A 144,179-nucleotide genomic window follows, 5' to 3' on the forward strand; every position below is an offset into this window, starting at 1 on the left:
AAACACTGTCTATAAACTATTTACAATTCAATTAACAAATATTAAATTCGCCATACAATATACTCCAATGTCTCGCCCCCTCCCCCAGTTTTTGTCCCATACATAGTGAGCCCTAACAAACACTCTCGTCTAGGCTAGGTACATCAAAGCAATGTGACATTAAGGTGTTGAAAATATTAGATTCTTTTCGTATAACACAGTGTTTGGAACAGTGATTGAGAATATATGCCTCTAATAGAGTCTTACTGGTGATGGTCACTGCGGGTTGTATTAGAGGTGCAGGGGAAAGGTAGTCTTTAGCCTTCTTCGAAGTATGTGCTTGTTTGTTCAGTAGAATGGTGTGGGGCCCAAACTTGGCGCTTTACCATGGATAGGGAGTCTCTTGTGGAAAATGCGCTTGACCGGTGATTCAGACGTGGGAGCGCAGATGTTAAGTGACCGCCACTGTTCAAAGGTAGACCGCTGTAGGCCTCGAGTTGTGAGGTTCCTGTCATGTAATGTTTAATTGGAACCTTAAGGACCAATAGTGTATTTTCAAAGGGGATCTCTCTTGCTGTGATCATTGGGTCCTGTAGTATCAGAAGCGCTGAATCGGTGGATGCCGTTCTATTCTTGTCTACATGCTTTTGAGCATCTGATGTCTGCATGAGCAGGAGTGTGTCAGCAGAGCCCAGTCGTGCTTGGGTGGATTCAGATGGTGCTCTGTCCACTATTCTTGTAGGAGGGTTATGCGAAGAGAAGTGTTTCTGCACTATTACCTGTGTCTTCCGACTGTCATGGTAAGGTGCTGCTTGCGGAACATTTTGATCAAGCGCTTCTGCCCCTATGCGATCGAAAAGGCCTTTAGGGAGGGAGCTATGATAAAGCTTCTCTAGCATTTGATCTAGTTTTGCAAAACGCTGGTCTAAGTGTTGCCTTAGTTCGGTTTCCCATACATCCGCCATTTTGCGATATTATCCAAGCGAGGGCACTGTAGAGTGAGGCCCCACCAGACTGTTAGCCCAGAGGGGGTAAGTCTTGCTTTTTGGTGATTTGGATAGATGCAGTAAGGCAGATGTGGTCTGGCAGCACTTTTAACCCGGTGGGTCCGGGGGGGAAACGCTACCCAAGTATAGGCCGCTGCCCAGGGTTTGATACTGCCGATCTGTAGTCCTGTAGTCATGAATACAGCAATCAAGAACATCAGTTTGGCCCCAAGCTGGGGTCCAGTTATTTTTGAATAGTAATGTAATCGATTTTTGCTGTTGCCGCTCCGTAATCAGCGGATTATAGAGGATCTTAAGCAGAGCTCACAGAAAATGTTGGTACGCTGTTCGGACACGCCCCCAATCCCACCACTTTTAACCATGTGAGTTATTCAAATTTTACATTTCAAAGATAGATAAGATAGATTAGATAGATTAGATTAGATAGATTAGATAGATTAGATAGATATAGGAATATCCATTAAAAGCTACAAAGAACATTTTCCTATATGTGAAGAACACTGCAATGTAAAATAATTAAAATAAATAAACAGTTAAACACACTATTAATTATTAATATTGAGTAAAACATATTTTTCATGTTGTCACGTATATATGCAGACATGTGTATATATGTTTTTATATGTATATTAATGTATGTATATAATACATATATATACATCTATACTTACACGCAATTTGTAATCTAATGCATGTATATTACAAATGGTGTGCATGTATAGAAGTGTATTTATATATGTATATACATACACATGAATACATATATAATATATATATAAGAATATTCATTTAAAGCTACAAAGAACATTTTTACCTATGTGAAGAACATTGAACTGGAAACTAATTAAAGTAAATACACTGTTAAATACACTATTAAATATTATTATTGAATAAAAAAGATTTTTAATGTTTTCAGATATAAATGTGTATACATATGTATATATGTTATTTATGTATATACATATATAAATACATACATACACATCTATAGATACATGACATTTGTAATCTAGCCCTATACACACACACACATATATACAGTATATATATATATATATATATATATATATATATATATAATAAAGTGTTTTAGAGACAAATGGTCAATTTAAATGAGAAAATACTGAGCAAACTATTATTTTTTTAGATCCAATAGCCCTGAGGAAGCCCCATCTTGCACATGACGTTAGGGGTGAAACGATCATAGGCATTGGACAGTAGAAGCACGTGACATACCCATATGAGGAAGCTCGCTGTTTGTTGTTCATATACGCCACACAAGTTTGGCGTTCCTGTTGGTGGCCCAAAGGCTGTTGCTACCATATTGCACGGATCATTTCATCTGAACTGCACAAATGGATTACAGTTTCAATAATCACATACTCAGATAAGTGATTGGTTACACACTAACAACTGCATAAGAATTGGCATTGACGCTTTAATGCTTTATCTGATTGGTCTCTGTCAATACCGCATAGTGGAGGGTCAGATTTGCTAGACCTATTTGTCCAGAGACTGAACTATTCATAGTATTGGAACTGTGATTTACTGGAATTCATCTATGCAATGTTGTGGTTACTAGTTACACATGCTGTTAGAAACTTGTTGAGCACTGTACTTGTCTAACATCTTAAGGTGTATCACCATACTTAGATCCCTATATCTAACCTGACCAGAAATAGCCTCTGTTATTTTCAGAGGTTCTGTGTGCAGCTGGTGTGTAGTGTGAGTGTCGCACTGTGTAAGGTGTACATTTTATGAATTATGTATACTTTGTTTCCATTTTTGTACATATGGTGGCGTTCTTATACAGGGTAACATTTACAGTCACATGACTTCATGTATATTGCAATGTGGTTCTGTCTTGAGCAATTTCAGGGACATTTGTTCTGCTTTTATAACACAGAGTATCCTATTATAGATCTGAGCTCTAGCCTATGTATTTAAGGTAAATAAATACTGATGTTAATTATTTAAAAGAGTGCTTGATTTCCTATCTTTTTATATGGTTTATTTACCAAGATAATATATATATAAGAGTATATAAACAGTGCTGTATACAGCAAATATAAACTAGAAATACACAATGAGTAGAAAAAAACACTTTAGTTTACTGACAGACCATGTCTTAGAACATTTAAAAAGATATAACATATACCTATTCACAAAGCAATAGTATTAAATGTTGCTATTGTATATAGTCCTAACACATAGGTTAAAAAACTATTTGCACAATAGAGTGCAAATTAAAGTTTTTGAGATAAAATGGAGCACTATTGTCCCCACTTTCATACATTATACAAATTTACAACATACAAATATGCAGTATTAAATCACAAGTATAAAAACCTTTCGAAAAACTAAAAATCATATAGTACTCTGATAAATGAAGAGCGAGAGAAACTGCAAACACTTGCCTGGCCAGACTCTGTGTATATGTTACCACTACTAGTTTCAGGGACACGCCCCTTCCTCAGGTGTAACTGACAGTCAATAGCTCCTATTTAACAGACAGCACTTGCCTAAATAACCAATAGGCTTCCACTGAGTGAGAGCATCACCTTTTCAAGTCTTCAAATACTTATGTGTTCTTAAATGTTAATAAAGGCATAGCTCTACTATATACATATATTCTCTTAATAGAGTTACAAATATTAAAAATATAGCTCTATTATATACAGATATTCTCATAATAAATTAACAAAACAAAAAAAAAATTGAAAAATATAAAATGTAAAATAATAATAACATACACCGCAAATAGGCATATAAATGATATATATATATATATATATATATATATGCATTTAAAAATAACCTTATGCTTTTTGGTTGCAGCTTTTTTGAAACATTTTTATATACATATTTTTAATTTAGCAGTTACTTTTCTACTTAGTTCCTTGTTAAATTTTGACTTATTTTTGTGTTGTTATATTTGCATGTCCAGCCGGCTTGGGCAACCAAATATACAAGACTAGTAACTGATAAGTGATATTGTATCCAAATTACTACAGTGCATATCAAACTGCATGTTATTTTAACAAACTTCATGGATTTAAAGGTACAGTACATTCTTTTTTCTTTTTACTTATTTCTTAAAAAAAAAAAAATTCTCAAAAATTCATCTTATTTTGAGTTTAAAAACAAATACCACTGAATATATATGTGCTAAGATTAAACAGTCCTTTTGTGGTGTGCTTAACCAAAAAACCCCTTTGATGTATCTTTGAATAGGGAGCTGACCAAATCCCTCCCCTTTGGTTAATGCACGCCACCCAGCCCAGGTGTGTTCCAGATAAATTGTGATATACTTAATAAGCTAGAAAGCTTCACACTGTGTAGACATGACTTGCTGCAGTGTGGAAACTGGTTAGTTAGGACCAGTCTAATATGGGACACCTTGTAAGTGGTGACTGGCTTAGCAGAATATGATCATATTGTGTGACTAAGATCCCTATTTTATTTAAATTTAAACAGGCATTTTTTTGCAGCATAAATATAAGTCAATATTATTGTGAGATGTTAATCCCAATTTTATTTGAACTATGTAAGTATATTTAGCAGATAGAAGTATATTTGTTTTTGCAGCTCAAATATAAGCCAATATTATTGCGAGATGTTGATCCCAATCTTATTAGAAGCTATGTAAGTATATTTGACAGACTGAAGCATATACAAATATGCCATGAAAGAGTGGACTTAAGTGGTTGGGTGTGCACTGATACTTTTTGTTGTTTTGTAATTGTTTTGGTCACTTCGGTAGCACTCCCACAATATGTGTGCTAAGATTAAACAGTCCTTTTGTGGTGTGCTTAACCAAAAAAAACCCTTTGTTGTACCACTAAATATTGTCTGTCATTTTCCATTATTCCATTTTTACATAATTAATTTAATAGCCATTTTAACATTACTTCTAAATGGCCCTAACAGCTAATAAGAACAATTTTCAAACATATATTTGTTTATAAAAATCACACCAAATCAAAATTCTCATTTAGTCCCTTCGGTTGTAAGGTGTCCAAATTCAGAATCCAGAATGTTTCTCTCTGGTTTAGTCTCCTTTCTCTGTCACCCCTTCTCCTATCCACCGGTATGTGCTCTATTCCTAGGAACTCCAGACTCTGTAGAGAAACAGAATGTTTAGCAAAGCCTGTTTTTATATTATATATATGCTCATACATTCATTTCCGGAAGGGGCATGTAGTACGCCCTATATAATACAAATTGCAGCTACATTTTAACATATAAATCACATATGTTGAATCACCATTAATAAAATTCTTTATTTTGAATTATTTCCCTTCAAAGTTAAATAATAATTTTCTATTTGGACAATGTATGCTATAGTCACATCTTCCACACCTATGCCAGCCCAACAATAGGTTGTTTATTTGTCAATAATATTTTCTGTTTTAAACTAGAATCTGTTTCCTGTTGTTTCTTATCCCATTCTACAAACTTCAGTGTAAGGTCAGAGCGGGATAATATAGTTTTAATTTTTTTTCCTTTTTTGTAGATTTTACAATTTTTCTTAACTCTAATAAATTGTCCCTTAGGAATATTTTCTAGCCATTTTCTATCATGACAGCTATTAATGTTTAAATATGTATTTTTATCTACCGACTTAAAGAAAGTTTTTGTTTTTATTCTATTATTTTGTATTTCTATACATAGATCTAAAAATTCACATTTTAATTTATCTATTTTATATTAAAAAATTAGTCCCAAGTTATTTTTATTTAGTTGTTCTAGAAAAAACATTAATGATCTATAATCCTTCTTCTTAATTAAAACAACATCATCAATATATCTTTTATATGTCTTTATACCTTCCATATATTTATTTTGACTCCATATATATTCATTTTCCCAATTTGATAATACCAAATTAACATAACTTGGGGCAAAGCGTGTCCCCATTGCTGTTCCCTGTATTTGCCTGTAATATGTTCCATTGAAACAAAAATAGTTATTTTCTAGTATAAAATATGTACTCTTTAGCAGAAACTCCCGTTGTATTTGGTTTGGAAAATCATATTCATTGAATGTATTCTGGATTCTTTTAATACCTTCTATATTATCAATTACTGTGTAGAGTGACTTGATGTCTGCTGTCACTAAATACCAATTGGGGTCCCAATCTATTCTTTCAAGTATATTAATTAATGCAGTACTATCTTTTAAGTATGATTGTGTTGTTGGAACCAAAATCTGTAAAACATAAATCTACATATAAAGATAAATTAGATGTTAAACTATCTATTCCGGAAATTATAGTTCTTCCGGGTGGATTGGTGATACTTTTATGTATTTTTGGTATATGATAGAGTATAGGAATTCTAGGTTCCTTTACCAATACAAATTTGGATTCTTGTTTGTTTAACACCTGAGTTTTAACTCCAATGTCTAGTAATTTAGAAAGCTCTTCAATTAACAGATGAGATATTGTCTAATTTTTAAATAACGTATTATCTGACAAGAGTCTAAGGGCCTCTTTTTTGTACTCATCTGTATCTTGAATAACCACTCCTCCTCCCTTATCAGCTTGGCAAATTACAATATCTATATTGTCCCTTAGTTCTTTCATGGCCTGTAGTTCATATATACTTACATTTTTCCTATTGTCATTTCTATTTTTTTCAGTCTGCCTTAGTTCTTGTATTGTCAATATATTGAATGATTCTAAATAGCCACCCCTGTTTTGCACAGGGTTAAATTTAGAAGTTTTTTTTTAAATTTGTATTCAATGTAACCATACTTGACATATATATGTATACACTGTATATACATACATACAGTATAAAGCACTGTTCAAAAGTCTAAGACAACCATTGGATTTGTTGTTTTAACAGTGGTATAATGACCATATATCATTATTTATCAGTCTCTTTATTAGAATACAACCAGAAAGTACAGGATATTTTTATGCAGTTTTAAAAAACAGAAAACTGCTTCTACATGCTAAAGTGGCAAGTATTTATTGTGGCCTCCCCTTACACTTGAGCAATCTCAGGAACCTGGCACTTGTAAATCTAAATGGAATAGAACCCTAATTAATGTCATTGCTAACACCTGTATTTGTCCTACTATTTCATGTCAAAATGACTGCTGTGACAAAAAGTTTATTACACCAGTTTTCCCAATCAAAATGTGATAAAAACAAACATAATACTCAAGATGTGGTAATCAAGCTGTTATAAAGAAATGTAAAGAATCAGGAGAGGTCAAGGACAAAAAAAGGATTGGAAGACCAAGAAAACTTTAAAAATCTGATCTAGACGTTTCTCTTAGTTTCTTCTTCTACAGTCTGAAGAAGCTTGATCATGCATAGTCTTTGTGAAAGGGTTTCAGCCAAGAAACCACTTTTCGGAAGGAGAATAGGGTGAAAAGGTTAAGATATGCTGAAGCTCACAAAGATTGGAATGAAGATCAGTAGAAAAGAGTATTATGGAGTGACGAATCCAAGTTTGAAATTTTTGGGCCCAATAGTTGACAATATGTGAGAAGAAGAGTGGGAGAAAGATGGAAGAATGAGTGCTTGCGGCCTTCAGTAAAACATGATGAAGGGTCTGTCCTGGTTTGGGGCTGTATTTCTGCCAGTGGCATTGGCGATATTGTCCTAATTAATGGGATCATGAATGCTAAAAAGTAAATGCAGGTTTTATTTCATCACGCCATTCCTTCTGGAAAGTGCCTGATTGAGAATGGTTTGATTTTTCAGTATGATAATAATCCCAAGCTCACTGCAATTGCAAAATCATATTTGGAGAGAAAAACAGCTGATAAAACACTGAACGTCATGAATAGTGATGTCCCGAACTGTTCGCCCGTGAACGGTTCACGGCGAACTCAGCTTGTTCACGTTCGCCGCGGCGGGCGAACACATGCGATGTTCGATCCACCCCCTATGTGTCATCATTGAGGAAACTTTGACCCTGTATGTCACAGCCTTCTGACACATTAGAGACAAACAGCATCAGACACTCCCTCACAGACCCTCCCATCTTCTTGGCAGCAGCCATTTTAGACTCATAATGACCTTGCTTTGTTAGTGAGAGGACGTTTTGTTTTGCTGATGCTGACATTATAGGGAAATAGATAGCTAGGCTTGTGTATTTAGTGTCCACTAAAGTCCTGAATGACTCATCTCTGCTGCAAGGACAGCACCCCAAAAAGCCCTTTTTAGGGCAATAACTTCAGCCGTTTTTTTTTTTTTTTCTTAGTATTTTTATTAGCATTTGCCTGGCTTTCAGCCTGTGTGTGAGGCTCACAGTATATGCTGTGATTAGTGCCACCACTGATATCTGCCTAACAACATTAGTTTAAATTTAACCAACAAAAATTTGAAATTATTTTGCTAGTGTAATTTATTTTCATTTTCTATCAGGCCTGTGTCACACAGCATATACTCTGGTTCATTGCTCTGTGCCAGCCACCAGTGGTCATATCCGCTTATAACATTATTTTAAATTTTAAAAAAAAACTTTTAAATCATTTTGCTAGTGTAATCTAATTTCATTTTCTATCAGGCCTGTGTCTGTCAGGCTCACACATTTTATACTTCAGTTTTTTTCAGTCTTTTGGTTAATTGCTCTGTGCCAGCCACCACTCATATCTGCTTCACCTTATTTTAAATTTTCAAAAAAAACTTTTTTAAATTGTTTTGTTAGTATAATCTAATATAATTTTCTATCAGGCCTGTGTGTTTTCCTGACTTACAGAGCATACTGTGTTTAATTGCTGCTCTCCCTAGTCTATGAGCCACAACTCATATGTGTTTAACCTTTTTTTAAATTCCCCCCCAAAAAAACTTTAAATAATTTTGCTAGTGTAATCTAATTGTATTTTCTATCAGGTCTGTGTGTATCTGACTTACAGAGCCTACTGTTTTTTAATTGCTGCCCTTCCAAGGCTATCAGCCACGACTCATATGTGCTTAACCTTTTTTTAAATTAAAAAAAAAAATCTTTAAATTATTATGCTAGTGTAATCTAATTTTATTTTTTTAGGGGCTGTGTCTAACTGTCTATCTGACTTACAGAGCATACTGTTGTTAATTGCTGCCCTACCTAGCAGCCAGCCAGTACCACCACTCATATCTGCTTAACATTATTTTAATATTAAAATATAAACTTTTAAATTATTTTGCTAGTGTAATTTAACTTCATTTTCTATCAGGCCTGTGTTTTTCTCACTTACACAGCATACTGTGTTAAATTGCTGCCCTACCTACCAGCCACGACTCATATCTGCTTTACATTATTTAAAAGTTTAAAAAAAAATGTAAATCATTTTGCTAGTGTAATTTAATTTATTTTTCCATCAGGCCTGTGTGTTTCTGGCCCACATCATATAGTTAGTGTTACACAGTTTATTTTTTTTATTTTTTTCCACCACTTATATCTGGTGTAACAACATTAGTGTCAATTTTATTTAATTTTTTTTAACATCAGTGCTCTTCTAGTGTTATTAAATTTTAGTAGCCAGGCTGCCATTAGTGCCAGCCTGTGTGTCATGCTGCCAGCATATACTGTGCCTACTTCCATCCTCAGTGCCAGTACACACTCCTATCTGTTGTAACATAACATTAAATGTTTTAAAAAAAAAAGTTTTACATCACTCTTCGAGTGTTATTTAATATTAGTTCACAGGCCAGCCTGCAACCACTAGTGCCAGCCTGTGTGCCAGGCCCACTTGCCAACTAGTTACACCAATCACAGTTGCTGTAACAGTATTGTTAATATTTAAAATTAAAAATTGTTCGATTGTGAATCATCAGTTTGCTCGTGCCATTGAATTGCACTTTCTTCCTGCCTGCCAGCCTGTGTGCCAGGCCCACTTGCCAACTAGTTACACCAATCATAGTTGTTGTAACAGTATTGTTAATCTTTAAAATTAAAAATTGTTAGATTGTGAATCATCAGTTTGCTTGTGCCATTGAATTGCACTTTCCTCCTGCCTGCCAGCCTGTGTGCCAGGCCCAACTAGCCAATTAGTGCAACCAATCATATTTCTTGTAACAGTATAGAAATTTTTTTAAATCACAAGTTTTTTTACTGCAAATCTTCCGTCTCCTAGTGCCATTGAATTGCAGTTTCCTCCTGCCTGCCAGCCTGTGTGCCAGGCCAACTTGCCAACTAGTTACACCAATCATAGTTGTTGTAACAGTATTGTTAATATTTAAAATTAAACATTGTTCGATTGTTAATCATCAGTTTGCTTGTGCCATTGAATTGCACTTTCCTCCTGCTTGCCAGCCTGTGTGCCAGGCCCAACTAGCCAATTAGTGCCACCAATCATATTTCTTGTAACAGTATTGAAAAAATTGTAAATCATCACTTTTTTGACAGTGAATCTGCAGTCTAGTAGTGCCATTGAATTGTAGTTTCCTCCTGCCTGCCAGCCTGTGTGCCAGGCTGACTTGCCAACTAGTTACACCAATCATATTTGTTGTCACAGTATTGTTAATATTTAAAATTAAAATTTGTTAGATTGTGATTCTGAATCATCAGTTTGCTCGTGCCATTGAATTGCACTTTTCTCCTTCCTGCCAGCCTGTGTGCCAGGCCCAACTAGCCAATAAGTGCCACCAATCATATTTCTTGTAACAGTATTGAAAAAATTGTAAATCATCACTTTTTGACTGTGAATTTGCAGTCTACTAGTGCCCTTGAATTGCATTTTCCTCCTGCCTGCCAGACTGTGTGCCAGGCCGACTTGCCAACTAGTTACACCAATCATATTTGTTGTAACAGTATTGTTAATATTTAAAATTAAAAATTGTTAGATTGTGATTGTAATCATCAGTTTGCTCGTGCCATTGAATTGCACTTTCCTCCTGCCTGCCAGCCTGTGTGCCAGGCCCAACTAGCCAATTGGTGCCACCATTCATATTTCTTGTAACAGTATTGAAAAAAATTTAAATCATCACTTTTTTTACTGTGAATCTGCAGTCTAGTAGTGCCATTGAATTGCACTTTCCTCCTGCCTGCCAGCCTGTGTGCCAGGCCGACTTGCCAACTAGTTACACCAATCATATTTGTTGTCACACTATTGTTAATATTTAAAATTAAAAATTGTTAGATTTTGATTGTGAATCATCATTTTGCTTGTGCCATTGAATTGCACTTTCCTCCTGCCTGCCAGCCTGTGTGCCAGGCCAACTTGCCAACTAGTTACACCAATCATATTTGTTGTCACAGTATTTTTAATATTTAAAATTAAAAATTGTTAGATTGTGATTTTGAATCATCAGTTTGCTCGTGCCATTGAATTGCACTTTCCTCCTGCCTGCCAGCTTGTGTGCCAGGCCCAACTAGCCAATTAGTGCCACCAATCATATTTCTAGTAACAGTATTGAAAAAATTGTAAGTCATCACTTTTTTGACTGTGAATCTGCAGTCTACTAGTGCCATTGAATTGCACTTTCCTTCTGCCTGCCAGCCTGTGTGCCAGGCCCAACTAGCCAATAGGTGCCACCAATCATATTTCTTGTAACACTATTGAAAAAAGCTAAATCATAACTGTTTTGACTGTGAATCTTCAGTCTCCTAGTGCCATTGAATTGCAGTTTCGTGCCTGCCAGCGTGTGTGCCAGGCCCACTTGCCGTTTTCCAACTAGTGCCACCAATCATATTTGTTCTAACAGTATTGTCAAATTTCTTTAAAAATACATTTTTGGAGTAAGAAGCATGACTCTAGTTTAATCTAATTGCAGTTGCCTTTCTCCCAGCGTGTGTGCCAGACAGGCCCATTTGCCAACTAGTGCCAACAATCATATTTGTTGTCACAGTACTTCTAATATTTAAAAAATTAACATTTTTGACTTTTAAACATCTGTCTTTTGTTGTTGTCAGTCTCACAGCATATACTGTGCCCACTTGCCCAGTGCCACCACTCATAATTTGTGTAATAGTATTGTGTGTCCATTTAAAAAAAATGACAGGCAGAGGTAGGCCACCCCGCAGGTTCCGTGGTCGTGGTCCTGGTGCTGTGATTCCTTTAGACCCTACAAATATGCACATTGTTCAGACGCCGGGTGCCAGGGGGGACGTGAAAAGTTCTGAGGAGGACCTAGTTGAATGGCTAACACAGGACACCCAATCTTCTACAGCTTCCGCTCCTAGTCCTCCTAACCTTGACGCACCATCTACGTCCAGCTGTGCTTTGGGCACGTCTCAAGTGACCAGTGCCACTCGCCCGCCTGTCGCCACCACCAACACTAGCACCACAGCCGCTTCACTTGATCTGTCACAGGAGTTATTGACACATCAGTTGGAAGAAATGAGTGATGCGCAGCCATCATTGACAGAGGATGTAGATAACAGTGATATGTCTCAGTCAGGCAGCATTACCGACATGGAGGTACGGTGTGATGATGATGATGTTGTACCCGCTGCTGCTTCCTTTCTTGATGTGTCAGATACAAGTGAAGCGGTTGATGATGATGTGTCGGTGGATGTCACGTGGGTGCCTGGTAGAAGAGAAGAAGAAGAGGAGGAAAGTTCAGATGGGGAGACAGAGAGGAGGAGACGAGTTGGAAGCAGGGGGAGGTCGTTGCAAGGAGCTAGAAGCACAGTCAGACAGCATGCATCGGCACCCTGGATCAGCTAGACAGCACGCCGATGCCCATCAACGCATGCTGTTGCCACCACCAGAATACCGTCATCGCAGAGCTCAGCAGTGTGGCATTTTTGTCTGCCTCTGACAACAGCTATGCCATTTGCAACCTGTGCCAAAAGAAACTGAGTCGTGGGAAGTCCAACACTCACCTAGGTACAACTGCTTTGCGAAGGCACATGGTCTCCCATCACAAACGCAGATGGGAAGAACACATGAGTAGAAGCAGCACACAAACTGAAAGCCGCCCTCCTCCTCCTGCTCCAGCATCTTCAGCCACGTCAACCACTGCTGTCCTCCATGACCCCTCTCAACCATCCTCCACTCAGTCTCTCTTACGTAGCAGTTCCTGGTCATCTGCCCACAGTCAGGTGTCTGTCAAGGACATGTTTGAGCATAAGAAGCCAATTTCTAAAAGTCCACCCCCTTGCCTGGCGTCTGACAGCTGGCCTTGTCTGAACTCTTAGCCCGCCAGCTTTTACCATACAAGCTGGTGGAGTCTGATGCTTTCAAAAAATTTGTATCTATTGGGACACCGCAGTGGAAGGTACCTGGCAGAAATTTCTTTTCACAAAAGGCAATCCCAACCTGTACTCTGTGGTGCAAAAGGAAGTAATCGGCTTGTCTGGCACACAGCGTTGGGGCAAGGGTCCATATGACCACGGATAGCTGGTCTGCAAAGCATGGTCAGGGCAGGTATATCACCTACACTGCACATTGGGTAAACCTGCTGATGTCTGACAAGCATGGAATGCGTGGCTCTGCAGAAGAGTTGGTGACACCACCACAACTTGCAGGCAGGCTGCCTGCTACCCTCCTCTACTCCTCCTACTCCATCCTCTTCCATAACCCTCTTCCTTGGCTGAGTCATCTTCTGCTTCTGCGTCTTGCTCCACATCAATGGCACCCCCCAGCTCCCCAGGTACTATTCCACATCCAGGGTATGGCAGTGTCATGCCGTCTTGGGATTGACTTGCCTGAAAGCGGAGAGTCACACCGCCCCAGCACTCCTGACCCCCCTGAACGCACAGGTGTATCAGTGGCTGACTCCGCACCCAACTGGAGATTGGCAAGGTTGTTTCTGACAATGGAAGTAATTTGGTGGCGGCATTGAAATTGGGCAACTTTACACATGTGCCGTGCATGGCACATGTGTGTAATCTAATTGTACAATGATTTGTCCATAAGTACCCAGGCTTACAGGACATCCTGAAGCAGGCCAGGAAGGTGTGTGGCCATTTCAGGCGTTCCTACAAGGCCATGGCGCACTTGTCCACTATCCAGCGTCGAAACAACCTGCCAGTGAGGCGCTTGATTTGCGACAGCCTGACACAGTGGAATTCAACACTCCTAATGTTTGACCGCCTGCTCCAACAAGAAAAAGCTGTTAATGAGTATTTGTATGACCGGGGTGCTAGGACAGCCTCTTGGGAGCTGGGGATTTTTTTGCCAAATTACTGGACGCTCATGAGCAATGCCTGTAGGCTCATGCGTCCTTTTGAGGAGGTGACAAACCTTGTCAGTCGCACCGAAGGCACCATCAGCGACATCATACCATTTGTTTTCCTTCCTGGAGCGTGCCCTGCAGTGAGTGCTTGATAAGGCCGTAGATGAGCGCGAAGAGGAAGAGTTGTGGTGTCCATCACCCCACAAATAGCCTTATCAGCATCGCTTGCTGGACCTGCGGCAATGCAGGAAGAGGATTGTGAGGAAGAGGAGTCATAGGAGGAATGCTGCTTTGAGGAGGAGGAGGAAGACAGAGCACAACAGGCATCCCAGGGTGCTCGTTGTTGTCACCTCTCTGGTACCCGTGGTGTTGTATGTGGCTGGGGGGATGAAGATACCCTCAGTGAGATCAGTGAGGAGGAGGAATGGGACATGATTAGCTCGGCATCCAACCTTGTTCAAATGGGTTCTTTCATGCTGTCGTGCCTGTTGAGGGACCCTCGTATAAAAAAGCTGAAGGAGAACGACCTGTACTGGGTGTTCACACTCCTCGACCCCCGGTATAAGCATAAAGTGCTTGAAATGTTACCAAATTCCCGCAAGTCGGAAAGGATGGAGCATTTTAAAAATGAATTAAAAAATATGCTTTACACAGCGTATAAGGGTGATGTCACAGCACAACGGGAATGTAACAGGGGAAGAGATTGAAAGTAATCCTCCTCCTCCTCCCACGACCATGTCGGCAAGGACAGGATGCTTTCCTGACGTCTTGTTGATGGAGGACATGCGTACCTTTTTAACTCCCATGCATCCCCAGAGCCTTTCGGGAACCAGCCTCAGAGAAAGACTCAACCGACAGGTAGCAGACTACCTAGCATTAACTGCAGATCTCGACACTCTGAGGAGCGATGGACCCCTTGACTACTGGGTGTGCAGGCTTGACCTGTGGCCTGAGCTATCCCAATTTGCAATGGAACTTCTGGCCTGCCCCGCTTCAAGTGTCCTGTCCGAAAGGACCTTCAGTGCAGCAGGAGGTTTTGTCACTGAGAGAGTAGAAGTCGCCTAGGTCAAAAAAGCCTTGACTATCTCACCTTTATTAAAATGAATGAGGGAATGGATCCCAAAGGGACTGACATTGGGCGATACATTTGGAGTAAAAAAGGCCTGATGATGAGATGAGCTGGCTTGGGCTACAACTGGTACACACACTGGTTTTTTTTTTTCTTATAATGCAGGATGACTTGCTTGACTTATCCGCCAACAACTAGTGTTCAAGCCGCAATCTTTTAGGGCACTTGCTAAATGTTTTACAAACATCAATTTTTCTGGCCGCTGCTACAGCAGTCGTTACAACAATACCCAATTTTTTAGTCATTTGTACATGCCTAATTTTTCTGGCCTCTGCTGCTGCTCTGTGGGTACAAAACTCAAATAAAAAAATAAGGCACTTAACATTGATTAAACTGTTAAGAATAGTACAACTTAACACACCAATCATATATGGTGGACCATTAAATTGCACGCGCAGTGCCCCAAATGTGAAGGAGGAGGACCGACCAAGCATCTTTATCCGTCTCTTGGTTGCTCTTAATTATCTCCAGTTCCATCTATGCCATACCTGTACTCTATTGTGCAAAAGGGTGGCATAAGTGGTGTTTCATGCTGTTGTGCCTGTTGAGGTCATCGGCCCATGGTATAAAAGGCTGAGGAGAACGACCTGTAATGGGTGTCCAAGCACATTTTTTGTAAAATGTTCCCGGTTCCTCTCAATTATCTCCGGGTTCCTAAAATCAATGCCATACCTTTACTCGATTTTGCAAAAGGATGGCATATGTGGTGTTTCCTGCAGTTGTTTCTGTTGAGGGTGCTGGACCCTCTTATAAAAAGGCTGAAGGAGAATGACCTGTACTGGGTGTCCAAGGATGGTTTTTTGGCCAATTTCACGTTTCCAAAAAAATTATCTCTGGGTTTTCTAAAATCAATGCCGTACCTGTACTCTATTGTTCAAAAGGATGCCATAAGTCCTATTTCCTGCTGTTGTTTTTGTTGAGGGTCCTGGACCCTCTTAAAAAAAGCTGAAGTTAGAAAGAACTGTACTGGGTGTCCTGTCCAATCAATGTTTTTTTCTATTTTCCATTTCCTAAAAATGATCTCCAGGTTTCTAAAATCAATGCTGTACCTATACTCTATTGTTCAAAAGGATGCCATATTTCCTCTTTCCTGCTGTCCTCTCCAATCATTTTTTTTGGTTCAAATTCCCGGTTCCAACAAATTATCTCCGGGTTTCTAAAATCAATGCTGTACCTGTACTCTATTGTTCAAAAAGGATGCCATATGTCCTCTTTCCTGCTGTTGTTTCTGTTGAGGGTCCCGGACCCTCTTTTAAAAAGGCTGAAGTAGAAAGAAGTGTACTGGGTGTTCTGTCCAATCAATGTTTTTTTTCTATTTTCCGTTTCCTAAAAATTATCTCTGGGTTCTAAAATCAATGCTGTACATGTACTCTATTGTTCAAAAGGATGCCATAATGTCCTCTTTCCTCGCTGTTGTTTCATATGAGGGTCCTGGACCCTCCTTATAAAAAGGCTGAAGTAGAAAGAAGTGTACTGGGTGTCCAATCATTTTTTTTGGTTCAATTTCCCGATTGCAACAAATTATCTCCGGGTTTCTAAAATCAATGCTGTACCTGTACTCTATTGTTCAAAAGGATGCCATATGTCCTCTTTCCTGCTGTTGTTTCTGTTGAGGGTCCTGGACCCTCTTATAAAAAGGCCGAAGGAGAAAGAAGTGTACTGGGTGTCAAATCATGTTTTTTTCTATTTCCTGTTTCCTTGTTGTGCCTGTTGAGGGTCATGGCCCATGGTATAAAAAGGCCCATGGTATAAAATTATCTCCGGGTTTCTAAAATCAATGCCTTACCGGTAATCTATTGTTCAAAAGGATGCCATATGTCCTTTTTCCTGCTGTTGTTTTTGTTGAGGGTCCGGGACCCTCTTATAAAATGGTCGAAGGGCGAACGACCTAGTACTGTACTGGGTGTCCCAAGCATGGTTTTTAGTTCAATTTCCCATTTTCTACAAATTATCTCCTGGTTTCTAAAATCAATGCCTTAACTGTAATCTATTGTTCAAAAGGATGCCATATGTCCTCTTTCCTGCTGTTGTTTCTGTTGAGGGGTTCCTGGACCCTCTTATAAAAAGGCTGAGTGAGAAAGAAGTTGTACTGGGTGTCCAATCAATGATTTTTTCTATTTCTTCCCGTTCCTAAAAATTATCTCCTCGTTTCTAAAATCAATGCCTTACCTGTAATCTATTGTTCAAAAGCATGCCATATGTCCTCTTTCCTGCTGTTGTTTCTGTTGGAGGGTCCTGGACCCTCTTATAAAAAGGCAGAAGGAGAAAGAAGTGTACTGGGTGTCCAATCAATGTTCTTTTCTATTTCCTGTTTCCTAAAAATTATCTCTGTGTTTCTAAAATCAATGCCTTACCTGCTAATCGATTGTTCAAAAGGATGCCATATGTCCTTTTTCCTGCTGTTGTTTTTGTTGAGGGTCCTGGACCCTCTTATAAAATATGGTCGAAGGCGAACGACCTGTACTGTACTGGGTGTCCAATTCATTTTTTGGGTTCAATTTCCCGGTTGCATTAAATTATCTCCGGGTTTCTAAAATCAATGCTGTACCTGTACTCTATTGTTCAAATGATGCCATATGTCTTCTTTCCTGCTGTTGTTTCTGTTGAGGGTCCTGGACCCTCTTATATAAAAAGGCCGAAGGAGAAAGAAGTGTACTGGGTGTCCAATCAATGTTTTTCTATTTCCTGTTTCCTAAAAATTATCTCAGGGTTTCTAAAATCAATGCTTACCTGTAATCGATTGTTCAAAAGGGTGGCATAGGTGGTGTTTCCTGCTGTTGTGGCTGTTGAGGTTCATGGTCCATCGTAGAAAACGGCTGAAGAAGAACGACCTGTACTGCCTTGCTGCTCCTTTTAGGCAGGCATCTCTTTGCATACATGCCCACAGACTCTGTAATGGATGCCTCTATTAGGGAGAGGTGCAGCCATAATGCAGGGGTCAGAACCTCTGCCTGCAACTGGTATACTCGATTTTGCGAAAGGAAGAAACCTTACCATGTTCCTGACCGCGGTACGTCTTGTTGTTATATTTAGTTGAGGGTAATCATGATGGCCATGTAGACCACCCCCGAGAGCCTGGAAGTAACAGGGATTAAAGTGCTAAGAGTAGTACTAATTTACACAACCAAGTTAGCCATGGGTCTTAGTCCAAGACCCGCATGCTTTTTTTTTTTTTTTTAGTTTGGCTAATCATGCAGGCCAATAAACCTCCCACCATTCTGTGTTGTAACATGTATTAAACAAATAAGAAACAGTACTACCAAAATAAAGCCAATTAACAGGCTTTGAAGATCCAATAGTTTTATTGTTGTACTATGTTAGGCTAAACATGATGGCCATGTAGACCACCCCCGAGAGGCCTGGAAGTAACAGGGATGAAAGTGCTAAGAATAGTACTACTTGAAACAACCGAGTTAGCCATGGGTCTTAGTCCAAGACCGCATGGCTTTTTTTTGGGTTGACAGAGGCGTGACGGCTGGGCTCCCTACTTCCGGAACCAACAGTACTAGCTGCATGGAGGAGTAGTACGGATACTACACACAGACCACGCCGAAGTGACGCTGCCAGAAACGGACCATAACCCCCCGCAGGAACGGTAAGCGCCACACTAGTGTACTTTCTATTTGTCTTTTCTGTCGTTTAGTGGTGGCCGCACAGACGCCGGAGGGGGTAAGGGTCGCATTTGAAGACTGAGCTGGATAAGCGTTTGTCGGATTGAGCGTGTAACAGGACGCCTAAGTAAGCAGCTTTCAATTTTATTACTCCGGGGGCAGTACATACATCAAAGTGACAGTACTATTACTACATAACGGATTTTTGTTATAATATTTAGTAATCAGGCTTATTCTTTTTTGTGACACTTATGCCTACAAAATCCAAAATAAATTACTGTATTACTATGACAGACACACAGGAGGGCTTTGTATTTACAAACTTGGAAGCAACTTTGCAAGCCTATGATGAGGATGTAGAAAAAATCCTATAGGAAAATGATAATACGTTAGATGGGGCTATTTTTTCAAATGGACGAATTAAGAGAAAAGACATCAAACTGGACTTGGACATCAAAACTTTTCTTTTATATAAACGCCCAAAAGAGAATATCCTAGGGGACTCAGAATAAGAAAATTCCCCTCCTTCCTAGTTCAAATGACATGACTTTATTAGAAAATGGAACCAAATCCTGGATGCATGTTCTTTTGCCCTGATGGAACTGTTAATAGAATTTAAAAAAGAACAAAGGAAGGAGTCTATAGACTTTATTTAAAACAGTACAGAAAGATCTACAACAGTTCCAAAATGACAAAGACTTTAAATCCTATGATAATAATTTTGAAGCCAATATTGGCAAAATTTACAAAGGAATTTATGGGAGTTCAAGAAACAAAAATTGTCAAGGGATAAGAGTGGATTATGAGTTTAAACAAAGTTTATAGATGGCAGAGTGGTGTGAGAGGTCAACGTCCTACGTATAGTTTTCACAAAAATAAAACTGATATTCAGCCAAAAAAAGGCACAGGTAAAAAAGTACAATTTTGTGGAAACTGAATACGATGTTGACCACCTCAGAGCACGATTCCAATGAAGAACTAAGATCACCAGAATCAGTGTCAGTATTAGAGTGTACCAACAGATACAGTGACAATGTGTCAAAAAACGACAGCGCTCAGGGACAAAATCAAAAATAAAAAAACCAGAAGGGGCAGTAGGGGGAGACGTAAACAGAAGAAAGGGAAGGGGAATCAGATACCAGACACGAAACCAACAGAGGAAATATATATAAAAAATGTAATAAACTTATCTGATTATGATTTAACAGCCACTGAGATAGAGGTTATGGGTTCTAGGATTGGGGTTTGCACCCACGACTACACTTTGACCTGATCGGCACTGTCCATGAGCTTATAAATTTGTGAGAAAACTCACTTTAAAAAAATCATTTTAGTCGGGCGACAGGGCCGAACAGGAACAAACAGCCACGGGCAGAGGCGGAACAAACTGAAAACCAAACTGACTCTTTGATTGACACCCGTAACCTCCCGTTCAGTGAACAATGTTCTTTTTCGATCTCACCACTATGCTCAATACAGATATATCAGAGCAACACACAGCGGCTGTTCCACACTTTAGGCCTAGTATGACAAAAAGCAAATTCTATCCTATAAACAGCAGAAGTCAAGGCATTGATGTGATGATTCCAACGCACAGTAGAACACAAATTAAAACAACTATGTGATTAAAATACAGAGAGAGAAAACTAGCAAAAATAAGGAAAGATATTTGCATAACCTAACCAAAGAACAAAATCTAGCCCTCAAATCTCAAAAAAACAACAGGCAGATAGTGATCAAGAGGAAGTCTGACAAAGGAGGGAATGTAGGTGATAATGAATCGTGACTACTATACCAAAGAGGCTTACAGACAATTAAATGAGGAAGATTGTCTACACAAAACTAACATTTAAACCCTACAAAGAAATTTAGGGATAAATTAGAGGATTATTTTAACCCTGGGTAAACAGAGTAGGAGCTTTTTCAGAGTCATTTTTTGAAACATTACTACCATCCACAACCTTATACTCCAATTTTTTATTTTGTGTACCAAAATTACACAAGGACAGCAAAGAGCCACCAGGCCGACCAATCATCTCAGGGTGGGTTCGTTACTTGAACCCCTGTCTGAGTTGACTCGTATCTCCAACCTTTAGTTGGAAACCTGATGAGTTTATAACAAGGACTCCACGGATGTCCTTCAACATATGAACAACTTACATTGGAAAGAAACATATTGTCTAATGACAATAGATGTCACTGACATTGTATACCTCTATCCCACACCACCAGGGGTTGGAGGCTCTGTCATATTTTTTGAATAATTTTTCTAATTATAATAAAGATATTGTTTATTTTCTTTTGACGGCAGTAGAATATCTTTTAACACACAATTATTTTCTTTTGAGGGACATTGCTATCTTCAGAGACGTGTCTACGGCCATGGGGGCAAAGTTTGCCCCCTCCTACGCCAACCTCTATATGGGGTGGTGGGAGGCCCGCCCACGTCTATGGAGATAGCAACCCTCACAAGGAACATATAATTTTTTTATGGCAGATACATTGACGACTTGCTGGTGTGTGAGGATGGAGATGTGGAACTAGCAAGAGATTTTGTTAGCAACATTAACATTAACAATATGAACCTCAAATTACTTCACATCTTAGTCTTGATCATATAAGAGTTTCTAGATGTAGACATCACAGTGGAAACAGTACAACAAACTGTTAACACTTCAGTATAAGAAAACCCACAGGAGGTAATACTATAATTAAATTACAAATCTAGTCACCCACAACATGTTAAAAAAGGAATTCCTAAGGGACAGTAGATTAGGACCAAGAGACTTTGCTCAGACAGACAAACCTTTGAAAAACAATGCCAAATATTAGAAGACAGGCTCTTGCAAAGAAACTATCCACTGCCATTGCTGAAAAAAACTAAGGAAGATGTGGAAAAAATTCCCAGGGAAAATCTTTTGATATATATAAGCGTAAAACTAATAAACAAAGTTCAACAAAACAAAATAAACAAAGGGAGAGTAAACTAGTGGTTCAGTACTCCTTATAGTTTGGGAATATCACAAAATTTGTGATATTATTAAACAATCTTTACCAATACTTGCAACAGACACAAGCTTAGAACATATAGCAGTAGAGGGGTGTAGATATGTGGCAAGAAAAGTAAGGACAATTGGCAACATAATAGCACCATCTGACTTAGCAGTGTAAACACTCGTACTTGGCTCCCACAAAGATTTGGGTTTTTTCAAGTGCAGGGCACAAAAGTGCAAAACCTGCAGTCATGTAGTGGAAGGAATGAACTTTACTTCCACAACAACAAACCGTACATATAACATTAGATATAATCTAAACTGTAAATCGAATCATGTCATCTATTTATTGACCTGCAGGGGGTGCAATATACAATATGTCGGGAAAACCAAACGCCTTGTTAGGGGACAGAGCCCAGGAACACATTAGGGACATTGAAGACCCAGACATATTTACCCAGTAGCAAGACACTTCAAGTCTGAACATTCCGGGTAATGCTGCCCTTATGTTCATACAGGCAAGTTGACCATGTACCACCACATAAAAGGGGGGTGGTGATAGGATCCAAAGGCTGGACTATAAGGAAGCCCAATGGGATCTTTCTACTGAATACAAGACATCCACATGGCATTAACAAAGAGAGTGATTGTTAGTGTTTTATTAAATTTTTCATTTAATTACCTTTAAATTTATTTGAAAACTCTCTTTGTGTGCTGACATGTATTTGTCTGCCTAATAAACAAATATCAGGATGTAAATAAAACAAAATAGTTAATTGAACACCTAACTGCATCACATTACATAGAGGTTTACACTATTAAACAACCAAAGAATAATTATATAAATATCAGTGATTGAATAGCCAATATAACTTTATTCCTTTTCCTTCTTCAAATTTTGTAATACTTTGGTAATATTAACAGTAAAAAGGGAAAACAAGGGACCATATTTATAATATATATAGGCTTTATAAATAAAACATACTTTCATTTAGGTTTATGTTTAGGTAACTTTCCTAATCATCACTGTTATCTTTATGTTAATATATCTGTAATCAGTGTTCCCTCTATTGTTCCCTCTATTGTGCCCTCTCAGCCTGACAATAATACGGTATATTTCAAAACTAATATGACCATTAAGGGTTAACTTTTTTGTTTTTAATTGAAGAGTGTTGTTTCCTTTAAATAGGTAGTAGCAGTGGCAGCAATAACATAGCAGTGAACAAGTGTGCTAAGACACACGAAACATGTCTGCTGTGCTGCAACTGTTACCCCTTTATTGTCAGTGTAAGCGTTTGTTAGAGCTATGGCTCTTTTTTGGCTTTTAAGTGTTTTTTGAATAAAGCCTTTTTACTTTTATTCACCTTTGTACTGTCCCCCATCTTTACTTGAGGACTTAGTAGGTTTGTAGCCCTGCAGCCGCAACAAACTCTTGTATACTATGATGGCCATGTAGACCACCGCCGAGAGGCCTGGAAGTAACAGGGATTAAAGTGCTAAGAGTAGTACTAATTTACACAACCAAGTTAGCCATGGGTCTTAGTCCAAGACCGCATGCTTTTTTTTTTTTTTTAGTTTGGCTAATCATGCAGGCCATATAAACCTCCCACCATTCTGTGTTTTAACATGTATTAAACAAATAAGAACAGGTACTAACCAAAATAAGCCAATTAACAGGCTATGAAGAGCCAGATTGTTTATTGTTGTACTATGTTAGGCTAAACATGATGGCCATGTAGACCACCCCCGAGAGGCCTGAAGTAACAGGGATGAAAGTGCTAAAAATAGTACTACTTGAAACAACCGAGTTAGCCATGGGGTCTTAGTCCAAGACCGCATGGCTTTTTTATTGGGTGGGTGCGGCTAATCAAGCAGGCCATATAGACCTGCCACCATTCGGTGTTGTATCAGGTATCAAACTAATAAGAACAGTACTACCAAAATAAAGCCAATTAACAGGCTTTGAAGAACCAAGGTTTTATTGTTTGTACTAATGTTAGGGCTAAACATGATGGCCATGTAGACCAACCCCAGAGAGCCCTGGAAGTAACAGGGATGAAAGTGCTAAGAATAGTACTACTTTACACAACCGAGTTAGCCATGGGTCTTAGTCCAAGACCGCATGGCTTTTTTTTTTTGGGTTGGGTGCGGCTAATCATGCAGGCCATATAGACCTGCCACCATTCGGTGTTGTATCAGGTATTAAACTAATAAGAACAGTAAGCTACCAAAATAAAGCCAATTAACAGGCTTTGAAGAGCCAATGTTTTTATTTGTTGTACTATGTTAGGCTAAACATGATGGCCATGTAGACCACTCCCCGAGAGGCCTGGAAGTAACAGGGGATGAAAGTGCTAAGAATAGTACTACTTGAAACAACCGAGTTAGCCATGGGTCTTAGTCCAAGACCCGCATGCTTTTATTGGGTTGGGTGCGGCTAATCATGCAGGCCATATAGACCTGCCACCATTCGGTGTTGTATCAGGTATTAAACTAATAAGAACAGTACTACCAAAATACAGCAAATTAACGTGCTATCAAGAGCCAAGGTTTTATTGTTGTATTTTGTTAGGATAATCATGATGGCCATGTAGACCACCCCCGAGAGGCCTGGAAGTAGCAGGGATGAAAGTGCTAAGAATAGTACTACTTGAAACAACCGAGTTAGCCATGGGTCTTAGTCCAAGACTGCTTGGGTTTTTTTTGGGTTGGGTGCGGCTAATCATGCAGGCCATATAGACCTGCCACCATTCGGTGTTGTATCAGGTATTAAACTAATAAGAACAGTACTACCAAAATAAAGCCAATTAACAGGCTTTGAAGAACCAAGGTTTTATTGTTGTACTATGTTAGGCTAAACATGATGGCCATGTAGACCACCCCCGAGAGGCCTGGAAGTAACAGGGATGAAAGTGCTAAGAATAGTACTACTTTACACAACTGAGTTAGCCATGGGTCTTAGTCCAAGACCGCTTGGCTTTTTTTTGGGTTTGGTGCAGCTAATCATGCAGGCCATATAGACCTGCCACCATTCGGTGTTGTATCAGGTATTAAACTAATAAGAACAGTACTACCAAAATAAAGCCAATTAACAGGCTTTGAAGAGCCAAGGTTTTATTGTTGTACTATGTTAGGCTAAACATGATGGCCATGTAGACCACCCCCGAGAGGCCTGGAAGTAACAGGGATGAAAGTGCTCAAAATAGTACTACTTGAAACAACTGAGTTAGCCATGGGTCTTAGTCCAAGACCGCTTGGCTTTTTTTTGGGTTGGGTGCGGCTAATCATGCAGGCCATATAGACCTGCCACCATTCGGTGTTGTAACAGGTATTAAACTAATAACAACAGTACTAATTAACACAACCTCGTTACCATGGGTCCCAGAGCATATGTTTTATTATTATATTTTGTAAGGGTAATCATGCAGGCCATATAGACCTCCCCCAATAGGGTGAGTAACAGGTTTTGAAATGCTAAGAACAGTAGTACTTAACACAAACTTACCATGGGTCCCAGAGCATATGTCTTTTTTTTTTTTTTGAAAATAATTTTTTTATTGAAGTTAAAACATATATCATTACAACAAGACCTCGCCCTAAGGCCAAAGTTACAACAATGAGATTAATACATAGTCTATCCAAAGGTGTTATTGAGAAAGCACTGTGCACATACAGCAATAGAAAATACATTTCAAGTCTGGTTATGAAGATAGACAGTATCTTAGGCGAGATAAAATAGAACTTCATTTTATATTATAATGTTAGTGTATGAACTCCACATTCTAACAATATTTTATCTAAAACCAAAATATCAGCCTGTGGAGAGTTAACATAAGTATCAGCCACTCTTGGGCTGAGATATATAGGGGGGAAGAGGATATTCAGCGGGTAAGCACCGATATACGCATAGGGAAGGGGAGTGGGGGGGGGCGGAGCCATATATAAATGTAAGTAGTATAGGATACCTGGATATATCATTCCTTAAGCTTTTATAGATTGACACATTCGGCAGTGTAACTTATGGTCTAAAACTAGTCATCTAGGCAATTACTGTCACATAGTACAATAGCAGGGTTATCTGGGCCTCAGGCCACCACATAAGCAGGAGTTGTATATATAAAGTATAATAACCAACATGTTAAAGGGCGCGAGGGCAAAGAATGCTAATCTATATGCACCCATAAATGCGTAAGAGCTTGTAAGTAAATCATGAAGCAGCCACTAAAGCTAATAGGGTTGTAAATAATTAGGAAATTAAGCTAGGTCCAGTAGTACCCCTTACATACAAAACATTAAACTTGAGTAATAGAGTTATGAGTTAGTGTATAAACTAGCTAAATTGTCCAGCACATTGACAATTGGTATCTAAAACATACAGATGAACCTATTGCATATATAATCCATATTAGTGTGATCAGAAGGGAAGCATTTTTCAGAGCCCAGATTACATGTTAACTGTATTGTTGGGTGATAAGCTAGGGCAAAAGTATCTATTGAATACTTGGGTATATAGTATAACAGGTGAGAATACGCTTTCAACTGTGAAAAATATGGCCTTATTCATTTATGTAAATAGCATATCAAAACACTATGAATCTCTAATGTGAAGATACAACTAATATAGGCTAAGGAACCTACCTGGGTATGACATATTTAGTATTCTATATAAGCTAAGCCTGTAAGTTAACTGACGCAGTCAAATAAACAAGTGTTTAATACTGAGGTAAAGTAGTAACGCTGCAGCAATAAAATTTGCACGTAGCGAGGTAATACAAGCTGCATGAGTTAGGATTAAATTAGTGGAAATCATAGGAGTCATTGCTTTTCACTAGTTACAGTGATGTGTCCTACTATTATAAAACTACTAATTGCGTCTTATCTAATAGACATTACAAACATTAAGGACATGTAACACAGAGGATAGAACAGAACCCCTGAAAGCTTTACATGAGTGCATGGTAACTGTGGAATTGGGTGGTAGACTAGGGCACAAATATTTATTGAATACCTGGGTATATAGTATGATAGGGAAGAATAAGCTTTCTACTGTGACATGGGGAGACATATTTTCCGTATATCTAAGCATAGCATACAATTATAGAACACCTAGCTTTCTCAGACAGCATTTCAGGCACATCTAAAGGGAGAAACCATTTAGCGTGGGAGCATAAAGGGGCAGCTAGTCTAATGTTTGAAATATCAACTCTGAACCCTGCCTTAATCAAGGTACTAGCTCAGTCTGTGGTGTCAGACTGTTAGATGTGTGTGTGTGACCAGGACCCTAAGGGTATGCCATAAGTCTCATCTGCTGCTGGTTTAACAACATAACAAACAATTAAAGCAGATTGTTATTCATGCCATCTTAAATCTAACATGTGGAAGAAAAATGTATGAAAGATAATGCATCTGTAGGACACACTGACCTAAATAACTCAGTAACAGTATGCAAACACTTCGTTAGAAATCACATAAATTCGATATAAGTCTCTAATAAACATATAGGAGGAGGCAACTTGCAAGTATCAACAGGGTAGTGACATATTGTAATCAATGAGGGCAAAAATAGTGCCAATTTGGAGCCACAAGTGTCCAACTAGGTCCCTGGATAAGAGGCAATCCCTGAACATAGTGGCAGTCACTGATCTCTCCATAATCACCCCACACCACTCCTGTGAAGTGAGTCTATACCCGTTGTGTCGACTGAACAAACTAGGGCAGAAATCAGTGGCACACCATTTCTCCGGTCAGTGAGGTGAAGAGCATCTGCCATTGTGGTCGGTAAAATCCGCCTCTCATAAGGTATTTGAGCAACTAACATGTCATAAGTGCTGGCAGGGAGGCTGTTATCGGGTGCGTTATGGATACAATCCCAGTGGACTGAAATACCAAGCGGTATGCGCTGCTGCTGCTGAAAAGGGTTCTTTAGCCAGAGCTCGGCACCCAGTACTCTTACCGGCAAAGTTTTCAAACGTGTGGGAGAGCTGTTAGCAAGTTACGGTCCGCGCTCGTTCTCCTAATCAGTAGGTGAGGCGTCTTAAGCTTGATTTCACTGCGAAGTTCAGCTAGGGACCATTCTGACATTGTAGGGACGTGCGCTGTACTTATAATGCTGTCGGGGAGAAACGGAGCTCCATATTCCAGCAACATGTCTCCCAAAACTGCAGCAGAAATACTCGGCTGAGGGGGAGGGTAGGGCACTACCATCACGCCATCCTGAAGTAACTCAGTCTGTGCGCCCTCAGGCCGCTCACCAGGTACATTATAGTCAGTGATACCTCCCATCGTCGATCGCAGCGTGGCAGAGATATCAAGGAAGCAGCTTTCCATCTGCTGTTCTAGGTTTTTCAGCAGAGAATGAAGAAGCGCACTATCCTCCATTTTGCTAAGAGCTTTCGATTACAGCCAGAGTTAGAAGTAGCGACTGTAGGCCCAGACACCTTCCTCTAGTATAAAGCGAAAAATATTCAGTTAGATGCAGAAATTTGCTTAGATACAATATCTGTTGCTGACAGGCTGACTAATAACAGCTCATTTGTATATTTAAGTCAATCTTTAATTAAGATATTAGCATTTTTCCTATGTTGAGGCCCAGGAGCTCTAGCAATGCACATCTGCTCACTCCGGATGTTGGCTCCGCCCCCCTCCCCAGAGCATATGTCTTATTATTATATTTTGTTAGGGTAATCATGCAGGACATATAGACCTCCCCCGATAGGATGAGTAACAGGTATTAAAATGCTAAGAAGAGTACTACTTAACACAACCTACTTACCATGAGTCCCAGACCGCATGTCTTGTTATTATATTTTGTAAGGGTAATCATGCAGGCCATATAGACCTCCCCCGATAGGGTGAGTAACAGGTATTAAAATGCTAAGGACAGTACTACTTAACACAACATAGTTACCATTGGTCCCAGAACGCATGTCTTGTTATTATATTTTGTTAGGGTAATCATGAAGGCCATATAGACCTCCCCCGATAGGGTGAGTAACAGGTATTAAAATGCTAAGAACAGTACTACTTAACAAACCTTACCATGGGTCCCAGAACCAGAGCAGATGTCTTATTATTATATTTTGTATGGGTAATCATGCAGGCTGTATAGACCTCCCCCGATAGGGGGAGTTACAGAGATTAAAGTGCTAAGAATAGTACTACTTAAAACACAACCTAGTTACCATGGGTCCCAGACCAGATGTTTTGTTGTTATACTTTGTCAGGGTAATCATGCAGGCCATATAGAACTCCACCGAAAGGGGGAGTAAGAGGGATTAAAGTGCTAAGAAAAGTTTTACTTAACACAACCTAATTACCATGGGTCCCAGACCGCGTGTCTTGTTGTTATACTTTGTCATGCTAATCATACACGCCATATAGACCTCCACCGATAGGAGGAGTTACAGGGCTGAAAGTGCTAAGAATAGTACTACTTAACACAACCTAGTTACCATGGGTCCAAGACCGCATGTTTAATTATTATACTTTGTCAGGGTAATTATATAACTTACAAATCTATCTATTTCTATTCTATCGATTCTATCTAACTATCAATCTATGTATATCTATCTATCCTATCTATCTATTTATCTATCTATCTTGTGTCCGGACTGTTTTGAAGTAGGAGGACAGACCAATCATCTTCTTCCATCTCCCGGTTCCAAAAATGAAGGCCATATAGACCTCCCCCGATAGGGGGAGTAACAAGTTGTAGTAAACTGCTAAGAATAGTACTACTTAACACACCACGGGTCACAGACCGCATGTCTTATTGTTATACTCTGTCAGGGAAATTATATATATTTCAAATCTATTTATTTATCTATCAAATCGATCGAAGTATCAAACGTATCTATCAAATGTAGATTGCATCTATTGATCGATGTAATTCGGATCAATAAAATGTATATTATATATTTTGATTGATGTAATTCATATCTATCAAATGTATATTGCATCTTTGGATCAATAACATTTGTATCTATCAAATGGATATTGCATCTATTGATCTATGTAATTCGTATCTATCAAATGTATATTGCATCTATTGATCTATGTAATTTGGATCGATCATATGTACATTGCATCTATTGAGCTATGTAATCTATGTATCTATCTATCAAATCTATCTATCTCGTGGTTGTGCAAATGGACTGTTTGCGGTTGTTTGCAGTGCGTTACACTTGGAGTTTGCTCTGTCACTGTGAAGCGGCCGTAACCCTTACACTACCTGATAGATACGACATCATAACTGATGTTTTAAAGCACGTTATTGCAAACAATTTGGGGATGTTAGGTGATTTAGGCCCTTTATGGGTTAAAAGCAGACTCTGCATCAACTATGTAATTTTCCATGGGAGTTTTGCCAGGGATCCCCCTCCAGCATGCCACAGTCCCGGTGTTAGTCCCCTTGAAACAACTTTTCCATCACTATTGTGGCCAGAAAGAGTCCTTGTAGGTTTTAAAGTTCGCCTGCCTATTGAAGTCAATGGCGGTTCGCCGGTTCACGAACAATACCGGAAGCTCGAGTCCGCCGTTCGCGAACCGAAATTTTTAAGTTTGCGACATCACTAGTCATGAAACTGGCATCCACAGATACAGACCTAAATATTATAGAGGCAGTATGGGATTACCTGTTCAGAGAAAGAAATAAAAGACAACCTAAATCTAAAGAAGAAGTCTCCCCAAAAGAGTTGCTTAGCACTAGATGTGCTTAGTGCCAAGGGAGGTCACACTAAATACTGACTTTTGCCTGAATAAGCCATTTTGTACTGAAAATAGTGTTTTTTTATATTTTGTGTACATATTTCCTGTGTTTTTTGTTTGTATATTAATAAAAATACTGAAAACTAAATATGGATGGTCATTAAAACTTTGCTAAAACAACAAAGCTGGTGGTGGCCTAAGACTTTTACACAGTACTATATATATATATATATATATATATATATATATATATATATACAGTTGCAAGAAAAAGTATGTGAACCCTTTGGAATTATATGGATTTCTGCACAAATAGGTCATAAAATGTGATCTGATCATCATCTAAGTCACAACAATAGACAATCACAGTCTGCTTAAACTAATAACACACAAAGAATGAAATGTTGCCATGTTTTTATTGAACACACTATGTAAACATTCACAGTGCAGGTGGAAAAAGTATGTGAACCCTTGGATTTAATAACTGGTTGAACCTCCTTTGGCAGCAAAAACTTCAACCAAACGTTTCCTGTAGTTGCAGATCAGACGTGCACAACGGTCAGGAGAAATTCTTGACCATTCCTCTTTACAGAACTGTTTCAGTTCAGCAATATTCTTGGTATGTCTGGTGTGAATCACTTTCTTGAGGTCATGCCACAGCATCTCAATCGGGTTGAGGTCAGGACTCTGACTGGGCTACTTCAGAAGGCGTATTTTCTTCTGTTTAAGCCATTCTGTTGTTGATTTACTTCTATGCTTTGGGTCATTGTCCTGTTGCAACACCCATCTTCTGTTGAGCTTCAGCTGGTAGACAGATGGCCTTAAGTTCTCCTGCAAAATGTATTGATAAACTTGGGAATTCATTTTTCCTTCGATGATAGCAATCCATCCAGGCCCTGACGCAGCAAAGCAGCCCCAAACCCTGATGCCCCCACCACCATACTTCACAGTTGGGATGAGGTTTTGATGTTGGTGTGCTGTGCCTCTTTTTTGCCACACCTAGGCCTAGATTTAGAGTTCGGCGGTAGCCGTCAAAACCAGCGTTAGAGGCTCCTAACGCTGGTTTTGGGCGCCCGCTGGTATTTGGAGTCAGTGATTAAAGGGTCTAACGCTCACTTTTCAGCCGCGACTTTTCCATACCGCAGATCCCCCTACGCCATTTGCGTAGCCTATCTTTTCAATGGGATCTTTCTAACGCTGGTATTTAGAGTCGTTTCTGCAGTGAGCGTTAGAGCTCTAACGACAAGATTCCAGCCGCCTGAAAATAGCAGGAGTTAAGAGCTTTCTGGCTAACGCCGGTTTATAAAGCTCTTAACTACTGTACCCTAAAGTACACTAACACCCATAAACTACCTATGTACCCCTAAACCGAGGTCCCCCCACATCGCCGCCACTCGATTAAAATTTTTAACCCCTAATCTGCCGACCGCCACCTACGTTATACTTATGTACCCCTAATCTGCTGCCCCTAACACCGCCGACCCCTGTATTATATCTATTAACCCCTAACTTGCCCCCCACAACGTCGCCGCAAGCTACTTAAAATAATTAACCCCTAATCTTCCGACCGCAAATCGCCGCCACCTACGTTATCCCTATGTACCCCTAATCTGCTACCCCTAACATCGCCGACCCCTATGTTATATTTATTAACCCCTAATCTGCCCCCCACAACGTCGCCGACACCTACCTACACTTATTAACCCCTAATCTGCCGAGCGGACCTGAGCGCTACTATAATAAAGTTATTAACCCCTAATCCGCCTCACTAACCCTATCATAAATAGTATTAACCCCTAATCTGCCCTCCCTAACATCGCCGACACCTACCTTCAATTATTAACCCCTAATCTGCCGACCGGAGCTCACCGCTATTCTAATAAATGTATTAACCCCTAAAGCTAAGTCTAACCCTAACACTAATACCCCCCTAAGTTAAATATAATTTTTATCTAACGAAATAAATTAACTCTTATTAAATAACTTATTCCTATTTAAAGCTAAATACTTACCTGTAAAATAAATCCTAATATAGCTACAATATAAATTATAATTATATTATACCTATTTTAGGATTAATATTTATTTTACAGGCAACTTTGTAATTATTTTAACCAGGTACAATAGCTATTAAATAGTTAAGAACTATTTAATAGTTACCTAGTTAAAATAATTACAAATTTACCTGTAAAATAAATCCTAACCTAAGATATAATTAAACCTAACACTACCCTATCAATAAAATAATTAAATAAACTACCTACAATTACCTACAATTAACCTAACACTACACTATCAATAAATTAATTAAACACAATTGCTACAAATAAATAAAATTAAATAAACTATCTAAAGTACAAAAAATAAAAAAGAACTAAGTTACAGAAAATAATAAAATATTTACAAACATAAGAAAAATATTACAACAATTTTAAACTAATTACACCTACTCTAAGCCCCCTAATAAAATAACAAAGCCCCCCAAAATAAAAAATTCCCTACCCTATTCTAAAATACAAATATTACAAGCTCTTTTACCTTACCAGCCCTGAACAGGGCCCTTTGCGGGGCATGCCCCAAGAATTTCAGCTCTTTTGCCTGTAAAAAAAAACATACTATACCCCCCCCCCAACATTACAACCCACCACCCACATACCCCTAATCTAACCCAAACCCCCCTTAAATAAACCTAACACTACCCCCCTGATGATCTTCCTACCTTGTCTTCACCATGCCAGGTTCACCGATCCGTCCTGGCTCCAAGATCTTCATCCAACCCAAGCGGGGGCTAGACATCCACTGAAGAAGTCCAGAAGAGGGTCCAAAGTCTTCCTCCTATCCGGCAAGAAGAGGACATCCGGACCGGCAAACATCTTCTCCAAGCGGCATCTTCTATCTTCTTCCATCCGATGACGACCGGCTCCATCTTGAAGACCTCCAGCGCGGATCCATCCTCTTCTTCCGACGACTAGACGACGAATGACGGTTCCTTTAAGGGACGTCATCCAAGATGGCGTCCCTCGAATTCCGATTGGCTGATAGGATTCTATCAGCCAATCGGAATTAAGGTAGGAATTTTCTGATTGGCTGATGGAATCAGCCAATCAGAATCAAGTTCAATCCGATTGGCTGATCCAATCAGCCAATCAGATTGAGCTCGCATTCTATTGGCTGATCGGAACAGCCAATAGAATGCGAGCTCAATCTGATTGGCTGATTGGATCAGCCAATCGGATTGAACTATATTCTGATTGGCTGATTCCATCAGCCAATCAGAAAATTCCTACCTTAATTCCGATTGGCTGATAGAATCCTATCAGCCAATCGGAATTCGAGGGACGCCATCTTGGATGACGTCCCTTAAAGGAACCGTCATTCGTCGTCTAGTCGTCGGAAGAAGAGGATGGATCCGCGCTGGAGGTCTTCAAGATGGAGCCGGTCGTCATCGGATGGAAGAAGATAGAAGATGCCGCTTGGAGAAGATGTTTGCCGGTCCGGATGTCCTCTTCTTGCCGGATAGGAGGAAGACTTTGGACCCTCTTCTGGACTTCTTCAGTGGATGTCTAGCCCCCGCTTGGGTTGGATGAAGATCTTGGAGCCAGGACGGATCGGTGAACCTGGCATGGTGAAGACAAGGTAGGAAGATCATCAGGGGGGTAGTGTTAGGTTTATTTAAGGGGGGTTTGGGTTAGATTAGGGGTATGTGGGTGGTGGGTTGTAATGTTGGGGGGGGGGTATAGTATGTTTTTTTTTACAGGCAAAAGAGCTGAAATTCTTGGGGCATGCCCCGCAAAGGGCCCTGTTCAGGGCTGGTAAGGTAAAAGAGCTTGTAATATTTGTATTTTAGAATAGGGTAGGGAATTTTTTATTTTGGGGGGCTTTGTTATTTTATTAGGGGGCTTAGAGTAGGTGTAATTAGTTTAAAATTGTTGTAATATTTTTCTTATGTTTGTAAATATTTTATTATTTTCTGTAACTTAGTTCTTTTTTATTTTTTGTACTTTAGATAGTTTATTTAATTTTATTTATTTGTAGCAATTGTGTTTAATTAATTTATTGATAGTGTAGTGTTAGGTTAATTGTAGGTAATTGTAGGTAGTTTATTTAATTATTTTATTGATAGGGTAGTGTTAGGTTTAATTATATCTTAGGTTAGGATTTATTTTACAGGTAAATTTGTAATTATTTTAACTAGGTAACTATTAAATAGTTCTTAACTATTTAATAGCTATTGTACCTGGTTAAAATAATTACAAAGTTGCCTGTAAAATAAATATTAATCCTAAAATAGGTATAATATAATTATAATTTATATTGTAGCTATATTAGGATTTATTTTACAGGTAAGTATTTAGCTTTAAATAGGAATAAGTTATTTAATAAGAGTTAATTTATTTCGTTAGATAAAAATTATATTTAATTTAGGGGGGTGTTAGTGTTAGGGTTAGACTTAGCTTTAGGGGTTAATACATTTATTAGAATAGCGGTGAGCTCCGGTCGGAAGATTAGGGGTTAATAATTGAAGGTAGGTGTCGGCGATGTTAGGGAGGGCAGATTAGGGGTTAATACTATTTATGATAGGGTTAGTGAGGCGGATTAGGGGTTAATAACTTTATTATAGTAGCGCTCAGGTCCGCTCGGCAGATTAGGGGTTAATAAGTGTAGGTAGGTGTCGGCGACGTTGTGGGGGGCAGATTAGGGGTTAATAAATATAACATAGGGGTCGGCGATGTTAGGGCAGCAGATTAGGGGTACATAGGGATAACGTAGGTGGCGGCGGTTTACGGAGCGGCAGATTAGGGGTTAAAAGTGTAATGCAGGGGTCAGCGATAGCGGGGGCGGCAGATTAGGGGTTAATAAGTGTAAGGTTAGGGGTGTTTAGACTCGGGGTACATGTTAGGGTGTTAGGTGCAGACTTAGGAGGTGTTTCCCCATAGGAAACAATGGGGCTGCGTTAGGAGCTGAACGCTGCTTTTTTGCAGGTGTTAGGTTTTTTTTCAGCTCAAACAGCCCCATTGTTTCCTATGGGAGAATCGTGCACGAGCACGTTTTTGATGCCGGCCGCGTCCGTAAGCAACTCTGGTATCGAGAGTTGCATTTGCGGTAAAAATGCTCTACGCTCCTTTTTTGGAGCCTAACGCAGCATTTGTTTGAACTCTCGATACCAGAGTTAAATTTATGGTGCGGCCAGAAAAAAACCCGCGGAGCGTTAACAGCCCTTTTACCGCCGAACTCTAAATCTAGGCCCTAGTGTTGTGTGTTTCTTCCAAACAACTCAACTTTGGTTACATCTGTCCACAGAATATTTTGCCAGTACTGCTGTGGAACATCCAGGTGCTCTTGTGCAAACTGTAAACGTGCAGCAATGTTTTGTTTGGACAGCAGTGGCTTCCTCTGTGGTATCCTCCCATGAAATCCATTCTTGTTTAGTGTTTTACGTATTGTAGATTCGCTAACAGGGATGTTAGCATTTGCCAGTAACTTTTGTAAGTCTTTAGCTAACACTCTAGGATTCTTCTTCACCTCATTGAGCAGTCTGCGCTGTGCTCTTGCAGTAATCTTTACAGGACGGCCACTTCTAGGGAGAGTAGCAGCAGTGCTGAACTTTCTCCATTTATAGACAATTTGTCTTACCATGGACTGATGAACAGCAAGGCTTTTGGAGATACTTTTATAACCCTTTCCAGCTTTATGCAAGTCAACAATTCTTAATCGTAGGTTCTGAGAGCTCTTTTGTGCAAGGCATCATTCACATCAGGCAATGCTTCTTGTGAAAAGCAAACCCAGAACTGGTGTGTGTTTTTTATAGGGCAGGGCAGCTGTAACCAACACCTCCAATCTCATCTCATTGATTGGACTCCAGTTGGCTGACATCTCACTCCAATTAGCTCTTGGAGATGTCATTAGTCTAGGGGTTCACATACTTTTTCCACCTACACTGTGAATGTTTACATGGTGTGTTCAATAAAAACATGGCAACATTTCATTCTTTGTGTGTTATTAGTTTAAGCAGACTGTGATTGTCTATTGTTGTGACTTAGATGATGATCAGATTACATTTTATGACTAATTTGTGCAGAAATCCATATCATTCCAAAGGGTTCACATACTTTTTCTTGCAACTGTATTTATGTATATATATATATATATATATATATATATATATATATATATATATATATATATACATACATACATATATATATATATATATATATATATATATATATATATATACATATATATATATATATATATATATATATATATGTATATATATATATATATATATATATATATATATATATATATATATATACAGTATCTCACAAAAGTTAGTACACCCCTCACATTTTTGTAAATATTTTATTATAGCTTTTCATGTGACAACACTGAAGAAATTACACTTTGATAGAATGTAAAGTAGTGAGCGTACAGCCTTTATAACAGTGTAAATTTGCTTTCCCCTCAAAATAACTCAACACACAGCCATTAATGTCTAAACCATGAGTTCACCCCTAAGTGGAAATCTCCAAATTGGGCCCAAAGTGTCAATATTCTGTGTGGCCACCATTATTTTCCAGCACTGCCTTAACCCTCTTGTGCATAGAGTTCACAGGAGGTACACAGGTTGCCACTGGAGTCCTCTTCCACTCCTCCATGACAACATCATGGAGCTGGTGGATGTAAGAGACCTTGCGCTCCCCCACCTTCCATTTGAGGATGCCCCACAGATGCTCAATAGGGTTTAGGTCTGGAGACATGCTTGGCCAGTCCATCACCTTTACCCTCAGCTTCTTTAGCAAGGCAGTAGTCAACTTAGAGGTGTGTTTGGGGGTCGTTATCATGTTGGAATACTCCCCTTCGGCCTAGTCTCTGAAGGGAGGGGATAATGCTCTGCTTCAGTATGTCACAGTACATGTTGGCATTCATGGTTCCCTCAATGAACTGTAGCTCCCCAGTGCCGGCAGCACTCATGCAGGCCCTGACCATGACACTCCCACCACCTTGTTTAACTGTAGGCAAGACACACTTGTCTTTGTACTCCTCACCTGGTTGCGACCACACACGCTTGACACCATCTGAACCAAATAAGTTTATCTTGGTCTCATTGGACCACAGGACATGGTTCCAGTAATCTATGTCCTTTGTCTGCTTGTCTTCAGCAAACTGTTTTTTGGCTTTCTTGTGCATCATCTTTAGAAAAGTCTTCCTTCTGGGACGACTGCCATGCAGACCAAATTGATGCAGTGTGCGATGTATGGTCTGAGCACTGACAGGTTGACCCCCCCCCACCCCTTCAACCTCTGCAGAAATGCTGGTAGCACTCATTTGGCTATTTCCCAAAGACAACCTCTTAATATGACGCTGAGCATGTGCACTCAACTATTTTGGTTGACCATGGCGAGGCCTTTTCTGAGTGGAACCTGTCCTGTGAAACTGCTGTATGGTCTTGCCCACCATGCTGAAGCTCAGTTTCAGGGTCTTGGCAATCTTCTTATAGCCTAGGCCATCTTTATGTAGAGCAACAAATCTTTTTTTCAGATTTTCAGAGAGTTCTTTGCCATGAGGTGCCATGTTGACTTTCCAGTGACCAGTATGAGAGCGTGTGAGAGCAATAACACCAAATTTAACACATCTGCTCCCCATTCACATCTGAGACCTTGTAACACTAAGGAGTCACATGACACCGGGGAGGGAAAATGGTTAATTGGGCCCAATTTGGACATTTCCACTTAGGGGTGTACTCACTTTTGTTGCCAATGGTTTAGACGTTAATGGTTGTGTGTTGAGTTATTTTGAGGGGGCAGCAAATTTACACTGTTATATAGGCTGTACACTCACTACTTTGCATTGTAGCAAATTGTCATTTCTTCAGTGTTGTCACATGAAAATATATAATAAAATATTTACAAAAATGTGAGGGGTGTACTCACTTTTGTGAGATATTGTATATATATATATATATATATATATATATATATATATATATATATATATATATATATATATATACACACACATACACACACACAGAGAAGCGCACTCACAGGAATGAACAACCAGCTCAATAACATTGTCAGCCTGTTCTTTGGTGATTTACCACTTGGATGCAGCTTCTTTTTAGTCCAGTAATGCTTTTAACAGAGTAGTATATCAGTCTGATCCCGCCTATTATGTTGAGTCCAGCGCCAAAATATCAGGCAATTCCTCTCTGTACAAGGAACACAGCAACCCCAGGCCATTTTTTCGGCCTTCATTGGGCCTTGTCAGTGAAGTGTAGCCATATTCCTGAGCAATGAGTCCATGTCTGGTTACCCCTTTTTCATTTAGGGAGACTTAATACACACAGAGAGAAGTACACTCACAGGAACAAACTACCAGCATACAGAAAGAGAAGCAATCTACCAGGAATGAATAAAAGCTCAGTAGCTTTTTCTTTGGTGAGTCACCATGAAGGAGCAGCCTCTTTTAGCCCAATTGTGCATTTCGCAAATAAAAACTTTCCTAGTATCAGTCTTATCCCACCTGGTAAGGTCAGCCTAGCGACTAGGCAATTCTCCTCTGAACAAGGCAAATGGCAACCCCAGAAGATAGTTTCATCCCAAGTTGGTCAAGGAGTCGATGTCTGGTTTCCCCCATCACCCTTAGGAAAAATATCCCAGTGTCATCATACAAATGCATACAGAAAAAAAGTGCTCTTCCAGGAATGAACAACATTATATATATAGAAATATCCAGCAAAGTGCACTCCAGATACCAGGTATATCCGCCTTGGGTGCTTAAAGCAACAATAGTAATACCATCAAAACAAGCAGCACTCCAAAGGTCCTTCATCCATATATCACCTTTATTAAGTGAACGTTTTTGGGCTAAAAACAGCCCGTCCTCAGACTTACAAGGTTATACAAACTTACCACCACGCTGTGCTTATATCCACCACCAAACAAATTAAACCACGCTCTCCATGGTAGATGCGCCTCCCCAGCGAGTGACGTCATCATCCGTGGCAACGTGTAAGAGACTACAATAGAACAAACAAATTAGATAAATAGTAAATACAAAAGAAGAATAACAAATAACAAAAGCAATATGCATCCTGGTATAGTATAGGAAAGCAAAAGATAATGGCATCAGCAAATGTTATATCGTTCCTAGTGCCGTACCTCATATGTCTTAAACGGTTACCATGGCAACCAAAATAAACAATGCAACACTAATCAATGCGGCATATGTGGAGGGCAACATAAGAACTACAAACATATTAATTATGACATTCAGCAAACAAATAGCATTAATATAATCAACTGTATATACATATAGAAAGACAATAAAGCATATCTAAATATAATCATAACAGAAAGAGTAAATTTAATAACCGGCACCACCAGACAGAGAACGGCCAAACCATATAGGAATAGAACACAGGGGCCAAAAACTGTGAAGCAGTATCAGCCCAGAATACTATAGGTTGCAATTTCTATTAAAGATAATCCATAACAGGATAATATAATACGATATTGACTATCTGCCATACCAAAATGAAAACATCATAGATCTCATAATATCATGAACCCTATACTTATAACATATTATAGAACAGAATGATTCAGGACTCCCAGCAGAGGCACCCATCTTTGGGGAAAACTCATAAAAACACATGCCAGTCCAACTGGGTGTTGAGTCCATAGGGAACAAGAGTATTCAACTCGAATGTCCATTTAGCTTCTCTTTGTAGGAGCATACGGTTCCTGTCTCCTCCTCTTGACAACAGCGGTACATGGTCAATGATCGTGTATTTGAGATCCATTACATTGTGCTTCAGTTCCAGAAAATGTCTGGCTACTGGTTGTTCCGATGACCCTTTGTTGATCGCTGCCTTAATAGCAGATCGATGATTTGCCATACGTGTACGCAGGTCATCAGTGGTTTTCCCTACATAATATAATCCACAAATACAGTGTAGGAGGTACACTATATATGTAGTAGTACACGTCAGGCGGAATCTGTGTTTGTAAATTTTTCGTTTGTGTGGATGAGTGAAGCATGAACCAGTTATCAATCCTCCACAAGTAGTACAACCGAGACATCGAAATACACCAGGTTTTTTTATGTCTAACCATGTAGATGTTTTGTAACTATGTTCAGGGTCAGTTTTAATCAGTAAGTCCCGCAAAGACTTCAACCTCCTGTAACCCACCCTGGGTGGTTGTGATTTATACAGAGGTAAGGATTTATCAGTATTAATGATCTTCCAGTGCTTGTTCAGAATATCCATTAAGGGACCCTTATCACTCGTAAAAGTAGTCACAAATGTCAATCTTTTTACCTACAGAGGAAAGGGACGGTGATGGGGTCAAATATGGCCCTGTACCTCCTACACTGTATTTGTGGATTATATTATGTAGGGAAAACCACTGATGACCTGCGTACACGTATGGCAAATCATAGATCTGCTATTAAGGCAGCGATCAACAAAGGGTCATCGGAACAACCAGTAGCCAGACATTTTCTGGAACTGAAGCACAATGTAATGGATCTCAAATACACGATCATTGACCATGTACCGCCGTTGTCAAGAGGAGGAGACAGGAACCGTAAGCTCCTACATAGAGAAGCTAAATGGACATTCTAGTTGAATACCCTTGTTCTCTATGGACTCAACACCCAGTTGGACTGGCATGTGTTTTTATGAGTTTTCCCCAAAGATGGGTGCCTCTGCTGGGAGTCCTGAATCATTCTGTTCTATAATATGATATAAGTATAGGGTTCATTATATTATGAGATCTATGATGTTTTCATTTTGGTATGGCAGATAGTCAATATCGTATTATATTATCCTGTTATGGATTATCTTTAATAGAAATTGCAACCTATAGTATTCTGGGCTGACACCGCTTCACAGTTTTTGGCCCCTGTGTTCTATTCCTATATGGTTTGGCCGTTCTCTGTCTGGTGGTGCCGGTTATTAAATTTACTCTTTCTGTTATGATTATATTTAGACATGCTTTATTGTCTTTCTATATGTATATACAGTTGATTATATTAATGCTATTTGTTTGCTGAATGTCATAATCAATATGTTTGTAGTTCTTATGTTGCCCTCCACATATGCCGCATTGATTAGTGTTGCATTGTTTATTTTGGTTGCCATGGTAACCATTTAAGACATATGAGGTACGGCACTAGGAACGATATAACATTTGCTGATGCCATTATCTTTTGCTTTCCTATACTATACCAGGATGCGTATTGCTTTTGTTATTTGTTATTCTTCTTTTGTATTTACTATTTGTCTAATTTATTTGTTCTATTGTAGTCCCTTACACGTTGCCACGGATGATGACGTCACTCGCTGGGGAGGCGCATCTACCGTGGAGAGTGTGGTTTCATTTGTTTGGTGGTGTCTGAGGACGGGCTGTTTTTAGCCCGAAAACGTTCATTTAATAAAGGTGATAAATGGATGAAGGACCTTTGGAGTGCTGCTTGTTTTGATGGTATATATATATATATATATATATATATATATATATATAGAGGGAGTGCAGAATTATTAGGCAAGTTGTATTTTTGAGGATTAATTTTATTATTTAACAACAACCATGTTCTCAATGAACCCAAAAAACTCATTAATATCAAAGCTGAATAGTTTTGGAAGTAGTTTTTAGTTTGTTTTTAGTTATAGCTATTTTAGGGGGATATCTGTGTGTGCAGGTGACTATTACTGTGCATAATTATTACGCAACTTAACAAAAAACAAATATATACCCATTTCAATTATTTATTTTTACCAGTGAAACCAATATAACATCTCAACATTCACAAATATACATTTCTGACATTCAAAAACAAATCAGTGACCAATATAGCCACCTTTCTTTGCAAGGGCACTCAAAAGCCTGCCATCCATGGATTCTGTCAGTGTTTTGATCTGTTCACCATCAACATTGTGTGCAGCAGCAACCACAGCCTCCCAGACACTGTTCAGAGAGGTGTACTGTTTTCCCTCCTTGTAAATCTCACATTTGATGATGGACCACAGGTTCTCAATGGGGTTCAGATCAGGTGAACAAGGAGGCCATGTCATTAGATTTTCTTCTTTTATACCCTTTCTTGCCAGCCATGCTGTGGAGTACTTGGACGCGTGTGATGGAGCATTGTCCTGCATGAAAATCGTGTTTTTCTTGAAGGATGCAGACTTCTTCCTGTACCACTGCTTGAAGAAGGTGTCTTCCAGAAACTGGCAGTAGGACTGGGAGTTGAGCTTGACTCCATCCTCAACCCGAAAAGGCCCCACAAGCTCATCTTTGATGATACCAGCCCAAACCAGTACTCCACCTCCACCTTGCTGGCGTCTGAGTCGGACTGGAGCTCTCTGCCCTTTACCAATCCAGCCACGGGCCCATCCATCTGGCCCATCAAGACTCACTCTCATTTCATCAGTCCATAAAACCTTAGAAAAATCAGTCTTGAGATATTTCTTGGCCCAGTCTTGACGTTTCAGCTTGTGTGTCTTGTTCAGTGGTGGTCGTCTTTCAGCCTTTTTTACCTTGGCCATGTCTCTGAGTATTGCACACCTTGTGCTTTTGGGCACTCCAGTGATGTTGCAGCTCTGAAATATGGCCAAACTGGTGGCAAGTGGCATCTTGGCAGCTGCACGCTTGACTTTTCTCAGTTCATGGGCAGTTATTTTGCGCCTTGGTTTTTCCACACGCTTCTTGCGACCCTGTTGACTATTTTGAATGAAATGCTTGATTGTTCGATGATCACGCTTCAGAAGCTTTGCAATTTTAAGTGTGTTGCATCCCTCTGCAAGATATCTCACTATTTTTGACTTTTCTGAGCCTGTCAAGTCCTTCTTTTGACCCATTTTGCCAAAGGAAAGGAAGTTGCCTAATAATTATGCACACCTGATATAGGGTGTTGATGTCATTAGACCACACCCCTTCTCATTACAGAGATGCACATCACCTAATATGCTTAATTGGTAGTAGGCTTTCGAGCCTATACAGCTTGGAGTAAGACAACATGCATAAAGAGGATGATGTGGTCAAAATACTCATTTGCCTAATAATTCTGCACTCCCTGTATATATATATATATATATATATATATATATATATATAAAACATACTAACATTTTTTTCAATACAGATACATTCATGGGGGGAGAAAAATATTTTCATTCAATATATCTCATGGGCATGTTATATACCCATGAAAAAATGTATTTTTGCTAAATATGTTAATTATTTATCATTTAAAGGGATATAGAAGTAGTAATTTGGGCAAGTCTACCCTGGTGATGTTAACTGAGAGATAGTTATATTGGCTTACATTTTCCATTGGGTTTGCACACTTTCTATTTTATAAGCGCACAAAAAAATTGTTAGGTGTTAAACGTAACCCAATCCCATTTTTGTTGAACCTTTAGCAACTTGGTAGGTTTCACAAAAAATTGCTTACGTGTCTTGAGTACTATATATAACATAATGTTCAAGCCATACAGGGGCCTATTTATCAAAGCATCAACTGAAAATACGCTGGAATTTCACCTCGTAATTGTCGTGAGATTGATCCGCCGTAGTTATCAAAGCAGCAAGATTGGCAAATGTTGAAATTTGTGACGTAACATACGATCCTGCAATCTCAATCCGATGCACATCGATGTAAGTTGAAAACCTGTGCAATTTGAGCGGAATTGTGTTCATTTGCCCTCCTATTCAACACTATTTGAAGCTCTCACAAAGTTATCAAAATTTCTACAGTTACGCTAAGGTCTTTTCCGACTCAGCGTACCTGGTTTTCAATCTTCCACCCTTCAGGTCGTGGATGCCATATAACTCAATGGGGGTCTGAAAACACAGAAAGCTTATGTTCGATGCTGCAAGAGAATGAAGTATATCACATAATAAAAGTAAATTAGAAACTTTATTAAAATTGAATGCCCTTTCTAAATCAAACAATATTATTGTTCCACATTTGAAAAATACATTACTACTGATGGATTATGCTACAACTTTGTCTCTCATTACAAATCAATGGGACAATATTATTTCTACATATTTGGTGCAAAGTTTTGCCCCAAACTTGTTGCACTTATTGATATAGAGATAAAAATGAAATAAATACACAACATAATATAGCTAACATCCTTTTTATTTGTTTGAAAAAATCTATGTGCACCATGTTTAAGCCATGTAATTCAAGTCCCACTCTCCACTTTGGGCCATATTTGAAGCAACATTTTTCGCACCAATTATGATGCCAACTCCTAAACAACCCACACACTAGTGAATTTTTCCACCACTTTTGATTGGAATATGCATAATCACATGATTTATGACATCAGCCAATCTGATTCAAATACACATTATAAACTATCACTAACGAATCAAATTGCTTGATACTTGTCTCATTGATCGCTCATCAGAACTTGTAAGTGCCATTTGTTACATTGTGTATTATACTTTGAAAGTATGTGTAGGTGAAATTAGTATTAAAGATAAACATTGATGCTGACATTAGGACAAGGATTTTAAAATTCAAATTGATGTTTGATTCAATAGAATCTTAAGCTGATAGCTCAAAGGGATAGCCCACCTAACTTTAAACTGTCATAAATCAGATACAGCAGAAATTAAAATCACCTCTTTACTGTCATGCTATTTTCAGTGTATTTCTTCCTTCTCTTGAATTTATTTTTCAGTAAAAAATGTCATCGTATATGCCAGCCTGTGAAGGAGTGTTTTTTAAAAATAGATTGCATTCAGGAGGGGTTAGACAGGTGCAGAGAGAAACCTGGCCCAGCTCTTAAAGGGACAGGAAACCCCAAAATATTATTTCATGATTTGGATAGAACATACAATTTTAAACAACTTTACAATTTACTTCTATTATCAAATTTGCTTCATTCTCTTGTTATCCTTTGCTGAAGGAACAACATTGCACTACTGGTAGCTAGCTGAACACATCTATTTAGCCAATCACAAGAGACAAATGTGTGCAGGCCCCAATTAGCAGCTAGCTCCCACTAGTGCAACTTAAATTGTTACTTTCCTATCCCTTTTAAATATCCATAGACTGCAAATAAATACATATGATACTCTGATTACATGTTATATTTGCAATTATTCCTGCTCAGATCAATAATACATTTACAATATATACATATAGTGGTATAAATAAACACAGAGATATGACAGACAACATTGTTTTGAACCAAAAAAGGGACATGTAAATATGTTTGCAGAAGATTTCTGGCATAATACACACACACAGACACACACATATTATATATATATATATATATATATATATATATATATATATATATATATGTGTGTGTGTGTGTGTGTATATACCCCAAATAAGCCTGATGAATCAAAAGCTTTAACCAAGATGCCAAGGAAATGGCAGAAGCTTTCTGACCTTTCCTAGAACCAAAAAAGACAGCAAATAGAATAGAAGTATTCCTGAAATCTTTAGTAGCTTCAACATAATATTTTAAATCTCTTACAACATCCAGAGAATGTAAGGATCTCTCCAAAAGAGGGAACAACAATTTCCCTATTAATGTTATTATAATTCACAACTTTAGGTAAAAATATAAATGAAGTCTGCAAAACTGTTTTATCCTGATGGAAAATCAGAAAAGGAGACTCACAAGAAAGAGCAGATCATTTAGTAGTTTAATATCCAAAGAATGCATAGGCTAAAAATGAGGAGCCTGTAAATCCTTCAAAGCCAAATTAAAACTCCAAGGAGAAGAGATTGATTTAATGGCATGCTTGATACGGACCAAAGCCTGTGAAAAACAGTGAATATCAGGAAGCTTAGCAATCTTTCTGTGAAATAAAACAGAAAGAGCAGAGATTTGTCCCTTCAAGGAACTTGCAGACAAACCTTAATCCAAACCATACTGAAGAAACTGTAAAATTCTAGGAATTCTAAAAAAATGCCAAGAGAATTTATGAGAAGAACACCATGAAATATAAGTCTTCCAAACTGGATAATTAATCTTCCTAGAAACAGATTTATGAGCCTGTAACATAGTATCAATCACTGAGTCAGAGAAACCTCTATGACTAAGCACTAAGCGTTCAATTTCCATAACTTCAAATTTAACGATTTGAGATCCTGATGTAAAAACGATCCTTAAGACAGAAGGTCTGGTCTTAAAGGAAGTGGTCAAGGTTGGTAATGGGATATCAGGACAAGATCCGCATACCAGAACCTGTGAGGCCATGCTGGTGCTACCAGAAACACAAAATATTGTTCCATGATAATCTTGGAGATCACTCTTGGAAGAAGAACTAGAGGTGGGAAATATAAGCAGGTTGGTAAAACCAAGGAACTGCTAACACATCCACCAACTCCGCCTGAGGATCACTGGACCTGGAGAAGTACTTGGGAAGTTTCTTGTTTAGATGGGAAGCCATTAGATCTATTTCTGGAAGACCCCACATCTAAACAATCTGAAAAAACATTTCTGGATGGAGAGACCACTCCCCCAGATGTAAAGTTTGAAGGCTGAGATAATCCGCTTCCCAATTGTCTACACCTGGGATATGTACTGCAGAAATTAAACAAGAGCTGGATTCCGGCCAAGAAAGTATCCAAGATACTTCTTTCATAGCTAGGAGACTGTGAGTCCCACCCTGATGATTGACATATGCCACAGTTGTGATCTTGTCTGTCTAAAAACAAATGAATGGTTCTCTCTTTAACATGTCAGAAACCCCCAGACAGCTCCCCAACCTGAAAGACTTGCATCTGTTGTGATTACAGTCCAGTTTTGACAAACAAAAGCCCCTTGAACTATACGATGGTGATCTAACCACCAATTCAGAGAAAGTCGAACATTGGGATTTAAGGATATTAATTGTTATATCCTTGTATAATCCCTGCACCATTGATTCAGCATACAAAGATGAAGAGGTCTCATATGAAAACAAGCAAAGGGGATCGCTTCCGATGCTGCAGTCATGAGACCTAAAACTTCCATGCACATAGCCACTGAAGGGAATGATTGAGACTGAAGGTTTTGACAAGCTGAAACCAATTTCATTTGTCTCTTGTCTGTTAGAGACAGAGTCATGGACACTGAATCTATCTGGAAATCTAAAAAGGTGACCCTTTTCTGAGAAATCAAGGAACTTTTCAGTAAATTGATCCTCCAACCATGTCTTTGAAGAAACAACACTAGTTGATTCATGTGAGATTCGGCAGAATGTAAAGACTAAGCTAGTACCAAGATATCGTCCAAATAAGGAAACACTGCAATACCATGTTCTCTGATTACAGAGAGTAGGGCACTGAGAACCTTCAAAAAATTATTGGAGCTGTCGCTAGGCCAAATGGAAGAGCGACAAATTGGTAATGCTTGTCTAGAAAAGAGAATCTCAGAAACCGATAGTGGTCTGGATGAATCGGAATATGAAGATATGCATCCTGTAAGTCTATCGTGGACATATAATGACCTTGCTGAACAAAAGGCAGAGCAGTCCTTATAGTCACCATTTTGAAAGTTGGCACTCTTACAAAATGATTCAAAATTTTCAGATCCAGAACTGGCCTGAATGAATTTTCTTTCTTTGGGATAATGAATAGATTTGAATAAAACCCCAGAAACGGAACTGGTATGATTACCCCTGAAAGCTCTAGATCTGAAACACACTTCAGAAAAGCCTAAGCCTTCACTGGATTTGCTGGAAGGTGTGAGAGAAAAAAATCTTCTCACAGGATGTCAGAATCCTATTCGATACCCTTGAGAGACAATACTCTGAATCCACTGATTTTGGACAGAATCTGCCCAAATGTTTTGGAAAAATTTTAATCTGCCCCCACCAGCTGAGCTGGAATGAGGGCTGCATCTTCATGCAGACTTGGGGGCTGGCTTTGGTTTATTAAAAGGCTTGAAATTATTTCAACTTGAAGAAGGTTTCCAACTGGAACCAGATTCTTTGGGGGAAGGATTGGCTTTCTGTTCCTTATTCTGTTGAAAAGATCGATAAATATTAGGAGCTTTAGATTTACCATTAGATCTTTTATCCTGAGGCAAAAAAACTCCCTTCCCCCCAGTGACAGTTGAAATAATTGAATCCAACTGAGAACCAATTAAATTGTTACCTTGGAAAGAAAGAGATAGTAATCTAGACTTAGATACCATGTCAGCATTCCAATATTTGAGTCACAAAGCTCTTCTAGCTAAAATAGCTAAAGACATAGATTTAATATCAATTTTGATGATAACAAAAATAGCATCACAGATAAAATGATTAACATGTTGAAGCAAGCAAACAATTCTAGACAAATCAGGATCTGTTTCCTGTTACGCTAAGCTTTCCAACCAAAAGGTTGATGCAGCTGCAACATCAGCCATAGATATAGCAGGCCTAAGAATATAGCCAGAAAATAAATAAGCTTTCCTTAGATAAGATTCAAGTTTCCTATCTAAAGGATCCTTAAAAAAGTACTATCTTCCATAGGAATAGTAGTACGTTTAGCAAGAGTAGAAATAGCCCCATCAACTTTGGGGATTTTTTCCCAAAACTACAATCTAGTTGCTGGCAAAGGATACAACTTCTTAAACCTAGAAGAAGAAATAAAAGAAGTACCAGTCCTATCCCATTCCTTTGAAATCATATTAGAAATAGCATCAGGAACTGGAAAAACCTCTGGAGTAACCACAGGAGGTCTATAAACAGAATTGAAATGTTTACTAGTTTTAGTATCAAGAGGACTATATTCCTCAATATCCAAAGTAATCAACACCTCTTTTAAAAAGGAATGTATATACTCCATCTTAAATAGATAAGTAGATTTGTTAATATCTGAGGTAGGATCTTCTGAATCAGATAGATCCTCATCAGAGGAGGATAATTCAGTATGTGGTTGGTTATTTGAAATTTCATCAACTTTATGAGAAGTTTTAAAAGACCTTTAACGTTTATTAGAATGCAGAATAGCAGACAAAGCCTTCTGAATTGCATCAGCAATAAAATCTTTTATATTCACAGGGACATCATGTACATTAGATGTTGAAGGAACAACAGACATTGTACTAGTACTGATGGATACATTCTCTGCATGTAAAAGCTTATCATGACAACTATTTCATACTTCAGCTGGATATATAATCTTCACTAACTTACAACAGATACACTTAGCTTTGGTAGAACTGTTATCAGGTGGCAGGGTTCCAACAGTTGTTTCTGAGACAGGATCAGATTGAGACATCTTGCAAATGTAAGAGAAAAAAAACAACATATAAAGCAAAATTATCAATTTCCTTATATGGCAGTTTCAGGAATGGGAAAAAAATGCAAACAGCATAGCCCTCTGAGCATAAAAAAAAGGCATGCGGCATATAGGAAGTGGGATTTAATTAATTCAATTATTTGGCGCCAAGTATGACGCACAACGCAAAATGAATTTTTTTTGCTGATAACATCTGGAAATAATTTAACTCACGTCATGGCAGATGCAATCTTGTGCAAGGAAACCTGGTGTCAGCTAAGACGCTGGAAATGACAAATTTGCATCACCGAACATACCTTTGCGCCAAAATAATTCTCGCACCAAGAATGACGCAATAAATATCAGCGTTTTGCGACCTCGCAAGCCTAATTTTGCCCACAAAATTTCATGAAAAAAGCAATCAATTTTAAAAAAATACTATACCCCAGGTAAGAAAAAATAACTTCCTAAATATATTTCCCAATTTTGAAACTGATAGCCTGCAAATGAAATATACATAAACCTGACTCATGGCAAATATAAGTGCAATACATATATTCAAAACTTTATATTAATGCATAAAGTGCAAAACCATAGCTGAGAGTGTCTTAAGTAATGGAAACCTACTTACCAGAAGACACCCATCCACATATAGCAGATAGCCAAACCAGTACTGAAAAAGTATCAGTAGAGGTAATGGAATATGAGAGTATATTGTCGATCTGAAAAGGGAGGTAGGATATGAATCTCTACGACCGATAACAGAGAACCTATGAAAAGATTTCCTGTGAGAAAAACCATAGAATCAATAGGTGATACTCCCTTCACATCCCTCTGACAAACACTGTACTCTGAGAGAAATCGGGCATCAAAATGCTGAGAAGCGCATATCGCAAAAGAAAATAAAGCACAAACTTACTTCACCACCTCCATAGGGAGGCAAAGTTTGTAAAACTAAATTGTGGGTGTGGTGAGGGGTGTATTTATAGGCATTTTGAGGTTTGGGAAACTTTGCCCCTCCAGGTAGGATTGTATATCCCATATGTCACTAGCTCATTGACTCTTGCCAATTACATGAAAGAAAAATATCCCCCACAGTATGCAAGTCCCTAGGCCTACTTCATATTTTAATGGATATGAGTTAAGATTTAAATTAAAGGTTCCAGGAGCAAAATATACAGTAAAGACATAAGTTACCACACAGTTTTCTTTTTCAAATTAAATGGTTCTTTAATTATACACTTTTACCAAATATCGGGCCAGATTACGAGTGGAGAGCAAAATTCTGCTTTCACAGACACAATATTTGCACTCCACTTGTAATACCAGCACACACACAATTGTGTGCTGGCATTTGAGATGACCCGCAAGCGAACGCAACCTCACGTCTGTTTTGCGCTCATGAGAGCATGCTTCCCTAGGCTCCAATGGGAGCCTTTTTCTGATGCCGTCATACACAGCACAGAACCTAGCGCAGCGAAGGGGATAAGTTGCAGAGCGATAAGTAGCGAATTTAAAATATATGAATATATACATATATTGTTATGTGTTTATATGTGTATATACCGTACATATATTTATGTGTTAATATGTGTATATACAGTACATATATATTTATGTGTTAATATGTGTATATACAGTACATATATATTTATGTGTTAATATGTGTATATACAGTACATATATATGTATGTGTTAATATGTGTATATACAGTACATATATATTTATGTGTTAATATGTGTATATACAGTACATATATATATTTAAAGAGAACACACAGTTCCCCACAGACCGCAATATAAATGCGCCTTTCAGTGCCTTTTTTTTTTTTTTAACTCCCCACACCCGCACACTTCAACCCCATAAAACTGCATTTTTTTTTAAATGCTACAATTTATTTAAAATAATAAATGGACCTCACAGATTATTTTGGGGGTAATTAGGGGATATTTTAAAAATTAGCTAAAGATCTGACCTCTGGTTAATTTTTGAAGTGCTAATTGCTACCGCAAGCACATAGTAGCAATAACTTGTAATGGCTGGTTATTTATGGTGCGCCCATAAACAGCCAATTTGGCCATTTACAGACGCGCAATAAATTAGCGCTCCATTTGTAATCTAGCCCATTATGTTAATATAGTATAAACTTTAGATACAGTCTCTAGATATACGTTTAGGGCACAAATATATGTAAATAGAGAGTTCTACATGTACTGTAATTTATATCTGCCCATCGATGCTTAAAGGCACATTAAAGTATGATCCTATCCATTTAAATATTTTTGAAGTTTTCTAAATTTTAAAGAATAAAAGGTAATTTATAGAATGTTCTTATTTCAATGGACAGTCTTTTAATAGCACATAAAGTAATCCTTTACAATTATAAACTATGACTAATCTGGCAGGCAGAAGCAATTCCTTTCTCTTTGAAATTAGGTATCAAAGATACAATTTCTTGTATAGAAATCAGTGGGGAATAATCATGAGTGCATCATTAGTAAAGAGGCTGTATGGCATGTAATCAACTCATACATTTCAAGATAAAAATAGATATTATTTTGTTGACATTTGGCCTATATTTATAAAGTAAAAACAGAAAGCTTTATGGATTAAACTGCATAATTATCTAGGTAAAAATTGTCTTTAAAATTGGAAAGAAACGTACTATGAAATATTTCGAGTATTTGCATTATTTTGGTTATAAGAAAAAAAAACATATTAAAATATGTTTGAAAGTATATTTAAAGGGTCAGTCTACACCAGAATTGTTATTGTTTTAAAAGATAGATAATCTCTTTTTTACCCATTCCCCAGTTTTGCATAACCAACACAGTTATATTTATATATTTTTTACCTCTGTGATTATCTTGTATCTGAGCCTCTGCAAACTGCCCCTTTTTTCAATTATTTTGACAGACTTGCAGTTTAGCCAATCAGTGATAGCTCCCAGGTAACTTCACGTGCATGAGCACAGTGTTATCTATATGAAACCCATGAACTAACACCCTCTAGTGGTGAAAAACCTGTTAAAATGCATTCTTAAGTGGCAGCCTTCAAGGTCTAAGAAATTAGCATATGAACCTTGTAGGATAAGCTTTCAACTAAGAATACCAAGAGAACAAGCAAAATTGGTGATAAAAGTAAATTGGAAAATTGTTTAAAATTACATGCCCTATCTGAATCATGAAAGTTTATTTTGGACTAGACTGTCCCTTTAAATTAGATCATAATAAATATTAGAATAACTAATAATTTATTGTGTTTTCAGTAATTAATACTGTATTTATTTGGTCAGCAAAAAAAACATTTTCCCTAAATATTGATACAATAAAATAGCATTGGATATTTGCAATTAAGAAAAATATCTTTAAACTTTGACAGCAGAACTAAGACTGTTATCTAATGGATCTTAATATAAAGGTGTCTTAATACAATCAAATAAAAATATGCATAGAAATAACTGAGTCAATCTTTTTGTTAAAAAGTAATTAAAGTACAATCAGCAAACACTCAAATGGAAATGAAAGGTTATAAAAAGATTAGTGTTTATAGAAATATTTTCATACTTTTCTTATCTAAAGTTAAGAACCATAAACAACGTTAAATGGTTCTTATTGAACTCATTGACAACTTCTTGGCAGAGGACAGCGCATTTTCCTCAAGAATTTGATAGTATTTTGCCCCATCCATTATTAATTTCTATCCTGACAAGTGCCTGCTGCAGAGAAACAGTCACATAGCAGGATATTACCACCTCCATGCTTTACTGTTGGTATGGTGTTATTTGGATAGTGAGCTGTATTAGAATGTTGAGGCCAAATAATTTAATTTTAGTCTCATCTGACCATAACACCTTTTTCCATGTGTCCTCAGAATCTCCTAGGTGTGTTATGACAAAGCTCAGTTGTGACTGCATGTGGCCTTTCTTGAGGAGTGGCTTTTTTTCTTGCAACCTTCCCATACAAGCCACATTTGTGGAGAATCCATGATATTGTTGTCACATGCACACAATGACCACTCTTAGTCATAAATTGCTGTAACTGCTTCAGAGTTGCTGTGGGACTCTTCGTAGCCTCTCTGACCAGTTTCCTCCTGGCTCTTTCATCCAGTTTGGCGTGACGTTCTGATCCAGAGAGGGTCTGTGTTGTACCAAATACCTACCACTTCTTAATAATAGACTTCACTGTGCTTCTAGGCATTGATAAAGGTCAAACGTTCCTGCAAAAAGAACAAACAAAAGGGCGCATCATGTGTGTATCAGCAATTCCAAATGGTACTCCTATTGGGGTTTGTATATTTGCAGGGTACTCACATTTGGTAGCAGCACTCAATTGTGCTTATAGACGCAGACTGAAGATTTATAGTGCTTCAACTCACTATTCTCCAGCAATCTGGAACTCCAATGATAGGTGTATCAAAGGTAGAAAAACAGAGACCAAACGGTTTGTTTAAAATTTGAATGTGAATTTAATCATAAAGATAAAATAGATAAAAAGGTCATATAGACCCACAAGGACCAGGGTATTAACAGACTGGTTAACCCTTAATGCACTGCAACACATTTCTCTGCTTCCCAACAATTTCTTCAGGATTTATTAAAAATCCACGTTACTTTAGGATGGACTGTATTGAACATCTTTTGGACTGAAGTTTTAACTTTTAATATTATATATTTTGAATATATTTTTTACATATTATTTTTTTAAATATATTTTATACTTTTTATTTTTTTATCTTTATTTTTTACTTTTTACTTTTTTCTTAAATTTTTTATTATATTGCAAATTGCAATTATTATTTTCATCAAGTACATAGTGCCACCTTGTGCTCCCAGAGAGCGTCTCTTTCTGGTAGGCATTGATAAAGCCTTTGATATTTTCTTGTATTCATCTCTTTACTTGTGCCTGTCTACAACATTATCCCGGAGATCTATTGACAGTGCTTTGCCACCCATAATTGATTGTTTAATTCAGTTGCACTACCAGGGACTGAGATTTTCCTTTTCATGACAGACTGATATTCTGCAAAAGGTACAGGGATGCATGTGTGTGTTCAAGACTGCTGAGCATGTGCACATGTGAAGTATTGCACAAGATTACATGGTCTCTCTGAATTCATGTGCACAAGTGAAGTATTACACAGTCTCTCTGTGAGAATGTGTGCGCGCAAGACTGCTGAGCATATGCACAAGTGAAGTACAGGGAGTGCAGAATTATTAGGCAAATGAGTATTTTGACCACATCATCCTCTTTATGCATGTTGTCTTACTCCAAGCTGTATAGGCTCGAAAGCCTACTACCAATTAAGCATATTAGGTGATGTGCATCTCTGTAATGAGAAGGGGTGTGGTCTAATGACATCAACACCCTATATCAGGTGTGCATAATTATTAGGCAACTTCCTTTCCTTTGGCAAAATGGGTCAAAAGAAGGACTTGACAGGCTCAGAAAAGTCAAAAATAGTGAGATATCTTGCAGAGGGATGCAGCACTCTTAAAATTGCAAAGCTTCTGAAGCGTGATCATCGAACAATCAAGCGTTTCATTCAAAATAGTCAACAGGGTCGCAAGAAGCATGTGGAAAAACCAAGGCGCAAAATAACTGCCCATGAACTGAGAAAAGTCAAGCGTGCAGCTGCCAAGATGCCACTTGCCACCAGTTTGGCCATATTTCAGAGCTGCAACATCACTGGAGTGCCCAAAAGCACAAGGTGTGCAATACTCAGAGACATGGCCAAGGTAAGAAAGGCTGAAAGACGACCACCACTGAACAAGACACACAAGCTGAAACGTCAAGACTGGGCCAAGAAATATCTCAAGACTGATTTTTCTAAGGTTTTATGGACTGATGAAATGAGAGTGAGTCTTGATGGGCCAGATGGATGGGCCCGTGGCTGTATTGGTAAAGGGCAGAGAGCTCCAGTCCGACTCAGATGCCAGCAAGGTGGAGGTGGAGTACTGGTTTGGGCTGGTATCATCAAAGATGAGCTTGTGGGGCCTTTTCGGGTTGAGGATGGAGTCAAGCTCAACTCCCAGTCCTACTGCCAGTTTCTGGAAGACACCTTCTTCAAGCAGTGGTACAGGAAGAAGTCTGCATCCTTCAAGAAAAACATGATTTTCATGCAGGACAATGCTCCATCACACGCACCCAAGTACTCCACAGCGTGGCTGGCAAGAAAAGGTATAAAAGAAGAAAATCTAATGACATGGCCTCCTTGTTCACCTGATCTGAACCCCATTGAGAACCTGTGGTCCATCATCAAATGTGAGATTTACAAGGAGGGAAAACAGTACACCTCTCTGAACAGTGTCTGGGAGGCTGTGGTTGCTGCTGCACACAATGTTGATGGTGAACAGATCAAAACCCTGGCAGAATCCATGGATGGCAGGCTTTTGAGTGTCCTTGCAAAGAAAGGTGGCTATATTGGTCACTGATTTGTTTTTGTTTTGTTTTTGAATGTCAGAAATGTATATTTGTGAATGTTGAGATGTTATATTGGTTTCACTGGTAAAAATAAATAATTGAAATGGGTATATATTTGTTTTTTGTTAAGTTGCCTAATAATTATGCACAGTAATAGTCACCTACACACACAGATATCCCCCTAAAATAGCTATAACTAAAAACAAACTAAAAACTACTTCCAAAACTATTCAGCTTTGATATTAATGAGTTTTTTGGGTTCATTGAGAACATGGTTGTTGTTGTTCAATAATAAAATTAATCCTCAAAAATACAACTTGCCTAATAATTCTGCACTCCCTGTATTGCACAAGATTACACGGTCTCTCTGAATGCTTGTGTGTGCGCAAGACTGCTCAGCTTGTGCACAAGTGAAGTATTACACAGTCTCTCTGAGAGCATGTGTGTGTGCAAGACTGCTGAGCATGTGCACAAGTGAAGTATTACATGGTCTCTCTAAAAGCATGTGTGTGCGCAAGACTGCAGAGGATGTGCACAAGTGAAGTATTGCACAAGATTACACTGTATCTCTGAATGCATGTGCACTAGTGAATTATAACACAGTCTCTCTGAGAGCATGTGTGTGCGCAAGACTGCTGAGCATGTGCACAAGGGAAGTATTACATGGTCTCTCTAAGTGCATCCGATTGTTTGATGCATCCGGGAAAAACCTTGTCAGGAGAAGAAAAGGTGAGCACTACCATCAGTCATGTGTCATTCCAACAGTAAAGCATCCTGAGACCATTCATGTGTGGGGTTGCTTCTCAGCCAAGGGAGTGGGCTTACTTACAGCCATGAATAAAGAATGGTACAAAAACATCCTCCAAGAGCAACTTTTCCCAACCATCCAAAAACAGTTTGATGACGAGCAATGCCTTTTCCAGCATGATGGAGCACTTTGCCATAAGGCAAAAGTGATAACTAAGTGGTTTGGTGAACAAAACATTGAAATTTTGGGTCCATGGTCAAGAAACTCCACAGACCTTAATCCCATTGAGAACCTGTGATCAATCCTCAAGAGGCGGGTGAACAAAAAACTCTCCACAATTTCTGAAAAATTCCAAGCATTGATTATGCAAGAATGGGATGCCATCAATCAGGATGTGGCCCAGAAGTTGATTGACAGCATGTCAGGGTGAATTGCGGAGGTTTTGAAAAACTTTTCAAAACTTTTGGCCAGGACTGTATATCCTGTCTTTTATATAGAAAGTCTTTTATTATTTCAGCATTATTAAACTTTCTTACAACTGCTATATTTAAATCTGTAATATGAAACCTTGGCAATTAGGTTTTATTTTTATTTTTTAAAAGACTTTATTGACGTAATTTCAATGTTACAAATATTCAAAGTACAATTTGTCATTACACTATGAACATTAAGGGGCATATTTATCAAGTTCCATATGAAGCTTGATGCCCTTGTTTCTAGCGAGCCTTCAGGCTCGCCGGAAACCGAAGTTATGATGCACAGGTATAAAGACCGCTGCTCCATAACTTGTCCGCCTCCTTTGAGGCCTCAGACCGAAATCAACCTGATCGAATATGATCGGGTTGATTGACACCCTCTGCTATCGGCCGGTTGGCCGCAAATGTGCAGGGGGCGTCATTGCACCAGCATTTCACGAGAACAGCGTGTGGCACACATGATACGCTACTTTGTATCATGTCTGCTCGCACATTGATAAATATGCCCCTAAGGGTCTATTGTCTAATAGTATTTCTGACTAATCTGTTTTATTGTTACATCCAGGCTTATAATCCAGGATAACAAGATTTCTTAAGATGAAGATTTCCATGTCCAAGTTATATATCTTTTGTGTCCTTCCTTTGGAGTTTACAATTTTTTCTTTTGCATAGTCAATAAATATTTCAAAAACCAAAAACCATTTCTCTATCTCTTATTTTAACAAATGTAATTTCCAGCTGAGTAAAGGTATTTTGGTAAATGCTTTGTGTTACTATGTGGGGGAGGCAAGTAAAGATGAGTGTTTAGGTGTTAATTAAGGTTGAAGGGGAGGGTGAGAGGGGTAGGAATAGAATGAAAAAAGAAAAAATTGAAAATGAAATTGGCCTGCAGTATTTTAATTAATACTTTGTCCTTAGATACATAAATGATGTGTGGTTTTACAGAGTTTTATTCCATATACAGTAGCTAATATTGTCTTGTGTGTATCTAGCCTGTGCATTTTAAGGTAGTGGTATCTTTCTTGAAGCAGTATGTCATATACCTGTGAGTACCAGTCAGACAATGTTGGCGGGTTAAGTGATTTCCAATTTTTGAGTATTAATTTTTTAGCTCCTGTACACATGACTAATAACATGGCTTGTTTAGCCTCCATTTGGAATTTGGGTAGTGATTGAAATAATATTATGTCGGGAGTATTGTGGATAGTGGTTTCTAGTATCTCTGACATTATTACTAATACTTCTGTCCAGAAGTTTCTTAGTTTTGGGCAAAACCACCAAATGTGGAGAAGTGAACCTTCTTCACCGCAACCTCTCCAGCATGCTGCACTTAGGGAAGGGTATATGTTGTGTAATCTTGTCAGTGTTATATACCATCTTTATAGAAGTTTAACGTGTGATTCCTGTATAGTAGCCAAGACCGAGAAGCGTTTCATCAATTTAAAAGATCTTATCCATATACTGTGGCCTATTTCTGCCTCTAGCTCCCTGCTCCATCGATACATATATTTAGGTAGGGTTGTTGCATCTGGGATGAGAACAATTTTGTATAACATTAAGGTGAGGTGTCTTGGTGTATTATTATGGATGCATAGGTTCTCAAATGGAGTGATTTCCCTATTTATTATGTTTGTTTGTGAAACAAAGTGTTTGAGTTGGTGGTAATAAAGCCAAGAGACTTAAAAAAATATACCACCATGGCTCTCTTGAAGTTGAGTATATGTTTTAAGATTCCCATTTTCTACTATGCCATAGAAGGATCCCTCTTTTAGGTTATATTTTTTTTTTGCTGCAGGAACCTAATTGATGATAGGGTAGTTCAGGGTTTTTGATAATTGGAAGCAGAGGAGAAGTTTTAGAAATATGTGTGTTGGTAGCTATAATTTTATCCCAATCGGCCAAGACCTCCGCCATCATGGGGTATTTAGCAATTGATGTTGGTCTTTTTTGAGGAGGTATCCATGCTAAAGTGCTAATATTGTTAAGTTTAAATATTTGTCTATCTAATTGGACCCAGGATTTTTGAGAGGTATTGTAAGACCACTCAACAAGTCTCTGTAAAAGTATGGCTTTTCTATATGTAGTGAGATCCGGGATCCCCATTCCCCTTTGTCTCTGGGTAGGTACATGGTTTTCTTTGTGATTCTAGTTGTTTTATCCACCCATATGAACTGTTCAATAATTTTTTTGTAATTGAGTGAGGTAGCCTGTGGGAAGTGATATAGGAGTAGTTTGTAGAACGTATAGAATGCATGGTAGTATGTTCATTTTTATAAAATCTATTTTCCCTAAACAGGATAGCGGTTTCTTATTCCAGGAGGAGAGGTCCCTGGAGATATCATTTTTAAGAGGTATGTAATTATGTTTGAATAGGTCTACAGGGTCTGGTGTAAGATTTATGCCTTTTTAAGTTTATTTATTGTGATTTTGATATGTAAGTCGTTGTGAAGTTGTTGGATATATTGGGATGCGAGTTAATGTTGAGAAGTTCAGATTTTTTTCAAATTCAAAAGGAATTTTGTGACTTTACTATATGCTTGCAGTTCATTTAGAAGTTCTGGGACTGAGGATTCTGCTTTTGTCAATGTAAAGACGATGTCGTCAGCATAAAGGGCTTGTTTGTATTCCCTGTCTCCAACTTTTATTCCTGTGATGTTGTTATTTGATCTAATTTTTTGGGCTAGTATCTCTATTGACAGAGTAAAGAGGAGGGGTGAGAGTGGGCATCCCTGTCTTGTGCCATTACTTATAAGAAATGATTCCGATAGGGTACCATTTATTTTGATTTTGGCGTTTGGATTCGAGTAAAGTGCAAAAGTCATGATTAAGAATGACTTAGTAAATCCCATCTTCTCCATCACCCAACGCAGGAAAAGCCAGTCGACTCTGTCAAATGCCTTCTCCACATTGCTCGAGAACAAGACAGAGGAATCCTCATTTGTCTAGCATGGGTTATCAGCTTAAGCACTTTGATAGTATTGTCTCTGGCCTCCATACCAGAGACAAATCCCACTTGATTATTTGATATTAACTCTGTGAGGTAATTTTGTAATTGGTTTGCAAGAATCTTGGCCAGAATTTTCATGTCAGAATGTATTAATGAGATGGGTCAAACATTTTCAGGGCTGTTTGCTGGTTTGCCCGGTTATAGAATTATGGTTATGTGCAGCTCTAAGAGATTTCTGGATAATAGAGGCTTGTCCCTTAAGGTGTTAAATAATTCTTATAAGGGTGTGGACAATATGGCTTAAATTTCTTGTAGTAACTTTCATTAAGACCGTTCGGTCCCAGGCTTTTGCCTGCCGGCATATCTTTTATAGCTTGAAGATTTATCCCCAGTTATTGGTGTGTCTAAAAAGTATGTTGTTTCTTTAGTTAAGGTTGGGAGCTCTAGATCTTGGAGGTATTTATCAGTATGTCTCTTGACTAGTGGGAAGTCTTGAAATCTGGGGTGTTTGGTTATTGGAGGGGTGTGTTGTGATGTAGTTTTTCAAATGCGAGTTTAGTCAATTGACAAGCAAACAAAATACAATAATTCAATAGAGATAGATGAGTATAAACAATATTAACTATCAAGGTTTGTCAAACTAAACAGTTCAAAAATAATGGAATATAAATTAAATTCAATTAAATGGGAGAATTATCCCCATGACTGGCATAATATGTGGTTTCTTAATACCTACCCAGTCTGGGGTCTCAGACTGGGGGTTTTACTATTGGCTTAAGTAGAATAGATGTAGTAGGGGTCATTATAGTATAATACAAATAGAGGACGCTAATAGGTTGTAAAAACGTAAGTGTTTGCCTGTGTTATAACCTGTATTGTGGTCCTGTCACTAAGTATAAGTAATGGTTGCTAGTGTGTTTGCAATTTGGTGTTTCAGTTGGTGGCAAGGCATAGTAGGAAGTCTAGTGTTATTTCTCTTTTGTGTGTGTACATCCTGTCTTAATACATTTGTATAAAGTATACTGATTTTTGCAGGTGTTGTCAATCTTATAAACTTTCTATCAGTATAACTCCTATAGTAAAAAAAGGTATAGGAACCTATCAGAAACAGATTATTAAATTCTTTAAACAATAAATGTATACAATAACAATCAAAACTAACAAACTGCAATCAACATTATAATTAGCAACCATGTTAAAAAAGATATCATAAAATGGAGATGTATGCGAGGCCCCAGCGGTAATATTGGAATGTTCATCCTAGTTGTGTCTTCTTGTGGTATGGGCATATCCCTTGAGGAGTTTCTGTTCTGTGCTACCTGAAGAGGCGTCTTTCAAGGATAGTGCTTCATAAAAGAGGCTCAGATCAGTACCTGGTCTGTATATAGCTGTTTGGTTATTATTGTTAGCAATAATATATACCGGGAATCCCCCATTTATATGGTATATTTTTGCACTAGGAGACGTTGTTTTATTAATGATTTAGCTCTCTTTCTTCTCCTGCATGGTAGATGGGCTGCTTAGCTCTGGTATTTTGAAGTAGCTCTTCTTTGTCCTTGTAGCTCAGGAACTTTACAATAATGTCCCTAGCCTGAGCTTTGGCAGGGGTTTTTTGGCCTCAATGCCCTATGGGCCCTCTCTCTATTGGTATGTCTGGCTGCCACTGAAATTCCCTTTATTACCCTGAATAATGTCTGGAGGTAACCTTCTATAGCTGAAGGATGTATGGTCTCAAAACTCCACAATGTACAAGTTGTTCTTGCAACACCTGTTGTCTAAAATCCTCTATTTTGTCATTGAGGAACTGTAGGTTGTCTGCATAGTTCTGAATTTCTTTGGAGTTATGTTGGATTGAAACCGTTGCCTTCATTTGCAAGGTGTCTTCTTTTCGTAACCCATGATGTCAAGAGCACTAAGATCAATTTTAGGTCACCAAAAAAGGCTTCTCATCTCTTTCACTAACCCCCTTGATGTCCTCCTTGGAGGATAAAATTAGTAGATCTACTTTAGTAACGTTATTGGGGTGTTTGCTGCTCTGGGCAGTGAGTGATTGCAGAGTGCTGTTCTGGTGGTAGCCATTTCTCCTCTGCTTGTATCTAGGGGTGTTTCAACAGGTTTCAGATACTGGTTTAATGGTTCTGCAGGGTGATGATTTTTATCTGTTTTACTTTGTCCTTTTATTAGGCATTACATATGATTACCTTGCAATAAAGAGAGAAATGTTTTATAATATCTGATGTCTGTAAAGAAGTGCACTTGAAGTGGTTAATGTAATTCAGTCACTTTTCATGAGCTTTCTGTAGTGGTATGTCCCCCTTTGATATCTTTATGAAGCTGATTATGATATATGTAAATAGTATTTATGTTTTTGGAGTTTCCTTTAAAGGATTACTTTCTGTTATAATTTTTAAGCTAAACAACTAACATATTAAAGTTAATAAACATTAATTAAAACCTACTGACCTATATTTTCTCCAAAACAAAGTTTCATAACGTTCTAAAAGTTATATCTTTTATTCGCCGATGATGTCACGTTATCCTGCCCCACTATTTTCAGCACTGCATGTTCAAAATACTTAATCCAATAACTTTGTGTTTAAAAGCGCCATTTTGAAACCTAGGTACTGTAAAACGGATTGGTACAGAGCAAAGGATACCCACGGAGTGGGTTTGGAAAACAATTAAATTTGCAGACAAGAATTTCTGATATACGGTAGAGATATGTTAATGAAATGCTATTGATAAAAAGCGTTATTTGGGGTAGTTAGTTTAGTAACAGGCATAGAAAATATATACTTACAGTGGCCCTTTAACTACCCTTGACTTGAGGTAGGACAAAGGACTTTGTAGCTATATATTTTTTCTTCTTTTCTTCATCAGGATGTTTAACAAGCTTAAAGGGACATTAAACCCAAATTTTCTCTTTCATGATTCAGACACAGAGGAATACAATTTTTAAACAACTTTCTAAGTATACGTATGTTATCTAATTTGCTTCATTCTCTTGATATTCCTACCTGAAAAGCATATCTAGATAGGCTCAGTAGATTCTGATTGGTGGCTGCCCATATTTGCCTCATGTGATTGGCTCACCCATGTGCATTACTATTTCTTTAACAAAGGATATCTAAATTTTGAAGCAAATTAGATAATATAAGTAGTTGGAATTTTGTTAAAATTGTATTCTCTGTCTGAATTTATGAAAGAAACATTTTGGGTTTAATGTCCCTTTAAATGCTGGTCTTTGGATGTTCACAGCGTATTCTCCTAAATTTGTATTTATATGCTTTCAGGGATCAGGGGTTTGTGCTCATTAGGTGTCCTTGTTCAAGCGTGTATTATTTTTAAGAAGTCACTGCTTAATCTAGGATGCCGGATTGTGCATCTATTTGCTGCTTACTTTGTGTCCGTCGAGCTTCATGTAGGTTTATATCTGAAGGCTGAGGGACTAGGCGTGTGTGCTGGGTTTATAGAGGCCTTATCTGTTGGAAACTGTGGTGAAACCAGTGTTACCTGATATTTGTGGGTGATCAGACACATGGAAACAGGGTCGGCAGATCTTACCCTTTTGCACTGCCTCTGATTTCTAACAGCTTATCGCAGCTCCTGGTGGATGAGGGAGCGTGCTGGCTGTGACGATCTTGGGAGTTTCGCGGTACTTGGTCCTCACTCTGTTGTAGCGGGTATTGTGTGCAGGTCTTCATTTTGTGCAACTCGTTTTTTTCCGCCTACAGATGCGGCAGTCCTGTTCTCTAATTATAATCCCCCTACTTGAGATGTAAAAGGTTGGTATAGGCACCTATTAAGCTTACTGTGCAGTCATAGGAATGAAGAGCCCTTCTAAAAAGCGTTCCGTCTCTCAGCGTGGCCAGACTCCGCCCCCCCCCGGTTTAAGTTTTAACCTGTGTTGTGCTAACATCCTGCCTGTTTTACTCCTGAAGTGAAAACATTTAGCCTGATTCTGGTCATAAATGGTAAGCATTTCCTCTCTGATTTCCTAGTATAGTATTTCAGATTTGGTAGCCATCGGGAAGAGAGATTTAATTGATATATGCAGTACGTTTCTCTTTGTCACAGCAAATTATTTTTGTCTTTATGTTGTAAGAATGAAGCAAATTAGATTATAGAAATAAATTGGACATTCGTTTAAAATTGCATACTCCATCTGAATCATTTAATTTTTGCAGCCAGAAAATATTTTTGTACAAACTTTTCTGAACAAAAAATTTGGAAATTTGTTTCCCTAAATATTCGTTGGCTGCACTATTCAGTATTTATTTTCTTTAAAATTAAATTAATACTGAAATATTTTTTAAACATTTTCGATTAAAAGGAATTAAATGTTTAGCACATCCATCTCCCAGGGTCTGCACTAAAGGACCTTCTCCTCTAGTGCAGGCCATGGGGAGTTAACACACTAAGCCTCCTTGTACTGTGCCAGGGGCTCTGTGAAGAGAGGCATCGGTTTAGTGTAGTTCTCCCAACGCGGTGAAGTATTAAACTCATACATTTTGTTTAAAGGAAATAGATGATAGCTGATGAATGTTTTTTCAATTTTCTTTAATTATGTTGGTGACATTCATTTGGATATTTGTTTAGTAAAAAATAAACCAACATCCAATTTTTGTTACAAATTTACATTTGTAATGAGAAGAATACACATAGGTTATATACTTGACCCAGCGCTAGTCTTTGTCTTTAATACTGACTTTTTTCTTATAGCAAAATAAGCAGACAATACAAAAAATAGTATACTATTCATGTTTTTATCTGTTTTATGAGATTATGCATATAATACAATTATGAAAACCTAGCTGTATCTTCTCTGGAGATCAACACATGGCTTCTTGGTTTGGAGACTGACGGCTAGATTTAGAGTTTTGTCGGTAAAGGACCCCCGCGTAGCTAACGCTGGCTTTTTTTCTGGCCGCTCCTTTAAAATAACTCATGGTATTGAGAGTCCATATAATGTCAGCAGTTAGGCTCCCAAAAGGAGTGTTGAGCATATTTAACAGCAGCTTCAACTCATCGATACCAGAGTTGCTTACGGACGCGGCCAGCCTCAAAAACGTGCTCGTGCACGATTCCCCCATAGGAAAACAATGGGCTGTTTGAGCTGAAAAAAAACCTAACACCTGCAAAAAAGCTGTTGTACCTGGTTAAAATAAATACAAAGTTACCTGTAAAATAAATATTAATCCTAAAATAGCTATAATATAATTATAATTTATATTGTAGCTATATTAGGATTTATTTTACAGGTAAGTATTTAGCTCTTAAATAGGAATAATTTATTTAATAATAGTTAATTAATTTTGTTAGATTTAAATTATATTTAACTTAGGGGGGTGGTGTAGTGTTAGGGTTAGACTTAGCTTTAGGGGTTAATACATTTTATTAGAATAGCGGTGAGCTCCGGTCGGCAGATTAGGGGTTAATAATTGAAGTTAGGTGTCGGCTTGTTAGCGAGGGCAGATTAGGGGTTAATACTATTATTATAGGGTTAGTGAGGCGGATTAGGGGTTAATAACTTTATTATAATAGCGGTGTGGTCCGCTCGGCAGATTAGGGGTTAATAAGGTGTAGGCAGGTGGAGGGCGACGTTTGAGGGGGCAGATTAGGGGTTAATAAATATAATATAGGTGTCGGCGGTGTTAGGGGCAGCAGATTAGGGGTACATAAGGATAATTTAAGTAGCGGCGCTTTGCGGTCGGCAGATTAGGGGTTAATTATTGTAGGTAGCTGGCTGCGACGTTGTGGGGGGCAGGTTAGGGGTTAATAAATATAATATAGGGGTCGGCGGTGTTAGGGGCAGCAGATTAGGGGTACATAAGGATAACGTAGGTGGCGGTCGGCAGATTAGGGGTTAAAAAAATTTAATCGAGTGGCGGCGATGTGGGGGGGCCTCGGTTTAGGGGTACATAGGTAGTTTATGGGTGTTAGTGTACTTTAGAGTACAGTAGTTAAGAGCTTTATGAAGCGGCGTTAGCCCAGAAAGCTCTTACCTACTGACTTTTTTCTGTGGCTGGAGTTTTGTCATTAGATTTCTAACGCTCACTTCAGACACGACTCTAAATACCGGAGTTAGAAAAATCCCATTGAAAAGATAGGATACGCAATTGACGTAAGGGGATCTGCAGTATGGAAAGTCCGCGGCTGAAATGTGAGGCGTATAGACCCTTTTTTGAGTGACTCCAAATACCGGAGGTAGCCTAAAACCAGCGTTAGGAGCCTCTAACGCTGGTTTTCACGGCTACCGCCAAACTCCAAATCTAGGCCTGAGAGACTCCAGCCACAATTTCCCCATTTATATGACCATCTACTTTGTGAGTACAGCATTTACTTTTATTTTTTTCCTTTAGATGTTATACATTTTCACACTATGTAACACCTTTTTTTCTTGGCATTTAGGACTTTTAATTACTCTTTACTATAAGTGATGTCGCAAATAGTTTGCCGGTGAATATTTCCCGGTGAACATAGCATTTGTTTCATCTGCCCCCTATTCGTCCATCATTGAGGAACTTTGACCCTCTAACCTCACAGTCAGCAGACACATTACAGTACAATCAGCGGCAGACACTCCACTCCAAAGAACCCTCCCACCTCCTGGACAGCATCCATTTTAGATTCATTGGAAGCTGCATTCTTAGTGAGAGAGGGACAGTGTAGCTGCTGCTGATTAAATAGGGAAATTGATAGCTAGGCTAGTGTATTCAGTGTCCACTACAGTCCCTGAAGGACTCATCTGATCTCTGCTGTAAGGACAGCACCCCAAAAAGCCCTTTTTAGGGCTAGAACATCAGTCTGTTTTTTGTTTTTTTTTCCCCTTTATAATCTAATTGCAGTTGCCTGCCTGCCAAGGCCACTTGCCCTAGTGCCTCCACTCATATCTGGTGTAACAGTAGTGTAAATTTTAAAAAAAAAACTTTTTTGACTGTGAAACATCAGTCTGCTAGTGTAATCTAATTGCAGGTTGCCTGCCTGCCAGCCGTGTGTGCCAGGCCCCACTTGCACAGTGCCCACCACTCATATCTGGTGTAACAGTAGTGTAAATTTTAAAAAAAAACTTTTTTGACTATGAACATCAGTCTGCTAGTGTAATCTAATTGCAGTTGCCTGCCTGCCAGCGTAGTGTGCAGGCCCACTTGCCTAGTGCCAACCACTCATATCTGTGTAACAGTAGTGTACAATTTAAAAAAAAAAACTTTTTTGACTGTGAAACATCAGTCTGCTAGTGTAATCTAATTGCAGTTGCTTGCCTGCCAACCGTGTGTGCCAGGCTCACAGCGTATACTGTGCCCCATTGCCCCAGTGCCACCACTCATATCTGGGTGTAACAGTAGTATAAATTTAAAAAAAAAAAAACTTTTTTGACTGTGAACATCAGTCTGCTTGTGTAATCTAATTGCAGTTGCCTGCCTGCCAGCGTGTGTGCCCAGGCCCACTTACCAGTGCCACCACTCATATCTGGTGTAACAGTAATGTAAATTATATAAAAAAAAATCTTTTTTTGACTGTGAAACATCAGTCTGCTAGTGTAATCTAATTGCAGTTGCCTGCCTGCCAGCGTGTGTGCCAGGCCACTTTCCCAGTGCCACCACTCAATGTCTAGTGTAACAGTAGTGTAAATTTAAAAAAAAAAACTTTTTTGACCTGTGAAACATCAGTCTGCTAGTGTAATATAATTGCAGTTGCCTGTCTGCCCTGCCAGCGTGTGTGCCAGGCCACCTTGCCCAGTGCCACCCACTCATATCTGGTGTAACAGTAGTGTAAATTATAAAAAAAAAAAAACTTTTTTTGACTGTGAAACATCAGTCTACTTGTGTAAATCTAATTGCAGTTGCCTGCCCTCGCCAGCGTGTGTGCCAGACTCACAGCGTATACTGTGCCCACTTGCCCACGTGCTACCACTCATATCTGGTGTAACAGTAGTGTAAATTTAAAAAAAAAAACTTTTTTGACTGTGAAACATCAGTCTGCTAGTGTAATCTAATTGCAGTTGCATGCTGCCAGCGTGTGTGCCAGGCCCACTTGCACAGTGCCACCACTCATATCTGGTGTAACAGTAAGTGTAAATTTAAAAAAAAAACTTTCTTTGACTGTGAAACATCAGTCTGCTAGTGTAATCTAATTGCAGTTGCCTGCCTGCCAGCGTGTGTGCCAGCCCACTTGCCTAGTGCCACCACTCATATACTGGTGTAACAGTAGTGTAAAATTTAAAAAAAAAAAAAAACTTTTTTGACTGTGAAACATCAGTCTGCTAGTGTACATCTAATTGCAGTTGCTTGCCTGCCAATGTGTGTGCCAGGCTCACAGCGTATACTGTGCCCACTTGCCCAGTGCCACCACTCATATCTGGTGTAACAGTAGTATAAATTTAAAAAAAAAAAAACTTTTTTGACTGTGAAACATCAGTCTGCTTGTGTAATCTAATTGCAGTTGCCTGCCTGCCAGCGTGTGTGCCAGGCCCACTTACCAGTGCCACCACTCATATCTGGTGTAACAGTAATGTAAATTATATAAAAAAAAACTTTTTTTGACTGTGAAACATCAGTCTGCTAGTGTAATCTAATTGCAGTTGCCTGCCTGCCAGCGTGGTGTGCCAGGTCACTTTCCCAGTGCCACCACTCATGTCTAGTGTAACAGTAAGTTAAATTTAAAAAAAAAAAACTTTTTTTGACTGTGAACATCAGTCTGCTAGTGTAATATAATTGCAGTTGCCTGTCTGCCTGCCAGCGTGTGTGCAGGGCCCACTTGCCCAGTGCCACCACTCATATCTGGTGTAACAGTAGTGTAAATTATAAAAAAAATAAAAACTTTTTTGACTGTGAAACATCAGTCTACTTGTGTAATCTAATTGCAGTTGCCTGCCTGCCAGTGTGTGTGCCAGACTCACAGCGTATACTGTGCCCACTTGCCCAGTGCTACCACTCATATCTTGTTTAATAGTAGTGTAAGTGTACATTTAAAAAAATAAAAACTTTTTGGACTGTGAAACATCAGTCTGCTTTTTTGTGCCAGGCTCACAGCGTATACTGTGCCCACTTACCCAGTGCCACCACTCATATCTGGTGTAACAGTAGTGTAAATTAAAAAAAAAAACTTTTTTGACTGTGAAACATCAGTCTGCTTTTTTGTGTAATCTAATTGCAGTTGCCTGCCTGCCAGCGTGTGTGCAAGGCCCACTTGCCCAGTGCCACCACTCATATCTGGTGTAACAGTAGTGTAAATTATAAAAAAAAAAACTTTTTTGACTGTGAAACATCAGTCTACTTGTGTAATCTAATTGCAGTTGCCTGTCTGCCTGTGCGTGTGTCAGGCTCACAGCGTATACTGTGCCCACTTGCCCTGTGCTACCACTCATATCTTGTTTAATAGTAGTGTAAGTGTACATTTAAAAAAATAAAAACTTTTTGGACTGTGAAACATCAGTCTGCTTTTTTGTGTCAGGCTCACAGCGTATACTGTGCCCACTTGCCCAGTGCCACCACTCATATCTTGTTTAATAGTAGTGTAAGTGTACATTTAAAAAAAAAAAAAAGTTTTTGGACTGTGACACATCAGTCTGCTTTTTTGTGTCAGGCTCACATTGTATACTGTGCCCACTTGCCCAGTGCCACCACTCATAGCTTGTTTAATAGTAGTGTAAGTGTACATTTAAAAAAAATAAAAAACTTTTTGGACTGTGAAACATCAGTCTGCTTTTTTGTGTCAGGCTCACAGCGTATATTGTGCCCACTTGCCCAGTGCCACCACTCATATCTTGTTTAATAGTAGTGTAAGTGTACATTTAAAACAAATAATAATTTTTGGACTGTGAAACATCAGTCTGCTTTTTTATGTCAGGCTCACAGCATATACTGTGCCCACTTGCCCAGTGGCACCTCTCATATCTTGTTTAATAGTAGTGTAAGTGTACATTTTAAAAAAATGACAGGCAGATGCAGGCCACCCCCGCAGGTGCCGTCGTGGTCATGGTGCTGTGATTCCTTTGGCCCTAGAATAATGCCCAGTGTTCAGAGACCACGTACCATGAACTTGAAAAGTTCTGAGGACATAGTTGACTTTTTAACACAGGACACCCAATCTTCTATAGCTTCCGCTCCGAACCTTGACGCACCATCCTCCTCCAGCTTAGCTTCGGGCAGCACCTCTCAATTTACCACTCACCCGCCTGCCGCCACCACTAACACTAGCACCACAGCCGCTTCACTTGATCTGTCAGAGGAGTTATTTACACATCAGTTGGAAGAAATGAGTGATGCGCAACCATTATTGCCAGAGGATGTAGATAACAGGAATATGTCTCAATCAGGCAGCATTACACACATGGATGTACGGTGTGATGATGACGATGTTGTACCCGCTGCGGGAGTTTGGTCTGTCACTGTGAAGCGGACGTAACCCATACACTACCTGATCGATACAACATCATACCTGATGTTTTAAAGCACGTTATTCCAAACAATTTAGGAATGTTAGGTGATTTATGCGCTTTATGGATTAAAACCAGACTCTGCATCAACTATGTAATTTTCAATGGGAGTTTTGCCATGGATCCCCCTCCGGCACGCCACAGTCCAGGTGTTAGTCCCCTTGAAACAACTTTCCCATCACTATTGTGGCCAGAAAGAGTCCCTGTGGGTTTTAAAATTCACCCTGCCCATTGAAGTCAATGGGGGTTCGCCCGGTTTGCCGGTTCGCAAACCTTTGCGGGAGTTCGCGTTCGCAGTTCGCGAACCCAAATTTTTAGGTTCGCGACATCACTATTTACTATTCATCCAGACCTTTTTTTCATAGAGCAGTGTATATATACAGTATATATATATATATATATATATATATATACATATATATATATATATATATATATATACATACACACAGTACTGTGCAAAAGTCTTAGGCCACCATTAGATTTGTTATTTTAGTAAAGTCTTAATAATATTATGCTCTATCCATGAGACAATAATTGGTTGCATATCACTTTAATCTCCCCTGTGAAATTATGTATATGACAGAGCCTCATCACTTTCTATGGGCCCTATGATGAAAGATTCTTCAGCTTGGAGGAGAAAATATATTGCAGACTTCACAGGGGCTGAACTCATTAAAATCTATAGGAAAAGGGTAAAATCTGGAAGTCCTGAGAGGTGAGAGCTGCCTTCCATAGAACGTAATCAGTGAAGTTAACAGTGGACCACCTGACACTGATATAAATTCCCAGTTTCCAGCAAATACAGATTAAACTGATATGTTTCACTACAATTTAACCTGCATCTGTCTCTAGTTTAGTATATATTTTTTTCTCTATCAGTTAAATAAGTGTATTGTAAATTTTGAGCAAACTTCACCTGCATACAGCTGGTGAGATCAATCAGTGAGTCCTGCTGGTATTAAATGTCTAGACCATATCATGAGAAGAGATAGATTAAGACAAACCTTGGGCATCCTATGATCAGTCAAAATAACTCCCCTGTCCCTCGCACATTCAGAAATTCTCTGTTTTATTTTATAATAGAACAAATAGAAAGTTACACAGAAATATACAAAATATGATACTAATTTGTTAAAGTAACACAAAAACTTTCAAAGCATATTTGGAATTTGTAAATTTACTGATTTAGATCTAAATGCAAAAAATACAAAATAGAAATTGCAAACCTTAAATGTAATACTACTTAAAGTACCCAATGTGAAGTCTAAAGTAATATAAAATACAAAGCACAAAGTTTAAGCATGACAAAACTCTCATGTCATGCATTGCTATATTGCACTGAACTTATATCTCCTTCACATTCATAAATGCAAGGAATGCCCCTAAAGAAGTATAGCAAATTTTAGAATTTTGTGAGAGATCTAGCAGTCCTGGAGGATCATTTTAGATTATCTCATCTATGTGGAGAGCTATTTGGGAAGCATATCTCATTTTTTTTGGGACTTCCAGGTTCGGTCTCTTAGTGAATTCTTGTGAAGTCTACAATATAATTTCTCTCCAAGCTGGAAAATATTCAATCATCAGGAACATTGTGATGATGAAATAATGAAAGAAGTAAGGAGAGAAGAAAAGTAGATGAGAGACCAGATATAACTATTACATTTTTATATATATAAGTTTTGGTCTGAGGAAGGGGTTTGCGTACCCCGAAACATCACCATTGAATAAATAAGGTATTATTTGAACTGAATCCAGTGAGTGCAGTCCCTACTTGTTGATACTCGTATATATATATATATATATATATATATATATATATTTTTTTTTTTTTTTTCTCATTACAATAAGTTGAAAAAACAAAACACCTTTTAAATAAAAATACTCATATCAAAAGAAGCAACATCCAAAAAAGCAGTGGATTCAAAATGGATTTCAAAAGCAAGAGAGAATAAGAAAATAAAATATATTTCATAGCGTAATACTGTATAGATGGTAAATGCCTTCAACGATAGCAATGTGGTATTCACATACTCTAGAGCTTAAATCCAGCTGTAAGATTAAGTGTCATTGTAATTAAACCAGGGGCACTGGAGGATAATTTCCTTTAATAATGTGTTATAAAAAGTATCTACTGATACAATGTTTTCACTTAAAACAACTTAAAAGAAAGTAGCAAAGCTTTTTTTTATATATATATATATATTTTACTGGAGAAAAAGCTTAAGCATTACAACAGTAAATACATATAATGTATACATCGATAAGTAGTAATATCAGTACATCAGAATTCAGCTGTAGCGGTTGCACAGCAACCTGATAAAAATGATACAGAAGAAAACTTGTTATTCATATAGAGATGTGTACATGTATGGTTGTAATATAGATGGTAGGAATAATATGAGAAACCCGTATGTTAGGGGAGAGTTGTCGGTCTGGATGAGAGGAGAAAAGAAAGGGTAGAAGAGATAAAAAGGGGGGAGAAATACCCACAAATCCCACATCTAGACATGGGTGGGGGAGATCGTGTAGCAGTGCACCTTCCACAAGTCAGGGGCCCCCTTAGTTTATTTTATCTTTTCCCATTCAGACCAAGCTTGACAGTTTAGATCTAGTTTGTTGTTGTGGGTAAATATTGGACACTCCATACTTTCTAAGTAACTTATTGTTTTAGAAACTTTGCTCCACATAGCGGGGCTGGTTTGTTTCCAGAGTCTGGCAATTGACAACTTAACTGCCGTGTACAAGTAGATACAAAGCAAGTTTTGAAGGGTGAAAGGGGACTTAATGCCTATATGAAAACGGATAGATTGTGGATAATTCCACATTAGAGAGTCTAGGCTAGCGCATTTACGTGAAAGCAGATTCCAGAAGGCGATAGCACCAGACATTCCCACCATATGTGAGCTGGTGCTCCCACCATGCCACATTCCCTCCAACATAAGGGGGAATTGAGAGGTGAAATTTTGAAAAGCCTCAGCTGGGTGAGATGCCATTGGGTACAAACTTTAAGATGCAGCTCCAAAAGAGATATGCAGTAAAAGGCTTGTTTGGTAAGTAATATTGCTTTAGACCACTCATCTTGTTAAGCCTGGAACTGTAGAGCTCTCTCCCATGAGATGATGATGAGATGATGCCAGCTGATTTGTGAAATATGGGTGGGTTATGTATATCCCAGTATGAGATTGATTGTACTCATGGGATTCTTTTAACAGTGGCCCATCTCTTTTCCCAATTAGTTGGTGCTCTTAAGGGATGATCAAGAAAGCCCTATGAGTATAGTAAGCTGTGTAATCTCCAAAACTCAAATATTAAAAGTTGTGTGGGGTTGTGAGTAGTGCAAAATTGTGATAGAGTGCTTAACCGTCCATTGGGAAAAAGGTCAGCAATGCATATGATGCATAGAAAAGGGTGTAAGTCTTTAAGAGCCTTAAGCAGGCCAGAAAGTGAGTGGGCTTGTGAGGGGTGTGGAGAAATCTGTAGGAGTCTATGGATTTTGCCCCAGAAACATAGGGCGAATACAATTATGGGATTTGGGATATTAAAGGAAGTCCTCACATGTCTAGGGTGCCAAAGAAGATCAGGAAAAAGAAACAGTTTCTGTAAGGTAGCCTGTTCAAGGGTCCACAATTTACGTTTGGAATGTTCCAGGGAAGTATGTGAGCGAATCTAGCAGCTTTGTGGTAACAAGCTAAGTTTGGGGCGCCAGGACCCCCTTTTAAAAGCGTTTGTTGTAATATTCTTGTTGCCACCCTTGGATGTTTATTTTTCCAAATAAAGTGATTGCAGATTTGCTGGAATTTCCTGGAATGGGATGGGTTCGAAAAAGGTAGGTAGGTTTGGGTAAAAGAGTCATCTTGAAGGCAGCAATCCTGCCCAGCCAGGAAATGCAAGGGACGTTCCAACTCTCTGTGTGTTTTTGGAATTGTTGTAGGAGTGGCTAAAAGTTAGATTCAATCATGGAGGAGATATTACAGGATAAATAGACTCCCAGGTGCTTGATCCATTGTTGTGACCAGTTGAACGTGTAAGTCCTCTTAAGCTCTAGGAGTTCTCTGTCAGGAACATTTATGGTATAGGCATCTGCTTTACATTTAATTTGTAAAAACTGACTTGGCCAAAGGTATTTAGAAGTCTAAATAGTGCGGGGAGAGATTTAGAATGGTCACTTAGGAAAATAGTAAGGTCGTCGGCGAAGAGCGTAGTTTTTTGTAGTGTGCCTGAGATTTCCACCCCTTTTATGTCTGTACTTCTAATTTCCTCTGCCAGGGGCTCCATGATCAGTGCAAATATAAGGGGGAACAGGGGGCACCCCTGTCTTGTCCCATTGGTAATGGGAAAGGAGGAAGAATGGAAACCTAAACCTCATATGGATGCAGAGGGGGATGAGTATAGTGCCTTAATGCTTGTGAAATACTGTGTGGGGAACCCAACTTTAGTTAAGACTTTGAATAGGTATCGCCAATTTACCCGGTCAAAAGCCTTTTCAGCATCAAGGGCCATATTGGTGCATGGAATCCCTGTCCTTTTGGCTTCGAAGTAGATATTGAGGATAAGCCTGGTATTGTCTGGACCTTCCTTACCTGGGGTGAAACCGACTTGGTCCCAGTCTATTAGTGATGGGAGAATGTGATTGAGTCCAGTGGCCAAGAATTTAGCCAATAGTTTCATATCTGTGTTAATTAGGGATATAGGGCAAAAGTGTTCACAAATGTTAGGAGTTTTTCCTGGCTTCAGAATTGTCACTATGGTAGCTTCTAGAAATTCAGAGGGGAGGGTTCCAGTCTGTCTTGCCTCTAAAAAAAACCTGAGTAAGTATTGAAGCGATAAGTGGGTGAAATATTTTATTAAAAAGGCCTGTGTATCCGTCTGGGCCTGGTGCTTTGTGGGGTTTCAAGGATTTGATGGCAAGGGACACTTCTTTTATGCTAAAAGGGGAGTCTAAAAATTATTTTTGCTCATCGGTCAAGGTTGTTGAGAGTTAGAGAGATAAGAAACTTCTGGTTGTCTCCCGTGGAGGGAGTTGAGATGTCTGGGGAGTTTTCTAGGTTGTACAGTTTAGAATAATATTTAGCAAACGCTTTTCCTATGCCAGTTTGCAAGCATATTGAACCGTCTGTGGTTTTTATGTAGGGGATATTTATTAGCCAATAGTTGATCGGCCTTATTGCCCTTAGCATAGTAGGTTTGTTTTAATGTTTGTATTTGGGTTTGAAGTCTTTTAGTTTTGTGGCATTCAATTTGTTTTCAACTGTTTCTATTTGTGCAAGTATGTTAGGGTCTAGCGTGTTCATATGCTTAGAGGTTAGGTGTCGCAATTGTATGTGTAATTGTGCTAGTGATCCACATAGTTTTTAGTTCTGATTTCAGTTTAATGAAAATCAGTATGCCTTGAAGGCGCCCCAGAGACAGAAGTCTCTTGCAGAGCCTGTGTCATTCATCAGTAGGAAATGTTTGATTTCTTCTTGAAGGTGGTTGACAGTGAGGGGAGAGGTGAGAAGCAACTTGAGCATTTTCCATGAGGGTCTGGAAGACATTGTGATGGGGGAGATGAGCACCATCAGTATGGGAGGGTGATCATACCAGGTGCAGCTAGGCATATGTATAAACTTTACACAGTCCAGGAGATACGGTTCCCAGAAGATTAAATCAATTCTTGTGTAGGTATTGTGGACGTTGGAGTAGTAGGAATAGTCTCTAGAGGTGAGATAAAAGGAGCACCATATATAAAAGAGATAGTACTGGGCAAGGAGGATGGAAAATTGCTTAGAAGTTCTGAGTGTGAGAGTGTTGTAAGGCTTATGGTTAGGAGAGTGTCTATCCATGATGGAGTCTGGAAGCTTGTTGAGGTCCCCAGCTTATAGTAGGTTTTTTGTTCTATGTACTGACAGGTAGCACAGAAACTTTCTAAGTGCTTTAATCTGTCCTGTGTTGGGACCATAGTAACAGGCGAGGGTAAAGGTGACATCGTCTAGCTTGCAATTAACAATAATGAATCACCATTGGGGGTCTGAGAATGAGTTCATTTTTTCATATAGGATATTTTTATGAATTAGTATCGCTACTCCTCTAGATTTTCCTATATAGGACGCAATTTTTACTATTGGTTAGTGTTTTAGAGGTATAGGGGATCCTGCTACACAAAGCGTTTCTGTAATGATAAATAAAGTCTTAACTAATATCTTTACTGTGGAATATTTGCTTTGAGCTTAATTTTGTAGCTGGCAATAATATTCAGAATAATACCACTAATTATCTTATAATCTACTTTCAGCAATTTATTCAAGTCAGTATTATCCTCAAGAATATGTGTCAAGAGGAGAATTAAATCATATTATTGCTTTTAGCACCGGAATAATAACGTTTCCTTAGCTGAGCTGGATATCACTTAAGCTATCTGTGAGAACAGGGTTAGTTTCAGTGTACAAACTTGATCAATACGTGAGTTCATAAGTTTTACTACTGAATACGTTAAACCTTAGACAGATAAGATTACACAGAGCCATCAAGTAAACAGTGGTTCCGAAGATGATATGAGACAATAACAATCAATTTATGTGAATGATAATATTTGGTAATACTTGCGGTTTGTCTGAACTTCCAGATAGAAATGTGGTGAGCGTCTCTCTGTTGAATTACATGCCGGAACTAAATCCGGCGTATTGATACCGCTTGTGGGATAGTTCCAGAACCAGAGTGTGGCAATCTGTTTCGGAAGACAATGTCTGTATTACTGCTAAGTGAGAACCGGAGAGCTGGGTTAGCAGTATAGTTGAAGATGATTGCTGTAGGTTGTGGATCTTGAGAAACAATACTGGATAGGTACTGGATAGGTACAAAACGAAGTAATGACTTGAACTAGCAGCTGTGCTCTGAGATACTTCCAAGAGGCTTCAGCACAAAATAATCAAGCAAGGTGGGCTGTTGGAAGTGAGGTTTTATAGCCAGGTAGAAAGGAAGTGCAATGCCTTAAAGAGATATCACAGTTTCTTGCAAGAATGCCACTTGTGATTTGGCATGCAAGAGGTAGTGTAAGAGTCTACTAGTCTTCTTTTATTACGGGTGTTAAGACCCCTAACATTGTGGGAAGTGCACGTCAAGGCCATGATGTTGGGGGGGAAAAAAGGGAAGAAGAATGAGAATAAGTTATAAGATCGACTCTTTTTTATAGAGTGGAGGTTATAATTAAGTAGGTGGTAAAGGGTGCAGTATTGTCAAGATAAACTGCATTGGTAGTCCTCTCTAAGGGAGAGGCTCGTTAGCAGGGGGGTGGATGGAGTGGTTAAGTGTAGAGACAATTCTGTCAATTTTTGAATTTTTACGAGGGTGGGCTAGGTCGCTTGAAGGATAGGAGGGGGGAGTAGGAGGAGAGGTATTGATCGGACAGATGGGAGGGCCATTTCGCCTGTCTAATGGGCAAGAACAATAATTAGAAGTGGATAAAGAGTTGAGCAGTGTTCGAATGAAAGAGGTACATTGGTCTCTATCAGTAAATACATGGGAATCACTAGTTTGTTGGGTAAGAGCTAGTCGTGGAATTCATAAATCAATAGAAAAACAAGGCAAAAAACATTTATATCTCAAAAGCATCATACAATATTCAAACAATGGAGGTCCAGAGGTCACAATCAGTGAGCACATGCATAAGTTTTGTATATATAGTTGGCATTGGTCCAAACAATAGTAGGTACGCACGAGTATATGCTATTCAATCTCTTTAACATCTCCTTTTAATGTAGGTATGTATTTGTGATCTTAAAGTTTATGAGGGTGAGGATTGATCTGAGTGTGACATGGTTCTTACTGGGTTATGTGTAGGGAATTATGTGAAGTATTAGTTGTAGAAATATAAGAGGCTTTATGTGGTAGGTCATGAAGACCGTTTGAAGGTGTAGTGTGTAGTTAAGTATCTGCTTTTATGATTGTAATCTTATTGTTATGACCTCTTCATCAGTATTTCTGTATATATAAGGGCATCAAGGCAATTACATAAACCACATCAAGATTTTAAACTATAGAGTAAGAGAGAACAGCCAAAGTCACTATAGGATGTTGGAGCAGACTTCCAGGCTGCCGCCCACTCAGTTCCTGAGATAAGTCTCTCCGCTTCAATCTGAGACTAAATATTGCAAGCGGCGATAGTTTGGTGCTGTCGGGGGTATATAGGTTATGAAGGGAGAGGGATCAGGTGGATTTTAGGGTTGGAATAGAGGTATTAGGGGATTTTTTTGCAGAGGAGCTAGCTCTTCCTTGTGTTGGCTCCGTCCCCATATCAAAGCTTTTGAGATACAAGTAAATAAGATCAAAGGAACAAAACACGGACAGACAGTGTCCTTAGCATATATAATTCAATTATCCCATGTGTCGATTTACTACCTCATTCTTCTCTGTGACAAGCCGCAATCCTCCAACGTACGTTTCACTGTTCTTTCTACAGCTTTCTCAAGAAGTCTGATACTGTTCCATCATTTTTCCAATTTTCAACTGCCTGCTTCTATCCCATTAGTAGGGATGTATCATGTGGGTTACTGATGTTATTGTCTCTTTCTGAGTTCATCTTTCATGTCCATCTACAAATCCATTCTTATTCACATTTAATTACAATCGAAACTCAACAATATTTCTATAAAACAAACACAAACAGTATCAAGATTCTTATTTGAGTATAAATCACCATTATATCAAATATAAATCTTATTCTTGATTATAATCATAAGGGTTCGGATTACAATATGTTGCAAGTTTTTATAAAATTCAGTACATATATTTCTTCTTCTTTTTTTGAACCCCTATGATAATGGACAATTTCTATAAAGAACTCATGTATATATAATATGTAAAAATCTATGAAGAATATATCCATATAAAAATATATATATTTATAAGATATAAGAGTGTAGGACCTGGTGCCAGGAATGCATGACACCTTAAATGGACCAGGGTAAAATGCTCTATAAGTTTTTTGTTATGGTTACGTAAAAGACCACTGCTGCTCTACTATCTGGCATACAACAACCACAGAACCACTTGCATTAAATCTGTATGGTGATTGAGATCTGGCTCCATCTCATTTGTTGCTTTTGTCTAAATAAGTATCTGGCCTGGCTTGATTCCTTACTGCCCTGCCTGGCCTCAGCCATTATTTACTTTCTTGCAGCTGATCTCACGTTCATTTGACCGGCATTGATTTATTAGAGTTAATTATGAGATTCTTTTAAGAGTTTGAAAAGGTGTTGCTTTCTTTTATGTGCCTATGCTTAAAACTGATGATAAATATGAGCACTACTTAAAGGGACAGTATAGATTAATTTTTATATAACTGCATGTAATATCCATTACTTTAAATAAGAATATGCACAGATGCTGATCTAAAAATCAAGTATAAAAACTTTTAAAAACTAAGAAGCTCCCAGTTTAGCACTGTTAATGAGGTTTAGCTGGGACACCCAGTAAAAGGGGCTAGGAGAAAAAAAAATGAGCAGACTCTACCCTCTCCCTGCATATGAAAAGACAGGCAACAAACAGGAGCAAGCAGTAGTCTTTAATCACATGTATACATCTGACACTGTGGGGCTTGGTTAGGAGTCTGAATATCAGCAAAATGTTATTAAAAAGTAAGCAAAACTATAAATTGTTACAAAAATACTCCCAGATGGCCTATATAAATGGATCATCTACAAAAATGTATGCAAAGAAAAGTCTAGTGTACAATGTCCCTTTAAAAACACCTTATTTTAGCGATGTATACTGTATAAACTGTAATATATGTTATGTTGTGTATTTGCTACTAGCTACAAAAAAGTGCGGTGCTGGCAAAATTAGTTTATTTTATTTTAAATCATGAAATAGCAGCAGAAGCAAGATAAATTAGTGTTTATAACTCCCAACATCTATATAGTTTTTTTTAAATCATCAGCTTAAGCCATTCCTATTGATCAATTTGAAATCAATATTGGAAACAACTCTGTCATATTGCATTTGATGGAAACATTCATATATTTATGCCTACATTTGTCAAATATTGGGCACCAAGAAATGCCACATCTAAAAGTTGGCCATGTTACCTAATTTTAAGTCACTGGCATGGTTGGGAAGCTGCCTGCCCTATGGTCATGCAGCTGCCAGAATTAGAACATATTTAACAAGCTTTATTGAACATTGTGCACATTCAGAACAATAGTTAATAAGCTTCTGGTCTATAGCTAATGTTGGAATTACCACTTTTGTGATTCTTGACCTGGTCCATTCTCTTTTTTTTTCATTTTCTTTATTTGTACTTCCAACTGTTCTATATACTGTATATAAATAATAATATATATAATTCATTATATAATTAATAATATATATATTCACTAGGAATTTCCACAATCGTCACCTTTAATTACTTGACTTAATTAAAGGTGACGATTTTGGAAATTCCTAGTGAGTGCATCCTTTCATTGGCTTGATTATCTTAGTCTTGAAAGCACCCTGGGTAGTTGGACAACAGAATTGTGAATGCTGGACTTTTCATTAGGATTATATACAGTATATATACAAATCATTTCTAAAAATGCACATCTTATCTTTCAACTTTATGTGACTGAATCATCTTATCCAATTACTGGGAGAATAATTGGTAGGGGGATGGAAGAGGGTAAAGAGAGGAAAAAGAAAAAACTATGGTTTAAGAGAATCAGCTGTAGCCTTTAAGAGTACATCTACAGTTTTCCAGTGCCTTAAAATTATACTTTTGACACTGTACAGCATAATATGTAACAGAGGGTTTTTTAGCTTTGCACCCTACATTTGGCAGTGTGGCAAATAACACGATCTTTGATTCTTTAAGAACTGCTGTATCTAATATAACATTAATTGTCTGTATAATTTCCTATCAAAATGTATGCAGCTTTTTACACTCCCACCAGATGTGGACCAAAAATTACTCTTCATGCATTTGCCTGATGTGTTTGTATAAATATGCTTAAGCTGCAGAGGGGTTAAGTACCACCATGTCATAACATTTGTTGTTTTAATTTTTTTTCAGAGCTAGATTACGAGTGGATCACTTTTTATTGCTCCTGCTTGCACATTAACTCCTCTAGAAGTAAACCTTTTGGGTCAATTTATCAAATGTCGGGCAGATATAATTTGCTGTAGCGAATCATGTCCACCTAACATCGCTAAATACCGACAGCATACACTTTTGGCATTTAACATTGCACAAGAATTTCTTGTAAAATACTTGTGCAATTCCGCCCCCTGCACATTCGCAGCCAATCGGCCGCTATCAAGGGGTGTCAATCATACTGATCGTATCGGGCGAACAAGTCTTATTACCGCTGCTTCTTAACTTAAGTTTCAGGTGGACCTGAAACTTTGCGGGTAGAAAGCAGCATCCACTGCTTAATAAATCTACCCCTTTGTGCAGAGTAGCATGTATATTACAAATTGAAAGTAAAAAAAATGTTTGCATGAGCGCTAACCCAACACACGCAAAAAGCCCAACTTGGCATATCACAACTGTGTTAATGTATATATAGCGTGCGAGTGAAAACTTTTTACTTTCAACTTGTAATACATGTGGTATCCAATATGTGCAAAAAACTGAGGTTGAGCGCAGTTAGTGTGTGAGCGTGAGCTATAATTAGGGCCCCACTCATAATCTAGCCCAGAATCATCCTAAAGAAATAAAAAAGTTTGGTGGATAAGGCTATGTCATAAAGGGCACTTCATTACTATAGAATCAGAAGACAAAATGGCTATGTAATGGTCCTTGGCCATGATACCACACTTAGCAGTTATACAAGCTGCTAAAATCACTAGAGGATTAAAAGGAGTAGATCGAATACAACTCGCGTATTAAGTCCTGCACATTACTGTATGTAAAAGGTAGCTTTCACAGTAACAAGGTTTTAAGTGCTTGTACCTTTAAGAATTATGTGTAACTTGAGATTGGCAGTGGATGTCTCCTGAAGCAAAGTCACAAGGCCGGATTTCACAAGCAGCGAATGTTGCATAATCCGCCCGAAGTTTCTGGCTCACAGGAAACTGAAGTTAAGAAGCAGCAGTCATAAGACTGTTGCTCTTTAACTTCTCCCCCACCTTTTATGTGGAGGACTGCAATCATACCGATCTGAATAATTGACACCCCCTGCTAGCGGCCATTTGGCCGCAAATATGCAGGGGGCGGCATTGCACAAGCATTTCACACGAAATGCTTGTGCAATGTTAAATGCCGACAGTGGGATTGGGGGCATTTGTTTGGATGAATTTGTTTGTTAGCCTCACTTTACCTGTAATACAGTTAACCAATAAAAGGCCAACCCTAAGGGGTTGTTTTTAGTATGGATACGGCAGCTTGGAGTATGGCTGAAAGCCGAAATGCATCAGCTGTGTACTGACCTTTCATTCTATTCATCGTTTTGCTGTGTATTTTCGTGTTTAAATATTGGATTAATAAACACCTTATGTTTTAGTTTGGCCCTCCATCAACCTTGATCTGTGCGAGATACAGACAAAGTTTACGGGAAGAAGATTGAAGCGCACAAGCGGGGCCATTGACCACATCCAAGGACCGGTCATTTTGTGGTGAAGATGGTGGGGTAAGTAGAGTATTTAAACAGGATACCTCTAACAAGTTTGATTACTTTACAGGCCTTTCACATGCCTTATGAATCCTTAACCCTTGTCTTGATAGCTATAGCTGATTGGTACTATCTACGGCAAAAGGGTAACAACTGTCAGTCTTTTCACTGTTGTGATTTATTGATTTGTATTAACACAAATTGTTCTTTTTAGGCTCCATCTTCTCTGGATCTTGATAAATTGGCCCTCAAGTCTCTGATGTAAGGAACAGGCAGCGGTAGATATGTAAAGCTTTAAAGATTCTGTGTAACAAAAGGTTGTCAGCGTGTCACTCCTGCTACAGATTCACAGTCTGTGGTATTGAGAGCAGAAAGCTGCAGATCTAAAAAATCCTTGAGAATAGTGTGTGTGTCCTTGAGAATGGTGCATGTGTCTCCTGCTGCTGATTACCAGTCTCTGTTTGTGGAGATCAGGCAGCTGCAGACCTGTAAAATCTTTAAGGATCCTGTGTAACTTCAGAGTGGAATCATGTATCCCCTGTGCTGTGAGCTGAGATGCAATATTAAGAGGTTGCCAGAAATATAAGCTTTTAGTTGATTAATTATTCAGGTAAAGAGGTATTTCTATAGTACAAAGTAGAGTTAGCAAAATAGTATCTGTAACAACAACAGATATTCTTCACTACTGCTGATTGATGAGATACAATAACCAAGAAAAGGTGTAGGGGTTGAGGGAGTTTTTATTGTTTAAAAACAGGTGCAGAGAGGTTGTAGGAGTCTTAAAGAGGCATATTAAATGTACACATTGAGGATAAATCAACACAGAAAAATATTCAAAAAGCTAAGGAGGCCACTGTGCCACCGAACTCAGGGAATCACATATAAAGCTACTAAACAGAACCTATATCACTCCTAGAAAATAAAAAAAATGGAATCTAGAGGTCCTTAATGTCCTAAATGTCAACTTCCAAATCCTACCTTATACTTTAGGGAATGCATAGAGCCCTATGCAAAACCCTCACATTGGAAATGGAGGAGAAATTGTTGATTGAGTTGCCTAAAACAGTGAAACCATATAGTAAATTTATAGTTACTGATTGTTAAATACTGGATTTTCACACATGCACCAATGTTCAAAGAATTCCTCCAAACTATAGCACATCAAAAAAATACAAGAGCACCATGGAAGAGCCAGCAAAAAGAAACCTACATTTCTTAAAAACTGGGAACCCTATATTCTCATGATATATTCGCTTAAAATACTGACTGAGTGCCAGTTGAGAAGAAAAAGACACTTTGGCCCCTAGTTATCAAGCCGTCAACCTCAAATACGCTGGAATTCCGCAGCGTATTTGTGGCGAGGCTGATTCACCTTAGTTATCAAGCCCTAGATACCGGCAAAAGTAGACTTTAGTGACGTAAGCTTCGATCCGCCGGACTCAGTCCGACACAGATCGATTCTTACGTCACTCCAGATGTTCCGCACACAAGTGCGGCACAATCTGATTACTTTTGCTAGTTATCAAAAAACTAGCAGGTACGCTCGGCACTTTTCCATCCCAGCGTACCTGGTTTTCAAACCGCCGCCCTGGAGGCGGCGGGTCCCATAGAAATCAATGGGAGTCTGACCATAGCGAAAGTTCATGTTCGCTGCTGGCAGAAATCCCATTAATTCCTATGGGAGCTGTCTACACCTAACACCCTAACATGTACCCCGAGTCTAAACACCCCTAATCTGTCCCCCCTACACCGCCGCAACTAAATAAATGTATTACCCCCTAAACCGCCACTCCCGGAGCCCACCGCAGGCTATACTAAATATGTTAACCCTTAAACCGCCGCTCCCGGTGCCCGCCACAACTATAATATATGTATTAACCCCTAAACCGCCGCTCCCTGTGCCCGCCGCAACTATAATATATGTATTAACCCCTAAACCGCCTCTCCCGGACCCCGCCGCCACCTACATTATAGAATTCATGCAATCCACCAGCACTTATAGGTATAAAAAGTTCATCTTTTATTGAAGATCAAGTTAAAATAAGCAATGTTTCTTGACCATATGTCCCTTAATCATGCTCTCTGTTACATACTGACAAGTTGTTCCTTTTAAACATTTGATTTCTCGCGCCAAACTGTTACTAACAGTATACTCCTGGCGCCATCTGGTATTTTATCTTCGAATGCCGGATGACTTGCGTGACTTATCCTCCACCAACTAGGGTTCAAGCCGCAATGTTTTAGGGCACTTTCTGCCTGGGAAACAAACATCATTTTTTCTGGCCGCTGCTACAGCAGCTGCAACAATACCTAATTTTTCAGGCATGTGTACATGCCAAATTTTTCTGGCCTCTGGTGCTGTACTGTGGCTTCAAAAACCACACCACTCATATCTGGTGGCACAGTAGATTGCACTTGCAGTGCCCCAAATTTGAAGTAGGAGGACCGACCAAGCATCTTTTTCTATCTCCCGGTTCCTAAAATCCATGCCATATACATGTCCCCTGGCGCCGCAACTGCCTCTGGGAACCTTACCATGGGTACACGTCTTGTAATTCTCTGTCTGGGAAATTATCTATCTATCAAATGTATCTATTTATCTATCAAATCTATCTATCTATCGTATCTATCAAATGTATCTATTGCATCTATTGATCTATCTATCTAATCTATGTATCTATCTATCTATCAAATCTATTTATCTCGTGGCCTGACTGTTATCTGACAGCCACTTGTGTTTCGGCCATGCCATATACATATCCATGCCATATACACGTCCCCTGATAGGGGACGTAACAGGGATTAAATTGATCAGAATAGTACTACTTAACACACCACTCATATCTGGTGGCACAATAGATTGCACGCGCAGTGCCCCAAATTTGAAGCAGGAGGACCGAACAAGCATCTTTTTCCATCTCCCGGTTCCTAAAATCCATGCCATATACATGTCCCCTGATAGGGGATGTAACAGGGATTAAACTGATCAGAATAGTACTACTTAACACACCACTCATATCTGGTGGCACAGTAGATTGCACACAGTGCTCTGGCAAAATGCAGAAGGACATTTGGCAGACGGACATTTGGCAGACGGACATTTGGCAGATGGACATTTGGCCGACAGACAGAAAGCTAAAGAATGTTCCGATTTTGGCCGAGAGCAGATACGTTCCAGAGTGCTCTGTTCTAATCAGAGCCTCGGGTGCCGCAACTGCCTCTGGGAACCTTACCATGTGTCACAGACTGCATGTCTTGTAATTCTCTGTCTGGGAAATTATCTATCTATCGTATCTATCAAATGTATCTATTGCATCTATTGATCTATCTATCTAATCTATGTATCTATCTATCAAATCCATCTTGTGGTTGGACTGTTATCTGACAGCCACTTGTGTTTCGGCCATGCCATATACATATCCATGCCATATACACGTCCCCTGATAGGGGACGTAACAGGGAATAAACTGATCAGAATAGTACTACTTAACACACCACTCATATCTGGTGGCACAGTAGATTGCACGCGCAGTGCCCCAAATTTGAAGTAGGAGGACCGACCAAGCATCTTTTTCCATCTCCCGTTTCCTAAAATCCATGCCATATACACGTCCCCTGATAGGGGACGTAACAGGGATTAAACTGATCAGAATAGTACTACTTAACACACCACTCATATCTGGTGGCACAGTAGCTTGCACGTGCAGTGCCCAAAATTTGAAGTAGGAGGACCGACCAAGCAACTTTTTCCGTCTCCCGGTTCCGAAAATCCATGCCATATACACGTCCCCTGATAGGGGACGTAACAGGGATAAAACTGATCAGAATAGTACTACTTAACACACCACTCATATCTGGTGGCACAGTAGATTGCAAGCGCAGTGCCCCAAATTTTAAGTAGGAGGACCGACCAAGCATCTTTTTCCATCTCCCGGTTCCTAAAATCTATGCCATATACACGTCCCCTGATAGGGGACATAACAGGGATTAAACTGATCAGAATAGTACTACTTAATACACCACTCATATCTGGTGGCACAGTAGATTGCACGCGGTGCTCTGACAAAATGCAGAAGTACATTTGGCAGGTGGACATTTGGCCGACAGACAGAAAGCTAAAGAATGTTCCGATTTCGACCGAGGGCAGATACGTTCCAGAGTGCTCTGTTCTAATCAGAGCCTTGGGCGCCGCAACTGCCTCTGGGAACCTTACCATGGGTCCCAGACCGCACGTCTTGTAATTCTCTGTCTGGGAAATTATCTATCTATCAAATATATCTATTTATCTATCAAATGTATCTATTGCATCTATTGATCTATCTATCTAATCTATGTATCTATCTATCTATCAAATCTATCTATCTAGTGGCCGGACTGTTATCTGACAGCCACTTGTGTTTCGGCCATGTCATATACATATCCATGCCATATACAAGTCACCTGATAGGGGACGTAACAGGGATTAAACTGATCAGAATAGTACTACTTAACACACCACTCATATCTTGTGGCACAGTAGATTGCACGCGCAGTGCCCCAAATTTGAAGTAGGAGGACCGACCAAGCATCTTTTTCCATCTCCCGGTTCCTAAAATCCATGCCATATACACGTCCCCTGATCGGGACGTAACAGGGATTACACTGATAGGAATACAAGGAGTACAACTTAACACACCATATAATAACTCAGAGAGAGGCAATTCAGAGAGAGGAGTCTGAAGAAGAGGAGTCAGAGGAGGAAGGTGGCTTTGAGGAGGTGGAAGACCAAACACAGCAGGCGTCCCAGGGGGCTTGTTGTCACCTTTCGGGGACCCTTGGTGTTGTACGTGGCTGGGTGGATTAAGAGACCTTCAATGACATCAGTGAGGACAAGGAACGGGACATGGTTAGCTTGGTATCCAACCTTGTGCAAATGGGGAGTTTGCGGTTGTGCAAATGGACTGTTTGCGGTTGTTTGCGGTGCGTTAAAGGGACAGTCTAGGCCAAAATAAACTTTCATGATTCAGATAGAGCATGTAATTTTAAACAATTTTCCAATTTACTTTTATCACCAATTTTGCTTTGTTCTCTTGGTATTCTTAGTTGAAAGCTTAACCTAGGAGGTTCATATGCTAATTTCTTAGACCTTGAAGCCCACCTCTTTCAGATTGCATTTTAACAGTTTTTCACCACTAGAGGGTGTTAGTTCACGTATTTCCTATAGATAACACTGTGCTCGTGCACGAGAAGTTATCTGGGAGCAGGCACTGATTGGCTAGACTGCAAGTCTCTCAAAAGAACTGAAAAAAGGGGCAGTTTGCAGAGGCTTAGATACAAGATAATCACAGAGGTTAAAAGTATATTATTATAAATGTGTTAGTTATGCAAAACTGGGAAATGGGTAATAAAGGGAATATCTATCTTTTAAAACAATAAAAATTCTGGTGTAGACTGTCCCTTTAAATGGGGAGTTTGGTCTGTCACTGTGAAGCGGGCATAACCCTTACACTACCTGATCGATACAACATCATACCTGATGTTTTAAAGCATGTTATTCCAAACAATTTAGCAATGTTAGGTGATTTATGCCCTTTATAGCTTAAAACCAGACTCTGCATCAACTATGTAATTTTCCATGGGAGTTTTGCCATGGATCCCCCTCCGGCATGCCACAGTCCAGGTGTTAGTTCCCTTGAAACAATTTTTCCATCACTACTGTGGCCAGAAAGAGTCCCTGTGGGTTTTAAAATTCGCCTGTCTATTGAAGTCAATGGCGGTTCGCCCGTTTCGCCCGTTCGCGAACAGTTGCGGAAGTTCGTGTCCGCCATTCGCGAAAGCAAATTTTTAGGTTTGCAACATCACTAATCTAAAGTGTAATTCCTTAACTCTTGCTGATTTGTCTAAGCGAAGTACAGCATCTAGGTTTTTTTGTATAACTCTATCAGTGTTAGATAATCGCATATCCCATTTAGTATATATCTCATTTAATTGTTGGTGCTCTAAAAAAGATAATAAAATGTTATATATGACCGTTAAGGAGCCTACCTTTACTTTTGGATGTTTCTGGAAAAAAGAGTCGGGAGCTAGTTGGATAACTGAATTTAGATCATGTTTAGCTTGCCAATTATAGAATCTATTGTTATCCGGAACACTATATTTTTCCTTAAACTCTTCAAAGTTATATATGTGATTACTAGTGGGATCGCAAAGATGGCATTAATTAATTACTTGATGTTCTTTCCATTTTTGGAATATATGATTTTGTAGGCCAGGTAAAAACTGGCTATTCCCTAACAAATAGAGCCATTTAGAGCTTCTAAATTCTAATTTCATGAGTCTCATTGAAGCTTTCCAAGCCTTAAGAATATCCCCAATTAAAGGGTGGTGGTAGATTTCTCATCCCAGTTCTTTGTTGGATGAATGGAGTAAAAAATTAAAAGAAAGGTTCACATATTATTATTATTATACTTTATTTATGAAGCGCCATCATATTCCGCAGGGCTGTCCATGGATACAGTTCATTTAAATAAAACAATAATATAAGACTTGTAAGAGACAGGAAAACATTTACAAATACATACAGGAGGAATTGAGGGCCCTATTTCCGTGGGAACTTACAAACTAGAAGGGTAGGAGGTTGAGAAACAGGAGGTGAGGACTGCAAGATTGAATGAGGGAAATGTTAGGTACGAGAAATACTATCCATCTTGTAGTTGGTATATCTAGCAGATAGAAATATGAAATCCAGTGGGAGCCTAAGAAGAGTAGCGTAATTATAAACCACTGTTTAGTCAGGAACAGACTGATATGCTACAGGTTCTTCTCTGTAAAAGGCACATGTTGAGCAAAAATAGGCTGATTCTTGAGTGGTAACTAGCCATAGAACAAGCTATTATGCTATTTTTCGTTCCCAGGTTGAGCACTTCTCTCTTTTTATTAATGCAAATTATGACTTTTGCGGAAGTCTCCCTAAGTGTTATGCGGGAATTCAGACATGGACCCTTGCTCGGTGTGCCTAGAGGGATATGGCTGCACCCCACTGACGAGGTCCACACTAAGCCGAAATGTACATCTGGGGTTTTGCCGTTTCTCTCGTTCAGAGAGGGATTGCCTGGTATTTCGGGGCTGGACTGCACTGTTAAGTCAGGATCAGACTGATATGCTACAGAAAAGTTCTTCTCTGTGAAAGGAACATGTTGAGCAAAAAGAGGCTGCTTTTTGGGTGGTAACTAGCCATAGAAAAAGCTATTATGCTATTGTTCATTCCCAGGTTGAGCACTTCTCTCTTTTTATTTATGTAATTATAAACCAGTATATTCGGCAATGCCAAACAACCTCTATTATAGGGGAGATATAGTTTACTCGTTTTAATCCTGGACTTTCTACCCTGCCAAATAAAGTATCTCAGAGCCTTAACAAAAATTGTAATATCTTGAAGTTTAATTAATAAGGAAAACATACAGTATACAGTAACTTAGGAAGAATGAACATTATGTACAACGCAATTCTTCCAGCTAATGATAGTGGGAGATTAGTCCAACTCTTTAATTTACCAATGCTAACTTGCAAGGTATTGGCTATATTTTCTTTATACCATTTATTGAGTGAGGCAGACAGGTATACCCCTGGATATTTTAATGACAATGTTTCCATAAATGGGTGTTTATAGTTTAAATTAGCCCTTTTTAGCCAAATAACTTTAGACTTGGAAAAGTTAATCTTATAGCCTGAGACTATTCCATAAATTTCTGGTTGATTTATAATTGCCTTTATCTGCTAATCTGGTGTAACAACACACAACATTAAGTCATCTGCAAACAAAGAAAGTTTGAAAACCTCACTGCTTATTTTACAGCCAGTTAAAAAAAATCTTAACTTTAAGGCAAGGGGCTCTAACACGAGATCTAAAAGAAGGGGTGACAAGGGACAGCCTTGCCTAGTTACCCGATATAGCGGAAAGAGTGGAGTCATATTATCATTAATCCGGAGAGTAGCACTAGCATCAGAATATAAAGTACATTCGAGATTAACTTTAAAAAATTACCATGGAATCCAAAGTTGACTAGAGCCTCATGCATGAAACTCCACTCTACTATATAGAAGGCCTTTTCTGCATCAAAGCACAGGAAGAAGGCCTCCAGCAGAGCAAGCGTGTCCCTCTTCCTCCCCTCCAAAACATAATGGCTAATAATATGTTGAATCCTTCTAATATTACTCTCCGTAGTTCTACCTTTAACAAATCCCACCTGATCCGGATTTACTATATAATGGAGGATTATTTTTAACCTATCTGCTACCAATTTCATAAGTATTTTATAATCCAAATTTAAGAGTGAAATAGGTCTATAAGATGTGACCTCCTCTTGATCTTTTTCTTCTTTTGGAATAAAATTATATTTGCAGTTTTAAAGTGTTCTGTGATCTTTTGGCTGTGGCAAAAATACTGTTCATATAATACTTTCAGAGTTGGAGTTACTTCCTCTTTCATTAACAAGTAAAATTCCAGTGGTAAAGCATCGGGGCCTGGCGCTTTCCCCTTCCTCATTGTTTTGACTGTTTTATTTATCTCTTCGATTGCAATTGTTCCATTTAAATAGTGTAGCTCATCTGATGTTATTTTAGGCAGGTTTGACTATTGCAAGTCCTTAAAAATGTCTAATTTTAATGGTTGTTGAGAAGTAAATAATTCCTTGGAATAATTTTGGAATAGAACTATAATCTCATCTGTTTTTTTGGTAACCTTGCTTCCATTTCTTATTGTCCGAATAGGTTTCTTTTTATTTGTCTTTTTGAATACACTAGATAAATACTTTCCTACTTTATTACCGAATCTGTTAAATTGTGCTGAATTTTTATTGATGGATTCCTGAGCGATGTTCATCAGAAAAATATCTCTCTCTTTTTTGCTTAAAAGGTACCTATTCCTGTTAAATTTAGTAGGGTTTTTTTAAAAGCTGAATAGGCTAAGGACAAACTGGTTGCAAGGTTTTCATTCCTTGTCTGTTGATCTTTTTTTGCTGTATCACATCGGTCGTAATTTTAGCTTTTAGCGTAGCCTTAGCTGCCTCCCAAAAATTTGGGACATTATCCCTGTATTCAGAGTTACTGATGCAATATTCCTTCCAACTTTGTTCTAAAAAACTGTAAATTTAGCTGATTTCTGCTAATATTGGTGGAAAAATAAGGTGTTATAATTAAATCTGTAAGACTCATTTAATGTTAAGAGGGTTGGAGCATGATAGGACAGTGTAAAGTTGAGTATGTTAGCTTCTTTAACTCTAAAAACAAACAGGTCAGATACTAAAAAAATATCAAGCCTTGAAAGTCTGTCGTAAATCTTAGAGATACACGTATATTCCAAACAGTTCTAATCTCCAAACATCCAACAAATTAAATTGGGAGTGAAAAAGGGAGAAAATGTTAGTTTCATACTGTAATTGTGCTTTATCTATTCTATTAGATTTTTTTTATAGTGGGGAGTTTCTTCCTATCTAGCTAAGTGTTGCATTAAAATCTCTGGATAGTATAGTATAGGAATTTATTTAAAGGGACAGTCTAGGCCAAAATAATAATTTTGCTTTGTTCTCTTGGTATTCTTAGTTGAAAGCTTAACCTAGGAGGTTCATATGCTAATTTCTTAGACCTTGAAGCCCACCTCTTTCAGATTGCATTTTAACAGTTTTTCACCACTAGAGGGTGTTATTTCACATATTTCATATAGATAACACTGTGCTCATGCATGTGAAGTTATCTGGGAGCAGGCACTGATTGGCTAGACTGCAAACTGTCAAAAGAACTGAAAAAAGGGGCAGTTTGCAGAGGCTTAGATACAAGATAATCAGAGAGGTTAAAAGTGTATTATTATAACTGTGTTGGTTATGCAAAACTGGGAAATGGGTAATAAAGGGATTATCTATCTTTTAAAACAATAAAAATTCTGGTGTCGACTGTCCCTTTAAGATTTTATAGATTTTTTTCCAGAATCCAATCTGAGCTATTAGGGCCATAAATATTCCCTAGCTAGAAATATGTTCAATCCAGTGTTCAAAGTAAAAAGACAAATCTATCTTCTTTGTCTTTCACTATTTGTTTTATGTTATACTCTACATATAAAAATATAATTGAGCACATAACTCCAAATAAAGCTTTGCATGGAGCAGCACTATGTTAAAAATAAAATGCTTAGATTAATTTAAAATAAATTCTTTAAATTATTTGATTACTTATTAGCTGATCAAATCACTTTACCAAGCTCAAAAAACACTAAACGCCTAACACTGCAACTAACTACCATATCTTTCCCTCTCTATCTGATCACAGGTGAGGAGAGCCAAGGCTAACATTAAAGGGACATTTCAGTCAAAATGTAAATGTGCATAGATGAATTGCATCTTTGAATAGAAACTTATTAGCAATATACTTGTATTGGCAAAAATGCTTCCCTTAAAAGTTATAAGTCTTTTAGTGTTAACATCTTTCTCTGCATGTGCATGTGGAGCATAGCAAGATATTATCAGTGTACCAGCATTTTAAGTACTGTAGATGCTTTGAATGCCAGTAGGGCTTGTATCATGTCAGTTATTAACAAATTGAGTGCACAAGCACCTTAGGCTCTCTGAGCAAGTGCTGTGTTTAAAATGTTGGTACACTATGCATACTTAAATCCAATTTTGAAACAGCTATACTTTTTATTAGAAGCATTTTTTGTAATACATGTTTATTACAAAAATGTTTCAATTCAAAAGTGAAATGCATCTATGTGGATTCCAATTTTAGCTGGAAAGTCTGTTTAACCCATTGGCGATCGAGGACTAGTCAGGCACGTCCTACAAAAAAATACAGCTAAGGACCAAAGACGTGTCTGACACGTCCTCTGGGGTTTCAAGTACTGGAAGCAATTGTGATTGCTTTCAGATGCTTTCAGGGTATTGCATTGATGCCTCGATGTTGAGGCATCGTGCAATACCCTTTTTTAGGCAACCGATGCAGATTGGGCCACTCTGTGGCCCCCTCTGCATCAGCCAGAGATGGTGCCGATCATTGGTGGCGTGGGAGGGATATGAGGTAGGTGGGTGGGTGGCCCATTGCTGCAGAGGAGTTCCGGATCCAGGAGTGCCGGCAGAGGGAGCGTGCATACATGCACGAGGTGCGGGAACGCGCACGCCTGCTACTGTGATGGAGCCTCATGGAGGGTGAGGGAAGGAGGGTGAGGGAGGGGGGAAATAGGTGTTGGGGAAAGGGATCTGGGAGGAGGAGGTAGAGAGTGTATTGAGGGGGGCAGCTACACTACAGAAAAATGGGGTTTTAATTTTTTTACATTAAAAAAGCACATTTTGTAACAAAATGGGTAATGGCAGACAACTGCCAGTACCCAAGATTGCAACAAATAGGTAGAGAGGGGAGGGTTATAGAGCTGTTTGGGGGATCAGGGAGGTTGGGGGCTTAGGGGGATCTTACACTGTAGAATATATATGTACTTAAGATGGCGGTGACAATTGTGCGGTGGGGGAGGGAAGGGAGTTGTTTGAGAGGGGTCAGGGAGGGGGATGTTTCAGGTGAGAGGCTGATCTCTACACTAAATCTAAAATTAACTCTACAAGCTACCTTTTTCTATTGCTATTTCTGAACAAAGGGAATCCCAGAGAAGCATTTACAACCATATGCGCCATGATTGCACTAACTGTTTGTAAATCATTTCAGTAAGAAAATTGTTTTTTTTATTTGATCGCATTTGGCGGTGAAATGGTGGCATGAAATATACCAAAATGGGCCTAGATCAACACTTTGGGTTGTATACCACACTACACTAAAGCTAAAATTAACCCTACAAGCTCACTACAAGCTACCCAATTAACCCCTTCACTGCTGGGCATAATACAAGTGTGGTGCGCAGCGGCATTTAGCGGCCTTCTAATTACCAAAAAGCAATACTAAAGTCATATATATCTGCTATTTCTGAACCAAGGGTATTTCAGAGAAGCATTACAACCATTTGTGCCATGATTACACAAGCTGTCTGTAAATAATAGACATGTGCGTTTGGTTTCGTTCCAAATCGAAATTCAGACAAATTTGTCAAATTCAGAGCTTCAGATCGATTCGAATTTCTGAATTACCCTAGCAACAAAACTAAACTAACCCAAATGCATTTGTAATGAATAAATCCGAATTAGTTCGGATGTATTCATTACATTCGAATGGCCATGGACTAATCACAATTACTTACACTAGTATTGTACAGTATTAGGTTATATCATTCTGCTAGCTCTGTGCAGGGCACATTATGTAGCTGGTACCTGTGAGGTTGGTACTTAGGTGGGATGTGCTGTATATGACACTAGTATTATGTACTGTATATTAGGTTATATACCTCTGCTAGCTCTGTGCATATTGTGTAGCTGGTACCTGTGAGGTTGGTACTTATGTTGATACAGATGGGTTACACCTAATATATAGTACATAGTACTAGTCTAATACACAGCACATCCCACCTAACACATATCTTTGATGATTTGTTCATATGGGGTATTGCGTCCAAAATCTGCTATATTGTTATTTATAAATGTATGTTACCACATGCTAGATAGTTTATAGTTACATTTTTTTTTACCATTCACTTTGCATTATAGTTATATCTGATGGTTTTATGAGTTGCAATTTTTATTACTGTTTTTTAAAACGATGTATAATATGTTTTTATATCAGTACATTAGAGAATATCTGTTAGTATTTTTATTTTTATGTCTACTACCTGTATAACTAATTGTGGATTTCTGTTACCATACCAACTAATTGGATACAGGTGTGGGTATCCAAATGTGTCAATTGTTTGACCTATCAAATTGCTGACTAACTATTCATATCCTGTAATATAGCAAGTGTTTTTCATATGTGATATATTTTTTAGCCTGATGAAACAGCTCCTAGTAGCTGAGAAATGCGTCACTTGTATAAATAAAGTTTTTACAATATACACTTGCTATTTTTATAGTGTATTATATTGATTACACTTGCTGGGTTTGTGGAAACCGACCGTCAGGATCCATTGCTGTGCTTGCCTGAAGTATACAGTCCACTGGGCGGCTGTAAGGTCCCAGTCTGTTTTTAGTGCACCTGGAGGAGCATTGGATCCTGTAAGTTTAACTTCAAATTACTCCCTGCTCTGTATCAAACGTACTGGTCTATGTCTGTCTGTTCTCCTTCCACTCAGGCATCCCATTACAGGCTTTTCTAAGGATTCATGAAGGACTGGATGTTCGCTGTAGTTTATCAGTGAGCTGGATCACTGCAAGGTTCCAGCCTGCTCCACTAGCACCGTGGGGTGCGTCCTATTTGTGGGTATACACCTGTATCTGCCTGTGTTTGATCATTACTTTGGTGGTACTAGGCCATGTTGGCGCCTCTGTTTTCTTCTTTTTCTTCAGAAACCTAAAGTTTGTGAAAAAGTTTATGAAAAAGTTAATGATTTTTTTTTTTTTATTTGATCGCATTTGGTGGTGAAATGGTGGCAGAAAATATACCAAAATGGGCCTAAATCAATACTTTGGGTTGTCTACTAAAAAAAAAAAATATACATGTGAAGGGTTATTCAGGGATTCCTGACAGATATCAGTGTTACAATGTAACTATCGCTAATTAAAAAAAAAAAGCGTTTGGAAATAGCAAAGTGCTACTTGTACTTATTGCCCTATAACTTGCAAAAAAAGCAAAGAACATGTAAACATTGGGTATTTCTAAACTCAGGATAAAATTTAGAAATGATCTAGCCTGGGTGTTTTTTGGTGGTTGTAGATGTGTAACAGATTTTGGTGGGGTCAAAGTTAGCAAAAGGTGTGTTTTTTTTTATTTTTTTCATCATATTTTATACTTTCTTATAGTAAATTATAGGATATGATGAAATTAATGGTATCTTTAGAAAGTCCATTTAATGGTGAGAAAAACGGTATATAATATGTGTGGGTACAGTAAATGAGGAAAATTACAGCTAAACACAAACACTGCAGAAAAGTAAAAATAGCCCTGGTCCCAAATGGAAAAGTGCTGTGGTCACTAAGGGGTTTATTTCCATAATCTAAGGTTGGGTTACCATAGCAACTTTCGAGAAATCTCATGTTGGATGGAAACATTAACATAAGGTTAAAGTGAATGTAAATTTTGATGATTAAAAATAGGGGCAGCTGGAGCTGCTGTGAAGATTAAAAGGTAAGTTTTTTTTCACAACAGAAGTGAAATGTAAATTTTGATTAATTAAAGTGCCCCTATTTTTAATTGAATTTTTAAAAACCGGGCACTTTAGCATCAAAATTTACATTCACTTTAAATTATACATACATAAAAAGACTAAATGCATGCATTGCATACAATATTTCAATGAAACCTGTTACTAAAATGGAGCCGGAAACTTATTTTAGTTGTCAGCAACTATGCTTACAGCTCCATTTTTACTGACTCAATGGAAACAAGCCCTTGGGTGGAATCAAAAAGTGTTTTAAGGAGCAAATCGACGATAAATTGTAAACAACCTCATAGTTTTTAATAATATGTTTCCTTTCAAATCTGATATACTGTATGTTGGATTATATGTACCTACATAGCAAACAAACGGCTAGATTTAGAGTTTTGTCGGTAACGACCCGCGTAGCTAACGCTGGTTTTTTTCTGGCCGCACCTTTTAAATAACTCTGGTATTGAGAGTCCACAAAATGGCTGCGTTAGGCTCCAAAAAAGGAGTGTGGAGCATATTTAACGCAACTTCAACTCTCGATACCAGAGTTGCTTACGGACGCGGCCAGCTTCAAAAACGTGCTTGTGCACGATTCCCCCATAGGAAACAATGGGGCTGTTTGAGCTGAAAAAAAAACCTAACACCTTCAAAAAAGCCGCGTTCAGCTCCTAACGCAGCCCATTGTTTCCTAGGGGTAAACACTTCCTACGTCTGCACCTAACACCCTAACATGTACCCCGAGTCTAAACACCCCTAACCTTACACTTATTAACCCCTATTCTGTCGCCTCCGCTATCGCTGACCCCTGCATATTATTATTAACGCCTAATCTGCCGCTCCGTAAACCGCCGCTACTTACATTATCCCTATGTACCCCTAATCTGCTGCCCCTAACACCGCCGACCCCTATATTATATTTATTAACTCCTAATCTGCCCTCCACAACGTCGCCTCCACCTGCCTACACTTATTAACCCCTAATCTGCCGAGCGGACCGCACCGCTATTATAATAATAATGTTATTAACCCCTAATCCGCCTCACTAACCCTATAATAAATAGTATTAACCCCTAATCTGCCTTCCCTAACATCGCCGACACCTAACTTCAAACATTAAACCCTAATCTGCCGACTGGAGCTCACCGCTATTCTAATAAATGTATTAACCCCTAAAGCTAAGTCTAACCCTAACACTAACACCCCCCTAAGTTAAATATAATTTAAATCTAACGAAATTAATTAACTCTTATTAAATAAATTATTCCTATTTAAAGCTAAATACTTACCTGTAAAATAAATCCTAATATAGCTACAATATAAATTATATTTATATTATAGCTATTTTAGGATTTATATTTATTCTACAGGTAACTTTGTAGGTACAATAGCTATTAAATAGTTAAGAACTATTTAATAGCTAAAATAGTTAAAATAATTACAAATTTACCTGTAAAATAAATCCTAACCTAAGTTACTATTAAACCTAACACTACACTATCAATAAATTAATTAAATAAAATACCTACAATTACCTACAATTAAACCTAACACTACACTATCAATAAATGAATTAAATACAATATCTACAAATAAATACAATTAAATTAACTAACTAAAGTACAAAAAATAAAAAAGAACTAAGTTACAAAAAATAAAAAAATATTTACAAACATTGGAAAAATATTACAACAATTTTAAACTAATTAAACCTACTCTAAGCCCCCTAATAAAATAACAAAGCCCCCCAAAATAAAAAAATGCCCTACCCTATTCTAAATTACAAAAGTTCAAAGCTCTTTTACCTTACCAGCCCTGAACAGGGCCCTTTGCGGGGCATGCCCCAAGAAATTCAGCTCTTTTGCCTGTAAAAAAACACATACAATACCCCCCCCCAACATTACAACCCACCATCCACATACCCCTAATCTAACCCAAACCCCCCTTAAATAAACCTAACACTAAGCCCCTGAAGATCTTCCTACCTTATCTTCACCTCGCCGGGTATCACACCGATCGGTCCTGGCTCCAAAATCTTCATCCAACCCAAGCGGGGGCTAGACATCCATCATCCAACGGCTGAAGAAGTCCAGAAGAGGGTCCAAAGTCTTCATCCTATCCGGGAAGAAGAGTAGATCCGGACCGGCAACCATCTTCTTCCAAGCGGCATCTTCTATCTTCATCCGATGAGGATCGGCTCCATCGTGAAGACCTCCAGCGCAGACCCATCTTCTTCCGACGACGTCCAACTGAAGAATGACGGTTCCTTTAAGGGATGTCATCCAAGATGGCGTCCCTCGAATTCCGATTGGCTGATAGGATTCTATCAGCCAATCGGAATTAAGGTAGGAAAATTCTGATTGGCTGATGGAATCAGCCAATCAGAATCAAGTTCAATCCGATTGGCTGATTCAATCAGCCAATCAGATTGAGCTTGCATTCTATTGGCTGTTCCGATCAGCCAATAGAATGCGAGCTCAATCTGATTGGCTGATCGGATCAGCCAATCGGATTGAACTTAATTCTGATTGGCTGATTCCATCAGCCAATCAGAATTTTCCTACCTTAATTCCGATTGGCTGATAGAATCCTATCAGCCAATCGGAAATTCGAGGGACGCCATCTTGGATGGCGTCCCTTAAAGGAACCATCATTCTTCAGTTGGACGTCGTCGGAAGAAGATGGGTCCGCGCTGGAGGTCTTCACGATGGAGCCGGTCCTCATCGGATGAAGATAGAAGATGCCGCTTGGAAGAAGATGGTTGCCGGTCCAGATCTACTCTTCTTCCCGGATAGGATGAAGACTTTGGACCCTCTTCTGGACTTCTTCAGCCGTCGGATGATGGATGTCTAGCCCCCGCTTGGGTTGGATGAAGATTTTGGAGCCAGGACCGATCGGTGTGATACCCGTCGAGGTGAAGATAAGGTAGGAAGATCTTCAGGGGCTTAGTGTTAGGTTTATTTAAGGGGGGTTTGGGTTAGATTAGGGGTATGTGGGTGGTGGGTTGTAATGTTGGGGGGGGTATTGTATGTGTTTTTTTACAGGCAAAAGAGCTGAATTTCTTGGGGCATGCTCCGCAAAGGGCCCTGTTCAGGGCTGGTAAGGTAAAAGAGCTTTGAACTTTTGTAATTTAGAATAGGGTAGGGCATTTTTTTTATTTTGGGGGGCTTTGTTATTTTATTAGGGGGCTTAGAGTAGGTGTAATTAGTTTAAGATTGTTGTAATATTTTTCTAATGTTTGTAAATATTTTTTTATTTTTTGTAACTTAGTTCTTTTTTATTTTTTGTACTTTAGTTAGTTTATTTAATTGTATTTATTTGTAGATATTGTATTTAATTAATTTATTGATAGTGTAGTGTTAGGTTTAATTGTAGGTAATTGTAGGTATTTTATTTAATTAATTTATTGATAGTGTAGTGTTAGGTTTAATTGTAGGTAATTGTAGGTATTTTATTTAATTAATTTATTGATAGTGTAGTGTTAGGTTTAATAGTAATTTAGGTTAGTATTTATTTTACAGGTAAATTTGTAATTATTTGAACTATTTTAGCTATTAAATAGTTCTTAACTATTTAATAGCTATTGTACCTGGTTAAAATAATTACAAAGTTACCTGTAAAATAAAATAAATAAATAAATCCTAAAATAGCTATAATATTATTATAATTTATATTGTAGCTATATTAGGATTTATTTTACAGGTAAGTATTTAGCTTTAAATAGGAATAATTTATTTAATAAGAGTTAATTTATTTCGTTAGATTTAAATTATATTTAACTTAGGGGGGTGTTAGGGTTAGGGTTAGACTTAGCTTTAGGGGTAAATCCATTTATTACAGTAGCGGCGAGATTAGGGGTTAATAATTGAAGTTAGGTGTCGGCGATGTTAGGGAGGGCAGATTAGGGGTTAATACTATTTATTATAGGGTTATTGAGGCGGGAGTGAGGCGGATTAGGGGTTAATAACTTTATTATAATAGCGGTGCGGTCCGCTCGGCAGATTAGGGGTTAATAAGTGAAGGCAGGTGGAGGCGACGTTGAGGGGGGCAGATTAGGGGTTAATAAATATAATATAGGGGTCGGTGGTGTTAGGGGCAGCAGATTAGGGGTACATAAGTATAACGTAGGTGGCGGTCGGCAGATTAGGGGTTAATTATTGTAGGTAGCTGGCGGCGACGTTGTTGGGGGCAGGTTAGGGGTTAATAAATATAATATAGGGGTAGGCAGTGTTAGGGGCAGCAGATTAAGGGTACATAAGTATAATGTAGGTGGCGGTCGGTAGATTAGGGGTTAAAAAAATTTAATTGAGTGGCGGCGATGTGGGGGGACCTCGGATTAGGGGTACATAGGTAGTTTATGGGTGTTAGTGAGCACAGTAGTTTAGAGCTTTATAAACCAGCTTAAGCCCAGAAAGCTCTTAACTACTGACTTTTTTCTGCGGCTGGAGTTTTGTCGTTAGAATTCTAACGCTCACTTCAGACACGACTCTAAATACCGGAGTTAGAAAGATCCCATTGAAAAGATAGGATACGCAATTTACGTAAGGGGATCTGCGGTATGGAAAAGTCGCGGATGAAAAGTGAGCGTTAGACCCTTTCCTGACTGACAAATACCGGCGGTAGCCTAATACCAGCGTTAGGAGCCTCTAACGCTGGTTTTCACTGCTACCGCTAAACTCTAAATCTAGGCCAAAGCAAGAAGGATCCTGTAGTAAAAGATTTATTTAATTTCTTCACTTTGGAAATGAGTACTTTAATAATGTCCTTCTACTTTTTTGGATGTCTATATCCGATGTGAAAACGATTGCCAAATCCTGCATTTAAAATGTGATCCAGTAGTAGAATCCTCGAATGCTCTTTATTCACGTTTATTACTTTTTGGATTTGCAGATTGTAAGTAAACATCAGTCTTGTTTGACACCATTATTTTTAGTGATTCATGTAATCCTTTTGGCTAGGTCTATTCTCTTGCATTATTTAATTAACTTTCCTACCCCTTTCATATTCTGAACTAGTGTGATGGTAATAAATCATTGTTGCACTGTTCCTACCCTGGCCATTTTCTCTGACACCTACACAAATACTTTCTCACATCAGGTTACTATCACATGTGTTCAGATTCGCAAATTCTGCCAATATACAAAACATGAAAACCCAAAGCTGATCTTTCCTGCCTTTCTTCCAACTTTTATTTTGTGTCTTCACCAAAAACATACTACATTAATTCCTCATTAGAAGGGAATTCAGTATGTTTATCATTTTGTTATTATAGTAATTAATACAAGTTGGTTTGCCCTCTGATCTATTTCTGTAAAAGTGGGTGTTTTAATGGAACAACAAACATCTTTTTAGGAATCAACTGATTTATTACAATAACAAAATCTGATATTACCAATATGTAATCATTTTGCAACACAAAATAAAAAAATCTGCCCACACTTTATATAAGCAGACAGAATTGACATTATTACTATGTTTCATCACAATCTCTAATTGCTGCCTGAATGCAAGTATATGACATATACTACTTTCTGACTAGCTTATTAGTAAAATGCCCCTATTATTCACCAAGCAGTCATGGTATATTACTGCCATGCATTACTGTCTCATTTATTTCCGGACTATATTAATACCTGCATAAAAATGGTGTTCCATCTCTTTGGTCTCAATAGCAGATTAATCATCACACAGCTCTCACTTCTGAGATAAGTCAGTGAATTAATCCTTTTCATCTAGAATAAGATGCAAACTCACTATGTAATATATCTGTGTCTCTCAGACATTTCTCCCTACTGATAAAGTGTGATGTTCATAAAAGTTATAGCTTGATTATTATTAGCATTGATAATCCTACTAAATTACATGACATACTTTTTAGTGTATGGTGGCACCCATGTCACAAGGCAAAATGTATGCATTATGTGAGCATAAAGTTCCAGTATTTTGTTGTCAATGGAAGCCGGCCCAGAACATATTTCATTGAGCATTTAAAATAAGTGTTTGTCTATGATTATGGTATAGAAAACTTAAAGACACTCTTATGCAGCCATAAAGGGACACTAAACCCAAATGTTTTCTTTCATGATTCAGATAGAGAATACAATTTTAAACAACATTCCAATTTACATCTATTATCTAATTTGCTTCATTCTTTATATATTCTTTGTTGAAGAAATTGCAATGCACATGGGTAAGCCAATCACACGAGGCATCTAAGTGCAGCAACCAATCAGCAGCTACTGAGCCTATCTAGATATGCTTTTTAGCTAAGTATATCAAGAGACTGAAGCAAATTAGATTAAAAAAGTAAATTAAAAAAGTTGTTTAAAATTGCATGCTCTTTCTAAATCATGAAAGAAAAAAATGTGGGTTTCATGTTCCTTTAAGTAACATAGGTAAAACCTCTGTTATTATAGTAACATCCTATTATTGTTAATTTATCTATGCTCTTCTTTTCTTTTGCTTTCAGTTTCATTGCTGTGTTTTACTTATAAGAAAAATATCTTCCTTAAGTATTTTTATTGTGTAGACAATTGTTTCTAATTATTAAAATTGACAATATATACACCAGGGTATGTTTTAGCACTGATTATAACTGTACAATCAATTCATTGTATTCTATATGTTTTATTGCTTATAGATGTAGCTTAAAACCAAAGAAGAGTGTATAATGAGCGCAGGGTGTAGCCACCAAGCTCCAGGAACATCTAGGAGTCCCTATCATAGGTTAAGCATAGAATACAAATATTAGGAACAGGAGCGCTACAGCTGAAGGTGGATCAGACAACTAGTGAATATATAAGACAACTAGTGATTACTACAAATATAAATATAAATATAAATTATAAGTGGTATATTAGAATATATATGTGAGCAATATGTGCGTGTATAAATCAATACAAAATGTCCAAGGAAATATCTAAACAATTAATGGGCTATGCCAAATAAGGATTAAAAAGTAATAATGGATTTATCAAACCATGTATGAAAAAGTCAAGAAATTAATCAATGTCCAATCATCTATGTACATTAATAAGGTTATGCCAAAAAATTTATGAGAAAAAATTGATAAAAAACAACATAAACAATTGATAAAATGTATCTTATTAAAACACTAACATTAGCTAAAAACGGACGTCTCCGTTATCTTAGAGAGAAAAGAGGTTGCCATCACATATGGGATAAATAATAAGAACCATTAACAGTCAACAAATATTTGATTCTTTAACCACTGTGAATCAATCCGGATGCGATATTAGTCTGTGAGTAAAAACGGCAGGCTTACCCTCAGGCTGTGTATAGCTCCGTTACCTCTGTGAAATGAAATTACAGCCATAGCGGGGTGACGTCACCTTTATGGGTGTCCTGGATGAGCAATCTGATTGGTCCTTTTTCGGATCAGCTTTAGGATGTTGCTGCCGTACTTTACAGCACAGAGTATCCGCTCTTTAGTGCCTAGAAGCACGCAGGTTACTCTTTGAAGGTGGTGTGCAGAGAATGAAGATTGTAAGAAAGGCAGACAATACTTTCAATTAAGAAGGGTCAGTGATGACCTCATAGCAGGCCGAAATGGCAGTTCCCAGTATATGTCTTAGTGCCAATAAGAGATTTGGTCATGCTGGCTTGTTAGATCGTACTGACTTCTCAGATGATTGCTCCAATCTTTTACAATCAAGGTTTCACAAGCATTACAGTCCGAAACAATGAGATACATGTTTTATAGCTCCAGCTATAAAAATAGTAGATAATGTATGTGGGTTGCAACTTACATCAACGTGTTTCTCCCTATACAGGGCTTTTTCAAGATACATTTGTTGCAACAGGTGCACCTTATTAAAGGTGTTTCCCAATTTTCATTGGTCAAATAAAATGAATGACATTTGAGGTGGTGTGAGGTATTAAAGGTGGTATTGGCAAACCTATGTAATTTAAGGCAACCATATTATTATACATATCTTTATACACAATTTTTATACCAATACAATAAAAACCTTAGAAATGGTTAGAGTCTAGGTTTATAAAGTGCAAAGCTCATAATATTTTACTAACATTAAAAACATTAAAAATTTGCATAACTTCAAAATAAATTTGTTAGAAATATGTCAACAGGATTATCAATTGATGAGATAGCAAAAAAAATCAAAGATTATTCGATGATAATTCCAAGATACAAAATTCATATGTCAAAAAGGAGGGGGGTTAAGCATATACCATACATTAATCTATTAGCTATAATAAAAACAATCCAATAGTTTTTAGTCCAATAAAAATGGGGAGATGTCCAACTCAGAAGTTAGGCCACTAGGGAATAGCATATCAAACCTATAAATGTATTCAGCCTCTTTAAGTTTTAGAAATTTTTCTATATTGCCACCCCTCCAATTCTGTTTGACTTGCATTATTCCCCAATATTTTAAATCCTTGGTTCTACCACTGTGTACTTGTATAAAGTGCTTATAGATATTAGTGTCCTCATTTCTCTTCTCAATACACAGGAGATGCTCCCTTATTCTATCCCTAATCATTCTTTTGGTTTCTCCAAAATACACCAAATTACACATGCATTTAAGAGCATAGATAACCCCCTTAGTAGTGCCTCTGATACAATCTTTAATAGTAATTTCTTCTCCTGACTTATTCACAGTGACTGTACTTCTTTTATCGCTATGTTTACAAGCCTTACAGGAATAGCAAGGGAAGAAGCCTGATATCCTCTACCCATATACATTTTTTTGAGTGGAGCCCTGTTTCTTATTTGCATTATGAACACTAGGTGCCAAAATAGATTTAAAATCTTTTGACTTTCTGAAAATCATTCTAGGTTTACATGGAAGTAATTCTCCCAGTACAGGCTCTGCTTTAAGTATAGCCCAATGTTTATTTAAAATCCTTCTCATAATGCCATGGTCTACACTATATTCCATGACAAAGGGTACATCAATTGTTGCTGAATTTTCTTTCATATTCTTTTGTTTATATGAGAGCAGAGATTGCCTATCAGTTTTTCTTGCCCTTAAAACAGCCTTATTGACAACCTCATCATTATAGCCCCTATCTTTGAATTTCTCCACTAAGATCCCAATTTGATTCTCAAATTCTGAGAGTCTCGAACAATTTTTTCTTACCCTCAGACTTTGTCCTACAGGAATGTTATCCTTCCATTGTTGGAGGTGGCAGCTATTAGCGTGTATAAAACTGTTGGAGTCAACCTCCTTAAAATTAGTTTTTGTTTCCAAAGAATATTTAATCACCATGATTTCTAGATCTCAAAATACAACTTTGTCCCTACTGTAATCAAAGGTAAATTTTAGACCTCTATCATTAGCATTCATATCTATAAACAGATTTTTTAGTTTTAATTCGGACCCTCTCCAGATTATCAGGACGTCATCAATGTACCGTCTATAGAGCACGAGGTCTGCACCATAGTTACCATCCTGGAAGAAGGATTCTTCGCAACTGCCAACAAAAAGGTTGGCGTAACTTGGTGCAAACCTCGTGCCCATAGCCGTACCCTCTATTTGTAAATAAAATTTATTATCATACATGAAATAATTGTTTTTCAGTATGAAAGCTATACTTTTTAATAAAAATTATTTTTGTTCTAACTTCATATCTGAGTCGGTATCTAGATACTTTTTAATGGCCAGGAGTCCTTTATCATGGTCTATTACTGTGTATAGTGAGGTTATATCCCCAGTGACTAGAATTAGGTCATCATCCCAATTAATATGTTCTAGAATGTTTAAAACTTGGGTGGAATCCCTTAGATATGAGTCCAGGTTCCTCACAAATTTCTGTAGGAAAGTGTCCACATATTGTGAAAGGTTCGAGGACAATTCTCCTATTCCCGAAATAATCGGTCTACCCGGTGGTTGGTTAAGGTTCTTATGAATCTTGGGAAGGAAGTAAAACACCAGGACCCTAGGATATACAGAGTCCAGGAATTCTACCTCCCTCTCATTCAATACTCCCAAATCTTTACCCTCCCTTATAAACTTTCTAAGTAATGCAGCAAATTTATTAGTAGGATTTAGTTCTAATCTGTTGTATATATTATTGTCACTTAATAATCTCATAGCTTCTGATTCATAATAGCTGTTGTCCATTACTACAATCCCGCCGCCCTTGTCGGAGGGCTTGATGGTCACATTATGGTTCTTTTTTAGATTTTCTAAAATTAGTGTATCTTTTTGAGTCATATTAGTTTTTAAAAATTTAGATGGCTGACTTTTCTTTAGGTCTCTTAGGACCATTTGTTCAAAGGTCTTGAGATTGTTTCCTTTAGCTGAGACTTGGTAAAAAGTGGATTTAGATCTCACATTAGTATGGGCAAAGTTGTCTTGTTTGGTCTTAACCCTATCAGTAGAAATTCTTTCAAGTGGACTTTTCATATAGAACCGTTTAAGAGTGAGATTCCTTACAAACAATACTTTTTTAATATGTATATGTGTGTTAAACTTGTTTAACCTAGTGCTAGGTGCAAATGAAAGACCATAACTTAAGATCTTTATTTCTTTGTCTTTTAGGGTAGTACTGCTGATATTAAATACCCCATTCTTTTTTATCTCCCTCTTTTGGCTTTGTGTGCTGGTCCCACTCCCTCTTGTTCCTCTAGAGGTCTTTTTGTTTTTGTGTGTCCATACATTTGTCTTGTTCTTTTCTACAAGGTCTTTTGATGTGCCCTCCCTTAGAAGGCTGTTCACTAAAAAAGGAGCCTCATTATCTTTATGTCTAGGTCTCTCTGCTTCATAATTTAGATGAGTATACCTATTTTTCACTGGTGTTTCCCATTTGTCTCTATTGTCCCATGAGGGTCTGTTTGTTCTATATGGTTCTGATCTTTTCTTATCGAAATTACTATTATAATTACCGTTTCTCACCTTATAATGATATTCATTCCGTCTATCATACATATTATAGTTTCTATCATTATAAGGCTTGTAAACATAGCGATAAAAGAAGTACAGTCACTGTGAATAAGGCAGGAGAAGAAATTACTATTAAAGATTGTATCAGATGCACTACTAAGGGGGTTATCTATGCTCTTAAATGCATGTGTAATTTGGTGTATTTTGGAGAAACCAAAAGAATGATTAGGGATAGAATAAGGGAGCATCTCCTGTGTATTGAGAAGGGAAATGAGGACACTAATCTCTATAAGCACTTTAAACAAGTACACAGTGGTAGAACCAAGGATTTAAAATATTGGGGAATAATGCAACTCAAACAGAATTGGAGGGGTGGCAATATAGAACATTTTCTAAAACTTAAAGAGGCTGAATACATTTACAGGTTTGATATGCTATTCCCTAGTGGCCTAAATTCGGAGTTGGACATCTCCCCATTTTTATTGGACTAAAAACTATTGGATTGTTTTTATTATAGCTAAGCTAATAGATTAATGCATAGTATATGCTTAACCCCCCTCCTTTTTGACATATGAATTTTGTATCTTGGAATTATCATCTAATAAGCTTTGATTTCTTTGCTATCTCATCAATTGATAATCCTGTTTTTAATGTTTTTGATGTTAGTAAAATATTATGAGTTTTGCACTTTATTAACCTAGACTCTAACCATTGCTAAGGTTTTTATTGTATTAGTATAAAAAATGTGTATATAGATATATATAATTATATGGTTGCCTTAAATTACATAGGTTTGCCAATACCACCTTTAATATCTCACACCACCTCAAATGTCATTCATTTTATTTGACCAATGAAAATTGGGAAACACCTTTAATAAGGTGCACCTGTTGCAACAAATGTATCTTGAAAAAGTCCTGTATAGGGAGAAATGTGTTGATGTAAATTGCAACCCACAGCCATTTTGTACTATTTTTATAGCTGGAACTATAAAACGTTTATCTCATTGTTTGGGACTGTAATGCTTGTGAAACCTTGATTGTAAAAAATTGGAGCAATCATCTGAGAAGTCAGTACGATCTAACAAGCCAGCACGACTAAATCTCTTATTGGCACTAAGACATATACTGGGAACTGCCATTTCGGCCTGCTATGAGGTCACTGACCCTTCTTAATTGAAAGTATTGTCTGCCTTTCTTACAATCTGCATTCTCTGAACACTACCTTCAAAGAGTAACCTGCGTGCTTCTAGGCACTAAAGAGCGGATACTCTGTGCTGTAAAGTACGGCAGCAACATCCTAAAGCTGATCCGAAAAAGGACCAATCAGATTGCTCATCCAGGACGGCGTCCATAAATGTGACGTCACCCCGCTACGGCTGTAATTTCATTTCACAGAGGTAACGGAGCTATACACAGCCTGAGGGTAAGCCTGCCGTTTGTACTCACAGACTAATATTGCATCCGGATTGATTCAAAGTGGTTAAAGAATCAAATATTTGTTGACTGTTTACGGTTCTTATTATTAATCCCATATGTGGTGGCAACCTCTTTTCTCTCTTAGATAACGGAGACGTACTTTTTAGCTAATGTTAGTGTTTTAATAAGATAAATGTTATCAATTGTTTATGTTGTTTTTTATCAATTTTTTCTCATAAAATTTTTGGCATAGCCTTATTTATGTACATAGACGATTGGACATTGATTAATTTCTTGACTTTTTCATACATGGTTTGATAAATCCATTATTACTTTTTAATCCTTATTTGGCATAGCCCATTAATTGTTTAGATATTTCCTTGGACATTTTGTATTGATTTATACACGCACATATTGCTCACATATATATTCTAATATACCACTTATAATTTATATTTATATTTGTAGCAATCACTAGTTGTCTTATATATTCACTAGTTGTCTGATCCACCTTCAGCTGTAGCGCTCCTGTTCCTAATATTTGTATAGATGTAGCTTACCTGTATGGTTATTTTCAATCTTTTGTGCATTTTTACAATGCTATATTTTCAGGGTTGGATTTCTAATTAGGCAGACGACTACCTAAGAGTACTTCAGGAAGCACGTGATGGTCTGAACTGCAGGCTACTATGAGCAGTCTTCATAAAGGTGCTGGGTTTTGATAGGGTCAATGTTATTGAAGGAGCGTTTCTTATGATAGAATAATCAAATCCTGCACGGGGGATAAATGAAAGATATTATAGGCTTGTATTCCTGTTCTAGAAGGAGCTTTATACTTTGCAAAATGATTCCTTCTTAAGTCTACAAGTTCTGACAAGATAAGTGATTAAAGTGACAATACATGTGCATTCTATCAGAAAATCTTTAATTAAAGGTACAGTCTACAATATAATTTGTATTGCTTTAAAAGATAGATAATCCCTTTATTACCCATTCCCTGGTTTTGCCTAACGAACAAATAGATTAATATACTTTTTACCTCTGTAATTTCCTTGTGTCTAAGGGGTGGATTTAACAAGCAGCGGATGCTGCAATCTACGCCCCGATTTTTCTGGCTTGCCGGAAACATAAGTTGAGAAGCAGTGGTCATAAGACCCCTGCTCCTTAACTCGCCCAGCACCTCTGAGATGGCGGATTGCAATCATCTTGATCTGATGCGATCTAGATGATTGACACCTCCTGCTAGCGGTCGATTGGCCACTAATGTGCAGGGGGTGGCAATGCACAAGCATTTCACCAGAAAATTTTAAATGTTAAATGCTGACAGCGTATGCTGTCGGCATTTAGCGATCCCGGGCGGGCATGATTCGTTGCAGCGAATCATGTACGTCCGGTATTTGATAAATCAGCAATAAGCATCTTCTGACAGCCCCCTGATCACTTGACTTTTTATTTATTATCTATTGACTTGCATTTAGAACTGTTTTGTGCTAATTTTTTTATATAACTCCTATTATTATCTATTGACTTGCATTTAGAACTGTGTTGTGCTAAGTATTAAATAACTCCTAGTGCGTAAATACAACGTTATCTATATAACCCACATGAACTAGCAGTCTTCTGTTGTGGAAAGCAAATAAAAAAAGCATGTCATAAGAGACTGTCTATAGTGGCTTAGAAACAGTCAGCAATTTAGAGGTTTAAATGTTATAAAGTATATTAATATATGAATTTTGGTTGTGCAAAGCTGGGGAATGGGTAGTAAAAGTGTTATCTATCTTTTTAAACAATAACAATTTTAGCGTAGACTGTCCATTTAAAGGACGACTAAATACAGTAGAATTGCATAATTAACAAGTGATTTAACACCTACTTTGAATTTCAAATAAGCAGTAAAACTTTTTTTTTCTAGAAAATTTATCTTTTCTTCCATTTTCCGGCTTCCTGTATCATGTGACAGACATCAGCCAATCACACACTAGTATACGTATACCCTGTGAGGTTGTGCACATGCTCTGTAGGATCTTGTTTCCCAGAAAGTTTTCATATAAAAAGACTGTGCAAAATTTGATAATGGAAGTAAATTAGAAAGTGTCTTACAACTCCATGCTCTATCTAAATCATAAATGTTTATTTTGACTTGAGTGTCCGTTTAAGAACAAAATAACAAAATTGCCTGTTTGTTTCTGTAAATACTTTTTAAAACAGGGTTTTTTTATTCATCCCATATAAGCTACAGTGCACACTTGGTACTTAAGTATTATTCAGTTTGCTTACCCAAGCTATATACTACATTGTGTTTGCTTATCTAAATGCATGTGTGACAATTACCTTGTTCAAGTGTTCCCTTACTATCTGGATTGTTGTCAGAGCACTTCCTCTCTGCTCTGCCTGCTACAGTACTTTTTTCCTATTTAATTATTTAAACTAACTTGACATGTGCTTATTTATTTCCTGACTCTGTTGCCCTTGCTGTTTGGATGTACATCTGCTGTTATCCTGGGCTCCTGTTTTGCTTCTATGGATCTGGTTTACTTAATTACCAATTATCAAATGAATACAAATACCAAAAATACTAATTAGCAAATATGTGACAAAACTCCTATGGAGAAAGTGGCTAGCAGTTCAGTTTCCTAAGGATTAGGAAATAGGCATTGACTGATGATGATTAACACAGAGCAGGAAGAGAAGGAGCAGGAGAGGAGTAAAAGCATTAATCTAGAAGTAAAATAGTTTGAAAGGGGTAATTGCATTATCATGACTAGGGATTGGCGAATGTTACTAAAAATTCAAAATTTAAAATGAGTTTTGATACATTCGTTCGTTCGAATCAAATTTCAAATGTTTATGTAACTTTCTAACATTCTATTTTCGAATTTTTGTTTTCAAATTTTTCAATAAAATTCGAAATTATTCGTTCGAATAATAGACTGTTTAGCTATGTATTCATTCAATTTTGAAATATAATATTCGAATTTGAACGTAACATTCAAATTCGATATAGTATTTCTAGCCTACAACTGTGTTTAATAAATGTAATATTCGAATTTGAATGCTACATTCGAATTTGAATGTAGCATTCGAATTTGAAATAGTATTTCTAGTATATTACTGTGTTTTCCAAACGTAATATTCGAATTTGAATGTGACATTCGAATTTGAATGTAACATTCAAATTCAAAATAGTATTTCTAGTCTACAACTGTGTTTAATAAATGTATTATTCGAATTTGAATGCTACATTTGAATGTGACATTCAAATTCAAAATAGTATTTCTTGTCTACAACTGTGTTGTATAAATGTAATATTTGAATTTGAATGTTACATTCGAATTCAAATGTAGCATTTGAATTCAAAATAGTATTTCTAGTCTACAACTGTGTTTTATAAATGTAATATTCGAATGTCAAATTAGAATTAGAATGTCACATTCAAATTCAAATGTCACGTTTGAATTCGAAAGTGACATTCGAAAACTGAAAATAACATTTAATAATAGAATTTTTAAGAATATTCGTTCTTGTCAACATTATATTATGTAAATCAAAATGCTACAATAACATTCGTTCTAACATTCGCATTTGGATATAAACACATTCACCCATCCCTAATCATGACCATAAAATTAAGGGAGCTAACTGATTGAGTATGTAAACCTCTGTCATTCTGCTGCAAAGGTTAACTGAACTCTTCATTTTGCTTAGCCCTGCATCACATTATTTTGAAAGCCAATCTGACTTTTACTTTCAGTTTCAGAGACTTCCTGTATGTTTAGTTTAGGCAGTACTGTTCCAGGACTGGTGAAACTGGATGTATGAAATTGTCAGGGATGATATAGGTTGCATCCAGGACATTGCTGTCATAGCAAGAAGTAGCTTGCTTCTGCTACCAGAACAGAGCGGGAGCGAGCTACATTCAAATTAATGGTGTGATTGAGCCTGCTGTGACTAGACAGCGTGCCCGCGATCACGCTTATCTAAATTAAGACCCACTCAGTAGAGTCAGTAAAATTGCAGTTTGAAATATAATATCTCTGCAATCTTTTGTTGCCTCCAGAATGTAAGTTTAGTTAGGTTCCAGCATTCCTGTGTTCCAGAGGATATTGTATTCAGTGTGCTAAATTCCTCTTTCTTCCTCTGAGAGCAGTTATTTTGCTGGATGATTCAGTTCACTACTTATATTTAATGGATAGTGCTAACAGCAACTCACTAAAGGCCCCAATGTGCCCCACCAACAGAGGGACTGTTCAAACTTCTGCAGTTCAGTTAGAGGAGTGTACCCTGCAAAGTGTGCAACGTTTGCCATTATGTTATTATGTAATATCTATGTTCTAATCATCTATTCATTGTCCAGTGCTGTTTGTTCCCCAAGAAGTATTATCACTTAGAGGAGACACACTGCACATTAAGTTACTCAAGATGTACCAGATTCCCTGCCTCAGCAGAAACTCAGATCATACCTGGGAAGCCACAGCATCAAAGGTATCTGTCCAGTAGTCACTGTCTTCTGTGTATATTTTTTTCAGACATACTTGTATGTAGTTATCACTCAAGAGGAAGATACTATTTTGCAGACGTAGAACTCTGTAATGAAATCATAAACAATCAATGAAAATGTACAGTTAGCTGTAGAGATCTTATCTATGGGGACATATTAAACAATACACTGACCATATTGCTAGATGGCTAGCTAGACTACTCTCTGTTACATATGAATACAGGCCAGGAACTGAAAATGTGTAAGGTCTGGTGCTTAATGGATCTCAACTGCGGAAGTATAGGAATGTATGCCTAGTAACTAAGACACACTGATGGGTTACAATGTATCCTTTATCACTGGCAAGTGTGTTGCTATTGAAACGTAAGACCTAATCAGTAGTTCTGAATTAGGTTAGGAAGCAAGCTTGGAGATCAGTTCAGTCCTGAATATTCTTGTAGGAATCAGGATCTGGGTAAGTCCAAGGTCTGAGAGGCTACGGCTGTACAGTATCAGAGGTTCAGTGGAGCGGCAGTAGAGACCGCAAGTTATTCTGTGGGTCTGTGTACCGCGCTGTGTTCAGAGCTGACAGGCTGAGGGAGTGGCCGCACAGCGTTCCGGGCTGCCAATTACTCTGTGGGTCTGTGTGCCGCGCTGTGTTCAGAGCTGACAGGCTGAGGGAGAGGAGACAAACACAGAGAGCGGCTGTGTGTGAGCGTCTCAGCAGGAATACAATAAGTAAGTTCGTGCAAGCTATTTACAGTGTTAGAGTATAAGTCTCTGAAGAGAGTCCTTGTCTGAGTAGATATTTCCCCTTGCTGGTTACGGTGTAACTACCGGAGCAACCAAGATATGGAGAGTTGTAATCAGCAGGGATAGGTATCGTGGGTGACGGCCTGAAGGCTTCAAATTGTTATATGAGAATAGGATACAATCCGAAATGTAGTTGTAATCCTGAGAAACCCGGTGGGTTCAGCTTCTTAGAGAAAAGTATAAGGCTTAGGACAATTGTTCCTTTGCTTAGAGAGGTAAAGTTGGAGCTAGACCTGATCTATGAATAAAGCTAGTAAACACAATACTGAAGCAACAGGAAGGGCGTGTCCAAGGTTTAAATAACCTTGCAAGGTGAGTGAGCAGGTAAATTAAAGGGCCAGCAGGAATAAGGTTAAATCCATGACATATCCCCCTCCTCAAAGTAGCTGCCCAGTAGCTACAAACCTAGGTCGATCTGGATGTCTCCTGTGGAACAAAGAGACTAATCTGGGGGCATGAACATGAGAAGAAGGCTCCCACGAATCCTCCTCATCAGAGAAGCCCTTCCAGTGTATTAGATATTGCAAAACCCCATTGAAGATACGAGAGTCCCGAATGGAGTCAATCTCGTATTCGTCTTCAGTTCCCAATATAGTTTCTGGGGTAGATGGGATGTTGGCCAACCTAGTTGCATGGTAAGGCTTCAATAAGGAAACATGAAACGTAGGATGTAGTCTGGTGTTAGCTGGTAATTGCAAGGTGACTGCATTTTGATTAATTATCCTAACAATTGGATACGGACCTATGAAAGCTGGACTAAATTTCTTGCTGGGGGTTTTGAGTTTGATGTTTTTGGTGGATAACCACACCAAATCCCCTATGCGATAGGATGGGGGTTGGCGTCGGCGGAGGTTGTAGTAGTGACATTGATGGGTCTGTGCCTCTGTTATATGGTTTTTGAGCTCCAGGAAGAGATCTTGAAGAGATTTAGTGAGATCATCGAGATTTGGACAATTCGAATCAGTTCGTGGATGAAGTTGGAAGGTGGGATGGAAAGCGTAATTTGCAAAGAATGGTGTCTTGAGAGTGGTGGAACTTGTAGAATTGTTGTAGGCATATTCAGCCATTGCAAGAGTGGAGGCCCATTGGTCCTGGTGGCTGGAACAATAAGATCGGATGTATTGTTCGAGCCATTGATTTATTCGCTCCGTTTGTCCATTGGACTGCGGGTGGAATGAAGAGGAAAACCTAAGTTCTACTTTCATGTTTTCACATAATTGTCTCCAGAAACGTGAGGTGAACTGACTTCCCCTGTCCGTCACAATAGAGTCTGGAAGGCCGTGTAGTTTCACGATGTTGTTAAGAAATAACATTGCAAGTTCTGAAGAGGTGGGTAACTTATGGTATGGCAAGAAATGGGCCATCTTAGTAAGATGGTCTACCACAACGAGTATGGTGTTGTAACCATTTGACAAGGGAAGCTCTACTATAAAATCCATTCCTATGGTTTGCCAGGGACGATCTGGAATTTGTAGCAGTAATAACAGACCGAAGGGAGGTTTTCTTTCAGTCTTAGAGATGGTGCATACGTGACAGCTATTAACATACTTCTTAACGGAGGATCTCATGGAGGGCCACCAGTAGGTGCGTGAGAGTAGGTCAAATGTTTTATGGATTCCAAGATGTCCTGCCATAGGTGAGTCATGATGTTCGTTCAATAATTTGTCTCGTAATGGTGCAGGAACATAGAGTCGTCCTTGGTAATAATAGAGACCGTCTTGTTCCAGCCTGAGATTGTTCTTAGACATGGAGGTATCTTTTTCCTGAAGTATCTTGAGAACCTCAGGATAAGTGGGAGACAAGGCAATTATTTGATCAACTGGAATGACGGTACTGGGAGTAGAAAAAGTAATTGGTTTGGAGTCTTTCCGAGAGAGGGCATCCGCTTTCCCATTTTTGCTACCGGGTCTATAAGTTATATGAAAATCGAACCGTGATAGGAACAAACTCCATCTCAGCTGTCTGGAGGATAGGGTACGGTTTGTGAGGAGGTACTCCAAGTTTTTATGGTCCGTGTATATAAGAATGGGATACTTGCAGCCTTCCAACAGATGTCTCCAATGTTCCAATGAAACCTTGATGACTAGGAGTTCTTTCTCGCCTACAGGGTAGTTGTATTCTGCTGGGATCATAACCCTAGAGAAGTAGGCGACTGGGTGGAGTGGTTGCTCCGGAGTTTTCCGTTGAGATAAAATGGAACCAAGGGCATAATTAGAAGCATCAACTTCAAGTACGTAGTGGGAGTCTGGATCAGGAAATTGGAGAATGGGTGCTTTGGTGAAGGCCGTCTTAAGATGGTTGAAGATGGCCTGAGTTTTCTCTGTCCAGACATAGGGAGTGTTGACACTAGTAAGGGTGGTCAAGGGTTTAGTGAGAGCAGAATAATTCCTGATAAATTTTCTGTAGTAGTTGGAGAATCCGAGAAATTTCTGCAGGTCTTTTCTGGATGTGGGTATAGGCCAATTTTTGATAGTTTCAACTTTGGAGTCATCCATCTGGATACCTGCAGGAGTAATGGTGTAGCCCAAGAAGGTGATTTCTGAGGAGTGGAAGATGCACTTTTCCAATTTAGCAAAGAGTCGGTGTTGCCGGAGGCGTGTGAGCACCCAACGGACGTGGTTCTTGTGTTCTGTGATGTTATTAGAGTATATCAGGATATCATCTAAATACACAACGACGCAGATGTCAAGGAGGTCGCGGAAGATATCGTTGATGAAATATTGAAAGGTAGCTGGGGCATTGCATAGCCCGAATGGCATGACCTTATACTCATAGAGTCCGTATCTTGTTCTGAAGGCCGTGAGCCATTCGTCCCCTTTCCGGATCCTGACGAGATTATAGGCCCCACGAAGGTCTAATTTAGTATATATGGTAGCCTGTCTGAGATGTCCGATGAGTTCAGGAATTAGCGGTAGGGGGTATCGGTTCTTCACCGTTCGCTTGTTGAGTTCTCGATAGTCGATAATTGGCCGGAGTGAGTGATCCTTATTCCTCACGAAGAAAATACCTGCACCTGCAGGGGATGTTGAAGGTTGTATGAAGCCTTTCCTGAGGTTTTCAGATAAGTAATTTTTTAGATGTTCTAGCTCCGGCTCCGAAAGAGGATAGATGTGACCGTACGGTATAGCTGCCCCTGGTAAGAGATCAATGGGGCAGTCATATGGACGGTGAGGGGGGAGTGTTTCTGCCTCCTTTTCGCTGAAGACATCAAGGTATTCGTGATAATCTTCTGGAAGGGAATTCTGCTTCTGGGTGGTTGGCTTCTGGGTGAGAGTACAAATCAGTGGATGAATAAAACAAGTATTCTTACAGAACGGTGAGAGGAATTCTACTTCGAGACGGTCCCAGTGAATGGTTGGTTGGTGTATCTGCAACCATTGCAAGCCGAGTACTACCTGGAACACGGGAGAATTAATAACATCGAATATGATATATTCTGTATGTGCTGATGAGGTAGAAACCTTAATGGGAACTGTCTCATGTGTGATAGGACCAGAACTGATGGTAGTACCATCAATGACTCTAATAGACACGGGTCTTGCCTTCAAAACGGTGGGTATTTTATTTACAGTGACAAAAACAGCATTGATATATGATGACTGTGCCCCAGAGTCAATGATAGCTTCAGTGAGAACCTGTTGCTGATCCCACTGCAAGGTAAGAGACAAGGAACAATAAGCAACTTGTTTTACATTAGTAGTCAAACAGGTTGTTTTGAGTTTTGACTTACGTCTTTTTTGTCTTAGGAGGATGGGACAGTCCTTCACAGTGTGGTTGTTGGAGGCGCAGTACATACAGAGATTGTTTATGCGTCTGCGGTTCCTTTCCTCGGGCTGTAACGGTCCCTTTGTGAACCCAATGTCCATTGGTTCAGCTGCTTGGGTAACTATGGGTTTATGGTAGGAGGATGCAGGTTTATTGACGGTATCCAAGCCTTGTCTTTCAGATTTGCGCTCCCTCAGCCTTCTATCTATCTGTATGCTGAGGGTGATTAGACCATCCAAAGACCTAGGGAGCTCTGTGCGAGCGAGTTCGTCCTTTAGAGCTTCGTTTAAGCCAAGGCGATACTGGTTCCTGAGAGCTATTTCACTCCATTCCGTATCCTTGCTATATTGCTTAAACTCACTTAAGTATTCTTCTACATGCCTTTTCCCTTGTCTTAGTGATCTCATTTTGGTTTCAGCTGTGAGCTGCGTGTTAATGTCTTGATAGAGGATTGCCATCTCTTTGAAGAAGTCTTCTAATGATGTAAGTATAGGGTGATCCAATTCAAAGAAAGAGTCAGCCCACTTGCGAGGTTCTCCTCTGAGAAAAGAAATTACAGTTAAAACCTTAACTCGCTCTGTCGCATAGGTTTTAGGTTTTAAACTAAATAATAAATTACAGGAATTTTTAAACTGAGTGAACAAGGCCCTGTCTCCATGAAATTTGTCTGGCATTGAGACTTGAGGTTCGGGGGGGGGTCTCAGGTGTAGAGGTCTTGGCAATGGAGTCTTTGATAATATTACTGAGAGTTACATTTTGGGCCTGTAAGTCCCTGAGACCTTGACTGAGTTGATCAACCCTCTGGGAGAGGTTGTAGACGATTTGGGGTAACTCCGCTGGATCCATCCTTTTAAGGCTTCAGTATTATGTAAGGTCTGGTGCTTAATGGATCTCAACTGCGGAAGTATAGGAATGTATGCCTAGTAACTAAGACACACTGATGGGTTACAATGTATCCTTTATCACTGGCAAGTATGTTGCTATTGAAACGTAAGACCTAATCAGTAGTTCTGAATTAGGTTAGGAAGCAAGCTTGGAGATCAGTTCAGTCCTGAATATTCTTGTAGGAATCAGGATCTGGGTAAGTCCAAGGTCTGAGAGGCTACGGCTGTACAGTATCAGAGGTTCAGTGGAGCGGCAGTAGAGACCGCAAGTTATTCTGTGGGTCTGTGTACCGCGCTGTGTTCAGAGCTGACAGGCTGAGGGAGTGGCCGCACAGCGTTCCGGGCCGCCAATTACTCTGTGGGTCTGTGTGCCGCGCTGTGTTCAGAGCTGACAGGCTGAGGGAGAGGAGACAAACACAGAGAGCGGCTGTGTGTGAGCGTCTCAGCAGGAATACAATAAGTAAGTTCGTGCAAGCTATTTACAGTGTTAGAGTATAAGTCTCTGAAGAGAGTCCTTGTCTGAGTAGATATTTCCCCTTGCTGGTTACGGTGTAACTACCGGAGCAACCAAGATATGGAGAGTTGTAATCAGCAGGGATAGGTATCGTGGGTGACGGCCTGAAGGCTTCAAATTGTTATATGAGAATAGGATACAATCCGAAATGTAGTTGTAATCCTGAGAAACCCGGTGGGTTCAGCTTCTTAGAGAAAAGTATAAGGCTTAGGACAATTGTTCCTTTGCTTAGAGAGGTAAAGTTGGAGCTAGACCTGATCTATGAATAAAGCTAGTAAACACAATACTGAAGCAACAGGAAGGGCGTGTCCAAGGTTTAAATAACCTTGCAAGGTGAGTGAGCAGGTAAATTAAAGGGCCAGCAGGAATAAGGTTAAATCCATGACAAAATGTGACAGCTGATTGTTTGTCTAACTTGCCATTGCCACCACCAGATATGCAACTGGAGGATGATTTTAGTTGTTTAACTTAAGTACTCTTAATGTAGTAACCCAAAAACTATTTCATGCTACCTGTTTAGCAGGCTGAATTCAAGTAGCATTAGGGGAATTTCTGTTGAAGATATGGCACACCACTTTATTTGTAAATTATTTGATTCAGTATTGCATCCTTCTTTTATAGTAGGTGTTGAACTTCTCTTACAAAATGATTGAGCTATGATGCACACTCTGACTATTTGTGCCAAACAAATTATAGCATACATTTTTTGCTTACAATACACTACTGGAGGTGGCAACTGGAAACATGGGTAGTGGTTGAAATAAATAAAAAAAAAACAGGAGCTGCTAAAAATCTATATTAATTTAAAATTTTCAAAACATGGCTCACAATCAAATATGTATAAAAGCTGCAGACATGTCTGGGCACATCTCTGGGTAGTGGTTGACACTGATGCGCTAACTATCTGCACTAAAACTGGAGATGATTGGGCATAGGAGAGAATCAATGCAGGTTGATACTGTTGGCCTAAAACCTGGGAGAAATGTGTGCTTCTGCTCACAATGCACAGCCTCTGTAGTGGAATCTCCTCCATCCCTATCTCATCAGGTAATTAATCCAATTCCTCCTAATTCAGAGTAGAGAGCAGCTGTAGAAGACATGCTAGGGGTAAGAATAATATATCCAATATATTGGCCAAACCAGAGACTGGGAAAATCTACTAAATAATTTTCTCTTCTCCCTGAATGCTTTGCAAAATTGGATCATCTACTACTCCTGCAATGTCTGTCCTGCTGCTGCTGCTGGGAGACAACTATCTGGTTCTGATAAACCCACCAAGGTGTTGCTGTATAAAATATAAGGATAAAATCAGTAAAGTGGTAAAACGGGTAGTAGGAGAACTGATGGTAGCACTGGGGAGAACACTGGTGCAGGTGGTTTTGTAAGTAGACTGAGTTGATGTGTACAAGGAGGCTGCTTGTTAAACCCCTCCCAATTATACTATGGCTTGGAGTGAAACAATGTTAATTCAGCACCTACATCTTCAGTTACGTTGTCCTCTTTACTTTTATGGGTGGGCTTAATGACCCTTACTGTTATTGATGCTGCTGCTGCTACTAGTTCTGGTACTGGCGGGACCTGCATATCTCTTAATCCTGCTGGATATTTGATTGTCTAATACAGCAGGTACAAATGATGACCCTGCTGTTGCCATCACTCTTCTAGATGTTTGAGCCAGAGGAGCAGACAATGGTCTTGAGAATTATATTTGACTCTGTGAATCAGAATCAACAGTGCTTGTCCCACTTCCACTCATCAGACATGTAGAAGCAGGCACAGACTATGGTGCTAATGGTAGTGTTATAACTGGTGGTGGCAGCAGGAAACATAGTTTCCTCTGACCGACTAACAATGTATTAAAGAATAATATAATAGTTACTAGTTGTTTGTTTTTGGGCTTTTGACACACACCCAAGGGGATTTATTGGATTTGTGTATAGTGATGTCTCGAACCTTAAAATTTTGGTTCGCGAACGGCGGACTCGAACTTCCGCTACTGTTCGCGAACCGGCAATGATTTTGATAGGCAGGCGAACTTTAAAACCCACAAGGACTCTTTCTGGCCATAATAGTGATGGAAAAGTTGTTTCAAGGGGACTAACAACTGGACTGTGGCATGCCTGAGGGGGATCCATGGCAAAACTCCCACGGAAAATTACATAGTTGATGCAGAGTCTGGTTTTAAGCCATAAAGTGCCTTAATCACCTAACATTCCTAAAAATTTTTTTGAATAACATGCTTTAAAACATCAGGTATGATGTAGTATCGATCAGGTAGTGTAAGGGTTACGCCCGCTTCACAGTGACAGACCAAACTCCCTGTGTAACACACAGCAAACAACTGCAAACAGTCCATTTGCACAACCACGAGTTAGATAGATTTGATAGTTAGATACATACATTACATAGATTAATAGATGCAATATACATATAATAGATAGAAATTACATAGATCAATAGATGCAATATACATTTGATGATAGATACAAATTACATAGATCAATCGATGCAATATACATTTGATAGATACGAATTACATAGATCAATAGATGCAATTTATATTTGATAGATACGATTGATAGTTAGATAGATTTGATAGATAAATAGATAGATGTTTATATTAGTACTATTCTTAGCACTTTAATCCATGTTACTCCCCCTATCTGTGTAGGTCTATATGGCCTGCATGATTACCCTGAGAAAGTATAACAACAAGACATGCGGTCTAAGACCCATGGTAATTAGGTTGTGTTTAGTAGTACTATTCTTAGCACTTTAATCCCTTTTACCCCCCCCCCCCCCTATCAGGGGAGTTCTATATGGCCTGCATGATTACCCTGACAAAGTATAACAACAAAACATGTGGTCTGGGACCCATGGTAACTAGGTTGTGTTAAGTAGTACTGTTCTTAGCACTTTAATATCTGTTAGTCCCGATATCGGGGGAGGTCTATATGGCCTGCATGATTACCCTGACAAAGTATAATAATAAAACATGCGGTCTGGGAGCCATGGTAACTATGTTGTGTTAAGTAGTACTATTCTTAGAACTTTAATCCCTGTAACTCCCCCGATTGGGTGAGGTCTATATGGCCTGCCTGATTACCCTGACAAAATATAACAATAAGACATGCGGTCTGGGAGCCATGGTAACTAGGTTGTGTTAAGTAGCAGTATTCTTAGCACTTTAATCCATTTTACTCCCCCTATTGGGTGAGGTCTATATGGCCTGCCTGATTACCCTGACAAAGTATCACAACAAGACATGCGGTCTGTGACCCATGGTAACTAGGTTGTATTAAGTAGTACTGTTCCTAGCAGTTTAATACCTGTTACTCCCCATATCGGGGGAGGTCTATATGGCCTGCCTGATTACCCTGACAAAGTATCACAACAAGACATGCGGTCTATGACCCATGGTAACTAGGTTGTGTTAAGTAGTACTGTTCTTAGCAGTTTAATACCTGTTACTCCCCATATCGGGGAGGTCTATATGGCCTGCCTGATTACCCTGACAAAGTATTACAACAAGACATGCGGTCTGGGACCCATGGTAACTAGGTTGTGTTAAGTAGTACTGTTCTTAGCAGTTTAATACCTTTTACTCCCCATATCGGGGGAGGTCTATATGGCCTGCCTGATTACCCTGACAAAGTATCACAACAAGACATGCGGTCTGTGACCCATGGTAACTAGGTTGTGTTAAGTAGTACTGTTTTTAGCAGTTTAATACCTGTTACTCCCCATATTGGGGGAGGTCTATATGGCCTGCCTGATTACCCTGACAAAGTATCAGAACAAGACATGTGGTCTGGGACCCATGGTAACTAGGTTGTGTGAAGTAGTACTGTTCTTAGCAGTTTAATACCTGTTACTCCCCATATCGGGAAGGTCTATATGGCCTGCCTGATTACCCTGACAAAGTATTACAACAAGACATGCGGTCTGGGACCCATGGTAACTAGGTTGTGTTAAGTAGTACTGTTTTTAGCAGTTTAATACCTGTTACTCCCCATATCGGGAAGGTCTATATGGCCTGCCTGATTACCCTGACAAAGTATTACAACAAGACATGCGGTCTGGGACCCATGGTAACTAGGTTGTGTGAAGTAGTACTGTTTTTAGCAGTTTAATACCTGTTACTCCCCATATTGGGGAGGTCTATATGGCCTGCCTGATTACCCTGACAAAGTATCAGAACAAGACATGTGGTCTGGGACCCATGGTAACTAGGTTGTGTGAAGTAGTACTGTTCTTAGCAGTTTAATACCTGTTACTCCCCATATCGGGAGGTCTAAATGGCCTGTCTGATTACCCTGACAAAGTATCACAACAAGACATGCGGTCTGTGACCCATGGTAACTAGGTTGTGTTAAGTAGTACTGTTCTTAGCAGTTTAATACCTGTTACTCCCCATATTGGGGGAGGTCTATATGGCCTGCCTGATTACCCTGACAAAGTATCACAACAAGACATGTGGTCTGGGACCCATGGTAACTAGGTTGTGTGAAGTAGTACTGTTCTTAGCACTTTAATCCCTGTAACTCCCCCGATCGGGTGAGGTCTATATGGCCTGCCTGATTACCCTGACAAAATATAACAATAAGACATGCGGCCAGGGAGCCATGGTAACTAGGTTGTGTTAAGTAGTAGTATTCTTAGCACTTTAATCCCTTTTACTCCCCCTATTGGGTGAGGTCTATATGGCCTGCCTGATAACCCTGACAAAAAATCATAACAAGACATGCGGTCTGTGACCCATGGTAACTAGGTTGTGTTAAGTAGTACTGTTCTTAGCAGTTTAAAACCTGTTACTCCCCATATCAGGGGAGGTCTATATGGCCTGCCTGATTACCCTGACAAAGTATCACAACAAGACATGCGGTCTGTGACCCATGGTAACTAGGTTGTGTAAAGTAGTGCTGTTCTTAGCAGTTTAATACCTGTTACTCCCCATATCGGGGAGGTCTATATGGCCTGCCTGATTACCCTGACAAAGTATCACAACAAGACATGCGGCTTGGGACCCATGGTAACTAGGTTGTTTTAAGTAGTACTGTTCTTAGCAGTTTAATACCTGTTACTCCCCATATCGGGGAGGTCTATATGGCCTGCCTGATTACCCTGACAAAGTATTACAACAAGACATGCGGTCTAGGACCCATGGTAACTAGGTTGTGTTAAGTAGTACTGTTCTTAGCAGTTTAATACCTGTTACTCCCCATATCGGGGGAGGTCTAAATGGCCTGCCTGATTACCCTGACAAAGTATCACAACAATACATGTGGTCTGTGACCCATGGTAACTAGGTTGTGTTAAGTAGTACTGTTCCTAGCAGTTTAATACCTGTTACTCCCCATATCAGGGGAGGTCTATATGGCCTGCCTGATTACCCTGACAAAGTATCACAATAAGACATGTCGTCTGGGACCCATAGTAACTAGATTGTGTGAAGTAGTACTGTTTTTAGCAGTTTAATACCTGTTACTCCCCATATCGGGGGAGGTCTATATGGCCTGCATGATTACCCTGACAAAGTATAATAATAAAACATGCGGTCTGGGACCCATCATAATTAGGTTGTGGTTAGTGGTACTATTCTTAGCACTTTAATCCCTTTTACTCCACCTATCGGGGGAGGTCTATATGGCCTGCATGATTACCCTGACAAAGTATAACAACAAAACATGTGGTCTGGGACCCATGGTAACTAGGTTGTGTTAAGTAGTACTGTTCTTAGCACTTTAATATCTGTTAGTCCCGATATCGGGGGAGGTCTATATGGCCTGCATGATTACCCTGACAAAGTATAATAATAAAACATGCGGTCTGGGAGCCATGGTAACTATGTTGTGTTAAGTAGTACTATTCTTAGAACTTTAATCCCTGTAACTCCCCCGATTGGGTGAGGTCTATATGGCCTGCCTGATTACCCTGACAAAATATAACAATAAGACATGCGGTCTGGGAGCCATGGTAACTAGGTTGTGTTAAGTAGCAGTATTCTTAGCACTTTAATCATTTTACTCCCCCTATTGGGTGAGGTCTATATGGCCTGCCTGATTACCCTGACAAAGTATCACAACAAGACATGCGGTCTGTGACCCATGGTAACTAGGTTGTGTTAAGTAGTACTGTTCTTAGCAGTTTAATACCTGTTACTCCCCATATCGGGGGAGGTCTATATGGCCTGCCTGATTACCCTGACAAAGTATCACAACAAGACATGCGGTCTATGACCCATGGTAACTAGGTTGTGTTAAGTAGTACTGTTCTTAGCAGTTTAATACCTGTTACTCCCCATATCGGGGAGGTCTATATGGCCTGCCTGATTACCCTGACAAAGTATTACAACAAGACATGCGGTCTGGGACCCATGGTAACTAGGTTGTGTTAAGTAGTACTGTTCTTAGCAGTTTAATACCTTTTACTCCCCATATCGGGGGAGGTCTATATGGCCTGCCTGATTACCCTGACAAAGTATCACAACAAGACATGCGGTCTGTGACCCATGGTAACTAGGTTGTGTTAAGTAGTACTGTTTTTAGCAGTTTAATACCTGTTACTCCCCATATTGGGGGAGGTCTATATGGCCTGCCTGATTACCCTGACAAAGTATCAGAACAAGACATGTGGTCTGGGACCCATGGTAACTAGGTTGTGTGAAGTAGTACTGTTCTTAGCAGTTTAATACCTGTTACTCCCCATATCGGGAAGGTCTATATGGCCTGCCTGATTACCCTGACAAAGTATTACAACAAGACATGCGGTCTGGGACCCATGGTAACTAGGTTGTGTTAAGTAGTACTGTTTTTAGCAGTTTAATACCTGTTACTCCCCATATCGGGAAGGTCTATATGGCCTGCCTGATTACCCTGACAAAGTATTACAACAAGACATGCGGTCTGGGACCCATGGTAACTAGGTTGTGTGAAGTAGTACTGTTTTTAGCAGTTTAATACCTGTTACTCCCCATATTGGGGAGGTCTATATGGCCTGCCTGATTACCCTGACAAAGTATCAGAACAAGACATGTGGTCTGGGACCCATGGTAACTAGGTTGTGTGAAGTAGTACTGTTCTTAGCAGTTTAATACCTGTTACTCCCCATATCGGGAGGTCTAAATGGCCTGTCTGATTACCCTGACAAAGTATCACAACAAGACATGCGGTCTATGACCCATGGTAACTAGGTTGTGTTAAGTAGTACTGTTCTTAGCAGTTTAATACCTGTTACTCCCCATATTGGGGGAGGTCTATATGGCCTGCCTGATTACCCTGACAAAGTATCACAACAAGACATGTGGTCTGGGACCCATGGTAACTAGGTTGTGTGAAGTAGTACTGTTCTTAGCACTTTAATCCCTGTAACTCCCCCGATCGGGTGAGGTCTATATGGCCTGCCTGATTACCCTGACAAAATATAACAATAAGACATGCGGCCAGGGAGCCATGGTAACTAGGTTGTGTTAAGTAGTAGTATTCTTAGCACTTTAATCCCTTTTACTCCCCCTATTGGGTGAGGTCTATATGGCCTGCCTGATAACCCTGACAAAAAATCATAACAAGACATGCGGTCTGTGACCCATGGTAACTAGGTTGTGTTAAGTAGTACTGTTCTTAGCAGTTTAAAACCTGTTACTCCCCATATCAGGGGAGGTCTATATGGCCTGCCTGATTACCCTGACAAAGTATCACAACAAGACATGCGGTCTGTGACCCATGGTAACTAGGTTGTGTAAAGTAGTGCTGTTCTTAGCAGTTTAATACCTGTTACTCCCCATATCGGGGAGGTCTATATGGCCTGCCTGATTACCCTGACAAAGTATCACAACAAGACATGCGGCTTGGGACCCATGGTAACTAGGTTGTGTTAAGTAGTACTGTTCTTAGCAGTTTAATACCTGTTACTCCCCATATCGGGGAGGTCTATATGGCCTGCCTGATTACCCTGACAAAGTATTACAACAAGACATGCGGTCTAGGACCCATGGTAACTAGGTTGTGTTAAGTAGTACTGTTCTTAGCAGTTTAATACCTGTTACTCCCCATATCGGGGGAGGTCTAAATGGCCTGCCTGATTACCCTGACAAAGTATCACAACAATACATGTGGTCTGTGACCCATGGTAACTAGGTTGTGTTAAGTAGTACTGTTCCTAGCAGTTTAATACCTGTCACTCCCCATATCAGGGGAGGTCTATATGGCCTGCCTGATTACCCTGACAAAGTATCACAATAAGACATGTCGTCTGGGACCCATAGTAACTAGATTGTGTGAAGTAGTACTGTTCTTAGCAGTTTAATACCTGTTACTCCCCATATCGGGGGAGGTCTATATGGCCTGCATGATTACCCTGACAAAGTATAATAATAAAACATGCGGTCTGGGACCCATCATAATTAGGTTGTGGTTAGTGGTACTATTCTTAGCACTTTAATCCCTTTTACTCCACCTATCGGGGGAGGTCTATATGGCCTGCATGATTACCCTGACAAAGTATAACAACAAAACATGTGGTCTGGGACCCATGGTAACTAGGTTGTGTTAAGTAGTACTGTTCTTAGCACTTTAATATCTGTTAGTCCCGATATCGGGGGAGGTCTATATGGCCTGCATAATTACCCTGACAAAGTATAATAATAAAACATGTGGTCTGGGAGCCATGGTAACTATGTTGTGTTAGGTAGTACTATTCTTAGCACTTTAATCCCTGTAACTCCCCCAATCGGGTGAGGTCTATATGGCCTGCCTGATTACCCTGAAAAAATATAACAATAAGACATGCGGTTTGGGAGCCATGGTAACTAGGTTGTGTTAAGTAGTAGTATTCTTAGCACTTTAATCCCTTTTACTCCCCCTATTGGGTGAGGTCTATATGGCCTGCCTGATAACCCTGACAAAAAATCACAACAAGACATGCGGTCTGTGACCCATGGTAACTAGGTTGTGTTAAGTAGTACTGTTCTTAGCAGTTTAATACCTGTTACTCCCCCTATCGGGGGAGGTCTATATGGCCTGCCTGATTACCTGACAAAGTATCACAACAAGACATGCGGTCTGTGACCCATGGTAACTAGGTTGTGTTAAGTAGTACTGTTCTTAGCAGTTTAATACCTGTTACTCCCCATATTGAGGAGGTCTATATGGCCTGCCTGATTACCCTGACAAAGTATCACAACAAGACATGCGGTCTGTGACCCATCATAATTAGGTTGTGTTTAGTAGTACTATTCTTAGCACTTTATTCCCTGTAACTCCCCCTATCGGGGGAGGTCTATATGGCCTGCATGATTATCCAGAGAAAATATAACAACAAGACATGCGGTCTGGTACCCATGGTAACTAGGTTGTGTTAAGTAGTACTATTCTTAGCACTTTAATACCTGTTACTCCCCCTATCTGGGGAGGTCTATATGGCCTGCATGATTACCCTGACAAAATATAACAATAAGACATGTGGTCTGAGACCCATGGTAAGGTTGTGTTAAGTAGTACTATTCTTAGCACTTTAATCCCTGTAACTTCCCCTATCTGGGGAGGTCTATATGGCCTGCATGATTACCCTGACAAAATATAGCAATAAGACATGCGGTCTGTGACCCATGTAAAGGTTGTGTTAATTAGTACTATTCTTAACACTTTAATCCCTGTAACTCCCCCTATCTGGGGAGGTCTATACGGCCTGCATGATTACCCTGACAAAATATAACAACAAGACATGCGGTCTGGGACCCATGTTAACTAGGTTGTGTTAAGTAGTACTATTCTTAGCACTTTAATCCCTTTTACTCCCCCTATCGGGGGAGGTCTATATGGTCTGCCTGATTACCCTGACAAAATATAACAATAAGACATGCGGTCTGGGACCCATGGTAACTAGGTTGTGTTAAGTAGTACTATTCTTAGCACTTTAATCCCTGTAACTCCCCCTATCGGGGGAGGTCTATACGGCCTGCCTGATTACCCTGACAAAATATAACAACAAGACATGCGGTCTGGGACCCATGGTAACTAGGTTGTGTTAAGCAGTTCTGTTCTTAGCACTTTAATACATGTTACTCCACCTATCCAGTGGAGTTCCATATGGCCTGCCTGAGTACCCTGACAAAATATAACAATAAGACATGCGGTCTGGGACCCATGGTAACTAGGTTGCGTTAAGTATTACTATTCTTAGCACTTTAATACGTGTCACTCCCCCTATAGGGTGAGGTCTATATGGCCTGCCCGATTACCCTGACAAAATATAACAACAAGACATGCGGCCTGGGTCCCATGGTAAGGTTACTTCCTTTTGCACAATAGAGTACAGGAATGGCATTGATTTTAGGAACCCGTAGATAATTTTTAGGAACCGGGACATGGAAAAAAATGCTTGGACACCCAGTACAGGTCGTTCTACTTCAGCCTTTTTATAAGAGGGTCCAGGACCCTCAACAGAAACAACAGCATAAAACACCACATATGCCATCCTTTTGCACAATAGAGTACAGGTATGGCATCCATTTTAGGAACCCGGAAATAATTTTTAGGAACCGGGAGATGGAAAAAGATGCTTGGACAACCAGTACACTTCGTTCTCCTTCAGCCTTTTTAGACGAGGGTCCAGGACCCTCAACAGAAACAACAGCATGAAACACCACATATGCCATCCTTTTGAACAATCCAGTACAGGTATGGCATCGATTTTAGGAACCCGGAGATAATTTTTAGGAACCGGGAAATGGAAAAAGATGCTTAGACAACCAGTACACTTCGTTCTCCTTCAGCCTTTTTAGACGAGGGTCCAGGACCCTCAACAGAAACAACAGCATGAAACACCACATATGCCATCCTTTTGAACAATCCAGTACAGGTATGGCATCGATTTTAGGAACCCGGAGATAATTTTTAGGAACCGGGAGATGGAAAAAGATGCTTGGACACCCAGTACAGCTCATTCTCCTTCATCCTTTTTAGACGAGGGTCCAGGACCCTCAACAGAAACAACAGCAGGAAACACCACATATGCCATCCTTTTGAACAATCCAGTACAGGTATGGCATTGATTTTAGGAACCCGGAGATAATTATTAGGAACCGGGAGATGGAAAAAGATGCTTGGACACCCAGTACAGCTCGTCCTCCTTCAGCCTTTTTAGATGAGGGTCCAGGACCCTCAACAGAAACAACAGCAGGAAACACCACATATGCCATCCTTTTGAACAATCCAGTACAGGTATGGCATTGATTTTAGGAACCCGGAGATCATTTTTAGGAACCGGGAGATGGAAAAAGATGCTTGGACACCCAGTACAGCTCGTTCTCCTTCAGCCTTTTTAGACAAGGGTCCAGGACCCTCAACAGAAACAACAGCATTAAACACCACATATGCCATCCTTTTCAACAATCCAGTACAGGTATGGCATCCATTTTAGGAACCCAGAGATAATTTTTAGGAACCGGGAGATGGAAAAAGATGCTTGGACAACTAGTACACTTCGTTCTCCTTCAGCCTTTTTAGACGAGGGTCCAGGACCCTCAACAGAAACAACAGCATGAAACACCACATATGCCATCCTTTTGAACAATCCAGTACAGGTATGGTATCCATTTTAGGAACCCGGAGATAATTTTTAGGAACCGGGAGATGGAAAAAGATGCTTGGACAGCCAGTACACTTCGTTCTCCTTCTGCATTTTTAGACGAGGGTCCAGGACCCTCAACAGGCACAACAGCATGAAACACCACGTATGCAATCCTTTTGAACAATCCAGTACAGGTATGGCATCGATTTTAGGAACTCAGAGATAATTTTTAGGAACCGGGAGATGGAAAAAGATGCTTGGATACCCACAACAGCTCGTTCTCTTTCAGCCTTTTTAGACAAGGGTCCAGGACCCTCAACAGAAACAACAGCATGAAACACCACATATGCCATCCTTTTGAACAATCCAGTACAGGTATGGCATCGATTTTAAGAACCCGGAGATAATTTTTAGGAACCGGGAGATGGAAAAAGATGCTTGGACAACCAGTACACTTCATTCTCCTTCAGCCTTTTTAGACGAGGGTCCACCAGGACCCTCAACAGAAACAACAGCAGGAAACACCACATATGCCATCATTTTCAACAATCCAGTACAGGTACAACCGGGAGATAGAAAAAGATGCTTGGACACCCAGTACAGGTTGTTCTCCTTCAGCCTTTTTATATGATGGTCCACGACCCCCAACAGGCACAACAGCATGAAACACCACATATGCCATTCTTTTGCACAATAGATTACAGATATGGCATCGATTTTAGGAACCCGGAGATAATTTTTAGGAACCGGGAAATTGAACAAAAAACATGCTTGGACACCTTTTTATACGATGGCCCATGACCCTCAACAGGCACAACAACATGAAACACCACATATGCCATCCTTTTGCACAATAGATTACATATATGGCATTGATTTTAGGAACCCGGAGATAATTTTTAGGAACCGGTAAATTGAACAAAAAACTTGCTTGGACAACCAGTACAGGTCGTTCTCCTTCAGACTTTTTAGATGAGGGTCTAGGACCCTCAACAGAAACAACAGTATGAAACACCACATATGCCATCCTTTTGCACAATAGATTACAGATATGGCATTGATTTTAGGAACCCGGTGATATTTTTTAGGAACCGGGAAATTGAACAAAAAACATGCTTGGACACCCAGTACAGGTCTCTCTCCTTCAGCCTTTTTAGATGAGGGTCCAGGACCCTCAACAGAAACAACAGCATGAAACACCACATATGCCATCCTTTTGCACAATAGATTACAGATATGGCATTGATTTTAGGAACCCGGAGATAATTTTTAGGAACTGGGAAATTGAACAAAAAACCATGCTTGGACACCCAGTACAGGTCGTTCTCCTTCAGCCTTTTTATACGATGGTCCACGACCCTCAACAGGCACAACAGCATGAAACACCACATATGACATCCTTTTGCACAATCGAGTACAGGTATGGCATCGTTTTTAGGAACCCATAGATAATTTTTTGGAACCGTGAGATGGAAAAAGATGCTTGGTCGGTCCTCCTACTTCAAATTTGGGGCACTGCATGTGCAATCTACTGTGCCACCAGATATGAGTGGTGTGTTAATGGCTGAGTACTATTCTTAACAGTTTCATCACTGTTATGTGCCGTTTTTTGGTTTGGGTTTTGTAGCCACAGTGCAGCACCAAGGCCAGAAAAATTAGGCATGTCCAAATGCCTGAAAAATTCGGTATTGTGGCCAGAAAAATTGATGTTTGTAAAATAGTTAGAAAGTGCCCTAAAACCTTGCGGGTTGAACACTAGTTGTTGGCGGATAAGTCCCGCAAGTCATCCTGCATTCTAAGAAAAAATACGCCAGCGTGTGTACCATGTGTAGCCCAAGGCAGCTCATCTCATCATCAGGCCTTTTTTACTCAAATGTATCGCCCAATGTCAGTCCCTTTGGGATCCACCCCTCATTCATTTTAATAAAGGTGAGATAATCAAGACTTTTTTGACCTAGGCGACTTCTCTTCTCAGTGACAAAACCTCCAGCTGCACTGAAGGTCCTTTCTGACAGTACACTTTAAGCGGGGCAGGCTAGAAATTTGATTGCAAATTGGGATAGCTCAGGCCACAGGTCAAGCCTGCACACCCAGTAGTCAAGGGGTCCATCGCTCCTCAAAGTGTTGAGATCCACAGTTAATGCTAGGTAGTCTGCTACCTGTCGGTTGAGTCTTTCTCTGAGGCTGGATCCCGAAAGGCTGTGGCGATGCATAGGAGTTAAAAAGGTCCGCATGTCCTCCATCAACAACACGTCAGGAAAGCGTCCTGTCCTTGCCGCCGTGGTCATCGTCGGAGGAGGAGGATTACTTTCATCTCTTCTCCTGTTAGATTCCTGTTGTGCTGTGACATCACCCTTATACGCTGTAAAGCATAGTTTTTAATTTATTTTGGAACTGCTCCATCCTTTCCGACTTGTGGGAATTTGGTAACATTTCAGTCACTTTATGCTTATACTGGGGGTCTAGTAGCGTGGACACCCAGTACAGGTCGTTCTTCAGTTTTTTTTATACGAGGGTCCCTCAACAGGCACGACAGCATGAAAGACCCCCTTTGCACAAGGTTGGATGCCGAGCTAATCATGTCCCGTTCCTCGTCCTCACTGATCTCACTGAGGGTATTTTCTTCCCCCCCAGCCACGTACACGGGTACCAGATAGGTGACAACAACGAGCACCCTGGGATGCCTGTTGTGCTTGGTCTTCCTCTTCCTCCTCCTCCTCAAAGCCACATTCATCCTCTGACTCCTCTTCCTCACAATCCTCTTCCTGCGTTGCCGCAGGTCCAGCAAGTGATGCTGGTAAGGCTGTTTCTGGTGGTGATGGACACCACAACTCTTCCTCTTCCTCTTCACGCTCATCTACAGCCTGATCCAGCACTCTTCGCAGGGCATGCTCCAGGAAGAAAACAAATGGTATGATGTCGCTGGTGGTGCCTTCGGTGCGACGGGCAAGGTTTGTCACCTCCTCAAAAGGATGCATGAGCCTACAGGCATTGCGCATGAGCGTCCAGTAATTTGGCAAAAAAATCCCCAGCTCCCCAGAGGCTGTCCTAGCACCCCAGTCATACAAATACTCATTAACAGCTTTTTCTTGTTGGAGCAGGCAGTCGAACATTAGGAGTGTTGAATTCCAACGTGTCGGGCTGTCGCAAATCAAACGCCTCACTGGCAGGTTGTTTCGACGCTAGATATCGGACAAGTGCACCATGGCCATGTAGGAACACCTGAAATGGCCACACACCTTCCTGGCCTGCTTCAGGACATCCTGTAAGCCTGGGTACATATGCACAAAGTGTTGTACAATCAGATTACACTCATGTGCCATGCATGGCACATGTGTCAACTTGCCCAATTTCAATGCCGCCACCAAATTACTTCCATTGTCAGAAACAACCTTGTCAATCTCCAGTTGGTGCGGAGTCAGCCACTGATCCACCTGTGCATTCAGGGTGGACAGGAGTGCTGGTGCGGTGTGACTCTCGGCTTTCAGGCAAGTCAACCCCAAGATGGAGTGACACTGCCATTTCCGGGATGTTGAATAGCACCTGGGGAGCTGGGGGGGTGCCGTTGATGTGGAGCAAGACGCAGCAGCAGAAGAGGACTCAGCTGAGGAAGAGGTTATGGAAGAGGATGGAGTAGGAGGAGTAGAGGAGGTAGCAGCAGGCCTGCCTGCAAGTCATGGTGGTGTCACCAACTCCTCTGCAGAGCCACGCATTCCATGCTTGGCAGCCGTCAGCAGGTTTACCCAATGCGCAGTGTAGGTGATATACCTGCCCTGACCATGCTTTGCAGACCAGCTATCAGTGGTCATATGGACCCTTGCCCCACGCTGTGTGCCAGACATGCCATTACTTCCTTTCGCACAATCGAGTACAGGTTTGGGATTGCCTTTTGTGAAAAGCAATTTCGGCCAGGCACCACTGCGGTGTCCCAATAGATACAAATTTTTTGAAAGCCTCAGACTCCACCAGCTTGTATGGTAAAAGCTGGCGGGCTAAGAGTTCAGACAAGCCAGCTGTCAGACGCCGGGCAAGGGGGTGACTTTAGGAAATTGGCTTCTTATGCTCAAACATGTCCTTGACAGACACCTGACTGTGGGCAGATGACCAGGAACTGCTACGTAAGAGAGACTGAGTGGAGGATCGTTGAGAGGGGGCAAGGAGGACAGCAGTGGTTGATGTGGCTGAAGATGCTGGACCAGGAGGAGGTGGGCAACTTTGAGTTTGTGTGCTGCTTCTACTCATGTGTTCTTCCCATCGTCGTTTGTGATGTGAGACCATGTGCCTTCGCAAAGCAGTTGTACCTAGGTGGGTGTTGGACCTCCCACAACTCAGTTTCTTTTGGCACAGGTTGCATATAGCATCGCTATTGTCAGAGGCAGACACACAAAAAAAATGCCACACTGCTGAGCTCTGCGATGACGCCATTCTGGTGGTGTCAACAGCATGCGTTGATTGGCGTCGGCGTGCTATCTGGCTGACCCCGGGTGCCGATGCATGCTGTCTGACTGTGCCATTAGCTCCTTGCGACGACCTCCCGCTGCTTCCAACTCGTCTCCTCCTCTCTGTCTCCCCATCTGAACTTTCCCCCTCTTCTTCTTCTCTTCTAGCGGGCACCCACGTGACATCCACGGACACATCATCATCAACCGCTTCATTTGTATCTTACACATCAACAAAGGAAGCAGCAGCGGCTACAACATTATCATCATCATCACACCGTACGTCCATGTCTGTAAAGCTGCCTGACTGAGACATATCACTGTTATCTACATCCTCTGATGGTTGCGCATCACTCATTTCTTCCAACTGATTTGTCAATAACTCCTCTGACAGATCAAGTGAAGCGGCTGTGGTGCTAGTGTTGGTGGTGGCGACAGGCGGGGGAGTGGCACTGATCAATTGAGAGGTGCCCAAAGTACAGCTGGAGGTGGATGGTGCGTCAAGGTTAGGACTAGGAGCGGAAGCTGTAGAAGATTGGGTGTCCTGTGTTAGCCATTCAACTAGGTCCTCCTCAGAACTTTTCGCGTCCCTGGCACCTGGCCTCTGAACAATGTGCATAGTTGTAGGGTCTAAAGGAATCACAGCACCACAACCACGACGGCACCTGCGGGGTGGCCTGCCTCTGCCTGTCATTTTTTTTTCAAATGTACACTTACAATACTATAAAACAAATTATGAGTGGTGGCACTGGGCAAGTGGGCACAGTATACGCTGTGAGCCTGACACAAAAAATCAGACTGATGTTTCAAAGTCAAAAATGTTTATTTTTTAAATATTAAAAGTACTGTGACAACAAATATGATTGGTGGCACTAGTTGGCTAGTGGGCCTGGCACACACGCTGGCAGGCAGGAAACTGCAATTCAATTGCACTAGCAGACTGATGATTCACAGTCAAAAACGTTTTAATTTTAAATATTAACACTACTGTAATAACAAATATGATTGGTGGCACTAGTTGGCAAGTGGGCCTGGCACACACGCTGGCAGGCAGGCAACTGAAATTCAATTGCACTAGCAGACTGATGATTCACAATCAAAAAAGTTTTTATTGTAAATTTTTACACTACTGTTATAACAAATATGATTGGTGGCACTAGTTGGCAAGTGGGCCTGGCACACAAGCTGGCAGGCAGGCAACTGCAATTCATTTGCAATAGCAGACTGATGATTCACATTCAAAAAAGTTTTTATTTTAAATATTTTCAAAACTGTTATAACAAATATGATTGGTGGCACTAGTTTACAAGTGGGCCTGGCACACACGCTGGCAGGCAGGCAACTGCAATTCAATGGCACTAGCAGATTGATGATTCACAGTCAAAAAAGTTTTTATTTAAAATATTTACAATACTGTTATAACAAATATGATTGGTGGCACTAGTTGGATAGTGGGCCTGGCACACACGCTGGCAGGCAGGAAACTGCAATTCAATTGCACTAGCAGACTGATGATTCACAGTCAAAAAAGTTTTAATTTTAAATATTAACACTACTGTAATAACAAATATGATTGGTGGCACTATGTGGCAAGTGGGCCTGGCACACACGCTGGCAGGCAGGCAACTGCAATTCAATTGCACTAGCAGACTGATGATTCACAGTCAAAAAACATTTTATTTTAAATATTTACAATACTGTTATAACAAATTTCATTGGTGGCACTAGTTTGCTAGTGGGTCTGGCACACACGCTGGCAGGCAGGCAACTGCAATTCAATTGCACTAGCAGACTGATGATTCACAGTCAAAAAACATTTTATTTTAAATATTTACAATACTGTTATAACAAATTTGATTGGTGGCACTAGTTTGCTAGTGGGCCTGGCACACACGCTGGCAGGCAGGAAACTGCAATTCAATTGCACTAGCAGACTGATGATTCACAGTCTAATTTTTTTTTATTTTAAATATTTACAATACTGTTAGAACAAATATGATTGGTGGCACTAGTTGGCAAGTGGGCCTGGCACACACGCTGGCAGGCAGGCAGGCAACTGCAATTCAATTGCACTAGCAGACTGATGATTCACAGTCAAAAAAGTTTTGATTTTAAATATTTTCAAAACTGTTATAACAAATATGATTGGTGGCAATAGTTGGCAGCAAGTGGGCCTGGCACACACGCTGGCAGGCAGGCAACTTCAATTAGATTACACTAGCAGACTGATCTTTCACAGTCAAAAAATATTTTTTTTTAAATATTTACACTACCTTTACTGTTAGAACAAATATGATTGGTGGCACTAGTTGGCAAGTGGACCTGGCACACACGCTGGCAGACAGGCAACTGCAATTCAATTGCACTAGCAGACTGATGATTCACAGTCAAAAAAGTTTTTATTTTAAATATTTACACTACTGTTATAACAAATATGAATCGTGGCACTAGTTGGAAAGTGGGCCTGGCACATACGCTGGCAGACAGGCAACTGCAATTAAATAACAATAGCAGACTGATGTAAAAGTTTTTTTTAAAAAGTTACACTAATGTTACAACAGATAGGAGTGATGACACTCAGGATAGAAGTAGGCACAGTATGTGCTAGCAGCCTGACACACAGGCTGGCACTAGTGGCAGGCTGGCCTGGCAACTAAAATTAAATAACACTAGAAGACTGATGTAAAAGTTTTTTTTTTTACAAAATTTAAACTAATGTTACACCAGATAGGAGTGGTGGACTGGCACGGAGGATGGAAGTAGGCACAGTATATGCTGTTGTGCTAGCTGGGGGCGCTGGTTCAGCTTGTATCAGTCGTTGGTATCTTCCTTTCCTTTCCTTCCTCAGTTGTATAAGTCTAGGTGCAAAATAGTGGTGCTGAAATATCAGACAATACACCATACAAAGGTGAATATCTACTCACAGAGTATATTGCAGGTTACCGGCTCCTTCCCAATATGAAAAGACAATATCACAGATTCAGTAAAAAAGTTTGTCTTTATTTGGCTCAACGCAAAAGCGTTTCAACGGTCCCAGCCGTCTTTCTCAAGAGCAATAAAAGTGCTTTACAAACCAAAGCATACCTTTCCGCTGCACAGGCGGCCTTTAAATACATGTCAGTTACGCTACCTGCTTCCCCATTGGAGGAGAGCAGGTTTACACCCGATTCAAAATTTCAATTGTAAATTTAAAATAAACATCTAAAAAAACATAAAAAACAATATTAATTATATTAGAAACTATAAGTTTGTTTTAAAATATAAAATTTCTGTAGATATCATCATTTTTGCCGGTTTTGTAGTTCCCTTTCAGGTAGTTTTCTGTTTCAAGTTCCCTTTCAGGTCCGGTATGTCAGTGAAGATCACATGTTATAGGTTGTCCAATGAAATTCAGTTTCTGGTATAGTGATGTTTTGTAGTTCCCTTTCAGGTAGTTCTCTATTTTAGGTTCCCATTCAGGTCTGATATGTCAGTGGGTATCACATGTTATCGAATGTCCAATGAAAAACAGTTTCTGATTTTCTCAAAATAAAAAGACATAAGTGTTATTCACAGATACAAAGTTTCTTATATGAATTCTGCTTATCCAAATATTTAGAGGAGGTAGAATAAATTGCCACTTAGAAGTATGTTACAAGTTGGAATAGATACTTTTCATAATTAAACATTCATATTATAAATAGACTTCTATATTTATTGAATGTTAGATATTGACTCAGCGATTTGTGTGTTGCATATAATTTCTTGAAATTAAGTGTGAGAATTATATTCTTTTGTACAATATGTGTATATATAAACATTAAGTGTGATGATATGACATGAACTGTCTGTATAAATACATATTTATTTTGCCCCCCTTTTTTTTTTTTTTCTGTGTGTGTCCTTATAATCGTATTCACCTCAACAGGAACAAAAAATGTTACTGATTTATTTAGGCCCCATATTTTCATCTTTTGAATTTATCATTTATTTTGTCCCCCCTTTCCTATGTTAAGAGTTTTTTAGACAAAGGCAGCAATTTTTGTGTCCTTATTTAGACCCCATTGGGCATATGTTCTAAGTGTATGTATCCATTTTAATTCTCTTTGGTCTAATTGTTTTGCCAGATTACCACCCCTCCAATGAAGTTCAACCTTCTCAATTCCTATCCATAGAAAGGATTCTTTTGTGAAATGTTCACAATTGTTGCAGTGTAGCGGCACTCCGTGGTCATCATGATTCTTTTCTATTTTATTTTGATGTTCCATGATCTTGTTTTTAAAAATCTGGACGTTTGTCCTAAATACTGGATTTTGCAGCCACATTGCAACAAATATATCACATTTTTACTTTTGCAAGTAATGAATTCTTTTATTTCAAATTTTTTTCCCGTAACTGTGGAGTCAAATGTTTTGTGTGTTCTTCTGGTGTAGTTACAACCTTTGCATTTGCCGCAAGTGAAGAAACCTGTCATGTTACTTATTTGTAAAGGTTTTTTGGGGGCTATGCCTTTTATGAGTGAGGGAGCTAATTTTTGTTTCAAATTTTGTCCTTTTCTGAAGATAACTGTGGGCTTAGCTGGAATTATAGGTCCTAGATATTCATCCTCTTTTATAATGTGCCAGTGCTTTTGTATAATTTTTTTGATTGTATGATGTTCTACATTAAATGTGGTCACAAATTTAGGGAAATTATTGTTAAATGAGGTCTCATTTTTGTGTTTGTTTTCTAACAGGGTTGATCTTATTTTATTTCCAACTTCATTTCTTTCTTTTTCTAAAGCTCTATGGTCATATCCCTTTTGTATGAATCTTTCTTTGAGTATTCTTGATTGTTGTTCGTAATCATCTATATTGCTGCAGTTCCTGCGTATTCGTAGGAATTGGCTTTTTGGTACTGACTTTAGCCAGTTAGGATGGTGGCAGCTATCATGTCTAATGTAGGTGTTAGTGTCACACTTCTTAAAGTATGTTTTGCTGTGGATTTTTTCATCTATAGTGTAAAGAGTTAAATCTAAAAAATGTATTTCTTTTTTGTCATATTCTACTGATAATGTGACTTGCTGATTATTGTTATTAAGTATTTGTACAAATTCTATGAGTTTGGACTCACCCCCCTTCCATATGCACAGAATGTCATCTATATATCTATGCCAGGACACCAGGTCTGCACCAAATTCTTGCCATACATGAGTCGTCTCAAAATAGTCCATGTAAATATTGGCATAACTTGGTGCAAACCTGGTGCCCATGGCAGTCCCACAAATCTGTAAATAGTAGTTCCCATTGAACCAAAAAAAGTTGTGATATAGAATAAATTCTATGGCTCTAAGTATGAAATCTAGTAATTTTGGTGATAAATCTTTATCTTCTGATAGTTTCCATTTAACTGCCTCAATCCCTTTTTTGTGATCAATTATGGTATACAAAGAAGTCACGTCCATGGTGACCCAAAAGTAATTTTCTTGCCAGGGTATATTTTGTAGGATTTGTAAAACATGTTTGGTATCTTTAAAATGAGATTTTGCCTTCTGTGCAAAGGGTTGGAGAAAAAAATCTATGAATGCTGACAAGTTTGAACTTAAAGAATCTATCCCACTGATAATCGGCCTTCCTGGTGGCCTTGTTGCATGCTTATGTAATTTGGGTAAAAAATAAAAGATTGGGGTCTTAGAATCTGTTTTATAAAGAAAATCAAATTCCTCTTCTGTTATTATATTTTGGTTAAATGCTTCCATAAGTAGTTTTTGAAGAGTGGAGGTGTATTCTTTTTTAGGATTCTTTGTTAAAATAATATATGTATTAGAGTCTCCTAGGATTCTGTTAGCTTCTTCCATATAATGTTCTTTATCTAGAATGACCACACCTCCACCCTTGTCCGCCTCCTTTATCACTATATCTTCTCTCTTGTTTAGATTTGTAAGAATATCCTTTTCTTGTTTTGTAAGATTGTGATAACTCTTATTTACTTTGTTGGTTAAATTGTCTATATATTTCATTATCAATTTATTAAATACCTCTATATTGGGACCCTTTATGTGACTTGGGTAATATCTTGAGGGGTTTTTAAATTTACTTCTTAGACTATCTTGAGGTGATATATATTGTACAGATGGCTGTTTGGCAAAGAATCTTTTTACCGTTAAATTTCTCACAAATTTTTGTGCATCTACAAAGAGTTGAAAAGAATTAACTTTTGTGTGGGGATAAATTTTAATCCCCTGGATAAAACTGATTTTTCATTGTCACTTATGGTTTTGGATGAAAGATTAAAGATCCCCTGTGTTACTGTCTCCTCTTTCTTTGATTTCCCTCTTCCTCCTCTATTTCCTCTATGTTTGGAGTTCTTCCCCTCTTTTTCTGAGGATGATCTATCCTGATTGGTGAATATTTGTTTTGATGTGTCCAATTTTCCCTGTGTGAATGTTTCTCTCTCTCCCCCATATGATCCTCTTTCTGGTATGTGTAATGATGAGGGGGTCTTGAAAAACTTTCCCTTATTTCTGTTTTGTGTTTCTCTTTTGTTTCTCCCTTCATAAAAGGAGATTGTGGTCTTTTATAATCTTGGTGATGTGCACGTGGTGTTTTTGGTGTATAGTGATAATTATGTGTATCTTTTTGATAATAATCTTTTTGTTTTTTATATTGGTTTTGAGCATAGTATGGAGAATCATAGTTCCTATGATCATTTCTTTGTGTGTATTCTCTGTGTTGTGAGCTGTGTCTTTGATTTCTTTCATTGTAAATAACATTTTCATTTATCAGTTCTTTATTGTGCGATCTTGGTCTCTGATTTTTTTCTTGATGTGTGTACTGATTTCTACTAGTGTCCGTGCTATAATTTCTGTGCATGTGACCGTGATTTAGATCTTTTCTATCTCTAGAATATTCATTACTGTGATATACATTTTTTCTGTTGTGATGTGAATAATTATTACCATTATTGGTTTTTGTTCTCCCCCTTTCATCAAGTGATTTGTTTTGCTGTGTAGGCTTTTTTGTACATATTGTGTCCCACCTTGAAAGTCTTCATTATCTCTCATATATTTTTGATGTTTTTTGTCACCTATTGTTTCATCAAATTCTTTTGCTTTCTCTTTAATGTATTCAAACTTATCTTTACATTTCTTGTTGTCTAAATAACCACTGAGTTCTTGTTCTAATGTATTAATTTCTTTCTCTAGAGATTTCAATTGTAAGTCTTGCATCTCATATAGTAAGCTGACTAATTCTAGAGAACATTTACGTAAAGCTGCGTTCCATTTTTGCAAATTGTTTATTTTAAATTTACAATTGAAATTTTGAATCGGGTGTAAACCTGCTCTCCTCCAATGGGGAAGCAGGTAGCGTAACTGACATGTATTTAAAGGCCGCCTGTGCAGCGGAAAGGTATGCTTTGGTTTGTAAAGCACTTTTATTGCTCTTGAGAAAGACGGCTGGGACCGTTGAAACGCTTTTGCGTTGAGCCAAATAAAGACAAACTTTTTTACTGAATCTGTGATATTGTCTTTTCATATTGGGAAGGAGCCGGTAACCTGCAATATACACTGTGAGTAGATATTCACCTTTGTATGGTGTATTGTCTGATATTTCAGCACCACTATTTTGCACCTAGACTTATACAACTGAGGAAGGAAAGGAAAGGAAGATACCAACGACTGATACAAGCTGAACCAGTGCCTCCAGCTAGCACACCTGATATATTCACACAGACCTTGGGAGAGACTGTGGGACGGCTGCGGTTCACCAGAAGGGGAAAGTATTAATACATATTATACACCTGTTTGCATGTATATCTGTTTTTTCTCTCCTGTATAATATGGAAAATACCATTGTTAATAATACTTTAAATGATTGGAGGACTGCAAGACAGTCCAAATATAATGACATATTTGGTAAAACAGAAAACTCTAACTCCGAA

This window comes from Bombina bombina, chromosome 5 (assembly GCF_027579735.1).
Source record: "Bombina bombina isolate aBomBom1 chromosome 5, aBomBom1.pri, whole genome shotgun sequence".
NCBI lineage: Eukaryota > Metazoa > Chordata > Amphibia > Anura > Bombinatoridae > Bombina > Bombina bombina.